Below are 133,459 nucleotides of genomic sequence, written 5' to 3'. Positions count from 1 at the left end.
TTAAGGTTCTAGGAATGAGAACATTTAATAATCTGGAACCTCCTGCCAGGCAGGCAACTAGGAAATGGCAGGGTGCAAACTCAAAGTATGGGTGGCAGATGTTGCAGGTGAGTGAGTACAAATAATCCACTGGTTCTCAAGGATAGGGGGGTACCATCCTACAGAGAAGCATCTGGAATTGTGGGAAAGCTATTTGTGGTTATCACAATGACTGCAGTTTCTACCAGTATATGCAAAATCAGCTGCAATGCTCAGAACACTCCAGTACAACAAAAAATTGTCCTGGGCCAAGTACCAACATAGAGATCCTGTTGAGAAACACTGAGCCAGGCTAAAGCCTGGTGTTTAGACCTTTAAGATTTAGAAATGGCCACTGTTGTATTGGTATGTGGCCCAGAGAAGCAGGCATTCCCAAACTCTGTCTTGCTACTTTCCTTCTTCCTCAAGGAGGACATATGCAACAAGGATCAAATAAGGCAAAGCAAGTATAGGAAACACTGGATTAGTAGCTGGGGTTTTGGCCTCAAAGTAGAACTTGAGACAGCTGTCCTGGACCAAACAGAGGACTCAGTTTTCTTAAACTCCATTGAAGCAAAAGGAAAGGCCTGATTTACCTCTTTCGAGTAAGTCCAAACCCAAGTTTTGGATTTTACTGCTCTGATTGGTAGAAAACTACAACCTCAAATGTCACATAAAAGAGGTACCAGACTTTTGTATCCATGGCTTACCCAATATCTTACTTAGATGTCTGATAGATGAAATGCTTGTTTATTCCCCCTACCCTCTGAAATCTATTTCTCCCCCTGGAATTTTGGCATCTCTAACTACCCAGTTGCTCAAGAAATTAGGTAAGAACCATCCTCTTTCCCTCGCCTCTTACATTACTTATCTATTGTTGCATAACAAACTACCCCAAAGTTTAGTGGCTTACGATAATGCACATATAATCTCATAGTTTCTGTGGGTTAGGAATCTGGGCACAGCTTAGCCGGGTCCTCTGCTTTACAGTCTCTCACAAGGCTGTAATCAGTGTTGGCTCAGGTCTGTGGTCTCATCTGAAGGCTCACCTGGGGAAAGATCTGCTTCTAGGCTCACTCACGTGGTTATTGGAAGGATCTTGTTTCTTTCAGGTAATAGGACTGAGGGCCTCAGTTGTTCACTGGCTGTTGGCCAGAGGCCACCCTCAGTTCTTTGCTGGGTGGCCCTTCCTATCAGGATAAGCACAGAGGAAGAGCCAGAGAGATGATGCCAGCAAGATGGAAGTCGCATTCTTTTACAACCTAAATTCAGAAGCAACATCCCATCACTTTGCCATATTCTGTTTGTTAGAGGCAAGTCATTAAATCCAGCCCACACTCAAGAGGAGGGAGTTACACAAGGGCTTGAATACCAGGAGGTGGGAATTTTTGGAAGCCATTTTAGAAGGCTGCCTCCCTCACCTCCCATATCCAGCAAACCAGCAAGTTCTGTCAAGTCTACATCTAAAACATAATTGGCATCTGTCCACTTTTCTTCTGAATTGCCAGTAGTGATTGCTTGACAGGGCCAAACCTTGCTCAATTCCTAGTGGCCTCATTCTCATTGTATTCCATGTAAATTTCCCCCCACTCCACCACCTCCCTGAGTTGGGTTGTGTTGCATGATGTGGCTGTTCTATGGCCTAGAGCCTACTGCAATTACCTTCTCATCCACCTCATTGCTTCTCCCCATGCCTTCTTTCAATCCTTAAACCAGAATGATTTTTTAAAAATCAAATTGAATCCTATTTCTCTCCTGCTTACAACTCTTCAATGGTTCTTCATAGCTTTTTTTTTTTTTTTTTTTTTTGAGACAGTCTCACTCTGCTGCCCCAGCCTAGAGTACAGTGGCATCATCCTAGCTCACTGCAACCTCAAACTCCTGGGCTCAGCGATCCTCCTGCCTCAGCCTCCTGAGTAGCTGGGACTACAGGCGTGTGCCACCACATCTAATTTTTTTCTGTTTTTGGTAGAGACAGGGTCTTACTCTTGCTCGGGCTGGTCTTGAATTCCTGACCTCAAGCAATCCCCCTGCCTTAGCCTCCCAGAGTGCTAGGATTACAGGTGTGAGCCACCACACCCAGCCCTTCATAGCTCTTTAAACAAGTCTGAACTCCTCACTATGGCCTCTAAATCCAGCATGATCTGGCCTCTGACTCTCTCTCCAGCTGCATTCATCCGGGGGGCTCACTGCACTCCAGCCCCACTGGCCTCTGGTCACAGCCTCTAATATTCCTGGTCTCCTGGTTCTAACCTGTCTCAGCAGCTTTGCACTTGTGATTCCTTTTGCTGGATTCTAGGCTCTGGAAGATGCTTCCAGCTTTATGTCTCAACTTAAAGCTACCTCCTGGTCTTTTCTGACCACCCTCTCTTAGGAGATACTGCTCCTCCCAGTTTCTCTATTTGCCCATTTTGTTTGCTGCACAATGCTTACTACAAATTGCATGTGCGTGTGTGTGAGTGTGTGTGAATGTGTATATGTGTGGGTATTCACGTGCACACACATACATATATATACATACATATATATGCCTATATTTTAGTTAGTTTTACTAGCATATAGTTAAGGCATACAGTTTCTAAGTGTATAGATTATACACCATGAAGATCATGAAATAGAACATTTCCAGCATCTTAGAAGGCTCACTATGCCCCCTCCCAGTGGTTATCTCCAAGGGTAACAATGCTCTGATTTCCATAACTATAGGTTAATTTGCCTGCTTTTGAAACTTCATGTAAATAAAACTATGCAATATGAACTCTCATTCAACATTTTGTCTATGAGGTCCATTCAAGTTTTTCCATATATTGGTAAGTTTGGTTTTTTGCCAGATAGTATCCCATTGTATGAATGTGCCAAAGTTTATTATTTATTTATCCATTTTATTATTGAGGATATTTAGATCTCTTCCAGCTATTATGAATATACTGCTATGAATGTTCTTGTACAAATCTTCTGATGGACATAAGCACTCATCTCTTTTGGGTATATCTGTCCAAGGATGAAAAGTTTGGGCCACATGGTCAGCTTATGGTGAGTTTTTAATGCCAAAATGGTTGTACCAATTTATACTCCCACCAGTGGTGCCTAAGTGCTCCAGCTTATTCTACAGCCTCCCCAATACTTGACCTTGTGTGTTGATTTAAGTTTAGGCATTCTCGTGGGTGTGCAGTGATATCTTTTTATGTTTTAAATTCTCATTTTACTGAAATGTTGAACACTCTTTATATATTTCTTGACCATTTGGACCTATTCTTTTGTGAAGTGCCTCTTCAGGACTTTTGCCCATTTTGGGGGGTGAGGTATCTGTCTTTCTTATTAATTTGTGTTAATTTTTGCATATTATGAATATGGTCTTTTTAAATGAAGTCTAACTTATCAGTCTTTTTTTTTATGGTTAGCATGTTTGGTGTTTTGTCTAAGAGATATTTGCTTACCTCTTGGCCACAAGAAATTATTTTCTTTTCTTTCAGAATAGAGCTCTCTGATAGAACTTTCTGTGATGATGGCAATGTTCAATATCTGCACCATCCAATATAGTAGCTACTAGCCCCATGGGGCTATTGAGTGCTTGAAATGTGGCTAGTACAACTGAGGAAATGAATTTTTAATTTTATTGAATTTAAATAGCCACAAGGGGCTAGTGGTTGGTGTATTGGAAAACACAGTTCTAAACACTTTATTGCTTTAGTTTTCACATATAAATCTACAACCCATCATGGATTACTTTTGTGTGTAAGTATAATATAGAGGCCAGGATTAATACTTTTTATGTGGATATTTAATTAAACCATTTGTTGAAAAGACCATCTTTCCCTTAGTGAACGTTTGTGATATTTGCTGTAAATCAGGTGACAATCTATGTTGTTATAGAGTATTATACAGCTTTTAAGAAAATAACGTATTAGAAGGCAGAAAAGTAGTTAAGCTCATGTTCTGGGGTAAAATTTTTTAGCGTCAAATATTAGCTCCATTCCTTACTAGCTGCACACTTTTGGGCAAATTACTTTATCTTTCTAAGCTTCATTTCCTCATCTATAAAATGAGGATAATAATAGCACTCACATTGTATACTTCTTGTGAGAATTAAATGCAATAATTCTATAAAAAACAGGTCAGGCGCAGTGGCTCACACTTGTAATCCTAGCACTCTGGGAGGCCGAGGTGGGTGGATCGCTCAAGGTCAGGAGTTCGAGACCAGACTGAGCAAGAGCGAGACCCCGTCTCTACTAAAAATAGAAAGAAATTATATGGACAGCTAAATATATATATAGAAAAAATTAGCCGGGCATGGTGGCGCATGCCTGTAGTTCCAGCTACTTGGGAGGCTGAGGCAGTAGGATTGCTTAAGCCCAGGAGTTTGAGGTTGCTGTGAGCTAGGCTGACGCCAGGGCACTCACTCTAGCCAGGGCAACAAAGCGACAGTCTGTCTCAAAAAAAAAAATAAATAAATAAAATAAAATAAAATAATTCTATAAAAAACAAATGGTTGCCATAAAGCATTCAACACATGTCAGCTGTTAGCTGTACATACTGACTTGGCCCAATCTTGAGCCATATCTAGCAAATACTGGTTCAAGAAAGCAATTGAGGAGTAATATATATTTACTGGTATTATAAAGTATTTATTATATCTGCTTATATATGCACACATATATTCCTATTTTTGTAGTTAAAGCATAAACACACAAATAAAAATAATAGTAATACTTAACATTTATTATGTCTTACTAAATGCTAGTTGCCATTTTAAGAGCTTTACATGTGTTAACTCATTTAATCTTCATAACAGCTCTTAGCGTTAGATACTATTAGTATTATGTCATTTTATTGATAAAGAGATTAAGGCACAGAAAAGTTAGGTAACTTACACAGCTTGAAAAAAGCAGGTGGGACTTTTGGTTTCCAGTCTGGCAAATAAGAACCTTAAACGTCATCACTCCGTGCTAACAAGTGAAAAGTTGGAAGAACTGAAAATCAACAACTCTTCTTAGATTCATCAGAGAAGTAAGGTCACAGGGCAAACTACTGTCCCCAAATTTGAAGCTCAAGGCAAATGTAAGGAACTAACTGCAACTTACTGGAGCAGAGACCTCTGTGGGAACCAGTACCAGGATAGGAGAACCTAAACTGTAACTGACAAATTGCTGAAGGCTCAGTGTGGAAAAGCCTGAAAGTTAAAAACTCTTGGGGACCCCACTGTTGTGAGTTTATATCCAGGGGCTCTACCAGGTTCTCACAATGAACGTCTCCTCCTGCTTCCGGAGTGGGGAGAGGAAAAGCAACCATTTTGAAATACATCAGGTCTTCTTAACAAGGTCTGCCCTCAAGAGAAACTATTTTACTGGAGTCTAACCTATTGGGGACCCAACCCACTTGGAGAAGGGAAATACCCACCTTCAGCTTCCTCTACACATCCTGTCCCATGTGCTTGGGGGGAGGACTGAGAAGTACTTGTGAAGTTCACAGCTGAGAGCACAGGCTCACTACAAAACTGAGACCTAATTGTAGGACTATGAAACATGTCCCCTCCTCTCCACCTCACCGCCACATCGCTAAAGACCTATTTACTGCAGTTTCTTTTCTCTAGTGCATTATGTACATCATGCAACAAAAAATTACATGGCATACTAAAAAGCTAAAGCACAGTTTGAAGAGTCGATGCAAGCACTAGAACCAGGCTAGATATGCCACATGATGTTAGAAATATCAGAATGGAAATCTAAAACAGCTATGATTAACGTCCTAAGGGCTCTAATGCAAAACAGTGGACAACATGCAAGAACCGATGGGTATTGTAAGCAAAGAGATGGAAATTCTAAGAAAGAAGCAAAAAGAGTTGTGACACATATGAAGAGTGCCTTTGATGGATTCATTAGCAGACTGGACACCACTAAGGAAAGAATCTCTGAGCTTGAGGGTATTTTAATAGAAACTTCCAAAACTGAAAAGCAAAGAGGGAAAAAAATGGAACAGAATATCCAAGAAGTGTGGGACAACTTCTATGTAACTTGTATGTGTAATGGAAATACCAGAAGGAGAAGAAAGAGAGAAAAAAAGAGAAGAAATATTTGAAGTAATGACTAAGAATTTTCCCTAAATTAATCTCTGACACTGTCTTAGTCCATTTTATGTTGCTAAAACAGAATACCTGAGGCTGGGTAAGGTATTTTTTAAAAGAGGTTTATTTAGCTCACAGTTCTCTAAGCTGGTAAGTTCAATGGCATGGCCCTGGCTTCTGGTGAGGGCTTATGTGCTCTGTCATAATATGAAAGAGAAAGTCAAAGGGAAATCAGACATGTGGGAAGAATGAAAACTCCAGGAACATCCTGGCTTTCTATCAACCCACTCTCAGGGGAAATAACCCATTTCCTCATGAACTAATCCAATCTCACCAAAATGAGCACTCACTAGTGCAAGAATAGCACCAAGCAATTCATGAGGGATCTACCCCCTAGACCCACTGCCTACTAGGTCCCACCTCCCAGCATTGGGGATCAAATTTCAACATGAGTTTTGGCAGAGACAAACAAACCACATCCAAACCATAGCAGACACCAAACCACAGATCTAGGAAGCTCACAGAACACAAAGCAGAATAAATGGAAGGAAATTGTGAAGCTCACAGCTGAGGGCACAGCTGTGGAGAGAGAGAGAGAGGGAGAGAGAGAGAGAGAGATATTATATCTAGGCATATCATATTCTTAGATAACTTCATAAAATCAAAGGTAAATAAAATCTTGAAAGAAGTCACAGGAAAAAAATATCTTAACCACAGAGGTGTAAAGATGAGAATTACATCCAACTTCTCCTTAGAAATCATGCAAGCAAGAAAAGAGTAAGTAAAATTTTAAAGTGTTGCAAGAAAAAATCCACCAGCCTAGAATTCTGTATTCTGCTAAGTTATCCTTCAAAAGTAAAGAAGAAATAAAGAATTTCTTAGACCAAAAAAAAAAAAAAAAAAACTTGAGGGAATTTATTGCTAGTTAATCTGCTTCACAAGAAATGTTAAAAGAAATTTCTTAAGGAGAAGGAAAATGACATAGGTCAGAACCTTGGATCTACATAAAGAAAGGAAGAGAATGAACACATGAAGATAAAATAAAAACATTGATTTTTCTTATTCTTACTTGATCTAACAAAAACAGTATAAAATAATAATAACAATGTATTTGATGATTAAAGCTTATGTATAACTGAAAGGAATAACAGTAGTAATACAAGGGATAGGAGGGAGGTATTAGGAATACTTTGTTATTATAAGATATTTACACTACTTGTGAAGTACTACAGTGTTATAGGAAAGCGGATTTGGATTAGTCGTAAATGTATATTGCAAGCTCTAGGGCAACCATTAAAAAAATATTTTAAAAAAGTATAGGCCAGACATGGTGGCTCATGCCTGTAATATTAGACTCTGGGAGGCCAAGGGACGAGGATTGCTTGCGCTCAGGAGTTCGAGACCAGCCCGAGTAGGAGTAAGACCCTATCTCTACTAAAAATAGAAAAATTAGCCAGGTGTGGTGGAGTGCACCTGTAGCCCCAGACACTCAAGAGGCTGAGGCAGGAGGATCGCGTGAGCCAAGGAGTTTGAGGTTGCAGTAAGCTGTGATGATGCCACTGCACTCTAGCCAGTGTGATAGAGTGAGACTCTATCTCAAAAAAAAAAAAAAAAAGAAAGAAGAAGTATAATTGACATGCTAAGAAGGCAGGGAAAATGGAATCATAAAATGCTCAAATAAAACCACAAAAAGCAGGAAAAGAGTAGAAAAGGAACATAGAAATAAAGAACAATGGTAATAAATTTAAAACAGTAACAAATAGAATAAATATTAATCCAAATATATCAATGATTACTTTAAACATCAATGGTCTAAATACACCAATTAAAAGACAGAGATCGTCAGTATGAATCTAAAAACCAGACTCAACTACATGTTATTTATAATAAACTCACTTTAAATATAAAGCCATAGATTAAAAGTAAAGAGATAGAAAAAAAAGTGAAGGGATGGAGAAAGATATACCATGCTAACACTAATCAAAAGAAAGCTGGAGTAGCTCTATTAATTTAAACAGAGCTGACTTCAGAGCAAGAAAAATCATCAGAGATAAAGGGGGCATTACATAATGATAAAGGGGTCAATACATGAGTAGACATAAAAATCCTTAATGTGTACATGCCTAACAAAAAAGCATCAAAATATGTGCGGTAAAAAGTGATAGAAATGCAAGGGAAAAAATAGATGAATCCATTATTATAGTTGGAGACTTTAACACCCACTCTGTAAGATATTGGAAGGTCCAGGAACAGAAAATATATAAGGAAATAGGTAAACTCAACTGCACCATAAATCCACAGGATATAATTTACATCTACAGACTGCTGTATCAAACAACAAAATAAACATCATTTCAAGCTCACAAAGAATATTAATCAAGATAGACCACATTCTGGGCTATAAAGCACACCTTTACAAATTTAAAAGAATAGAAATTATGGAATGTACACTCTCAGGCCACAGTGCAATTAAACTAAGAATAAATAACAGAAATAGCAGGAAAAAACCCATAATACTTAGAAATTAAAAAACATACTTTTAAATAACACATGGGTTACAAAGGAAATCTCAAGAGAAATTTAAAAATATTTTGAACTAAAAGAAAATTAAAATATAACATCAAAATTTGTGGGATACAGTAAAAGCAGTGTTTAGAGGTAAATTTTTATATATAATTTTGCATATTTTTTATATATAATATATATTTATATATTTTATATTTATATATATATATATAAAAGAAAAGAAGAAAGATTTAAAATTAGTCATCTAAGCTCCCATCTCAGGAAACTAGAAAAAGAAGACCAAACTAAATCCAAAGTTAGCAGAAGAAAAGAAATAATAAAAATTGGAGCAGAAATCAATGAAATTTAAAACAGGAAATTAGTAGAGAAAATCAACAAAAGCAGAAGTGGGTTCTTTGAAAAGATCAATAAAAGTAATAAATCTCAAACCAGGCTAATAAAGACAAAACTAACATCATAAATGAAAGAGAGGCTATCATTACAGATCCCATGGATATTAGAAGGATAATAAGGGAATATTATGAAGAACTCTATGTCCACAAATTTGATAACTTAGATGAAATAAACTAATTTCTTGAAAGACACAATCTTCCAAAACTCACTTAAGAAGAAATAGACAGGGCCAGGCGTGGTGGCTCACGCCTGTAATCCTAGCACTCTGGGAGGCCGAGGTGGGAGGATTGCTCAAGGTCAGGAGTTCAAGACCAGCCTGAGCAAGAGCAAGACCCCGTCTCTACTAAAAATAGAAAGAAATGATTTGGACAGCTAAAAATATATATAGAGAGAAAAAATCAGCTGGGCATGGTGGCGCATGCCTGTAGTCCCAGCCACTTGGGAGGCTGAGGCAGGAGGATCGCTTGAGCCTAGGAGTTTGAGGTTGCTGTGAGCTAGGCTGATGCCATGGCACTCTAGCCTGGGCAACAGAATGAGACTCTGTCTCAACAAAAAAAAAAAAAAAAGAAGAAGAAGAAGAAGAAGAAATAGACGATCCAAATAGGTCCATATATATTAAAGAAGTTGAATCAATAATTAATAATCTCTCAAAACAGGAAGCACCAGGCCCAGATTGGTTCACTGGTGAAGTCTACCAAACATTTGAAGAAGAGTTTATAGCAATTCTATATAAACATTTCCAGAAGCTAGAGTCAGAGATAATACTTCCTAACTCATTCTATGGCTCCAGCATTACCCTAATACCAAGATCAGACAAAGACATTACAAGAAAAGAAAACTACAGACCAATCTCTGATAAACATAGATGGAAAAATACTCAAGAAGATATTAGAAAATCAAATTCAATAATGTATAAGAAGAATTATACATCATGACCAAGTGATATTTATTCCAGGTATGCAAGCCTAGGTCAACATTTGAAAATAAGTAATGTAATCCATCACATCAACAGGCTAAAGAAGAAAATTCACATGATCAGATCAATAGATGCAGAAAGAGCTTTTGACAAAATCCAACACCCATTCATGATAAAAATTCTTAGCAAACTAGGAGTAGAGGAAACTTCCTCAACTTGATAAAGAATATCTACAATAAGCCTACAGCTAACATCATACTTAATGGTGAGAAACTAGGAGCTTTTGTACTAAGTTCATGAACAAAGCAAGGATGTCCCCTCTTGCCACTCCTTTTCAACATCATACTTGAAGTTCTAGCTAATGCAATTAAAAAAAAAAAAAAAAGAAAAGAAAAGGAAGTAAGAGATATACAGACTGGGAAGGAAGAAATAAAACTGTCTTTGTTTGCAGAAGACAAGGATCATCTATGTAGAAAATTCAAAAAAATTCATGTGCACACACACACACACACAAATCCTGTAACTAAGAAGCAAGTATAGCAAGGTTGCAGGTTAATATACAAAAGTCAATTGCTTTCAATGAATAAGTGGAATTTGAAATTAAAAACACACCACCATTTACCTTAGCATCTCAAAAAATGAAATAGGCATAAACTTAACAAAAAATGCATGAGATGTACATGAGGAAAAGTATAAAACTCTGATGAAAGATATCAAAAAAGAACTAAATAAGTGGAGAGATATTCCATATTCATGGATAGGATGATTCAATATAGTCAAGATGTCAGTTCTTCCCAACTTGATCTGTAGATTTACACAATTCTAGTAAAAATCCCAGCAACTTTATTTTTTGGATATGGGAAAAATTGATTCTAAAGTTTATATGAAGAGGCAAAAGAGCCACAATAAACAACTTAATATTGAAGGAAAAGAACAAAGTTGCAGGACTGATACCACCTGACTTTAAGAGTTACTACGGTAATCAAGACAATGTGGTACTGGTGAAAAAATAGACAGATAAATCAATGCAACAGCAAACAAAGCCTAGCAATACAGCCACACAAATACAGCAAACTAATCTGTAATGAGGGAACAAAATAAATATATAGAACAAAGATGTCTTTTCAACAAATGGTACTGGAAAAACTGGTTATTCACCTGCAAAACAATCAATCTAGATGCAGACCTCCCCGTTCATAAAAACGAACTCAAAATGGATCATACACCTAGATGTGAAACAAAACTATGAAACTGGAAGAGAAGCATCAGATAAAATCTAAAATGACATTTTAGATACAACATCAAAGGCACCATCCCTGAAAGAAATTGATAACCTGGACTTCATTCAAATTAAAAACTTCTGCTTTGTGAAAGACAATCTCAAGAAAGTGAGAAGACAAACCACAAACTGGGAGAAAAGATCTTCAAAAGACACATCTGACACAAAGAACTATTAAAACCCAGCAATAAGAAAATGAACAACCTGTTTAAAAAATGAACAAAAAAGATAGCTGGATGGCAAAGGAAGACACACAGATGACAAATAACCATATAAAAAGACACTCAACGTCATGTCATTAGGAAATTACACATTAAAACAACAATGAGATACCACTACACACCATTAGAATGGCTAAAATCCACAACAGTGACACCACCACTTGCTGGTGAGGATGTGGATCAACAGAAAGGCTTATTCATTGCTGGTGAGAATGCAAGATTGTACAGCCAGTTTGCAAGACGGTTTATGAGTTTCTTAGAAAGTTAAATGGGGGCTTACCACAGGGTCCAGTATTTACTCAAATGAGTTGAAAACTTATGTCCACACAAAAACCTGCACATGGACATTTATAGCAGCTTTATTCATAATTTCCCCAAACTAGAAGCAACCAAGATGTCCTTCAGTTGGTGAATAGATAAATAAACTGTGATACATGCAAACAGTAGAATAAAGAAAAGTCATGTAGGAACCTTAAATGCATATTGCTTAGTGAAAAAAACCACTCTGAAAAGGCGACATACTGTATGAGTCCAACTATATGGCATTCTGGAAATGGCAAAACTATAGGGACAGTAAAAAGATCAGTGGTTGCCAGGGATTAGGGAGAAGGATGGAGGGATAAATAGGAAGAGCATAGGGGATTTTTAGGGTGGTGAAATTATTCTGTATGATACTATAATGGTGTATACCTGTCGTCATACATTTGTCCAAACCTATAGGATATACAGTAACAATAATGATCCCTAACATAAACTATGGACTTGGAGCAATAATGATGTATAGATTCATTGATTGTAACAAATGTATCATTCTGGTGAGGGATGTTGATAGTGGGTGCTATGTCCCCTCCCAAACTCGTGTTAAAATTTAATTGCCATTGTAGCAGCATTAAGAGGTCGGACCATTAAGAACTGATTAGGCCACGAGGGCTCTGCTCTCATCAATATGTTAATGATGTTATTGTGGGTATGGGAACTCAGGGGTGAGTTCCTTATAAAAGGGCAAGTTTGGCCCCCTTTTCTCTCTTGTGTGTATGTACTCTCTTGCTCTTTTGTCTTCCACCATGGGATGACGGGGCAAGAAGGCCCTTGCCAAATGCCAGTCTCTTGATCTTGGACTTTCCAGCCTCCAGAACATGTGAAATAAATTTCTATCATTTATAAATTACTCAGTCTGTGGTATTCTGTTATAACAACACAGAACAAGCCAAGACAGGAAGCAGAGTCTATGGGGAAGTTTATCTGTACATGTGTGGGAGCAGAGAGTATATGGGAACTCTGTCCTTTCTACTCAATTTGCTGTGTAACCTAAAACCACTGAAAAATAAAGTTCAGTAAAATAATAAAGGAAATATGGGATTTTCACTCAGGTAGTCTAGCTCTACTGTTTAAGTTCTTATTCCTGCTCCTCAGGGAATGTATGTACACATGCATGTTTGCTTGAGAAAAGAGAAGGCTGTCAACTGACATATACAAGTCAATGAATAAGTCAGGTGGCGAGATGAGTTTTTGGGTTATGTTTGTATCAGTTAGAATGTTAACTTCACAGAAGAGAATATCTGAGTAACTGTGGCTTAAATTAGGGCCTTTCTAACTTTAATGATTGGATGAATTATCTGGGGATCTTATTAAAGCACAGTTATTAATTTAGTATATCTGGGCATGGCCTGAGATTCTGCATTTCTGATAAGCTATAAGCTGAAAGATGCTACTGCTGCTGCTGGTGGTGGTTCAATACTTTGAGTAGAAAGGACTTAAGTAAGAAAGACATTTTTAATCTTCCACAGTAAGAAGCCCAAAGCAGATGGAGGACAGGGGTGGAAGGAAATCTTTTCCCTGTATACCTGTTGTGAACATCCTTGTGTTTGTCTTTTGGTGAAAAGCATACACATTTCTGTTGGGTATTTACCTAAGAGGGAAATTGCTCTGTCACCAAGTAGGTATATGCTTAGCTTTAGTGGATGCTAGCCAACATTTGCCCCAACTGATTGTATCACTTACATACCCATCAGCATGTGGAAGGGTTCTGGTTGCTACACACTTTTTCCAACACTTGGTATTATTAATTTTTTCTTTTTAACCATTCTGGTTGGTATGAAGTATTTCATTGTGGTTTAATTTGCATTTCCCTAATGATTAATGATTAATGAAGTATCTTTTCATTTGTTCATCAGCCAATTAGACATCATATTTTTTGATGTATTTGCTCAAAACTTCTGTTCATTTTTCTATTTTATTTGATTTTATTTTTTAAATTTTTTTATTTTTTTGAGACAGTCTTGCTCTGTTGCCTGGGCTAGAGTGCCGTGGCATCAGTCTAGCTCACAGCAACCTCAAACTCCTGGGCTCAAGCTATCCACCTGCCTTAGCCTCCCGAGTAGCTGGGACTACAGGCTTGGGTCACCACACCCGGCTAATTTTTTCTATTTTTTTTTTTTTTTTTTTTTTTTTAGTTGCCCAGCTAATTTCTTTCTATTTTTAGTAGAGATGGGGTCTCGCTGTTGCTGAGGCTGGTCTCGAACTCCTGACCTCAAGCCATCCTCCCTCCTCGGCCTCCCACAGTGCTAGGATAACAGGTGTGAGCCACCATGCCCGGCCTCATTTTTCTATTGAGTTACTTGTCTTTTATTGGTTTTTAGGATTATCCAGAATATGTGTCAAGAATTCCTATTAATAACCACAGTTTCATTTTTAAATTTAAATCTTTGATCCATGTGGTGCTTATCCTGATTGAGGTATGGGCCCAACTTTAATTTTTTCCAGATGACCACTCAGTTGTCTTAACACCAATACTGCACAGCCTATATTTCCCACATCAATTTGAGATGCCACCTTTGTCATGTAATATACTCCCATGTGCATTTTGGAATATTTCTGGGCTTTCTATTCCATTCTATTTGTCTGTCTCCCATGTGCAAGTGCAATTTTATGTACTTAGCAGTTATAATGTGTTTAAATATCTAGTAGGATGAGTCCCATAGTTTTAGAGCTTTCCAGGCTATTTTTTATATGAACTTGGAACGAGTTTGTCTCATTCCAAAATTTTAAAAAGCTTCATTGGTATTGAGACAAATTTATAAATTAACTTATGGATAATGAACGTCTTCATGATGTTGAGTTTTTCTATCCAACATGATTACATGTCTTTTATTTGTTTAAATTTTAGCTGGTGCCCCCTTCAATGATACGTAAAGTCATTTTGATATGCATGACTGAGCTGGTGGGAAAGTGAGGAAAATGTCTGAGGCCAAGAAATTACAAGAAAGTTAGAAACCAGAAAGGTTATTCAGCATTGACACCAAACTTTTCTTAAAACAGGAAACAGCTTAGATCCCAGCAAGGTGTGAGGTTAGAGTGGAGATACTTAAATACAACAGGGTAGCACTTTGACTACAAATCTGGACAATAACTCACTTCACAGAATATGGGAGAAATATTGCCTGTGTCAACTGTATTTCTCAGAGCAGGGAAAAGGAAAAAAATGAGAGTTCCTAACAACCCATTCTCACATGGGTTTGTCTTCTGTGGGTTAAAAAAAAAAAAAAAAAAATCCAAGCCAAATATTCAGTTAAAACAGTTCCAAGTTGGTATTTCCTTCAATTTCCAAAAGCAAGAACAAATTTTCACTAGCCAAACACATTTTAAGCCTATGTGTAGTGGGTTGAATAGTGTCTCCTTAAAATTCGTGTCTACCCAGAATCCTCAGAATGTGACCTTATTTGGAAATAGGGTCTTTGCAGATGTAATTAATCAAGGATCTCAAGATGAAATCATCCTGGATTTAGAGTGGGCCCTTATGACTGACGCTCTTATCCTTTAAGAAGAGGAGCGGACACAGAGAGGCACACATGTATGAAAGGAGGCCTCATGAAGAGGGACGCAGAGACTGGAGTCATGCCGTCACAGACCACAGAATGCCATGAGCCACCAGAAGCTGGAAGAGGCCAGGACAGCTTCCACCCTAGAGCCTCGGAAGCATGACCCTGCCGGCATCTTGACTTCAGACTTTTTGACTCTTGAACTGTGAGAGAACACAAATCTGTTGTTTAAGCCACCCAGTTTGTGGTAATTTGCTATGGCAGCCCTAGGAAACGAATACACTAGGTTTTAAGGAATTTAAACATATAAAATTTCAAGGAATTCCATTTCATAATCCAAAGCCATAAAATACATGAGAAAATAAGCCACGATAAGCAAGAATGAGCATGAATAACAAACTTCAGAGAACAAACCCCAAATAGTATAGGCCCTGGAAAGGCCAGTGTGAAATATAAAATAAGTATGCTCAATAGTTCTAAAGAAACTATGAAGAAGAAACTTAGAGAAGTTATATAATCTACCCAAGGTAACACCTGAACTCATGAAACGGAGAATCAAAACCAGGCCTGACTCCAGAGTCTCTGCTCTTAGACATTATGCAAGTCAGGATACCCTGACTCAAAGCTTATGTCCATTTCATCACAGTCCAGGGGAAGAAGTTTAGTAGTCTTGTCTGAATAGAACGTGGTGGCCAGGTGTGAGATTAGAAGATGATGGAGAAAGAAAGAGGGAAGAGAGGAGGCCATAATCATGTATATTATTAATACGAATAGACCACCCAAGGGTTATTGCAACCCAGGAACTCTCTCGGTGAATTCAGAACATGATTTTGCTATTAAAATGCATGAATTCTATCAAAAATTTCCAGGATATCCATATAACTAAAATTAGACATCCTGTGATTTTTTTTTTTTTTTGGAACTGGACAATATGAAACAAGACAATGTTGAAGGAAGACTTACGTTGCTCTGTGGTAGTAATGCACTAGTTAGCTACAATAATTAAAACAAGATACTATTGGCACAGTGAAGTAGCTTGATGAAACAGTATAAAACCCAGGAAAACATTCTGGCCAATGTTAATCTGTGCTGTGCTTTAAAGAATGCTGTTCAAGTCAGTGTGGAAGAATAGCTTTGCAGTAAACAAATGCCAAAATGCATTCAGTATGGAATAAAAAGTTGAATGTAAACAATAAACCATGAAGGAACTGAAAGAGAATGGAAGTAAATCATTTTTTGATTTTTAGTTTGCAGATAGCTTTTGTGAGCATAGTAATAGTCAATGTTGTTTATAATGGCAAACAAATTGGAAATAACTGAATTATCTAATAATTAGATTTAGATAAACAAATTATGGTACATCAATTCAATAAAACGTTACTGGCACAGAAAGATTTTTTATGACAACACTAATTAAAAATAGGCTGTCAAAAAGTATGTACAATTTAGTCCTGTTTTATGGGAAAAAAGCATAGATTCTTAGGATAAAAGTGTAGACTGTTATTAACATTGTGGTTATTTTCATGTTCTGTATTTTTTTATTTTAATAAGCAATCCCCTCAGAAAAAAACAAAATTTCCCTAAGTGACTTCTCTTATTAAGCAAGGCTTACTACTTTTAAAACTTAATGGATACAGCTTTATTTCTAATAGCCAAAAAAGTAGAAGTGAATGAAATGTCCTTCAGCTGGTAAAAAGATAAACAAAACATGGTATATCCATACAACGGAATACTATTCATCAATAAAAGGGAATGAACTACTGACACTTGTTGCAATATGGATGAACCTCGAAAACACTATGCCGTCTGGAATAAACCAGACACAAAATAACACATGTTGTACAATTGCATTTATACGAAATATCTAGAAAAGGCAAATCTCTGGAGACAGAAAGCAGATTAGTAGCCTGTTGCTGGAAGGTAGAAATAAGGGTTAACTATAAATGGGTAGAGAGATTTTATTAGGGTGCTGGAAATGTTCTGAAACTGGATTATGTTGAAGACTACACAACTCGATACGAAAAATCACTGAAGAGTACATTTAACACAGTGAATATGATGAAATGTAAACTACACCTCCATAAAGTTGTTTTAAAAAACTTAATGGAGAATTTGGTTAAAGTTCAGAGACGAAAAGGTTTAGAGGTTTTGTTTTCTTTTTACTATGAAGGGAGAGGAGGAGGAAAGACTGATAGAGACTGTACAACTACAAAATGAGAGAATCTGGCTTTAAACACCGTAGTGTCTGTCTGTACAGATATTTAGGATGGACAAGCCACAGCATTTTTAATGCCAGAGGAGAAGGCCTATCTAGACTCAGGCACAGAACCGCGATCCTGCTTCCCTCCCCAACTGTGGGCTCCTGGAGAAAAGAAACCACAGCTTGGCCTTGAGTATTAATATTAACATCTCCCACCAACCAGCTCGGTCACCCTCCCCAGACACTTCATTTCTCTAGGTTTCAGTTTCGTCTGTTAAAAAAAAAAAAAAAAAAAAAAAGTGCGTTGTATTATAGTTCTGTTCAGTTGTACAATTATTTTCCTTGGCATTCACCACCCTCAGCAATTTGTGCTAGACTCCTTTCCAACACTATCGCTCATTGCTTCAGCTCCTGCGTCCTTCACATCAGATAAGGGGACCCGGTTCTACCCCATTTATCTGAGCCTTTTCTCCCCAGAGCCTTTGCGCAGGCCCCAGACTTTCTTATCAGAAATGAGATTTTTCTAATTGTTCCAGCCCCCAAGCATTTCTCTATCTCTGGATCTCTCTGACATTATTTTGTACACTCTGGTTTTTTTTTTTTTTTTTTTAACGGCTGCTCCATTTATCAATTGCTACATGCTAAACCTCCCCCAAACCTACTGACTTAAAACAACCACCATTTTCTTATGCTACGTTGTGGATTCGGAATTAGGTCAGGCACAGCGGGGATGGCTTATCTCTCATGTGACATAACTGGGACCTCCGCTGGGGTGGCTGGGCTGGGGCCGTAAGCCTGGAGCCTTGTTTCTGTCCTGTCAGCTTCCTTCTTCCCCGTGTAGCATCTGCCGGGGTTCGAATGTCCAAAATGGCTGCTTCACTCACGTGAATGGCGCCTGGGCTGAGACGGCTGAGACAGCTGAGACAGCGGGGGTGGCCACACAGCCTCTTCACGTGGCTAGGGTGGGCCTCCTCCCAGCACGGCGGTCTGCGGGTAGTTGGATTTCTCACAAGTGTGCTGGCTTCCCCCAGAGAACAGTTTCCAAGAGTCCAGCGTGGAGGCGGCAAGGCCTTTTACGACGCGGCCTTCAGAAGTCACACAGGGCCCTGCACTCTATGCGCCTCACGGGGCCAACCCAGACTCATCACGGGAAGGCACCACACGGGGTGTCGTCGGTGGGAGGGGCAACTTTGGAAACCGTTCACAGCTGCTAATCCTTCTGTGTCTTGTCTTTATAACTAAAGTCTAAATTATTTCAAGTTAGGAAACATTTCTTTCATCTCTTATTTATCTCTCTCCTCCTTCTCTCTTTCCAGAGCATCAAGAACAGAAACGTGTGTTTTGTAGACAAGAGACTGGAGGCAGGGTAAGCTCAGGGGTCCCAATCCTGGCTGCATCATTTATCAGCCGTGTGACTTGGGCCAGCACTGAACCTCTCTAAGTCCGAGTTTCCTCATCTACATAATGGCACTGGTGATGTGATATAATTGCACTTTTCCTCAGAAAACTGATGGGAGATGAGATCATGACACTGTTTGAAAATCACTTAAGAAAAAGGCTACTGTATAATAAGCAACCAATAAGTATAACCTATTATTGTTGATTTAATTTATACCACAAATTTATCATGATTTGGGGGCAGTGCGGCCCAGAGGAAAAGGGAAGAACCCAAGCATTGTTTTCTAAAATGAAAAAATGTATATTCCATGAACTGTAATGATGGAGGGACTGGCGCCATAATGCTATTTCAGGCACTGTCCTATTGGCTAAAGATTTCTGAAGCCAGGAAGATGTTGAGTTTAAATTTTTTAGTTTCTTCATGTCCTATCTAAAGAGATAGTATACCTAATTGGCTATGACTTATAATTTTAAAAAATCACAACCAAATTGTTAAATACTGAAATGACCATGAAAAACAAATGTAAATAAACAAAACTTACACAGCAAAAAAAAAATTGATGCGAAACAAAGAAAATGTCAATTCAGGAGAAGAAGTGTAAGTAAATGGAAGGATGAATGATCACTTGCAGAGACTATGCAAAAAACAGAGTGGATAATGGAGCAAAAAGCAAAAGGAAAAGATTGGAAGAAGGATCCAAAGCTATGTTTTGGTTATGTACAATTGACAATAACGTAATTGCTACCAACACTAGGGCATCTTGGTGAAAGGATTTATCTTTATTTTGGAAAAAAAGCAACTATTGTGAACTCTTCTGGGAAAACAATATAAAACAAGCCAGTTATGCTATTTTAACTTTACAGAGAAGTGCCTGTAATGAGTTTACAATACATGTAATCAGCAGAAATAGTTTCAAATTGCAGGAGGGCTTAATTTTCTCCTACTTAGAGCTCATAGTTTTGTCGGTTTTTTTTTTTTTCTCACAAGATTAGTTTTCTTTTGGGTGGCTGCAATAATCAAAAGGCATTTTGTGAACTTAACCATGAATTAGAAAAAAGTAATAATCAAAAGGCATTCAGAAAGATAGAGTCCTGGCCATGGATTTTTAAAGTAAGTCCATGCATCACTTGACGATGGTATACATTCTGAGAAATGCATTGTTAAGCGATTTTGTCATTGTATGACCATCACAAGAGTGTACTTACACAAACCTAGATGGTGTTGCTTACTACTCACCTAGGCTATATGCTATGGCCTATTGCTCGTAGGCTACAAACCTGTACAGCACGTCACTGTACTGAATACTGTAGGCAGTTATAACACAATGGTAACTATCTGTGTATCTAAACATAGCTAAACATAGAAAAGGTACAGGAAAAACATGGCATTATCTCAGGGGACCATTTTCATATACGTGGTCCATTGTTGACTGAAATGTCATTATGCAGTGCATGACTGTACAGGCAAACTCATGGCTTTAAGACCTCTCAGTAAAGAAATGCCAAGAGATGACACTGCAGAAAAATCAAGACAGAGGCTGTAGAGTTAATTTTGGGCATTTCAATATTGAGAGGAAGGTCTGCATTCCAGTCTATTTGGAAGGACAGATGTGTAGCACAGATGGTGTTTTAGATTGGAGCTCCCGGAAAGAGACTCTAAGGAGAGTTGTGTGCAGATGGTTTTGGGGAGATGCTCTTGCAGCTACACTGATAAGAAGAGGAAGGTGGGGCTGGACATTTCAATTGCAACCAAGGCCTGTGCCATTTCTACAGGGAGCTCTGGAGCAGCTGGGATGGCTGTTTCTTATTTTTTTTCCCTTCAGTATTTAACAGCCTTTTCAGAGTTGTCTCATATTAAGGCAAAGAGCAAGGCCTTTGTGTTTATATTAGCCCTCTGGAGGGGGTAACTTTGGATAAGGCAGTTCTCTCCAGCTAAGGGTGAGCCAGCAACAGTCTCCCTTCCCAGAATCCGGATTCTGATTGCTGCCCAGGCATCCACAGATTCTTTTTGTATTGAAATATTACATGAAGTGCACAATAGCTCTAGGAAGTTTTACATATGTGTACACCCATGTAATCCTCGGCTGGGCACAGTGGCTCACACCTGTAATCCTAGCACTCTAAGAGGCCAAGATGGGAGGATCGCTTGAGCTCAGGAGTTTGAGACCACCAGCCTGAGTCTGAGCAAGAGTGAAACCCCATCTCTACTAAAAATTAGCCAGGTGTGGTGGCGCATGCCTGTAGTCCCAACTACTTGGGAGGCTGAGGCAGGAGGATGGCTTGAGCTCAGGAGTTTGAGGCTGCTGTGAGTTAGGCTGACGCCATGGTACTCTAGCCCAGGCAACAAAGTGAGACCCTGTCTCAAAAGAAAACCCCCAAAACCAAAAAACGTGTTCACTCTGAATCAAGGAAAATATTAGTTATGTTCAGGATAGCTAGACTATAAAAACTTCTTTGAAACTAAGATTCAAAACTTGCGTCAGGTATTCTCCATGGATGTTGTAGATACTTTTCTCCAGTAGTTCTGCCCAAGTGTAGAGAATGTTAAAGGGCTCCTCAAGATGCGGTCATAGGTCAGGTTCCCTAGAAGCAGAGTCTGAGGGATTTTGATGCATGTGGTTTGTTGAAGAATGGTTATCTGGAGAAACTTTTTAAGGAGGAAGTGAAAGAGGAGAGGGAAAAGGGAAGAGAAATATGTGGACTCAGGGAAAATCTAGTGTTGGCCTGATCCCATAAGGAATCTGGAGCAGAAGCTACACCACAGTCACCTTCCCCTTTGGGGTGCTTTTCTGTATCCCACATCATTCCTCATGGCTGTGGGCCTGAGGGTTGGGTGATGATGGTAATTACTACCTGGAAGCTTCCATTAATCTACAGCAGTTGTTCTCAACCATGGGCAATTTTGTCCCCTAAGGCTGTGGTCCCCAGCCCTCTGGGCTGTGGAGTGGCATGAGTCGGTGGCCTGTTAGGAACTGGGCCACACAGCAGGAGGTAAGTGGCAGGTCAAGAGCGAAGCTTCGTCTGTATTTACAGCAGCTCCGGGTGTCACTTCCATCACCGCATAAGCTCCGCCTCCTGTCAGATCAGCCGGGGCATTAGATTCTCACAGGAGCATGAACCCTACCATATACTGCGCATATGAGGGATCTAGGTTGTGTGCTGCTTATGAGAATCTAATGCCTGATGATCTGAGGTGGAGCTGAGGCGGTGATGCTAGCGCTGGGAAGTGGCTGCAAATACAGATTTTCATTAGCAGAAAGGTCTGACTGCACAATAAATGTAATGCACTTGAATCATCCCAAAACCATACCACCCCCCACCCCGGTACATGGAAAAATTGTCTTCCATGAAACCGATCCCTGCTGCCAAAAAGGTTGGGGACCATTGCCCTAGGGGACATTTGGCAAAGTGTGGAGATATTTGTGGTTGTCACACTAGGTGGCTTGGTACTGGTATTGAGAGATTAGAGGGAAAGGATGCTGCTAAACATCCTACAAGGCACAGGACAGCCTCCTACAACAGAGAGTTATCCTGCCCAATACTAAGGTGGGGAAACCCTGGGCCAGAGCAGTTCTTTGGTGAAGGGACCAGTGACAACAACAACATTCACTGCAAGTGACAGATGGGCTCCTGGTTCCACAAGGAGCACCTGGGCAGGGCATCAAAATAGCACCTTTTCCAGATGTCTTTTAAAAATATGATATTAAACAACAAAGGAAACTCGAAATGCTGTTCTGTGAGCATTCCTTTGTGATCCTGCATTTCATTTAATGGGATAGGACTGGCATCTTTAAATATATGTTGCTAAGCCCTTAGGTACATTGCACAGAAATGTTGTCAAAAACACTCTGATATGAAAATGGCAACAACACTCTGATGTCAGCTGTAGCCATTTGGGATTTTTTTTCAGAGCTTTCTGAGCTTGTGTAAAATTGGAATTGGACTAAATCATACCTAAAATATCCATTACTCTATGTGGCTGCTAACACTGTATTCCTTAACAAGTTTAGTTCTAAACACTGTAACTTGAATGGGCTGAAGGATTGGGGCAAAGGACAAAAATCACTGTACTTAAATCTAAAGGGGTTTGTTACATTGGAGATATGACCAGTATCAGATCCATGGTCTGCCTAATCTACATTCTGTTGGGAGTATCCCTTAAACCCTTTTGCAGTCCTGTATTTATCTGGCAGTTATCCATGAGTTTATCCGTGGATAGAAGGAGTTTATAGCCTGGAATTACAAAACTCAGGATATCTAGTCCCATTGTATTTACCAGTGTTATACAAAAGGATATATATTTTTTTCAAACTTCAAAATGTGTTATCTAGTTTGTATTCTAACTTTTGTATTTTTATTCTAGTTTTGTGATCTATGTTTATGATCCTAGTATTAGTTTCGTTTTTTTCTCTCTTAAAACAAATCATCACCATGTTCAGTTCTGCTTTTAGTTTGGTGAAGGGACCAGTTATGGATAAACATATTCTTGGGTACAGTTGTGGATAAACATATTCTTGAGAAAAGATGTAATCAAATGGAAATATTGTAATGCTACATTAAGTGAATAAAGTAAAATATAGAGTATGATATCATTTTTGTTTAAAAATCTTTCTATACTTTTGTGAATAGAATTAAGAGTCTGAAAAGGTATATACCAAGATAATAACAGTGATTAAGGTGAAGTTTGCAAGTTATGTGTAAGATTCTACCACCTCCCCAAAATGGCTCAGAGAATTAACTAGAGCTATAAATCGCTTATTTAGGAAGCTATTTTCCAGCATAGGTTAAAACTGTTCTTTTCGACGTCTTAATTTCCTATACACATGCCACCTTCTGGAAACAAGGAGTATTTCACCATTACAAGACTTCTAACAATAGAATTTGGTAATAAAGCTAAAATTGTTACAATTGGAATTGTTTATAAAAATTATTTTTTTAATTTAACATTTAATTTTGAACCTCATGAATCACAATCATGTTTGTTAGACCAGGAGAGGAACTACTTTAATGCAATTAAAGATAACGGGTTACATACTTGTCCTCAATAAGTTAGTTATGGAAAAAGCTATTTTTAAAAGTGAAAGGCCATCCAAAAGTAAGCCTTAAGAAAATGGAAAAATAAAAAAATAAATACTGCAATCTTTGAATTCTCAAAAAATTATGAAAAATTTCATTTGTTTTTCCCCTGTAAACCAGGGCTAACATAAAATAATGTCTTTATTCTCAAGCAATGTCTGTATTCAGAAATAGGAACTCAATTTGATCTATGAATCAATATAGCTATGGCTCAAAAATGTACAAAAGTAGGAAAAAAAGCAAGTCTCAGAATTACATTTATAATGTAATAATGTGCCCACAATAAGTGGGTCTAAACATAACAGGGCACATAGAAATGTATGTCGAAACATAAAAGGGTTCGCAATGATAGCTAGAAGGATCATCTTTGGGGAAGCAGGAGAGAGAACCAAAGTTGTATGGCAGTCAAAGGGAACTTTATATTTTCTAAAAAGAAGAATGAATTTATAACTTGTGTAATTTACCACTAATTAGAAATGCAAAAATAAAGAGAACTATTGCTTGCAAAAACAAAAACAACCCCCCAAACAACAAAACCTTGTATATAGTTGCAACTATCAGTATTTTGTGATACAGAAGATGTAACGTATACGTATATTTCTTATAAATAACAGCAGCACTGAACCATAGTCTGTTTTTCTGTGTTGCAGTCCTGCATGTGTGGGCATGTGTATCACTGAACACATAATAAAATACGCAGGAAATGTACAGCTCCAGTTTGTAAAGTCCTTTCAATTAGAGTTTCCTCCTGGATAGCATAACTTGGTCAGTTAATTCTCTGGCATTAATAATTTAAAAATATTAATGCTTGTGACCTACAGGAATGAGGTCCCATGGTAGATGTAAAGGTTCTTTCCCGAGAAGCTAATTTGGAATACTTTAGTCAAAGGCCTATCTCAAGGGAGCTTTTGAGGGCTTACTAATTCCAGGTTGGCATCGATTCATTGTCAATATTGAGTGCCTATTATTTGTAAGGCTCAGTGTGGTATAAAGCAGGCAGGCTTGGCCTCAGAAAGTGAACAACGGGAATAGGTGGTAATATTAAAGTGAGTCAATTCTGTAGTAGCTTACAGCCTGGACCTAGGAATCAGATTCACTTGGGTTTCAATTCCCATTGCACCACTTACTAGCTGTGTGATCCTGTGCGAGTCAAGCGAATATATAATGCCTACTTCATAGAGCTACTGGGAGGGGAAAATGTGATCGTTATAAAGGGTTTGCTGCAGTGCTGGCACATAGTAAGTATTCAATTAATGTTAGTTCCTCTTAATATTTTTTCTGAGTCCTAATTAAGTTTCAAGACTGTTTCCTTAGAATCATAAAAAAATAGGATGTTGAAAAGACTTTTCAAGTTATCTGGTTATCTCCACTGTCCTAGGAGATGACTTCCATTCCTTTTCCACCAACATTTAAAACAAGGAATAAATACCACAACTGTACTCTTCTAATTACTGGTGAAATGATAGGAAATAAAATCAGAGGGAAGGCCAAGGGAATATGTAAGGAAGGAGGGAGACTAATGGGAGAGGCATTGAGAGAGTATGAGGAGCACAGGCTAAAGGGAGAAAATACAGGGAAGGCAAGTAAGGAGAAAAAGAAAAGATGGCCTTGGACAAGTGTAAAGAGAAAAGTGAGAAAAAAGGAAAGAAAGAAAATACAGAGGGGGCTTCAATGCAGGCACTGACGCGGTTTAAGCTTCAAACGTTTTGAGTTCTGATCATTGTAAGGTGTACACATTGCTTCACCTCTTGGAGCCCAGTTTTCTTTTGGAATTTGTAGTGCAGATTAAATGAGATTAGTAGGAGGGACACTCTGTTAATGAGAAAACTATTCAAATAAGGGATTCAGAATGAGAGAGAAAGCTCCAGGAAAAGAGAAATGGGAAGAGTGGGAAGGGGGGAGGGAGAGAGAGAAAGAGAGAGAAGGGGAATTGTTGACAAGGCAGGTGAGAACTAAGGAAAACCACAGTAACGGTGCTGCTGTGGCTACTGTGGTGACTTCTCCAACACATCGAGTGCTGACAACTTGACAACTTGCCAGGTACGTTGTTAGACTTCTACATGCATAATTTCATGTAATCCTCCTAGCATCTCTATGGGGCTAGAATCTAGTATTATCCTCATTTTATAGAAGAGATATCTGAAGCAGAGAGAGGTTTTGTAATTTTCCTAAGGTCTGTGGGAAGTGGTGGCCGGGAAGGGATTCAAACACATGTCTGTCTATGTGCAAAGCCAGTGCTGTTAAAATCATCTCTAAGAACCTCGAAAGAGGCTTTCTGGGTCTCAGGTAGACCTACTCGTCCAGATTCTTCCAAGTCATCCCCGAGGTTCAACTCCAGCGCCCAAGCGTCACTCGCCACGCCCTTTCTCTTCCCGGTCGTTTTGAAAGCCCCATCTCTTCTCTAACAGCGTCCCGTCTCCATGGAGATAGGCGTGGGGTGGGACTTCCTGCCTCACGCCAGAGCACTTCCGTCTCGAGCCGGAAGCGCCGTGACTAACGGGACAGGTCTCGGCGCGTGGGGACTTCTTGGAGAGTTTAAATGGCAGGACCGCGGCGCCGGTGACAGTGAGCGCCTCCGGCACTTGCGTCCGGCTCGGCGATGCTGACCCCCGCGTTCGACCTCAGCCAGGACCCGGACTTCCTGACCGTCGCCATCCGCGTCCCCTACGCCCGGGTCTCTGAGTTCGACGTCTACTTCGAGGGGACCGACTTCAAGTTCTACGCCAAGCCATACTTTCTCAGGCGAGTTCCGGGTGCCTGGCCGTAGGAGAAGCGTATTTGGGGGAGTCACTCATCAGACAGCTGCTCTTTTAGGGAGGATGAAAGATCGAGGGAGCAGTTCTCGATTTAACGAATGCCTTTTCCCGTGATTTCCGCAGCTGCTTTTGGTGCTGAGGAAGTGCCCTCGTCCAGGCGTGTGTTCTAAGTTCTGCAGAAGCCCATTCCCTTCTTAAACCTTTCTAGAGTCCACATTCAGGAGATTGCAGAACACTTTAAAACGTGGCGTTTGGACGGTGCCAGTTTTCCAGTTTCTGTCCTGTCACTCTGGTTCTCGTCTTTCTTTCCTTTGGATCCGCGCTCGCCCTGCCAGCCTCTCCTGCCCGGGGATGGCGCGCGCTGACATGCTCGATGACTTCCCAACCTATCGGTCCTTTTGACTTTTTCCAGTGCACCTTGTTCATCGACCTCTTGGCTGGCTGCTCCCGACTTCCTGAAAGTCTCTCCTTCTCCCCTTGACACCCAGTTAGCCTAGTTCTGCTTCCCCGCTGTCTGCCGCTTCACCGTTTTTACCGCTTAAGCGTGTTTGTTTCTCTAAAGTCTTCGTCAGGGGCCGTCAGCACTTGTATGTTTAGATTTTTCTCCTTGCAGAAACACAACTATGGTAGTAGCAGCTGACACTGATCAGTTTCAGTGTGGTGGGCAAGCAGTGCCGTTCAGTGCGTTATCTTACCTAACTTTGGCAGCGATCCTTGGAGATGGGCACTACTCTTAGCCCCATTCTACAGGGGCCACTGCCAAATTATTCTTCCTAAAACATTGCCAATCCCTTGTCCTCCCCTTTCTGACTAGATAAAATCCACGCTCCTATTTATTTTTCTCAAGTGTAGTTCCAGGCTACCTTTCCTGCCAAAGTACTTTTTTTTAAACACAGTTTTGTTTTATTAAAACCAATTCAGTTCACACATATTCTTTAAAAAAAAATTTCAAAATCTACTACATCTTCCTGCCTTAATATGCAATTGGAAAAACATTTTACTTCTAAAATTGAAAATATTCCTAACTATAATGCAGAGGAGGAGTAGTAACTTTGAACGCCTACCTCTGATATTACTTACAACACTCTTATATGTCAATCACAAAGAGTCTCTCTCTCCGGTTAGATTTTCTTCATGCATCTTACATTTCGGTGTCGTTAGTATTCCTGGGAAGAGTATATGAATGATGCCCACCTAATTTAGAAGGACCTTTCATTTCATAGTTTTAATTCAGCAACAATTTGCCGCATGGCATGCCCAAGTATTTTTGTGATACAAACCTTCCCCTTCAGTCAAGCTGGTTCCTTCACTGGGCTTAAACGAGTTTGCTGAAATTTCCGTTAAACGGTAATTTGCCTACTCGAATGTACTGCATTTTCTTGTTTCTTTATTCATTTATCCCTTTGATTTATTTATTGGGCTTCAGTGTTGGGATTATAGTGCTCAACAAGACAAAGTCCTGCTGGCAGGTATTTTACATTCTAGTGGGAGAGAAAAACAGTGAACTAACAATGTAACTACAAACTGTAGTAAGTGCTTTGAAGAGAAAGAAGTGTACTGATACAGAAGGAAAAGGGGCCCGTATTTATATGAAGTGGTCAGGAAAAGCCTTTCTGAGTAGGGTATATTTAAGGCAAGACATGAAGAATAGGAATAAGATGATTATGGTGGTAGGAAACATACCGAATTCTTACTCCTACTTCAGGCTAATGCTTTATGTGGACCATCTCATTTTATTTTTAGCACAGCCCTACAAAGTAGGTTTTATTACTTACCCATTGCTGTGGACTGAATATTTGTGTCCTCCCCTCCTCCCACAAATTCCTATGTCAAAGCCCTAATTCCACCTGGTGTCATTTCCACTTTATTGTATTGATCAAAACAGCCCCAGGGCCTGCTGAATTTTAAGGGGACCTAGACCCCAAGATTGGGAAGAGTGATGTGAGATGAACAATCTTTGGAAATGTAATTTGCTACATTCCTCTCCTTGAGGAATTGAGAGTTTAGCTGGGAAGGCAAATCTATAAACAAATATGATTTCCTGTGCAGTAAGAATTTAACTCTATGCTTATAAAGAGTTTAGGAGAAGGGAGTTGGTAAATAATAGCTCACATTTTCTGAATGCTCACCTACTGCGACAGCCACTAAGCTCTTTGCATTCTCATTTTATTTTCATGGTAACTCTGATAGGTACTGTTATTTCTCCTTTTTTACCAATGAGGTATTATGATTCTTGAAGTTAATTAACTTGCCCAAAGAAAGTTAGATAGCTGGTAAATGGCAGAGGTAGGACTTGATTCAGATTCTGACACTAAAGTTAGTGTTTGTAACCATTATAACAAACTAATTTATCCATAAACTGACTCCTTATTCTGGGCTTAGAAGGGATCTTGTTTTGAAAACGCGTCATGGCTGGAGAAAACGTTGGGATCAAAGGCAACTAAGATGTGAAGCCCTGGGCCTTTTGGGGTCTGCCAAGTGTTTTTGTTTTTAATTACATTTAGTAGCAAGCAAGAGGAGGGCACAGGAGGAAAGGAGGCTCAAATTTTAAGTTTGGAATGGCAGGGAGTAGGCCTGATATGACCTACTGATGAGTCTAAATTATCTAGGCAACATCAGCCGGCCATTGAAGCTTTTTCAAATAGAAAAGTGACAATCACATTTCTGTTTTAGAAAAATTCTTTTGGGGCCTTAGTGTGGAAGACTGAACCAGGGTAGAACCAGAAGCAGGGAAATCACTTCATTTCCTTTAGTACAAAAGATGGGGGAATGCCCCATATAATAATAATGCGATTTGGGAAAAACTCTTTTGCTTTCCGATTTTTTTTTTATAAGCAGTAATTTGCCTGATGTAAGCAATTGGTTTTGTGTTTCTTTGTTTCTCATTATCTGGCTTTTTCTTCTTTTTGGAAACCAATTAATATACTTTTATTGAATACCTGCTGTATAAGGCACCAGATATATAAATAACTCTCTCATTCATTAATAAGGGGGAAGTACAGGTCGAGTATCCCTTATCTAAAATTTTGAATTTTTAAAAAAATTTTGGAATATTTTTCATATACATAATGAGATATGTTGGGGATGGGACCCAAGTCTAAACACAGAATTCATTTAGGTTTCATATACATCTTATATATATAGCCTGAAGGTAATTTTATACAATATCTTTAATAATTTTGTGCATGAAACAAAGTTTTGACTGCAACTGTCACATGAGGTCAGGTGTGGAGTTTTCCACTTATCACCGTAAGTGTCATGTCGATGCTCAAAAAGTTGCATATTTTGGAGCATTTCAAATTTTTTATTTTCAGATTAGGGGTGTTCAACCTGTACTATTATAATAATGGTGATAACTAATATTTACTGTGGCTTTTCTTTTTCAGTATCTATTTTAATGGTTCCTGGAGTTTTCAAATAGAAAGATGAATCATCTCTAATTTCTACTTTCTTAGTTGGGGAAGGAATCTAACTTATTTTGTTTGTTAAAATGTAAAAGAAATGCTTAGAAATTTCCCTTGGAAGTAATTGATAAAATTTTTTATTTTATTTTTTTCCTTTTTTGGAGACAAGATCTTGCTCTGTTAGGCTAGAGTGCAGTGGCATCATCATAGCTTACTGCAACCCCAAACTCCTGGACTGACGCGATCCTCCTACCTCAGCCTTTCAGGTAGTTAGGGCTACAGGCTAGCCACCAAGCCCAGCTAATTTTTCTATTTTTTATGCAGATGGGTCTTGCTATGTTGCTCAGGCTGTTCTCGAACTCCTGGCCTTAAGTTATCGTCCCACCTTGGCATCCTCAAGTGCTAGGATTATAGATATGAGCCACTGTGCCCAGCCAAAAATGGTTGATAGATTTTGATGGGTAAATACATACCATTATTGATAGTAACTTATGTCACATTGTAATTTAAGGACTTCATGAAGCCTTGTGTTAAATCTGCAGATTAACCCTTCCTGGAAGAATTGTTGAAAATGGAAGTGAGCAAGGGTCCTATGATGCAGATAAAGGTATCACCTTTGGAATTTTTGTTAGTTTTTTCTTTGGCTTTTTCATATTAGAGTATCTACATAATAATCTTTGAAGATATTATGGGGACCTTTAGATATCTTGCAGGTGCAATCTGTTCCTGCCACTCTTTATGGTTTCTGAATGTCCAGTGCCGGTTATTTGTGGATCATTTGACAATTAGAATTTTCTCAATTCTTTAAAGAATTTCACAACATTCTTCAGTGTAAAATTAAATTAGTTAAATACCCCGGTTCAATTTCCTAGAAGTACTTCTCCTATATTTAGTAGATGTTTAAAAGTAAAAATTAGAATGTGTGAGACGATTGACTATAAAAAATGTAAATGATTTATAAGATTCTGAATGGAATCTTTCCTGTACAATTTTCAAACTTGAATTTTAATAACAGTTAAGTGAGAGAGAAACTGTCCATGGGTGGCATTTAAAGGCTAATTGAATTTTCTTCTCATGATTGATAAGCCCCTCATTTCCGCTAGCAATGAAACCATTTCTTTTCTTTTTTTTTTTTTTTCTTTTTTTTGAAACAGAGTCTCGCTCTGTTGCCCAGGCTAGAGTGAGTGCTGTGGCGTCAGCCTAGCTCCCAGCAACCTCAAACTCCTGGGCTTAAGCGATCCTACTGCCTCGGCCTCCCAAGTAGCTAGGACTACAGGCATGTGCCACCATGCCCGGCTAATTTTTTCTATATATATTTTTAGTTGGCCAGATAATTTCTTTCTATTTTTAGTAGAGACAGGGTCTCGCTCTTGCTCAGGCTGATCGCTCCTGACCTCGAGCAATCCACCCATCTCGGCCTTCCAGAGTGCTAGGATTACAGGCGTGAGCCACCGTGCTGGCCTGAAACCATTTATTTTCCTTTTATAGAAGCTACTGGCTTCTTTGTCATTGGATCTGAAATAAGAATAACTTGCATACTCTTGTGTAATTTATTGAATGAATATTTATTGACCTCAGTGAACTAGGCTAAGACAGGGATGAAAGAGTTAAACAACAAAGTTCTAACCCATAATGCCATGTAATTAATGTGATAATGAAGTATTAATGAAACTGCCTTTCTGGGTAGTAAATCTGCTTTTAATTGCAGGTAGGTTGCATATTGAAACAAAGTTATTAAATTTTAAAAGTACACAGAAGTTAAGGAAGGTTGTATATGTTAAAGTATTTGGATTGAGTTGTATTTGACATATTGGAGTACAGTTCAAGACACTGAAAGAGGTAAAATGTTTTAATATGTAAGAGTAATAAATAATGTATTAAGTTCCCAGGGGAGCCTAGATGAGGTTGATAAACTCAGTCAAGAAGAAAGAAAAGAAATACATAGAATTTGAGTTTGCCATAGACAGACTTTAAGAATTATATCTCTTGACATAGCGAAGAAACCTTATCAAGCTGTAGTGGCTTTATTTAAGATTATGTGTATTTTTAAAACTGCTATCGTTCTCCATTGGATTAGATATTCTGAGTTTTCTTCCTTGTCTAGAAATACATACTTTTAGTAACTATTGGTTAATTTTAAGCTATTACCTGCTCAGGCCATTGATTTTTAGAAGTTTTGACTTGGAGTTTTAATATTATCAGTAGGTGAAAGTGATACCTATGTAAGACTACAGCATTTTGTGGCTTTAACAGATGAATTTTTTATATTAATAGAAGTGACAGCTTCTGAAAAGCCTTGTTTGAGCCTTTTTTGGTCTTGACTTGCATTCACTAAATCTGTAATAAGAGCATAATTTTGGAACTCTATGAAATAGAGTTATGTTTTACCAAGACATATATTTCTTAAGTATATTAGTGAAGTCATTGAATATTTTAATCTGTCTAAGCATAAAACAAATTTATCTTCAAGGAATTTTTACCATTCGATTGCCCAAAGAAACTCCTGGCCAGCATTTTGAGGGGCTGAACATGTTAACTGCTCTTCTGGCACCAAGAAAATCCAGGACAGCAAAACCACTTGTGGAAGAAATAGGTATGTTTATTGCAGTTGGGAGGAAATAAAGATAAATAAGAGTATTTGGAATGCTGTGTGTTTCTAGGGGAAATGGTATATAGTGAATAGGAAATTGAAGAAAATACTTTAGGTGATAAAGCAGTCATGCAAAGATGTGAAAATAGCTCATTTGGTGATATAATTAAAAGGCATAAAGAACCCTATTGAACCAGGAGATTAGTCACAGTTTTGGACTAGTTAAAACAGCATCTTATCTTTGGCAAAATATTAGCCTCTTTGAGTTAAGATCAGAATTACATAAAGTGAACACTACCTAGGTGAAGAAATGGAACATTTCCAATACCCTGGAATCCCACTCTGTGTCTCTTCCCAGTTATTTGCCCTCTCTCCTCTTCAAGTTAACCACTGTCCTCCGTTTTGCCTGTTATTGAGTTGCATATATAATGCATATATTATGTGTTCTTTTTTGTCTGGCTTTTTTCTCTTAACATTATTTTTGTGAGATTTATCTATATTGTAGCTGAAGTCTGTTTTCATTGCTATCTAATATTCCATTGTATCAACATACCACATTTATTTATACCTCCTCCTATTGATGGGTATTTGGATTGGTCCCATTTTTGGCTAGCATGAATAATGGAGCTGTGGATATTCTTGAACATGTCTTTTGGTGCATATATGCAGACATTTTTTTCTATTAATATATTCTTTCTTCCCCTAAGTGTAACTAGGAAATCCAGTAACTTAAAAAAATTAATATTTAACACATTTAGGTGCTTCTGAGGTTTCTGAGGAAGTAGCAGATGATGATGATGATGATGAAGAGTTTGACTGGGAAATTGAACAGACACCCTATGAAGAGGTATCAGAAAGTGCTTTAAATCCACAGTGCCACTATGGATTTGGAAACTTACGATCAGGAGTGGTTCAGCGGTTACAGGTGTGTTGTCTTTCTGAAACATCTTGGCATATAGGGTTCTCTCATTTGGATATTTTAATTTCAGTTCTGCTTACACTTGGTGGTTTTTTATGATTATAGGAGATGATACATTTAGAGTGCTGAGCACATCTCCTTGCACATAGTCATTACATAGATGTTCATGTCCTTCCATTTCATTGGCTATTCTGCCCAGCCTTACTGCTCTTACAGATGTCCCGTGGCTTTCTTTTTTCTCCCCTTCATTCAATATCCTGGACACGAAGTTTCCAAAGTACAAAATGGAACCCTTCTCTCCTCATGCTTCTTGGAAAGCCTTATGTTTTATACCTTTGAAAAATGAAGATCATGTAGTTATGGCATGATGTCTCTTCTGTTTTTTGTATAAATGAGATGGAATATTCCTGACGAGAATGAGATTGTGTGTTTTGATCAAATTGTTTAGTTCTTGGTGTACAAGTAGGCACCATTGTCTATTTATTCTTGATGGAGATTGAATGTACTCTCTTATTTAAACCTGATCATTTGTCAGTTGGGATAAAAGAACATGATATTACCTTCCCTTCCTCAAACAGCAGGGGAAATTCTACTACATTTTAGGTTTTTAGGGAGATTGAAATGACTGAAATGGAGAGGAGAGATTTTGTAGTATCTGTACCTAAAATGTTTCGTAGAAAACACATTCCCTGAAATGTTATGTGATGAAAGTGCAAACTACTCACTTGGAGTCTTAATTTAAAACTTTCTTTAGTGAAAGAAACAGGGATGCACCATTTCTTTTACTTTATCCCTGATTGACTAGAGGATGCTAAGCCTGTTTAGAATGTGGTTTGTTATGGTAAGACATATTTGAATCTACCAAGAAAAGGTAAAGGACCCAAGTTCTGGTCCTACTTCTACCTCTGTTTAGATTTGGGATACTGGGGTAATTATTTGACCACAAGTAAGTTTAATCACCTGTTTGTAAAGCGGGAATAAATGTGCTCACCTACTTTATAAGGCTGTTTTGAAAATTTAAGGAGATACTGCATGTGAAAACTTAGAATGGTATAAAGACTTCTGTCTTTGAAAAACAAAAGGCTCTCAAGATTCCTTAAAGGGAACAAAATTGGGATTTACTTAGGAGCAAATAATGTCGATGAAATAGTCTTGCTTCTAAAAACTTAGGTGTGTTTCTGCTGAATTATGTTCTGCCCACATTTTCTCTGCCTGATCATATTCCCTGGTGATGTCTGAGGTAGTTAGAATAGAGTCAGTTTTGTCTACAGCACAGACTACAGTGAATGGGTCTCAGTTGTTTGGCCAGTAGCTAGTTTGTGGTCGGTCTGTTTCAGGCTTGCTGGTCTAAAGCTATAAATGAATGAGTAAATGTCACACAAGGTAAGTACAGATTGTATATTCAGATTAAAAGTGCTTCCCGAGGCCAGGGAACTTGGTTTCTTAATTGCTGCTGCTGTTTAGGGAAGATCCTCTTGAGGGATTTCTGACAGGTTGTGGAGATGCTGCAGAATGCTCTAATGTGAGCCTAGGCCGAGTCCCTTTTAGGTCAGAAATTCTTGCAACTATTGAAAATGTTCACTAAGTAAGTAATTAGATTGATTTTTAAAAAATTGCTATGAAGTATTCTTTATATCTTTTTGAATATCTTAGCTAATATATCAAATACCTAGATCCCTGTTTCCCAGCTTAAAAAAATCAAACCTTAGCAGTATAATTGAAGCCTCCTGTCTATCCTTTCCTTATTACATCCCTCTATTTCCCCATCAGAAATGAACCAGTGGATTTAATGCTTATTATTCTGAGCATTTAGCTTGATAGTCTAAAGTCATTAGACTCTTCAAATTTTAATTGAATGAACATTGCTTTTCTAAACAATTTGAATGTATATGTCCTAATGTAGGGGGAAAAAGCTGAGCATATGGGACAACTCTAAGAGTTTTGTAATGTAAATACTATACTACTCGTAATATAGGTTTATAGTCCCATATGTGCAATACTGGGATTACAAGAAGTTCTGAAAACTAAAAGTTTTTTTTTATATTTAATTTGGTGGCAAAACCTGATCCAAACTGATGTGTTTTTTTGTTTTGTTTTGTTTTTTTGAGACAGAGTCTCGTTCTGTTGTCTGGGCCAGAATGCAGTGGCATCATCATAGCTCACTGCAATCTCAAACTCCTGGGCTCAGGAATTCCTCCTGCCTTGGCCTCCTGAGTAGCTGGGACTACAGGCAGGTGCCACCATGCCTGGCTAATTTTTTTATTTTTTGTAGAGACAGAGTCTCGCTATGTTTCTTAGGCTGGTCTCGAACTCCTGGCCTCAGGTGATCCTCCCACCTCAGCTTCCCAAAATGCTGGGATTATAAGTGTGAGCCACCATGTCCAGTTGATTTGAGTTTTTTAATTGTTTTTTTTAGTTCCACTTAGTGTGCATATTCAAAAATTTTGGTGTAGAAATGGTAATGTATATGGATATGGGGTGCTGCCCCAGACTTCTTAGAGTAAGTTAAAAAATATGGTGTATGTACTGTATTACCTCTCTAAACTCAGACAGTCTGAATCCTGAAGCTCACCTTGCTCTAGGGGTTTTGGATAGCACTGTGCTGAGTACTTTGTGTGCATCAGCTCAACATTACTATTTCATCCAAGCACCATCACTAGTATTTGTGGACATTTTACCAGTAGGCAAACCAATAGACAAATGTAGTCTTTAAAGAAATTATGTTTTCTTACATGAATTAAATTTAAGGGCCATGGTGTCCTTAACAATTAGGGAAGTTATCAGACTTTCAGAAATCAAATGTAAACCAAAATCCCAAGAATTCAAGGATACCCTCTTAGGGTATTAAGGTAAATGTTTTATGAGATATTGTCACAAAAATCTTACGTAATTGGTATTACTTGCAGAGTTCTTCTGCATTTGTAGCTGCTCAGTTTACTGCAGTCATAACCAGTAGTTAAAAACTGAATGATCCTGTAAGATTAATAATTATCACCTTTTTTCTATGAGTAGAGCAGCTACAAGAAATGATTATCACACAAATGAGAGATTTTTAGAACGTTGCTTTTAATTTAATATGGTTTTAAAAACTTCACCATTTTCTCAAATAGTATTTTCACATGAATTTAGTTTCTCTAGTTCTGTCTTTGGATGAAGAAATACTCATAAAGTTTCATTGGCTACTCATATTTTACCAGTATTTTTACAGCCTCTTTTTTCCCTTCCCATAAATGAAAAATGACTTTATTTTATCTGATGATAAATGCAATATAGATTCCATTATAAAAATACAATACAAAGAAGAAAGTAAAAAATCATTCACACTCCATAATTCCAATACCCAGGTATCTTCTCTTCATGTAACCTTTTACAGGGGTCTTTCATATCTTTATCCTCCAACCTTTTAAACAGGGTTTACTTGTGAACTTCTGTATTTTATACTGATGATGAGAAGAAAATAAAAATATTTTTGCTGAAATAAATTCTCTCTCAACATTCTTCCCTCTACTCCCCATACACCTCCTCCCCAGCCCCCCTTCTTTCTTTCTTTTCTGAAATTGCTGCCAGCTACCAGAGCGCCTTTGGAAAACTGCCCTGGCTGCTCAGAGTCAGGGCTTCACAACAAGCTTCTGGCGGTGGTAGCTGCCAGCAGCAACAATCCTAGAGTCTCTGGGCGCCAACCCAGCAAGCTCCTGGGACCGCTGCTGCCAGCAGCCACAGGACGCCAGGCTTGCTGGCCCTCTCCTTCCTTTGGCTACACCGGGGCACCGGAGGCCATTGTTTCCAGGAGACCCACAGGTCAGATGTCCACACAGTTCTTCATTTTCTGTCTGGATTGTCTCTGTCTTATCTATGCCTAAGCTTATATAAGCCTGATTTAAATCCTGTATGACCTTTTCTTGGCAATCTCCATCTTAAATAGCTCTAATAACAAGTGGCTGTAGCAATTCTTTAAAAATAAAAAAGAATCCTTTTCTTCCTTCTGTAGTTTAACATGTTTCATCCTCTTTTCTTCCTTGCCTTTGGTTGATCCATGCCTTAGACTTCTAAACCCCAAGCTAACTTTGCTTTTCAGTTTGTTTCAGTTTCTCTTTAGGGTCCAGTTGAGCAGGGCCAACATGTGTGATTGTGCATAGAACAAGCCTGAGTGGGGCTTGCACTGCTGTGAACATTCATGTTCTGCTATGTATATGTTGTGTGACTATGTGGAGGCCTTGAGTCTGGAGGCTGGGGGAAGAGGAGGGAGAGAGGAAAGAAAGCTGCTTTCTTATTGGCCAGGTCTCATTCCTGTGAGGGTGGGAACCTTGGCTACTTGTTAATTACTGGATCTTCACTCCAGCACCCAGAACAGTGCCTGGCCCACAGCAGGCCCTCAAGCACTATTTGCTGAATGAATGATTTAATACCGGACTCCAGGCATAGTTCTGGGGATAGAGTGAAGAAGCCCTCATGGAACATTCTAGTGGGCAGACAGATAGTAATCAGATAAATGACAAATAAACAGGATAATGACAGATAGTTACAGGTTAAGGAAAAGGAGGGGATAACATGAGACACTGAGGGGACAACTTTGGTTAGGATGTCCAGAGACAGCCCTTTGAGAAGGTGACATTCGCACTGTCTTCTAAATGATGAGAAGGGCATTATAAATGCAAAGTCTCAGAGCTGGGACTGAATTGACGTGTTCTAGAAATGGAAAGAAGTCTACTGTGTGGCTTGAGCGTGTTTGAACCAGAAGGGGAAGGTAGACATGCGGTCGAAAAGCAAGACGGGCTGGACTGTGCAAAGCTATGGTAAGAGTCTGGGTCTATTCTAAGTGCAATTAGTGTTTCGAAATCCCTGGGGTCATGTCAGTCCATTCATCCTCTGAAATACGGAGTTATCTTCGAGGACTTACAGATTATACCCTATTTATGACTTTATATCTGGTCCAGGTGAAATAATGAAGTGGAACATTTTAATCCTTTTTGTTTGTTAAAGTTGTTACTAGTAAGTGAAGAAACTGAAGTGGGGGGAGGATATATACTCTCAGTAGGAAGTTAGCCAGTGAGTAACAGGGAACAGCGGTGGAAGAGGGAAACAGAGAAAGGAAACCGACATCATTCAATGTGTTAAGCCATGTGCTTGTGCCTTACTTGTATTATGTCATTTAATCCTCACTACAGCCTGTGGTACAGAGTGATATCCTCTCCCCCTAAAAGATGTCCTCATGCTTATCAGAACCCATAAAGATGTAAACCTTACATGGCAGAAGCTACTTTGCAAATGTGATTAAGTTAAGCATCTTGACATGGGGAGGGTATCCTATATTTTTGTGTGGGCCCAATCTAATCACAGTGTCCTAAAAGAGAAAGGTAAATGGGTAAAAGTGAAAAAGAAAGAAGGCCACATGATGATAGAAGTCCAGGGAGGAAAGGCATTGTGATGGGCTACAAGCCAAGGAATGAGGACAACCTCTAAGGTGGAAAGGGCAAAGAAACAGATTCTGTCCTAGAAGCTCTGGGAAGGAATGCAACCCTTGATTTTAGCCCAGTGAGGCTGATTGTGGGCTTCTGACCTCCAGAACTGTAAGACAGTAAGTTTGTGTTGTATTAAGCCACCAAGTTTGTGATAGTTTGTTACGGCAAAGGAAACAAGAGGAAACTAATAGGGCTGTGATAGAGGTGTCACTAGGCTCATTTTACCGTAAGGAAGCTGAGGTTTCGAGGAGCCACACGATTGACTGGAGCTGGGGTTTAGATCCAAGTTTGTCTGACTCCAAAGTCACTCTTTCTACGTCGTCAAGCTGATTTCAGAAGTGTGCAAGTGGGAAAAGGGAGTCTGCAGGCTAGGGAAGTCTTTGGAGCAAGGAGGAGGAAAGAAAGGGGGTGACTCTAGGTTGCTCTAGGGAGGGGGACGTGGGGTCCACGGGCAGGAAATGGCTCTTGTAGTATTCACCTAGCTGAGGCAAGTCCGGTGAATACATGACAGTATCTCCTCTCCCCCAAGGACTTCATGGGTGCTTTTTCCCAGCCCTCCCAGCTGGAGGAGCTAATTTTAGGCAGGTGAGGAAGTGGAGGAAGAGAGAAAGAATCCAGGTTGGACTGCTTGGGGGAGATATGTTTCTGGTTGAGTCAATGGAATTCTGAAAGTGTTTTCCCATGGGAACACTGCTGCTCGCTTGTTAAGCTCTTTGTATCATGTGTACTCTATTTCAAGTTTATTATGAAATGCATAAACTTGTGGGCTGCTCTGAGAATCTAACTACTATTTATAATAGTATTTCTATAGGAAAGAACATTCTAAGTCTCCAAAAAGTAAATGGAAAAGGTACTCTTGGAATGAAAATTTTTATAAGTTTGGGGACAGCAAATAATCTGGGTTTTGCCCAGAATGTTTGTTCTTGGAAGCATTAAGATGTTCTAGATGTTCCAGTGACTTCCAAAAAGGTCTCTGGACTCTTTCATTACATTAGAATGTGTGTAGATTAAATATCATGGCTATTACTGAGCTAAATGATTATGGTGAGGATGAGAGAATTTTTTTATTATTATATAGAAGTTTTGATTGTGTGGGGAGGCCCTATCCTGGTCTCTCCCTTACTGATTCATCATCGCTCACATTTATTGTAGTGATTTTGCATTACAGCCATCGACTTTTCTTTTTCTACCTGCTTATTAGGCACTAACCTCTAATTCCGTTTACAAACCTGTCTTAACAGTTTGCCTCCACAACTCTCTACCAAGTTACTTCTCTTGATTTCTTTTCAGCTAATATTCTTTAAGCCTTTTCCCATTTCTGTACTTCTCACTTGAGGTTGGTAGTAGGAGTAGGGAGGTGGAAGAAAGAAAATAAGGCATAGTTTAGGAATATTTTGTATTGTATAAGGTTTCTTTGCTTCACAATTCTGATCAAAAGAATAAAAACCTTACGGTATCCTAGGCAGTTTTCCTAATATAGATCTATTCTATAGGATTTGGCTTGGGAAACAGACTACATGTCAATATGTATACATCCAGGTGACAATTACAACAAAGTTGATTCTTACTTAGGATTGGATTTTTACATTTTCAAATGGAAAGTCATTACTGTACATCAAAATTGCCCATAAAAATTCTTAAATTTCCTCACAAAGTAGAATGTATATAGTTTTGTATATATAGTTTTACATAGGATGAATATCTCTAATCCAAAAATCTTTTGAATCCAAAATGCCCCAGAATCTTCCCTAAAAACTTTTTAAGTGCTGACATAATGCTCAAGGGAAATAATCATTTGCGGTGTTCTGGATTTTGGACTTTTGGATTAGGGCTGCTGAACTGATATAATGCAACTATTCCAAAATTTGAAGAAATCTGAAATCTGAAACATTTCTGGTCCCAAGCATTTGGTTAAAAGATACTCAACCTGTGTTCTAATTCTTCTTCAGACCAGCTTAGCTAGACTGTAGGAAGAAAGAAAAGTCTATATGTAGATGTCTGATATTCAAACCATTTCTACATTTAATAACTTTCAAATCTCTAGGGATAAATGGGGAAATGAATGTTGAATTAAATGTTTCTCTGGGAGGCCCAGGCTGGTGGATCATTTGAACTCAGGAGTTCGAGACCAGCCTGAGCAAGAGCGAGACCGCGTCTCCACTAAAAATAGGAAGAAATTATCTGGACAACTAAAAATATATATAGAAAAAATTAGCCTGGCATGGCGGTGCATGCCTGTGATCCCAGCTACTCGGGAGGCTGAGGCAGAAGGATTGCTTGAGCCCAGGATTTTGAGGTTGCTGTGAGCTAGGCTGATGCCACGGCACTCTAGCCTGGGCGACAGAGCGAGACTCTGTCTCAAAAAAAAAAAAAAAAAGTTTCTGCTTGCTTTCAGGGGTTTATTCCATTCTGTTTTTTATGTTAAACTCTTATAGCCTTAATATATGTTAACCAGTTTGTTGTGTGATTAAGTGAGATAATTTATGTGAAAGAGTCCAGTAAGGCCTACTGAGAGGTAGGTGCTTTGACATTTGTTGGCTTGGAATCTAAATGTCACAAGTGCTATCATGGTTTACTGATCAGTTAGATTTTTCCTGTGTTTTAGCATTTTGTGCAAAATTTGATTTTTAAATACTAAAAATAAGAGCAATTATTCTTTCTTTTCTGGGTGTTCTTAGGATGAATTGAGTGATGTTATTGATATTAAGGATCCAGATTTCACTCCTGCAGCCGAACGAAGGCAGAAACGCCTGGCTGCTGAGCTGGCCAAATTTGATACTGATCATTATCTGTAAGTATGCAGTGTTTTGAGGATTAAATAATTTACTTAACTTTTATTTTAAAAATTTTTGAGTGTCTTTTTAACTATGCTAGGCATGTACATTTTGGATTCTAGGAGTTACTGATGACTCAAAACCTTACTTGACATTTGACTTAACCTATAACTGTTACACCTCTGTGATCTTTCTAAGATATTGCTTCTTAGTTTTTCAACTTAGCAACAGAGAACTCTACCAACATACTTTTTGTAGTTTTTTTCTTGCCAGGCTTAAAAATAGAACACTGAATTCATGAGAAGATTTATACTTTTTTAAAGTAGCCATTTTGTTGTAATTTATAAATGAAAATATGTATCAATTTCTTTAAGAATTTGAATCTACTTGTATTGCATTTCTTGGCTGATTGGGGTCTTGCTAATACTTTCATCCACTAGCACCTGTAATCAGTGATATGTTTCAAATGAGCAAATAATTGTTCTTTGTGGTAGAGCATAAATATAATCTAATTTTAAGTTTTGGTGTATTTCCCTCCCACATTAATTGTGTTTTTAGCCATAATGTGTGTCAGGCTAATAGTTGCATAAGGAATTTATCTAATTAATAGATAGGTAAATGATCACTTGGGGAGAGATTGTGGTGTCTCCCATTGGCCAGGATAGCTGCACTTCTTCCAAGGATTGTCGCCTGTCCTCTGTGGCTACTTGGCTCTCCTAGGATGTGTGGAGAACAGGGGTCATATGTTGATGTAGCCCTCAATTATTGTTCTTCCTCAGCTCTGGACCAACATTTTCTATACCGTTATATATGCAACTATAATCATCATATCCCCTTTTATTTGTAGAGTGCTTGCAGCTTATTAAGTGCTCTCATGAGATTATTTAATTCGGTTTTCACAACAGATGAGGAAAGGAGTTTAAGGGACTTGCCCAACCAAGGTCACACAAGTACTGAGTAGCTTGACCAGGACTTGAAAAGAGGCTCTCCATTGGTCGTTTTGTATTTCTTTCTCATGTACGGTATTTCAGTTTAACTGCTGTTGCTCTTGTGATTAACATTCTATCTCCAGTGACACAGTAGGATACTAATTGGAATGGCAGAAATATATCTTGTGATGTGCAAATGGAATGAGTGATGTGTAATGATAAATGGTTGAACTATTCAACATCCTAGGGGAAACTGGGTAAGAGCAGGATATGTTATATTTTGGAGGACATCTGAGAGATTCAACTCCATTTACATTGCCATTTCTAATTACCTTTATCTCTCCAATTGTGGTTTTAAAGGTCCACTGAAGAGTAATTTAAAGAAACCCATTTAAAAGCATGCTGAATATTTAAAGTGGAAATTTCATTGTCAGCAAATTTCTTGGGCTAGCATGAAAACAGAATGAGCCTTACAAGACTGAAATTTCAAGTGGGAGGGAGCTTAATTAGAAGAACTGCCTATCTTCTCTCTTCTAAACCTAGAAGAATAACTATGGCCTGAGAGAATTAGGAAATTGGAATTTATAGTTAGAAGTGTGATATTATAAGCAGCCCTTATTTTTCTCCATCTTTTGTGTTTCTTTATCCAGAAGCTCATTTTCTTTAATTGTATGCATGAAATGTTCTTTCCATTTCTCCAGGAGTAGTTAATTCTTCGTATAGGAGTGGTTTGAATTTAGTCATGGGCTAAGTGAGGAGAGCGAGAGTCCTGAGATCAGGGTTCTTTATGACTTTCTGATAGCAATAAGAGTTTGACTAAGTGTAGTTTTTGTGTTATTCATTACTCTTTATTTATGGCAGCTGACTGAGTCACCCAAATGTATTAATATTAAATGAAGTACAAGTAAAGTTCTTTTAAATTTTTAATTAAAAATGTTTTTAGCTCAGTGCTTTTTTTGTTGTTAGTAGTTAAAACAGAGAAGAAAAAAGGCTCACTTTAAATTACGATCTACCGTGCATATAATACATTGTACATATTATATTACATTTACATAAGTAAGTGCAATATATACATGTAATACATAATATATTTTACATTAGTGTAATATTACCTATTTTTAAGTTGTTGACTTGTCCTTACAAGTCATGGCGTTGCCCTGTGTTGTCAGGATTTTGGGGAGCTTGAGGAATACTAATTTAAACTTCAGCCTAAGCAGAACACAGTGAAGTCAGTTGATTGTATACATTTCAAAGGCATGTGTAAATGACTCTGGATTATTACTGTTTAAAAAGTCCTTTGTTGTTATAAAATCTGGACGTTCTTGTATGTTTTATAGCACATCACAGGCTGGACATATAATAGATGATCCATAAACATATTGTTTTTGATTATTCATTTCTTGTCACTTGTAATTCCTTTTGGATATTATTTTTACAGTAAAATATTTTGACGACATCTTGAAGCATTCCTTAACAGTCTTTCCTTTTTTGCTTGTTAAATACTTAAGTTTTCATATTTCTCTTGTTGAGATTGTTGGGTTTTTTTCTTCCCAAATTATTTTTTAATTGTTGGCGTATTTTTTACCTTAACCACTTGGTAAAGTCTTGCCTGTTTCTTTATGTGGGAGAAAACAGAAGAATTTAGGCAGCATTCTAAATATCTGGGAGATAAGAAAAGGGACAAAAATGCATTATGCCATTTGGGGTACGATTTTAAATTGTGATAATTTTTCGTTGCTCTAAATTTGTTAAAGAAGACGGTACGCTAATCAGGCTTTTGGATTTATGAAGTATATCTTAGTACAACAGATAGTAATTGGGAGGCTGGGAGCAGGATTGCATGCTTCTGATGTAGCTCACTTCTCAAAACACCAAGCTTAGGAGAAAGCATTAGAATAAAATTGTATGTATTCATTCTTTTATTTATGCATTTATTTGTTCAACAAATATTTGTTTGAATGAACCACATGCCAGGCAGTGTTGCAGACACCAAAGATTGTGTAGTGAATACGACAGGGTCTCTGTACTCATGGGGCTTACGTTCTAGTGTGGGAAGTAGACACTATTTTGATAAATGCTATGAAAAAAAAGCAGATTAAAGGTTTAGAGAGTGACTGGGCATCCCACTGACTGAATGTGTCCAAAATTGAACTCATCATTTTACCTGTAAAGTCTTCCTGAATTTTCTAACTTGCTTAAGTGCCCCATTTTTCACTCCAGTCACCCAGTTAGAAACCTGGGATTCATCTTCCACTTCTTTCTTATCCCACACATTCAATCAATCCTGAAGTTGTACCATTTATCTTTGTAGTACTTCCTTCACTCCATCTATCTCTGGCCCTCATCTGTGTCTGGCTTAGTGCAGCACTCACCTAACTGGCTAACTGGCATCGCTACCTCCGGTCTGTACTTCTTCAAATCCGTCAACCGTAAAACTACCAGTATGATGTCTTATGGACTACTGAAAGTGGAAATCTGCTTAACCCTGTACTTGGTGCTCTTTTGCTTAAAGCATAAGCTCCTAACTCCTTAGCATGCCATTGAAAGGTCTCTGTGATCTGGACCCTGCCTACCCCTGCAGCTTCTCTTTTGCCACTCCGTGCCCATGTTTTACACTGCAGCAATAACGAATCTTTGCATTTTTCCACCTGTACCACACCACTTCCCATGTATTGCCTTTTACTCATGGTATCCATTTGCCAGCTATTTCCCCTCTGCCCCACTTTGCCTGAATAACTTGTACTTCTCCTTTTAGGCTGGGCTCAGCTGTCACCCCACCCCGTACACTCTCCTTGGTGCCCCCTGTTACAGCTCATCTTGCTGTTGCCACATTGTTTTACAATGTTCTGTGTTTTTGTGTGTGTGGTTCCCATCAGCTGGGCAGTCCTTAAGGGCAGGTAGTGAGTCTTACTGATGCTGCACGTAGAGGGCATTCAGTGAATGCTTGTTGCATTAACGGCATTTAAAAACTTGAAGATAATTTATTCTAAAAAGTAGAACATTAGTCAACCACAGTTCTTGAAACTTAATTCACGGACAATGTAAAGAATAAACCTATACAGTTTAGGTTACTGGGACTGTGTTAGTAGTGAAATTTTACTCAAAATAATCACACAAACATTTTGGAGTTTTTTGATGGGGAAGGGGATAGAGGTGGTAGAAATACCATTTTATCAAGCCAGTCGCCCCCTTCATTATGATTTCCCTGGGGAAAAACTAGTATCTTTTCAGAGGGGCTCTTCCTCTTCCTTTGCCTGAAGTGTCCTCAGTGCTCCAGTGTCTAAGGCCCTTTTCTCTCATTGTGCTAGTTTTTCCTGGGCAATTTGGTCCTCTTTCTTAGTCTAAATGCTCATGACTCCTGTGTCTCTCCCTTGACCATCAGACTTGTATGTCCACCTAACTATTGGACAGTTCTTTGTTTCCATGTCCTAAAAGCACACCTCATACTCAATCTGTCCCAAACAGAAATCATCTCTCACTCATGTCTGTTACCTTCCTGTGCCCCTGTGTCAACGAAGGGCACTGTTGTCCACGGAGTGAGTTGTCAAGGCCAGGATCCTGGGCATCACCTTGATTCCTCTAGCTCCACAACCCCTGCACCCTGCAGGTTCTGCCTTCTAACTATAGGCCAGATCCATCCACTTTGCTCCATGTCCACTGCTGTCCTATTCTAGGCCACTGTTATTTCTGCTCCTTCAGGTTTGTCCCTTTAGGTCATTTTCCGGACTGCCGTAAGTGTGATAGTTCTAAAACACACTGTCATTCTCCTATGTAAAAGCTTTTAAGTGTTTCATTGTTCTTAGGGATAAAAATCCTCCAGATTTTTTAACATAGCTTACAAGGTTATTGTCACTACAACATATTATTTTTAGCTTCTCTCAACTTTTTTCTCTCTCCTTTAATGTGCCTTCTTGTTTCCTAGCTTTTGCCAACTATCATTTCAGCCCAGACTACCCTCTCCCACCCCTCTTAATCTGGTTAACTGTTAATTATCATTCAGTTGTTCATTTAGATATTATTTCCTCCAGAGTCCTTGCCTGTCATCCTAATTTTATATTGCCCTAGAATCTTGTTCTGTCATGTCATAGCATTATGCTGTATTGTATTAACAACTGCTTGACTCTCCCATGGGACTGTAAGTTGCGTGAGGGCCAGGACTGTCTGTGTCTTGTCAGCACTGGAACCCCACTGTCTAACGTGGAGCTTGGAACATGGCGCAAAGTCAATACTTTTTGTTGAATGAATGATTTATTTACCATTTTAGCCATTTACTCCTCTTGCTTATCCTTTTTGAAATTCATTTCCTAGAAAAAAGCTCACATTCTGATTTGTGGATGAGTCTATAGTAGAACCTCAATCTGAAAGAATTTTCTATCACTTTAAGGAGAAAGAGATAGCTAGTAAGAAAATAGACTTAGTAGGATTAGTTTATAAAGCACGTACTTCGTCTTAGTCTCATATACCTTGTGCACCTGACAAAAATTGTTACTGAGAGTTCCCATTTCAACTAGCTATACAGTTGTGTCCGATATGTACTTATTTCCTCATGCATAAAAAGGAAATATTTATGTTGGTAAGAGTTTGGATTCTGGAGTAAGACTTGAGTGGGTCCATATCCTGGGCACACTTCTTACTGGTACTCTGAGCTTGGCCCAGATACACAACTTTTCTGAGCCTCAGTTTCCACCCAAGTAAAATGAGCATTACTGGTACTCCCTGCCCATAGTGGTGATACGAGGATTCAAGGAAATCATGGATGCAAAGCTCTTAATGCAGTTGCCTGGAACAAGAGTTATCTGTGATCTTTCTAATTTTTAAAAGATTTCAGTGTCTCAGTTGAAAGGAAAAAAAGTGTCTAAGGTCATAAAACTGTCAGCTAGAAAATTCAATTTATCAAAGCAGCCAATTCTTTGAGTTTCTAGTTAACTGAAGTATAAATGAAATTTTCACCATGAGTTATACTTTATCATGCTTTTCCCAAGAATACCAATTCACAACTTTGAATGCAAGATAGTATCATTTCTGAATAAGTGTCCTCCAAAAGTGAGAGGTGTATTTTGAATGTAGCTGTTATTTTTGTAGTTAAAATGGAGAAAGTAAGTGCGGGACAAGTAGTTTTCTGTTTTCTGCCGTGGCTGCTTTTATCTTTTTCAATAGTTTAAAATCAAAGAACTGTTAAGATTAAAATAGCTAAGTAAAATAGATAACCTCTTAGTAGAAAATATGCATGCACACACTAAAAAATGGGGTGTGTGTGTGTATGTGTGTGTCTACATATGTGTGTAGCCTCTTTGTGGAGGTATAGTATCCTGAGTTTCTTACTCATCTGTTTGTTTTTCTTTGCTTGTGAAGTTGAAAATTCTTTCCTTTATTGTGATCTCACAAAATCTGTGGTCCTTGCAAACCTAGCACAAGTGCTGGGTTTCAGTCCAGTGTGTGTTCAGATTCACTTCTTCCCACACCACTGAATATGAGATGGGACTTCAGGGAAGTACTGGTCTTCTGTGTATCTTCTATTTAAAGAGATCAGAAGTGTCAAATATCCCTCTAATCAGATGCTTACTTTTGTTTTATGGTGATTGGTAACCGCAAAGAAAGTAAATAAAATGCTCAGTCTTTCCTCGAAATGCACTTTGAATTAACAATCTGTATTTCTAGTGCAAATATGATGAGTTAAGAAACAATTTTAAAAAATGAAAACCAGCCTAATCCTACGTAACAAGCCCATTCAGTGTTTTTTTTCTTTTTTCCCAGAGCTGACTTTTTTGAAGATGAGGCAGTTGAACAGATTTTGAAGTATAAGCCTTGGTGGACTGACACATATGCAAAAATGATGGCCTTTTGGGAAAAGAGTCAAGAGCAAGAAGATCATGCTGTGTTAGGTAAGAAACTTAAAATTAGGCTCATTTGTTTCATTTTAAAATCTCATGGTACACCAAGTTTACTGCCTTCCCTTTTCTTAAGCTTATAATTATAATTGCCTCATAATATGAAAATATGATTTTGGATTGCTAGTTTTAGAAATAAGATCTTCACCCCAAGTGGAAAATACCACTAAATAATTAGGACTTACTTGTGTTGGAAAATTTTTTTGAAGTATATTTTCCTTTAGGATCATTGGAGTTCTTTTAAATTTATTAAATTAATGAATGAATGTATGTATGTAAATTTAGGGATGGTAACACACAGGACATTTGTACTTTCTGAATAATCTGATGAGAGGGATGAACATTCCTCTGTGGTGGGGACATTTGAGTATTAATAATGGTGGGAAAAGACCCAATTCTCAGTCCCTTTCTCTGTTGAATGAATTTGATATGCCCTGCCCAGTTTTTTCACAAGTGTTTTTATGAAGAAGCAGAAATAGTTGTTCTCATATTCGTACCTTACAGATTGCAGATGGGCCAACTTTTTCCAGTGAAAGCTGAGCTGGGGAGTTTTATGAGCAACAAGAGATGGCTGTGCCATAATGAACGTTAAGCCAAATGTTAGCCACAAAGAGTTCTTTCTTAGATGGGCATGTTATTACCACCTTCCCTAAGTGCGAGGTTGGTGTATATTAAGTCTGTAGATTAGAATTATAACAGTATCAGATAAATTGAGAATAGAAGGCCCAAGTTTTCTGTCATACTGATTTGATTTTTATTTCTATGTTAAAAATAAAATTTCAATGTTTAAATGAAAGGAATGTACACACACATGTACATTCTGAAGAATATTAAATGGAATATCTCATGTTCTACGTCTGTAGGTTAAGTAAAAAAAAAAAGTAAATAGAATATGGACTCTTCCTACCATAAGTTCCACTGTTAACAATTTTGGGGTATTTTTCAAATATATATTCCCACATCTAAATATTTGTTTTAAGAAATTTATACACATAGACTTATGTATACCCTGTTCTTACCTTGCTTTTTTCAACTTGTAGTATATGTTGCAGATCTTCTATATCAGCACTTACAGTTCTACCTGAAGCTTTTCATTGACTGCCTACTGTCCTGTTGTTTATTTTTATCATGATTGATGGACATTTTGGCTGTTTACTATTGACGGGCATTTGGGTTGTTTACAGTTTTCTGCTATTGCAAATAATACAGTGGCCTTCTTTGGCCATTCAATCTGAAGTAGCAACAAGGTCTGTATTACATCAGTCTTTTGATTCTCTGCCTAGCAATGCAATGGCCTGTTATCTGCTATTTTTTCAGTGTTTAGCGTGGTGTCTGTTATATGAAGGTACCCAATAAATATGGAATAAATAAATATTGCAATAAATAGTTTTGTGGTTAGGTTTTATTAGGTTTAGGTGATTTCTACCAGATCAAAAAATTGCTACTATAATCTTTTGGAAAATGGATTGGCTCTATTGTGTAACAGACACTTACTTATAATGACTTTTGTTACATTTATTGTTGTTTTCAGCAAATCCAGGGTTTTATATTTGACTTGAGTTTAAGAAGTTTTCAGAGACTGCCCACATTATACAGACAAATTTTCAGGTATAGGGTTGCTAACACAGTTTATACTGTATATGCTATGTTTATACTATGTAGATCTGCTCAGAAAATTTGCTCAAACTTAAATCATCAAGGATATCAACTGATCTGAATCAGTTTCCCCAGTTTTAGCATAGTATTTTAATGAAGTGGAGTGGGAGGAGATTGGTGGTTGGAAGTTGAGTTTTCTGTCCACCAGGGTGAGCTAGTTGCCCTAAAAATCAAAGGCATTACCTTTGATTTAAATTCTATCTTGCTCTACTTTGATAAATTGTAGCTCGTTCTCAGTCCAGTTTTCTGTGTCAGCAATGCTTTGAGTTAGTTCTCTCTGTGTAATTTTAACAGGAGATTAAGCCAGTCCATCCTTTTAACCACTTCCCCTCCTAACCCTTCGTCTGACCCGTGGCTTATAGCCAGGCTGGTGTGTCAGGAGCAGTCATAGTCTGCTAAGCCATTATGGTGATTCATTCTAAAAATCACCTTTAAAAATAGCAAGGGCATGTGATCTAAGGTAGAAGAACTTCAGCTGTGTTGAAGAGAAAGTGCCTCTTCTAATATGCCAAGTATTAGCTTAAGTATAGGTATGAGCTAAACGTGGGGCTCGGGCTTTGACTCCTTGCTCCACTTGCTAGCAGTGTGACTGTGCAACTTCAGGTTGCTGTGGACATTCGGTACCTGCCTTAGAGTTTTTGTGAGGATTGAGTGAGACAATGTATTTAAAATTATTAGCATATTGTGAATGTTAGAAATTATGATTATAGAGTAAAATCAATGGTAGGAGAGCCAGAAATTGAATGGTTTCTCTGTGAAATTATAATTTTTGAACATTTATGAAGCTTTAAGGGAAAGTTCTTTGTTAAGGAGGCTTTTTTCTCATTTTTTTTTTCGGGATCACATATTTGAGACACCCAGAATTGGATGAACAAATTGAAGTGTGTTGAACCAGGATAAAATAGGGAAAAAGAAATAAACTTTTAAGTTTTCTGTTTACCCATGGTACACGATGCTGCTGTCTCTTTTCCCGCTCTCTTCCTCTTTGTTCTTCTTTGCCTTTCCGGCCTTCTTCCTCTTTGTGTCGTAGCAGTGGGCTATTGTCTCTTCAATGCTCTCTCATCAGATGTTGCCAGGCAGTTGTAACAGTGCAGGTGAACAGTGTATCTTTGATTCGTCCTTCATCATAAAATATGAACCTGCCTTGTTTTGAATTCCAGGTAAACCTTAGGTGGTGAACTTTGCTCCCTGTCTTTGCCTTTGTTGTGATTCTTGTCATTTTTATCAGAGCCCTGAGTTACACCAGTGAGACTTTTCTTCAGCTTTGCGATGATCCAGATTTTTCCTCCCCAGAGGCTTGTAAATGGAAGCGTTAAATGCTGTGCTTCCCCCGAGCTCTGGTTTCATGAGGATGGACTTACCGCATTTCCCATGTTGTCTTTCAGTGGTTAATCTCAGCTCAAGAGTCTTGGCACGTTATTGCTTGTTATGACACCACATAACATTTATAGTCAGTGAACTTCCTAGCAGGGACATCCTGTTTGGCACCAGTGAGCCCTTCAGTGTTTGTGGAGATAACTGTCAGTGTCAGTTTTGAAAGTTGTAGCTCTGCAGGGCTACCCACTTGGGCTGAAGGTTTGCATGCAGCACATTTTCTTCTGGTTCCCTTGATCTGTTTCCAATAAGTGTACAATGGAATAGACAGATGTGCCCTACTCTGAGAGGAGCCAGATTGTGGATGATTTAATTGCTGACCCAGACAAGACTGGGATATTTGGGAGGGGGATTCAGAGAGGAAGGGAGGATTTAAAAGTAACAAAATTAAAAAATGTTCCAGAGAAAAAGTGACTACCTCACTGACATCTGTCTATTTTGATGGCAGTCCCTTTGCAGTCCTCAAACATACTGGTGCGGTTTTTGATGTTGGGAGGTGGTCCTGGGCCATTTGCGTCATTTTTAGGGCACCAGTTTCTTCCCCAAACGTATTGCACTTTCTGCTGCCTTTTGTTTCATTAGAGATTATTTTTAGAAGTATAATTAACTGAAATGTTGTGAACTATATAGCAAAGCTGCTTTGTAGTGTAGCTAAGTCATACAAATGCTTGACAAATGTTACTCATGATGGCAATCATCCAAGTATTGTTGGCACTGAGTCTGTAGTTATTTCCAGTACTGCTGCTAGGTTAGACCTGACTGTGTGCAAACCTCCCCAAGTTCCCTTTGGGTGATATGATTTACAGCTCTAATAAAAAAGGCCTTCAGGAGCTCAGACTTTTGGTTACTTTTGTGATTTCCTGGTTTGTTGTTATTGTTATTTATCTTCTCTGGTTTCTTTTCTTGAATTTCAGAATTTAAATGTGTTTGTGTATAATTAATGAACTGAGTAGCCAAAATGGAATTTAAAAGTGCCCCAAAAAAGGTAGCACTGTTTTTAGGGAAAGGCTGGCAGGATGTAGCATCCAAGCAGAAGAGTACATTCAAGTAGGCTTTTTTATGTATATAGTTATTGAAAATGACTTAGAATATGTAGAAGCACTTACATATGGGGAGTGTAACATCAGAACCTACGGCGCCTGGTTCAACCTTTACAAATCGTTAAATATGTACAGGTATGGATTACTCAAGAATGAAGGTGTGAACATGTAGAAGAGTTGATGTGCTGTTAAATGGTTCCGAGCATGCTTACTTTGTGATTCAGAGTTATGTGGAAGCAGAGGTCTTTATTAGTAAGCTAGGTACATAAAGACTTTTCTCTAGTGAGATATCATCGTGAACACCTGGCACTTTCCTATTAGTTAAATTAATGAACTTCTCAAAAACCATACCTAAGGGAGTACTGTCTCAAACCTTCTTGCTAAATACGAGGGGTTTTAAAATATAATACTTTGTCAGGTATATTTTCTTCATGCAGTGAGTGTGTTCCTTCATGCAGTTTCCTTAAATTGAATTGCTTAAAGTGAACTGAGAGCTTTTATTTAAATTAAGGGATCTTCGGGTGTGTCCTTTACTGAAGCAGTCAACACTCAGTTTATCTGTCTTATTAATAAATTGTTAGTTAAATACAGTTGACCCTTGAGCAACACACCTTTGAACTGCCTGACGTCCACTTATATACTTAGGTTTTCTTCTTCCTCGGCCCCTCTGAGGCAGCAAGCCCAACCCCTCCTCTTCCTCAGCCTACTCAGTGAAGATGATAAGGATGAAGACCTTTATGATGATTGACTTCCATGTAATGAATAGTAATTTAATCTTAAAGAGACTTCATGTACAATTCAAGGGTTGAGGAAATTAAGGCTATAAATTCAGAATCTGTTAGGAAAAAAATGGACCTATTTGGCTACATAACAAATAAATGCTTCAGTGGCAAAGGGCACCATAAGCAAACTCAGTAGAGAAACAGTAGGTTTGGAGAGATGATATACAAGGAAGTTCTTAATTTGACAAGATGAGCCATCCAATAGAAAAAATTGGGCAAAACACATTGAAGTGGATAATTTACAGGAGAGCAAATCCAGATTGCCTGCAAACCTATGAAGTAATGCTCAAAGTTTAGCAATTAGAGAAATACTAAGTGAAGCAGCAATGATATGTCACCATTTTAGTTTTTGCTTGCTGCATGAAGAATTAACTATGACCTTCATACAACATGGTCTCACAGTTTCTGTGAGTCAGGAGTTGGGCCTGGTTTAGCTGGGTCTGATGCCTAGGGGCATGCAAGGCTATAGCCAAAGGTGTCCATTTTTAAAAGTTATTATTATTTTTTATAGATGTTGGTGGCTATGTTCCTTTCTGGAGCTCAGGGTCCTCTTCCAAGCTGACGTGATTGTTGGCAGAATTACATTCCTTGCGGTTGTAGAACTGAGGCCCTCACTTGGTTGCTGTCAGCTGGGGGCTACTCTCAGATCTTAGAGGATGCCACAGGTCCCTGCCACGTAGCCTTTTCACAGGCCCTCTCACCTCACCTCATGGCGTCTTATTTCTTCAAAACCAGCAGGCGAGTCCCTGGCTGCAGTCTGCTAATAATGGAATGTGATCGTAGGAGTGACTGTCCCATCACCTTTGCCATGTTCTACTAGACAGAAACAAGTCACAAGCTCCATCGTCACACAGTGATGTGACTCACTGGGGGTCATCTTAAAATTCTGCCTACCACAGTCACTTTATATTCATTAAACTGGGAACAACTGGGAAAAAGCAATTTACATTTCTTACCAGGAACAGGTGGGAGGTATAATATGTGAAGGAAGAGGAAGTTCTATCTCTGACTGTTAGAAAGTTATTGTAGCCTTTAAGTATCTTTGTATTAATATAATGCATACACTTTTTGACCCAGTAAATCTCTTGAGAATCTACTTTATGGAAACAAACCCTCCAATATCCAAGGACATATGACAAGGATATTTTTTGTAGTGTTATTAGCAGTGGCAGAAAACTAGAAGCAAAGTGCATGCCCATCAGTAGGGGGAGTGGTTGGACAGAGCATGGTACATCTTGGAATATTATACTCCTTTATAAAAATTAGCTACGTACCAGTTGACTTGGAGGGATTTGCCAGAGTTATTGTTGAGAGGGGCTCGATAGAGAAAGTGACCTAATTCTTTGCAGGAGATAGGAGGCGTAAACTCCCTAGCATATATGTTTCTGTGTCTGTATATGATTACATGGGTGTAGAGAAAACTATAGAATGATATATAGTAGATTTTTAATATGGGGGAAACTTTTGATGAAGATTCAGGTGGAGAGAGGGTACCAAGCAAAAGAAGAATGGGAAAAAGGATCTGTGTTGAAAAGAAACATTCTCTTCCCCCAAGTCTAGTATGTGTGATATGGTCATATGTAAAACTTGACTTATATTGGTAGAAGATATTAAAAAATAAATACTATGCCCTTAAAATTGATTAATATCTGGGAATATTCATATTTCTTGGTATAAAACTTTCAAAATGGATAATGAGTATGTTCAGAGTGCTTTAGTTATTATACATTTTTTGTTGTCTAAATGTGTTATCTTAATTTTAAAGTCAGTAACTCTAGCATTTAGAGGCCTTAAATATAGAGCAGTATAGCGAAAAGGTGTTGGGGGGGGGCTATTCTAATAAGGAATAGATATTTAAAAATTTCTTCTTTATTTAGCTCTACTAAGATTTGAGCTAATGCAGAGTCCTTAATAAAATTGTGAAGTCTACTTAAAAAGTTATTTTGATATCCAGAGTTAAGTAGAAAAAACTTTTATTTCAGTTTCAATAATCAAAATTCTAATTTTGACAAATCTTCCACATTAGGGGTTTTACAAAACTGAATGAAACTTCTAATTTTAAACACATTTTCTTCTAGTGTCTTTTTCTGAAGAAGAGAAATATCAGCTACGAAAATTTGTCAATAAATCTTATCTGCTGGACAAGGAAGCCCGGAGTCAGGTGTACTACGGTTTGATTGATATCCTTCTGGCATATTGCTATGAAACTTGTGTCACTGAAGGAGAGAGGAATGTAAGTGCACGTGTGTCTGTGCATGTCAGCATAGATTACTGTGCTAAATAAACTGCATTAAGGCATCAGCTCTCCTGTCTAGAGTAGAACCTGTTGGGATTATTTAGGGGATGCCCCAGGCAGAGGTGCATGTGTGTGGTGGCGGTGCGTACCAACATGCAAGCTAATGCTTACCTGGTCTTTTTATTTTCTCTTTTGGCATTAGTCTCTGCCAAATAGCAGAGCAGGGAAGTTTAAGGGAGTAAAGCTGAGAGTAGAGAGGAAGGCTATCCTGAGCTCTCTTCTCTTTTGGTTAAAGAAAGAAGGCTGTTACATGACACTTGACATTGGCAAGGGGGCATTGTACCCATATGTTCTTTCCCTTAGCCATCAGTCAGCAGATGTAAAGTGTAGCATTTTACAAAAAAAGAAATCTTAGTATTTACCTGTAAGTGTCCCTCAATTCATATTGCATGTGTACTGCTGAAAAATTGTATGTAAATCAGATTTTTAAAAACCCAAATCATACCATTTTTTGCTATGTAAAGGAATCATATTGTAAAAGTAAATGCTTTTATTAAGTTAATTATTTCTGAAATGACCTTTTAAAAAATAATATAGACTTTATCATATCTCTTCTTTTTTTTTTTTTTTTTTTTTTGAGACAGAGTCTCACTCTGTTGCCTGGGCTAGCGTGCTGTGGCATTAGCCTAGCTCACAGCAACCTCAAACTCCTGGGCTCAGGTGATCCTTCTGCCTCAGCCTCCCAAGTAGCTGGGACTACAGGCATATGCCACCATGCCTGGCTAATTTTTTCTATATATTTTTAGTTGTCCAGCTAATTGCTTTCTATTTTCAGTAGAGACAGGGTCTCGCTCTTGCTCAGGCTGGTCTCGAACTCCTGAGCTCAAACGATCCACCCACCTCGGCCTCCCAGAGTGCTAGGATTACAGGAACGGCCCATATCTCTTCTTAAACCATATTTGATTTTGTAAATGAGCTAACCTTCTTGCTCACCTGTATCACTGATTATATATTAAAAAGGCTGGAAAACCAAAAAATGTTTTTCTAGTTAGTATGGTCCTGCAGCTGTTTATAGTTGTCTTTGCTCAGAGGGTTATTTTTGACCTGAGTATGTGCTTTCCTTTTTTGAATTACATAAATAAATCATATTATAAAGGAAAATACACAACATGAAGAAAATTAAGATTTTCTGTAACTTCAGCCATCAAAAGTAACCACTGTTACAAGGTGATGTATCTCTTCCCAGTCTCCTTTCATTTTGCACATGTGTATTTACATTGGGTCATATGGGTATGCTATTTAATCTGCTTTTCTTAACACCATAGCACTAGCATAGTATTAGAGTTAGCATTTGATGTGTGCCAGTTTTTTTGTTCTCATGATTCTGAAAATTTCTAAGGTGATTCTGTGGTTTGAATTTGCCTCCAAAATGAATATTATGGACTGTGTCAAGGATATACTATATCTGAAAATACTTTTTGTTTCCACGCATCTTTTAAAGACACTATATTTGAAGAAAATGCTTTCTTTGACAAAAAAGTATTTCATATTATTGAATCTTGAAAAGATGAGTGAGGGTGTTTTAGTTAAATATACTTGATAAAATTTACCATTTTTATTCTTGTTTCCTTATATTTGACATCATGAAGTCTTGCAACTTTGAGATCTTCTCTAGAATGTGCATATTCTCACAAGCATTCTCTGAACAATCAAGTTCCTCTAGCAGCTTTTTAAGTGCCACAGACATCATTTCAACATTATCTTTGATTCCTTTGATATGTCATTTACAGAATGTTTGGGAGACAAGTAACTCAGCTGAGAAGGACAGAAATTGAGCAAGCATCACTTGGCTTTAATTTTTGTTTCAAAGTCCTTGCTTATTTATTCTCGTGTTCTGATACTCTTATCAGTAGAAAAGTTTTATTTTATAAAATCCCAATAAAAGTAAACAGAAACTTCCCTCTGATAGTCTCTGTATCAGTAAAACAATTATTTTATTATAGTCATGAATACATATGTCAGTACTACTCAATACTGGCTGAATAAACGTATGTATTGGTCTATTCTTAAATGACGTTACCTCTGTGTGATGATACTCTTTTCTTCAAAACAAATAAAGGTTGAATCTGCATGGAATATCAGAAAACTGAGTTCAACACTGTGCTGGTTTGAGGTATGATTTCCAGTTGCACTTGTTTAGCATTTATTGTTCAGAAAGTTATTTTTCTCGTCATTACTTCATTTTGGGTAATTCGAGCAATTCCTTGAATTTTTAAAAGTGGAAACTTTTATTGTGCAACTTTGTTTTCCGTCTTTTTAATGAAATTCTGATAGTGAAGCCAGGTATTTTGAAAGTTGAGTGAGGGAAACACACTTTGGTGAAAGAATGGGGACATAGTTTTCTGGGGGAGAATGCGGGGTAGAGTTGGGGGTGTGTGTCTAAGGTGGCATATATTGGGGCTCAGAGCTCACAGATGGGAAGCAAACCTAGGTAATAACTGACGCCAGGGTCTGTGCTAAGTTTTTCATATGTATTACTTTACCTATTCCTCTCAGTAAGTGTGTGAGGTAAGTATTGATGGTTTTACAGGTGAGGAAACTTAGATCAGATAGCTTAGATAACTTATCCTAGGTCCTACAATTAGTGTGGTTAAATTCGATAACTCTTTTAGTATAGTAATAATTGTGTTTATATCCATTTTCTTCTAGAAAATAGTTGTGCAGGTCCCACCAAAAATTTCAAAGGGTAATATCTTTAAATTTACTAATTTTGAACAAACTGTTGTAGATCAAAACAGTAATTAAAGGTAGAAGCTTTTAAAAAAGTATCATTTAAATATTTGGTAATTGTATCATCAGTTAAGACAACTATTTAATGGTATTTTTTAAGTTGTGAAATCATGATTGCTTCATGGCATCACTTTGTTCAAATAATAGGTAATATGTAAACAGGAACCGAAACATTTACTTTATCAGATAGAGAATCTTACTACAGGAGTGGTCCAGGGACCAACAGCTTGACCAGCAGCCTCAGCTGGGAGCTTGTTAAGAAGACAGAATCTGAGTCCCAACCCAGAGCCACTGGTTCAGAATCAAAATGTGTAGCCAGATCCCCAGTGATTCATACGCATATTAAAGATGGAGAAGTGCTGCTCTCTAGGCTTCATTTAAGTTCCTCATACTGCCCCAGCAGCATATAATAGAGGAATTGGTTTACGTAATAATTGCGTTTATTAATAAATTGAAAGTAGTTGGCGACTAGATAATTTTGTAGTATAATTATTAAAATCTACATGAAAATTCACCTATTTGTGACTTTATTTTGAAATTTTTGTTTTTGAGATAATTTGATGCCATTGAAGATAAATCTGAATGGTATTTGATACCATTGAAGATAAACTACTTTTTTCTAGAAATCAGTACTGCAGTGTTTTCTCTTTGATGAGTGAAAGCAAATTAGTCAAGTAAATATCTTGTATTACTCATGCCTAAAGCAAAAAAAATTAAAAAGGAGACTGAACATACTTCATTGATCTGTGCCATCTTGAATGACCCCAAAAGACAAAAATATGAAACATACATTATTTTAAAATGTCCTTTATGGGCACCTGTATTTTGTTAATGCCATGTGTTTTAGATTCTTATTCGTAATTCTTAAGACTTTTAAAAACTTTCCTGCTATATATGTGATTTTAAAGGAGCATTTGTGATATGTTGATATAGCATGAGAAATTACAAAGACTGCAATTAAATATTTTATTGTAAGGTTTACAAAAAATCATTTCATGGTTTTATTTTTCTCCTGCTTAGCTTTATGATGATCCAAATTTATAGTTTTTAATTTTTTAATTGAGAAAAGTGTTCTTTTTCATTGTGTGCTTTTGTTTGCATAACATTTTATGGAAATGACTGCTTATTAAAATGACACTTCACAGACTTGGAGTAATGTTCAGGAGATCATGGTATCTTTTGGAAGAAGAGTTTTGTGCTACCCACTTTATCGCCATTTCAAGCTGGTGATGAAGGCCTACAAAGACACTATAAAGATACTGCAACTAGGTAAGAAATTATTGTGCTTACAAATTTGGGAATGAAACAGTTGTAAGTTTTTAGACTGTGAAGATATCATGATGTTTGCTTTTTTCTGTGTATAAATTCCACTCTACACCATATTTTTTCTATATACAAATAAATCGTCTAATCCAACCACTTTTAAAGTAATAGGCCCTCTATACAGATATATAATCACACAGAAGCGTGATACTCTTTTCTGAGAGAAGTAGGGAGGGTAAATAGAAAAGGTATACCCAATAATTCAGACCATTTTACATTATAGTAGATTGCATAATTCAGTATTTCTTGGATGCCTATAATTTTGTAGGCTCTATGGTGGGACTGTGGGTATAATAATAAAGAAGGTAGGCAAGTTCCTTTCTCTGATGAAGTTCACAGTTTTATCAGAGAGACAGATGACATATAAGTAAGCAATTCCAAATAGAAAAGTGGACTGCAGGGGGAAGTATTTAGGAGGGGACACATCCAGGGGACAAATCTAGGTAGGATTTGGGATGTTAGGAAGCGTTTTTTTCAGTGAAAAACACAACTACTCTGAGGACTTTTGACTATTGCTAAATTCAGCCTGAAAAGACAAATACTTATTAGCTTTAAGGATGTGGGAAATTCCAGGCTCTGAAACAAATTCCGAAGCACCTGTAATAGCAGCATTAGAACAAGTTTAATTTCCAAGATAATGACTTTGAAGAGGGCAACATCTATTTGTATATATTAGTTCTAGCACATTTATTTAAAAGTCACTCTTAGTACTTTATGTTCGTTTCTTATATTCTCCCCCTGGGGAGTCTCATCATTCCTTTGCCCTTAGTTAGAAGTGTTTCTGGGAGCTTAGTTTTCATACTTCAGAATAAGGAGAAAGAAAGGAAGTTCTTACTTCTATATCCAGGTGACTTCACTAGCTTAAAGGGGAGAATCACTCCGATCTCGAGGTGCACTTTGCCTTCTGTGTAACCTGTAGTCTTCTTGCCCTAGGGGGGAAAAGTCGATTCTTTTAAAGTAGACAATAATTGTAAAAATGAATTATAGTTAAATGAAAGATGGCTTTTTATTCACATAGTGGTTTAGACTAGCTGTATTTGATTTTGAAGGATTGTTGATTATAGAATAAAAGAGCTACTATCATTGGGAAATCCGTGTTCTTTAACTTACAAACTGCTTTGTTTTTTCGCATGTTATTTCTTCTTGCCTTCCATCCAAGATATTTCTTGAATTGCTAAAATTACCTTGAAAAATCAATCTATCAATGAGTGGTTGTTGAGCTTGAGTTATTACGCCACAATTCATTTCTTTTTTTAAGTCATGGTAGGTTATCTGGGCATTATTCGTAGACTTAAAAACTGAGAGTGCAGTTTGTGATTATCCTTTTACATCATGGCTCAGATGGAAAACCGTGGCCAAGCCCCCATGTGCATGTTTACTCACTCACTCTCACTCTCTTTCACTCTCACTTTCTCAGACTCTGTCACACATACAAATTACGACTTGTTACTTTTTATTCTGGGAAGTAGTCTAGTTCTCTGGATTTTTATTTGAAAAGTAATCAGTTCTGTGATTGCATAACCAAAAATAAGTTTGATTGCCTTGGCTTACATTGTAATCAATTACTCAAAAAGTTTTAGTAGGTCAGAATTGAAATTGAGACTTAACTTTTATTCATTATCACTCTGACAAGAATAGTCTTATCAGCTGTGTTATGACAGCAACAGAAAACTTGAAGTAACACACTGGAGGCCTCTCTGCTAAAAGTGAATCTGAACCCTCTATGCACCATATACCATGTGTTCTGTGACTAATTTGGATTGTGGCTAGTTAGTGCTGAAACAGGGGGCTGGATTGTCTAGAATTCATGCCATAAGCTATGGGACTGACAAGCCCTGGTGAGGATTGAAACGTGTATTTGTACAGGTGGATGGCACAGGGATGCCATTATTGCTACTGAAGAGGCTCATTTGTTTGGACACCTCGTAATGTAAGTGGAGGTAGCTCTGGTTTGGCATTTAATGTTTTCCAAGAATGAATTCATGCCTACTTATAATTCAAAATGCAGTCACAGTGTTCACACTGTTTATTATAAAGGTCAGTATCATGCTTCCATAGTTGAAAGTAATAAATGACTGTTTTCCCCCAAAGAAAGATTGCTCTTAAATGGAATGAGCTTCCAAAACCAATGTAGGAATGCTTCAGGAATCTGCAGGATATTTCATTATAACTGATTGACTAAGATCTGAGTTCTCAAAAAGCCATGAATTTGCTTTATCTGACTTCACAGTAGCCTTTACAAGCATTCTTTACTAGGCCTTTGGCCCTTTTCAGTTTTGTATTACATCTCCTGTTCCCTCCCCTCCTCCTGAAGACTGTGTGTGTATCTGTCCGGGTTGCTGTTGTGTTTAAGCCAAACTCCTTAAGGGCAGGAAATCCTGCTTTGCCTGCTTAAGTACTGTTTTCAGTGCTTAACAAAGGCCCTTGCACGAGGAGTTGCTGTCCCTGGAGGGGCACCTTGGGGCGCTTGACTCTCCCATTTTCCCCTCTTTGTCTCTGTCTCTTCAGTAACTTCACTGCCTCCTCCTCGTTTTATTCTTTTGGGAAAAATGAGTAGACTCCTTCGTGGAAGCATCACTTAGCTGCTGTTAGTCAGTTGAAAATAAAAGTAAAAGGGATAAAAAGAGAGCAGCATACAGTTTATGGAGCATTTGTACTAATATCTACATCTTTTTAATCTGTGTAAGGCATTCCTCACTCTGCTTCCATTGGAAGGGCTGAATGTGATGGGGTGGAAGGAAAACAACTTCATTTTCCCCTCCAGTCCCCCTTTGAGCTCATTCCATAGGTTCTTTTTTTTTTTCCCTTCTTGGTTGGAATATGTATCCTGTATGTGTCATATCATATATATGTCTTCTGTAGTATATACTCTGTAACTTTTTCTATCACTTTAGATTACATAAAAATTCTCTGACCACTTCTAGTCACAAGAGGGTTTAATTTCAGTACTTGAAATGTCTACTTTGAACTTCATTAAAAAAGGAAGCCTTCTCTTCCCCAGATCCGGTCTGCCTCAGGGTGGGACGTGGTGCTTGCCTCCACTCAGTCATCACATGCTGATCTTTCCTGCTTCTTGATGAGGGTCAGACACCAGTCTTTGTATTCTACAAATTACCACTTCCAGGGCAAGCAGGTTGTACTCTCTTAGGGCCTCTCTTAAAACCCTCTTCCTCTTGGTTTAAGGTGACAGAAAAGCACCTCCTCCCTGACCCATGGAGGGTGGTAGAAAATTCCACAGCACTCCACCAACTTTATCCAAAGAGATTTTTCTGGACCTCTTTATCCTTAAGCTCTTGGAGGTGAATATTAGGCTAATAAACTACAAATCGTTTTTGGTTCCTTTCTCTACGAGTTCAGCATGGAGGTTAGCATCTCTTTTTAAAATATGGGAATATTTGATACCTGTTTTATTTTATTTTATTTTATTTTTTTGAGCTTCGTTGGAAATGTCAGTTCTGTCTGAATATGCTAGTGCAGTAATAATGACCACAGCTGCGGTATAGTAGCTACTTTGTGTGTGCCAGCACTAGGCTCAGTTCTTCAGATGCCTCATCTTAGTTCACTCACATTACAGGCTTGTGAAGCAGGGACTGCTATCCCTGTTTTGCAGATAGAAGACAGGCTCAAAGAAGTTAAGTCAGTAGCCCAGGGGCACACAGCTAGTGACCTGGATTTGACTCCAGGTCTGTGTAACTGAAAGTCTATGCCGTTATACGTATTGAACTAGTTGTAAATGAAATTATATGAATGAAGCCTGGAATTTGCTTCGCAATAGTCCAGAGTGGGTTGTGGGCAAGTGGGGAGGGCGCAGCAGAAACCAGGTTGGCCACAAGGTGACTGCTGCCTGGGTGACGAGTACGTGGGATTCATGACACTGCCCTCCGTGTTTCTGTACGTGTTGTGATTTTCCTTCATAAAACGGCTGCTTTTTTTTTTTTTTTTTTTTTAAGCCTGAGCTCTTAACCACTGCATTACTGTGTTTCAGATTTAAATTTATCCACCATTTTGTGGAAAACATAATTCCTATTTGGCCAGTTGTCATTTAAAAATTTTTTGGCTAATAAAAACACATAAAATTCATTAGTTTTGTTTTTAAGGCTAGTGGACACCTACTTTTCTGTGACATTTCAAGTCCCATGAATTGTAGCTACTTGACAGGCTTCAGAAGTCTAGCTATTGTCACCAATTGAACGCTGGTTTTACTTCAGATAATTAACAGCCCTTACTTATCAGTCATTAACTAGGCTTGATAATCAATTTTTCAGAAATTACTGTTTTACTAACCTCTTTCATAGGTAAAATAACAGAATCAATGAGAAAGAAAAGAAGAGCTATGGCAGCAAGCGCAGGGCAGGGCTTGGAGCTGATCTTGCTTTAAAGAAAAATGGATGTTTAAGAAACTTGAGGTATGGCAAGTGTATTGTGTGAGCTCTGAGTTCTGAGGAAACCTTAATCTCTTTTTAATGTTTAAATTCCATTTATTCCAGAGTGAGTTCTAGCAAATGCTTTTAAAAAATAGAATTGTAGAGGAGATACCATAAAACTTGAAAACCGAAAGATGAAATCACTACAGTGTTGATATTTATCTATATTTAATTTCTATGACTTCCCAGTTCTGGACATATAAAAAATTTTTACTCTTTAAATACATTATGTGAAACGATTTTGAGATTTATTCAACAAGTATTTATTGAGTGCCTGCGCTATCAAGGTGCTGAGCTAAGTCCTGGAGATAAAGTAGTTCTGAAGGGGTCGGGGCACAGAATTACACAGCCACCAGGGTTTTTAAAAATTACATTTGAAACAAGTAGCTCAAAAGAGAAATTACAGAAAGTGAAAATACAAAGCCAGGGAAACTGACCATGTTTAAGTCATTTAAGACGTGTAACCTTCCACAGAGGGGAGCCTCTACCTTTTGACTTTCAATTCTCTGCTCCTACCATTTTCTTACAGCTTTCAAGTACTTGTTAATTGGTTGATGAGTTCAGCTATTAATTGATTCATTGAATAGATATTTTAAATGAGTACCTACTCAGAAGCTAGTCTGTGCAAAGCACCCTGTAAATATGAAGAGCAGTAGAAAGACAAATTAGATGTGTATGTGGCATTTGGGGAGCCTGTGCACTGGCAGGGGAGCTAAGGTCCATCAGTAACATAAAATAGGCCGTGCACAGTGGTTCAAGCCTGTAAACCTAGCACTTTGGGAGGCCAAGGTGGGAGGATTACTTGAGGTGAAGAGTTCGAGACCAGCGTGGGCAACAGTAAGACCCCATCTCTTAAAAAATAAATAAATAAAATAAAATACATAGCAGACAGTGGTAAGTACCTTAGAAGAAATGTAGATTAAGTAGTTCAAAAAAGAAAGAGATGACAGTTCACTAGGCTTCATGGAAAGCTTCATGGTGGCCATGAGATTTGCTTTAGGACTTGTAGGATGGGTAGTATTTGGACATAGAAGGAGGGAAGGAAATGTTCTAAACATTGGGAGTCGACAGCATGAGGAAGTTCATGGAATAGCATAGTTTCCTCAATGAAAATTTGTGGGGACCAAATGGTGGAAAGTTGGTATGCTATCTGATCGTGAGATTTGCCCCTACACCTCTTAAACTAGTTGATAGTTACTTTCCTATCTGAGTTAATTGATCACTCAAATTTATGTCTCTACTTCTTAAATATTCTCACTAAATTCCCTGCTCCACACCCCGGAGATGGTAATTCTTTCTGTTTTTTCCCCCTCATATTCTAAATTGTTGTTGAACTTTTAATTTCCTACTTAATTCCCCATAGCAATGAATGTTTCTAGGAATGGAACAATCGCAGTGCTCTCAGGAAGTTTAAATAGCATGGAATTAAAGTCAAATATTGAAATAGCGTTTTACCTGTTTTTGCTGACCATTTACATACCAACTAATCCAAGAAAGGAGAGAACTTCAGAGGACAGCAGGAGTTATTCCTGGACATCCTGAACTGCAGCTGAATGTTTGAAAGGGAAAGTAGAACAGTCCTAGGCCTTGTTCCCTCTGGATTCTCATTCTGTAAGGCAAAGAAAATTCCTTTTAGTCTTATCTGTTCTTAAAGTGCAAGTCTGTGTTCCCAATCTCCTAATGGGCGCCTTCGTCCCAGTCATGTATATTATTTATCCTCAGAGCATTTGTGGGTGTGTACACACACATACATACACCCTCCTGGTATAGAAGGATATTGTATATGAGCATAAACATTAAAGGAAAGAAATCAAATTCCAATCATCTCCATAGAACCCCCTTCCCCCTAATGCTTCTGTTAATCACTAAACAATTGTTAACCACTAAAAATGTTTAGATTGATCTCATAATTTCTGGGTTACATTTATGTAAAAAAATTCTTTGTTCTCTTAAAATACACTGTAGGGGGCAGCATTTCCTATATGGTTTACAAATAATTGTCTTAATTGCCACAAATGATTAACAGCTTATGATTATTCTGTTTAAAAAAATCACTTAAAATATTTTAAAATGTATTCTTTAAAAATTGGAGTTATATACAAATGCTTACTGTTGGATGATGGCTCAAAATCTGATGATCTCTTAAATATTATATACAATTTAAATCTACATTGTATTTCTTGTACTATTTATTTAAGATAGATTTTGTTAATTTCTGCATTTTCTGAGCTGAGCAATGTAAAAACCCTGGAGGTTAGTTACATAGTTTGAATGTATGGTTTTAAAAAAGACTTCTATAATTAGTGCCTCTTTAGATAAATTTAAAGTCAGTTTTGAGGTTATTTTTATGGATCTGAATTTTTATGAAAGTAACTTTAAATCTACTTTCTTTAAGTAAGAGTATAAAGGCAGAAAACTGTATATATTTAAGACAAATTTGGCGGAACAAAGAGAAAACATTTTATTTGATCCTAATGAATCATGGTCCTGTTGTATGTTAATATTGAGACCTAGATGAAATAAATTGAGTAATATTTATATGTTATCTGGAAAACATGTAAGAATTATAGTTACAGCATAATGATGTTTTGGTCAATGATGTCATGTGTGATAGTGGTCCCATAAGATTATAATACTGTATTTTTACTAATACTTTTTCTTTTAAAAATATTTTTGTATATTTAAAAAATATATTTTCAAATACAGATAAGGTCCAACTTTCTTGCTCAGACTAGTGTCAAACTCCTGGCCTCAAGCAATCCTCCTGCTTTGGCCTCCCAAAGTGCTGAGATTATAGACATGAAACATTGTGCTGGCCAACCTTTTGTATGTTGAGATATGTTTAAATAACCAAATGCTTACCATTGGGTTACAGTTGCCTACAGGATTCAGTCTAGTCATGCGCTGTACAGGTTTGCAGCCTAGAAGCAATAGGTTATCCCATATAACCTAGGTGTGTAGTAGCCTGTACCATCTAGGTTTGTGTAAGTACACTCTATGATGTTTGCACAATGATAAAATTGCTCAAAGACCCATTTCTGAGAACGTATTCTCATTGTTAAGCAGTGCATGACTGTATATTTATGTAATTTAGAGTTTCTTTAAGAAGGTAATATTGAGGCCGGGCGAGGTGGCTCACGCCTGTAATCCTAGCACTCTGGGAGGCCAAGGCAGGTGGATCATTTGAGCTCAGGAGTTCGAGACCAGCCTGAGCAAGAGCGAGACCCCGTCTCTACTAAAAATAGAAAGAAATTATATGGACAACTAAAAATCTATACAGAAAAAATTAGCCGGGCATGGTGGCGTATGCCTGTAGTCCTAGCTACTCGGGAGGCTGAGGCCGGAGGATTGCTTGAGCCCAGGAGTTTGAGGTTGCTGTGAGCTAGGCTGATGCCACAGTACTCTTGCCTGGGCAACAGAGTGATACTCTGTCTCAAAAAAAAAAAAAAAAAAAAAAAAAAGACCGTGTCTCTAAAAAAAGAAAAAAGAAAATTATATGAAATTCAAATTTTAGTATCCATAAATAAAGTTTTATTGGAACACAGTCATGCTCATTCACTAACATATTGTCTGAGGCAGCTTTTGTGCTATAATGCCAGAGTTGAGTAGTTGCAGCAGAGATCATATGGCCCGCAAAGCCAAAATATTTACTTTCTATCCCTTTACAGAAAAAATTTACCTGCTCTGCCTTAGGTGTGTACATAGAGGTTGGAGGCGAGCCCTTTCGTAGTGAGCCAAGGTCTTTGGCTGCCTTCCATCTCAAATAGTGGCCAGCATTGAAGTGGATCATTTCAGCTGTTTTCTCTCTCCCCACAGGATGAGACATGTCTGATCTAGTTGGTTCACATTAAAGTAGACCCCTCCACTAGGGGAAGCAAACTGAGATGCCTGCTTGGCCAAGTGGGCAGATGAATGAGGGTGGGGATAGTAGGGTTTAAGAAAATAGGGAATAATGAGGCCTGTGTGAACTGGAGAGATAATGGCTCATCTGTAGCCTACTGTTGCTGTGTAACTGTGCCAGTTTGGGGGACTTTTTTAGAGAAGTAGAAAGTAATCTGTAATGTAAAATTTTCAAAACTCTAGATCTGAACAAAAAAGTAAAAGATTTTAAATAACACCGTTAAGAGCCATAGCATTTCTGAGAGTCCAAGTTAATCTGGAAGGGCCCCCAGTGTTCAATCTGTGCTCTAAAGCAAGCTAAGTGCCTACTGTCCATTTCTCATACCCCCTTGGACCTGCCAGTTTCCAGCTGTGGTGAAGGCTTGCACCAGGTCTCTCTGCTCCTTCAATCCCACCTTGAGACCAAATCGCAACCCTGTGCAGGTTCCAAGATTAGGTCAGGGGAGGGAGGTAGAAGATGTCCTTCATTGTCTAATGTAGCTAACTCCAGAAAGCCTTTTTAAGAAAGCAGATCCCTTACCTCTCTTTCAGCTCCTTTGTATTGTTACTGTGGTCAGCCAGAGCCTGGTGAGGGTAGAGGGATGAGTCAGAGGATTTCTGTAACTCCAGTATCACACCTCACTCTGACCCCGATAGGGTGCTTGTTAGTAGGGCAGGGGAAGAGGGGGTTGATAAAGAAGAAGCAAACAGCATATGCCTAATGAGTGAGGTACAGTGGTAGTCATCACTTAAAGAATGTGTAGGATTTAGAAAAGAAAATGTGGAGGGCAGATATTCCCTGAGAAAGTAGAAGGGGGAAAAAAAAAAACAGGGAGAGGAAAATAAATGAGTTCCATATCCAAGAAATGGCAAATCCTCTAGTTTGTCTGGCAGCCTGGGATGTGAAGGGAGATGGTAGGATAAAGGTGGGAATGTTGTGTTGGGACAGGGTCAAAGAGAGTCTACATTGGCTTGCTAAAGAAATTGGGCCTTAAGAACCACTGAAGAGTTTGGTGATGGAGTAATGAAATCAGATTCATTTAGCAGTAACGCTCATCATAGGTCACTGAAGGGAACAAAGCTAGAGCCAAGGAAAAGAGAGGAGACTCTCATTCTTGCCTGCACCCTGTGTGGTTTGGGGACAGGCAATATGGTCTGAACCAGAGCACTCGCAGTGTGTCGAGGAGGAAGGAATAAATACATGGGCAGATGCTTCACACGTAGTAGGGTGGGGGCCAGTAAAGGGGGTTCCAGGACCTTTGATCCCATATGATTTGATGTCTTCCTTCCCTTTATGTATATAAAATACTAACATATCTCATTTAATTCTGGCAGCAGTTCTTAAGAAATCCCTCTCCATTTGTCCGTGTAGAGACGGATTCAGATTAGTGCCAAAATACCAAACAGCTAAGAAGTGATACCAAAAGCAAGCAGACTCTGAGATGTACTATTGGTCTACAGGAGAACAGTTGTAATTGTTGTATTTTTACTTTGTGGAGAAATTAGCTAAGAACTGCATTAAGACTAGTTATGTGTAGCTTTTTAATGAACTTTCCTTGGCCTTTTAGAATTGGGACCAGAATTCTAAGATCTTAATTTCATACTTAAAATTTCCATGTGACTTTTTCATATAAATTAAACTTGCAGGTAGATATAGATATCTAGTCATTTTTACTAAATTATATTTACTATCCATTGATTAAAATGTAAAGAAGCATAACTCAGTTCTGCCAGTATGCAGATTATTTAGCAATAAGCAAACATACTTAACTACAGTGAGGATTTCAAAAGGGTTTGGTTTTATCCTTTTACCTTGACACACTTATCAGTATTTCAGATCACCGAAAGAAACTCATAAGTGGTAGGATTGGGTTTGTTTTTTCCTTTTATGAGCCATTTGAGGTGTCCAGTTATCTTTCCTCCAATATGCTTGTATTTCTTCTTTCTGACTTCATGCAGTTTTAGTTTTTCCACTTTGAAACTAAACTAACTTCAAAGAATTAGAACTCTTAATATCAAATGGTATCTGTTAGAAAAATGAAATATAATAGTCTTAATTAAAATAACAAAAAAATTTTAATTAGGCATTGAATACATACTGTTTTTGTTTGTTTTGTTTTGAGACACTACAGTGGAGTGCAGTGGCATGATCATAGCTCATTGCAGCCTCAAACCCCTGGGCTCAAGCAATCCTGCTGCCTGAGCCTCCTGAGTAGCTGGGACTATAGGTGTGGGCCACCATGACTAGCCTCATGCTGTATTCTTAAGATGGAATAGTAGAATGAAAATTTTACCCACAAAATTGGGAAGTTTTTGATGCTTATGGGTTTTTAGAAAATCCAGGTTTAGATTGCAACTGTTTCAAAGAGCTTTTTTCCATGCGTCTTCAGCTTCTTAACCTCTCTACTTTTTTACTTATTGCATAGATGGGATTTTTTTTTTATTTTTATTTTTTATTTTTTTTGAGACAGAGTTTCACTCTGTTGCCCTCAGTAGAGTGCCGTGGCGTCAGCCTAGCTCACAGCAACCTCAAACTCCTGGGCTTAAGCAATCCTTCTGCCTCAGCCTCCTGAGTAGCTGGGACTACAGGCATACGCCACCATGCCCGGTTAATTTTTTCTATGTATATTTTTAGCTGTCCAGATCATTTCTTTCTATTTTTAGTAGAGATGAGGTCTCGTTCTTGCTCAGGCTGGTCTCGAACTCCTGAGCTCAAACAATCTGCCCGCCTCGGCCTCCCAGAGTGCTAGGAGTATAGGCGTGAGCCACCGAGCCCGGCCGGGAATTTTTTTTTTTTTTAATATTCTCCCTTGAACTTGGATGCCTTACACTTTAATAGATTAAAGAAGTTGAAATTAGTTGTGCTACCATTATATAATTTTGATGACATTTGGCCATGTATTTCTAAACTGAGACAACCACTGCTTTGACAAGTTGACGTAAGGAGGATAGAGTTAATGTCAGGGCTGTCCTTCCAAACCAGCAAATCTTGCAGAGATTGTTAGAGCAGAAAAGCAGCCTTGGGTTAAATTTATTATTTGAACTTTTGATGGTACAGTGATGTAAGAAAGTTGGTACAGTAACATTCTTTTCTTGTCAGGGAATCGGTACAATAAGGGAAGGAGTAACAAACTATTTACGTCACATTTGTCAGGATACAGTAACTTCAAAGTAAATCTACAGATCACAAAGATCACTAGTATATGTTAACTGAGCAATTTGACCAGGTATGTTTAAAGTTAGGTTCTGTGTACTCCAGACTGTAGATTAACAACCAGCCTTTATCAAACAGGAACATATAGTTTGTTGGACATTGTTCTAGAGCAGAGAAGAAAGATGAAAAGTCATGTTCTTTCCCATTAAGGATTTCACCACACAAAGATGGTAGATACTGACATTGTGTTTATTGCGTGGTGGCTGAGAGTCAAACGTTGCTTCCTAGCTGTGATCTTGACCAACTCTTTCATATCCTTGAGTCCCAGTTTCCTCGTTTATGAAACAAGGAAGAAAGTACCTAACTTGTAGGGTTAAATGATGTAATGTATGTAAAGTACCTGGTGCAGAGCAAGTTGGTAGCTACTAACTACTTGTCTTAGTCCATTTTGTGCTGCTATAAAAGAATATCATAGACTGGGTAATGTATAAAGAACAGAAATTTTATTGGCTCACGGTTCTGGAGGCTGGGAAGTCCCAGACTGAGGGGCTGCATCTGGTGAGGGCCTTCTTGCTGTACCATAACATGGCAGAAGGCATCACGTGGTGAGAGAGCAAGAGATTGAACTTACAGCCTCAAGTCCTCTTATAATTGTCATTAATCCATTCACAAGGGGGTGAAGCTCTGCTGACTTAAACACCTCTCATTAGCCCCCACCTCCCAGCACTGTTGTGTTGGGGATTAAGTTTCTAACACATGCTTTTGGGGGACACATTCAAACCACAGCACACTGTAATAGAGGAATATGCCAGGCATCATGAAGGAACCCTAAACCAGCTTGGGGAAGAGTTGAAACCCTGTTCCCAAAAGAAGAAATGCCGGATTTGGGACTTGGATTTTAAGTTAGGTATTGAATTGAGGGTTGCTCATTCCAGGCACAGGAAACATGTACAAAGTATATGTTTGTTTCATGTTAATTTTGTTTATGACTATATGGATAATATATATAAATTTTAATAACAAAGAATCCTTTTTCAGTTGACCTAGGACTGTAAATTGTACTCTAAATAGTAACTCATTGCTTGAAGTATGTATTTCTTATTACAACTCAGAAATGTAAGAGCTTAAATGGCATCTGAGGAATTTGAGGTTAAAAAATTACATAGAACAAGCAGCCTTCTTAATGCTAAATTTAATGTGCATGCGTTCGTGTTCATTGTTAGGGATTTGACTTTATTCTGCTTCCTAACAGGGCCTGGTATTAAAGCAAATTACCCTATTTGATTCTCTTAATTTTGATTAATTTGACATAATTTTTCTCTCTTATCCCTTTTTATGGTCAAATGACCTATGAAAATTAGTGTTAAAATAATTCATAAGATATCATTTTTGATAATATGGTCTCATCAAAATCCCAGAATTTTAGCTAGATATCTACTGAATTACATATTTTAAGATGATAGTAATGTTGGCTTTTATTTTGAGATGATTCTACAAATAAAGACTAACCACCCCTTTTTCCTTTACTTGTTTTGGCTTTTTGTCTTGTGTAACTCAAAACATTAAAAAAAGGGCAGAACTAGATAGCCAGAAAACCACAGCCACAAAGCAGCTGTAATGTACCAGCAGTTGAAAAGAAATTTAGCTCTTACTGTGTAGAGTTAGCAATTTATATTATTTTTTCTATTTTGGCTTATAGCCAGCAAAAGCATCCACTTCCCTGGTCATCTCCTAGAGATGGGAGCCATTTCTTAACTGCCTCCAACCCTGAGCTGGTCTGTCAGTGAGAGATTATTGCCAACCCTGGTCAGCTAATAGGAGGATTTCAGATAGCCAGTGGATTCTAATTTAGAACAGCTCAATCTCGTCTTTGTTGTAAGACGTATTACCCTGAGATGCCACATCTGTCCAGACAGGAAAGCACATTGTTCTTAGTTTACCATCCCTTTGAAGGAAAACTGGAGAAACTTTCCTTTAAAGGAAAGCCAGAGAATATATTAAATCCTGCATACTGCCTACGTACTTGTTACTGTCATCCATATTTTCTTTATGTTGTCACTGTGTTTCCCTGTGTCATCATTAGTCTTTCCCTGAAGTAAAACATTCATGGCCCTTGTCATTTATAATTCCAGGATATAGTGTTAGACTACCTTTGTGAGTGAACACGAGATCTTGGTCTCAGAGCCATTCTTCCGTGGATAAGGTTGGCTTATCCAGTCAAGTCCATCCTAGAGAATCCCTAACTCTCAGGGGATTTGACATCCTGGAGAGAACTGTTAGTGCCTTTCTGCACTGAAAATAGTTACCGTGGTTACTGTGTAAGGTACTGTCTTTTTTTCTGCTTTGAACCAGGCAGTGAACTGCCTAAAAATGGTCACTTTCCTGCAGTGCCTTTGAGCAGAAATAATTCTCTTAGATTTAGGCCTCAGCAATTTTTTATGCCTATATGATATGTGATGAGCCCACGACTGGATAAAGCCACACTGGAGCCATGTACTTTGAGTCCCCATAGACTTCTGGCCACTGGCCATGTGACAGCCTGGAGAAGGGCCAGTTTTTTCCTTTGCTGATAGCTACTAGGTAAGTGGTGGAGGGTCTGATAGAGCAGTCACTACAAAAGAGACTTAAAAAAAACCCTGCCACATGCTTGTGGATCTCCTGGCTGTGATGCTGTAACCATCCGTGGTGATGTAATCAGAACAAAAGAGATCAAGTATGACCTTGGGGTAAAAATACATATCGTTGGGGGCAAGATGGTTTTAATGTACTTTTTGCTCCAGACTGTCAACTGTAGTAGCCTGGAATTGAATAAGGCTTGCAATTAAAACACAGCTTTTGAAGAGAGCTCTTAAGTTTCCCTTTCAAACTATTTTGAATGTGATTTTTAAAAATTACCTGATGTAGGCCGGTCACGGTGGCTCACGCCTGTAATCCTAGCACTCTGGGAGGCCGAGGCGGGTGGATCGCTCGAGGTCAGGAGTTCGAGACCAGCCTGAGCAAGAGTGAGAACCCGTCTCTACTAAAAATAGAAAGAAATTATCTGGCCAACTAAAATATATATATACAAAAAATTAGCCCATCATGGTGGCACATGCCTGTAGTCCCAGCTACTCGGGAGGCTGAGGCAGTAGGATCGCTTAAGTCCAAGAATTTGAGGTTGCTGTGAGCTAGGCTGACGCCACGGCACTCACTCTAGCCCGGGCAACAAAGCGAGACTCTGTCTCAAAAAAAAAAAAAAAAAAAAAAAATTACCTGATGTAAATATTGCTTCTCAGTTGTTTAAAAATATACTTTTCCATGTGGATTAAAATTTGTAACATTCATTTGTCAGTATTTCAGGGGTTGGTTGTATAGTCAAGTATGTCTTTTTGTTAAATAATAAATATTTCTTGTAGACAATGTTGAAATTAGAGGAAAGTACAAAAAAGAATGAAAAACTACTCCCACATGTAGAATAACACCAGACGCATGACAAACTCTTACTTATTTGCTCAGTGTATATCAAGGCAGATACTATTAATTAATATCATCTTGGTGTATATGTTTAGGACATTTTTATGTGTATTTATCTTTTTTTTAAAAAGACAGAGGTCAGAACATGCAAATACAATATAATTACTTTAAATTTAAAAAATTATTTTGTTCTACATTTCTTTTTGTTATTTGACATTTCTTTTTATTTTGACACTTTTTTCATTACTACTCTTTTATTTTTGTGTGTGTGATAGCTGGAAGATTTGCCTTTAGCAAGAGGGCAACCTACCTCACTTTGGGCATGCCTGCTAAATGAAGCTATTATAATTTTGCTAGGTAATGGATGCTGTGGATCCTTATTAAATATATGACCTTAACTCCATATCCTTCTTTATAATAATCTTTGGAGCAGGGTCTTTTATCCCTACTGCCCGCACTTGAGTTTGGGCCTTCTCACTCAGTCTGGTCTGATTGCATTTGTCTCCCCCTCCTCGTCACCGTCTGACTTGTACCAAACTCACCCTTTTTCCCTGCATGAACCATCTGCTCCAGCTGCGTGGTTTTCTCCAAATCCTGCATTTTGTATTAGCCTGTTTATATTAGTAAGATACCAGGTCTTGGGAGGTAGTATCCTGGGGGTGTCACACTGCAGAGAAGTTTATTCAAGTTACAAGGAAATAGTTTTTTTTTCTGATAAAGACCTACGAGTGACTTTTAAAACTTTAAGTTAGTGGTTTTCACAGAACTAAACTAAATCCTTCCCTCTGCACCCTCCTCCTCCCCCAAAAGAGAGAAAGAAAGCAAAAAAGAAATAAATTGTTATATGCTACTTGTAGTTTTAGGCCTTCCAACTATTATTTATTTCTCTTAACAACCAGTATGGCAACAGAGCTTTCATTGGCATTCTTACCATCTGCATATGAGGAAGCCACATAGTTAATATTTTTTAAAAATGGATGGCCTCTGGTTTCAAGGACTTACTACCTACTTAGCTCTTGAATAATAAAAATGTGATATAGACTGAATGGGCCAAGAACACACAGGTAGCATGGCACAGTGGATAGCCTCTGGAGCCAGTAAGATTGGAATTTACATCTTGGTCCCTCAACTCAGTGATAGTATCTTACCTGTCCTGGAGCCTTGGGTTCTCCTTCTCTTCTGTGAAGTGAGCAGGGGAGGTTACAGGGAGGATTGGCTGAGTTTCCTTCCCACTGCTTTCCTTTGCAGGGTTTAGTAAAGGACCCTGAGGACTAGGGAAGTCAGCCCAGGGCTTCCTGAACTACAGCAGACTAGGTGGCGTGGAAAAGAAAGAGGGACCCTATGGGGAAAGGCATGGAAACAAGACCATAAAAAGCCTTGAAAGCATACGCAGGAAGGCAACTCAATGAAAAGTGATGCATTAAAAAATGTGTGTTAGAAGGGAGAGAGTCTGGAATCTGAAAGATGGGAAAGAAGATTCTTAAAAATCTAGGCATAAGATGAGAGTATGAGTGAGGATATACGTGATCAGTCAGTGGTGGAGAAAGGACAGATACAAGGAGCATTTCTAAGGAAAAACCAGCAGGATTTGGTGTGTAAGACTATAGGATAAAAGACATTGCAAGGGTTTAAGCTGGGTGATTACTCTGTCATTCATTCATTCATTCATTCATTATTAAAATACTTAAATCCAAAACCTGCTGCTACAATGTTCTGTTCTAGGTATTGGGGATTAACCACTAAATAAAACAGAAGTCCCTGCTCTTTTGAAACTTACTAGCGTTAATTATGTTACAAATCTAGTGGCAGCAATTTTGGGATCTTGAGATGTCATCATCTAGCTCATGATCCTTTTATCTCAGGATCTAAAAGTCAAATGGGAAATTTGATGAAAGCACATCCAGTATTTTCATGAACTCAACATACACTATTTCCATGTTTCAGAACTGTAAAGATAAAGATAAAACTGTTAAACTGAAAATGCTGTATTTCATAGATCAAAGGAAGTTGTACTACTCTAGTTTAGTAATTTGCCTCATAGTTAATAAATTTCAATGAACGTCATATAAAGTTTGGAACACTTAGGGAATTGTTGAGTTGTGAAAGATTTCTTTTGTAGACATTGGTTGGATTAAAGTTAGGTTCATTTAACAACTAGGAGGAAGTAATTAGGTTGAAAAAGACTTTAATATTTGATGGCTTTTTTTCGAGTGATTTTTGTCAGCTTATTTCTGAAGTAGTGCTATGATATTTTAGTGTTCAATCTGAGTTTTCTTCAATTTTTTGAAGCAAAAAAATTTGTTAGTATACTAGTTAATTCCTTGATGAAAAATGTTGACATAACAAAGGCGTTTGAAAGCTAAAATGTAATTTTCCACATTATTTTGAAAACTCGAATTAGAAGAACATTATCTAATTAAAATTATGATGCATTTAAGTATTCATTTAGTTTGGAAAACTTTCCTCCCTTTCATTTAATTGACCTTGTTGTGTTTCATAGTGTTTTTATGGTAACCACAATTAATTAGCTATAACAATAGAGTATAAAGATTATTTATAATTCTTAAGGAAAGAAAGGGATTTGGACCTAGTAGGACTGATATGTTTTCATGCACTAGAGGAATGTTAAACTTTCTTAAGAAATCATTAAATCTCTGAGCTGCTTTAAATATATTACCTTTCGGGATCTGAATTTCTCAGTTTAAGAATTAGATTTTTTTCTTAAGGATGATTGGATATTTTTTTCAATTTCCTCCAGGTAAAAGTGCAATTTTAAAGTGTCTCCTGGATATTCACAAAATTTTTCAGGAAAATGACCCAGCATACATTCTAAATGATCTCTACATCTCAGACTACTGTGTGTGGATTCAGAAAACCAAGTAAGTTTTGGGTTACTTATGAATTTTTAGATGCTCACATTTCTGAAATGTCTACTTACCCAGGAGCAAGAAAATGAAATAATTCGGGTAATAAGTTTTAAGGAGAGGAAAATCCATGTAGCTACCAAACACTTAAAAGGTAACTTGATTAACAGGGGGAGCTTGGTGAATTTGCTTAGGGAAGGAGGTACAGATGGTGAAAAGTTAATTTTATTTGAAAAAATGGGTATTGGGACAGCCTGGAAAATAGGTATTAAAACAGATAGTTGTATTTAGTGCCTTACTATTGACTGTCCAATATGAAATCTCAAGACTGAGTATCTGAACTTGTATCTATAGTTTACTTACAGAGCGTTGTGTGTATGTATATATGTGCATTCTTGTTTGCATGCGTAGACATCATAAGATGCAAACCTAATCAAATCTAATCCAAACGAGAGCTGTGCATTCATTGGCTAACCACTGGCTTACAGAGTTCATATGTGAAAAATACAGCCTTCAGAGCCTAATAGCATGATTCTTGATAACACATGTATTGAAGAGTCTGAACATTCACAAATGGGCTCTAGCACCTTGGTATGTAAAATTTTTAAAAAGCGTTTACCATTGCCCCAATCAAGGAAACATAGTAGATTAACGATTAAATTTAAAAATGCAGTGAATTTGTATTTGATGAAGGAGTTCTTTAGATCTGATTCTTATTAGACATGGCCAAATAACCCATTTCAGTTGTAAGGGGCTATTAATTAAGAACATATGAAGAGAGCTCTTGATTAGAATGATTCCTAGGTGCTGTAGAAAATGATTGCACAATATCAATCATGACTTAGAAGAAAAATAATCATGATATTTTTACTGTTACTGTGATTGGTAAGTAAAGGCTTTAGTATGGATTTTAATGCCTGTTTTGAATGAGCCATATATAGAATTTATTTTTTATTTCTATTCATGGGGAAGCAATTATATTGCAGAATGAAATATGAAAACAACTTGAGCCTGTACCTGTTGTATGGAAAATGCTTAGGGCTTGCTCAAGATAATGCCTAATAACATACAGCAGGTGGTGTCAGCATTTGTGTTGGAAATGTAGATTTCGCCAGATGGAAAATTGAATCTTTAACCCCCGAGGTCATAATGGCATGTCATCACTTCATTTGATCCTCCTGCTAATTGAGCTTATCAAATACCCCACTGCCATTTCCTGTTGTTACTTTCATTTTCATAATAAAATTAAATCGAAATAGTCTATCTGTGTGAGTTTTGGTTTTTCTTTTCTTTTTTTCTTTATGATGAGGATTTTATAAACATATAATGAGTATTGAGGCTTGTGCCAGGATCCCATTTCCATGAGTGTCTGTTTCTCTATTTGTGACATTCTTCGTTAACTAGAGAGGATTGTATTTCATTAAAGTAGAAGGATATAGGCCCTCAAGTTGATGTGGGGATTATCAGACTTTTTCTTAAAATTTTTTTTTCTCTTGGTTTTAAGTTTTAAGCAAAATTCTTAGGTTCTTAGTAATTGTTGTGATAATAGTAATTTTTTAAAAAGGGATAATGTATTAGGCAGTGAGGTAGGAGAGAGAAACCAGCAGGGACTCTTCAAATTACTTTGTAAAAGTTGTTTTTTCAACTTTACCAATTTGAACATAATTTTCCTTTCCCTAAACAGGCTGTGTTGTTTTCACTTTGTGTGTTCAATTTAACTATAGACCAGCTATTTTTTCATGCCCTTTGAGATAAAACATTTGTTCCTTTATCTAATATTTATTAAAATTTCTAGTTTTATTCTTAATTTTGTAAGTACAACATGATTGACCTTTCTAGTGTCACCTTTACTGTGAACTTTCTTGGCTCGAAGTTAATTATACTGCAATGTGTGTCCCTGATTTTCATAACTCATTTTTTTCTTTACCTTTTACCTTGATTTATTTCTTTTCCATATAGTTGGTCAGTGAACTCTAGCACCTTATTTTTATGTTTTAAAATAGTTGTGTATTTTCCTTAGTCTATATGTGATGTTTTTGGTTATAATAATAAAAACTGTGTAAAATTTTATTTGAAATACTAGACAAGTGCTAAATTCTGAGTACCACAATGAATAGCATTCCATTTTTTATAGTCAGACATTTATTTTGGCAAAAATTTATTAGAAGGTAGGTAACAAAGTTATTCTTGTATTGAATTAATGAAGTTATAGCAATAGCTATCATAAATTTTGCTTTAGTGGTAGGTGGTTATTTTTCCTAATGATATGTGTGTCTTGTAGAGCATATTTGCAAATGTTAATAACTGAAACTCCTGGATTCTTATTCTGAGTTACAGACTCTACAAATTATTTTTCTGAAAAAGAGTGCTCCCTACCATTCTTCATTATACGCTTCACTGGAAGTTTCGAGTGTGGTACCTATTACAGCAAACATTCTCTGGTTGTGTACTTGCCTCATATTTTAGTAATCTAGGTGTATATCTCTTTCCCCTTTTACAATTTTAAGGTCCATGTGAATGAGCACCTATCTGGGCCCATCACACCTCCTTTTAAGCACAGTAAATTTTAGTTGAATTGGATGATACCTATAAGAGCAGATTAAGGGAGCATTTTTCATTGTTAAAAAAAGGTAGCACTTTAAAAAATTTGTATTGATTCTAACTTATTTTTATTGATATTTTCAGCTTCATTCAATATAAGAGTTCCCCCTGATTCTTTGCTGGTGAGCTGCCATCATCAGTAGCAGTGACAGTTCTGACCCTCTGAAAGCAACCTGGGATAGGAAAGAATAAACTGTGATACACGCCACCTCTACTTCTCATTGGTCATATGACCTTAGCAAGTCACTTCATCTAATTCAACCAGTATCAATATTTTATAATATTTCCTCTAGTTGTTTCCCGATGCATTTTTAAACCAGTGGAAATACTACTACACATATCATTTGTAGTCTATTTTATACCTTTGATAGCACCCTACAAATCATTTCTCTTTATAAAATTATATCCATTACAGAGGGTTTTTTTAAGTAACTAATTTATTCCTCATTATAAAGGGAGTATATATATGTCCACTGAAGAAAATTTGGCATTAAAACTGTATGGTTTAAATGCATGGTGCATTTTGAAATGACAAGGGAGCAAGATGGGTATTCTTTTGTTTTTGCTACATGGAAAAATTTGGTGGTTGTTGTGTTAATGAAACTAAAATCTAAAATCCTGACAGTCTTCAGTACAAACGTGAGCTTGTCATTAAGATGTTAAATCACACTCTTTCTCTTTAGTATTCTTTCTTAAAGTAGGTAGTTATGGGGGGGAAAGGTCTTTGAATTGTTAAACGTGTTTGCATTGAACTGATTAAATAGTTTAATTAATAGTCATGATGTATTTATTTTTTTGCTGCTTTTTAGCATACTTTACCCCAAAATGAAATCTTATTTTGTGACCCTTGGGACACTAATGTGGAAAGTTTGTAGACAGAAAGTTCTGCCACTAAATAGTTATCTCATTTGATAAATATGGACCTCAGTTTCCTCAATTGTAAGTGAACCTAACCTGTTTCATCACTGAAATCTTAAAATTTTAGAAAATGTAAGACCTTGTCGTTGCTTTAGACTTTCTCAGTTGCTTTCTCTGTATGTGTGCTTTTGTAGGGGACAGGGTTATGCTCCTAAGAACAGCATAGATACATGCGTCTCTTCCTTTTGGCTCTCTCTTGTTTCAGGTTTATCTGTTGAGATGAGGGAGTAGAAGTGACTTATATGCAGAAGTAAAATATCAGCATTGAATATAAAAGTCGAGCAATATATTTTTTCAACCAGTAGTTATTGAGCTGTATTATGTGCCAGGTCTGAGATGGGTGCTGGGGGTACTCTGGTGAGCAAGAGAGACACGCCATCTTAAAGCTGGACTCCTAGCAGGGAATACAGGTATGTTGTGTCTGACAGTGGCCACAGTGGACAAGTATAGGTGCCTGGGGAAGCACCTAAGAGGACATGTGGCTGTAAGAGAAAGCTTCTGGAGAAAGAATATAAGCTGAGAGCTGAAAGATCAAGAAGAGTTGGTCAGATGCAGGTGGGGAAGTGGAGATGAAGAGAATTTCAGAAAATGGGGACAAAAGAAAATGGCCCTCTGAAACAGCTTGAAAGCTCTGGATGGATAGATAATAACAGAGGAAGGGGTAGGAAAGAAATGAGGCTGGAGAGGCTAATGTAGAACCTTGGCTGCCTAAAGATGCTCAGACTTTGTCCTGGGAGAATGAAGCAACTGAAGAGTTTTAAGCCATGAAGTGCCAGTGTGCGTGAGGGGATGAGATTTACATTCTGGGAAGATTCATCAGGTTACTTTGTGGGGAATGCATTGGGGTGGGGCAGAACTCAGAGCTTGAGACTGAAGGGCTGGTTAAGAGTCGTTCATGGTAATCCAGGAAAAAGCGATGGTAGCCTGAGCCAGGGGAGTAAGAATGGGGAAGGGAGACTCATGGTCAGATATGAGAGGTAGGTGAGACAGACTTAATAATTGATTGGACATGTTGGGAGACAGAAGGGGAAGAGTCAAAAGTGAGATGCAGGTTTTGACTTGGCCATTGAACTGGGACAATAAAGGTGCATTTGCCAAGACTAAATAATATCAGAGAGGGTGTAGATTGGGAGAGAAGATAAGGAGTTCAGTTTTATTTTATTTTTTATTTTTGCCAGAGATGGGATCTTGCTATGTTGCCCTAGCTGGTCTCGAACTCCTGACCTCAAGGAATCCTCCTGCCTCAGCCTCCCAAAGTGCTGGGGGTTACAGGCATGAGCCACTCCATCTGGCCAGGAGTTCAGTTTTAGAAATGTTGATTTGAAGCCTCAAAGGAGTATTCATAAAGAAGTGGCCAGGAACATTTGGAGCACAGCTGGAAAAGATGTACATAGAAGAATTTGGACAAAGAAGGGATATGAATTAAATAGCAAAACATAAAAAATGCTCTCTGGTTGCCTAGTACAGTTTTTCCCATATCAATGTAATAATCATCAGGAATGGATACATTCCAGGGTGGGAAAATAGTATCATGCAGAGGAGTAGACAAGGAAAACATGTATGCAACATAGTGAATAGATTTCCTGGTTCTAGCTATCGTGTGTTGGAAGAGCAAGGATGAATGTGAGGCTTTTTGCATTTGGATCATAGTTTATCCTTGTAGGATCCCTTTATTATTGAATAAGAGAGTCTGCTGTTAGCTCGGGGGTTATGATGTTTTAGTAACAGGGCCAGATAAGAAATCCTGTCTCTCCAGTCTGTGTGCCGAAGGCTGTCAGTATTCTTGACTAATTCTTGTCAGTTGGTTGCATAAGAGAAACTCACTCAGACTTTTACAGTAATACTGGGGGGCTCTCTTAGGTGACTTCAGGTTATCGTCTGGAACCCAGGTGCTGAGAGTACAGCGGGCCCCAGGAGCTCAGGCTATGAGAAGGGGAGGCAGTTGGCTTGTTCTCTGGCATGTGTTCGCTCATCTTGCTTCTTTCTGCAAGTCACCACGGCTCTTCTCTCTCCATGTGCATGGAGGGAGGGTGGCTGCTCCATAGTTCCGAATTTACACGTCTTTATTTTCAATAGAGATGGACCAGCTTCCCTTGTTTGTAATTCCAGGGGTGGGAAAATGTGATTGGCTCAGCATGGGTTAGTGTCTTTTCCTGGTCCAGTTGCCTTGGTCATAGTGGGATTACGCAGTACCCCCTAAAGCAGTACATCGATGCCTGGTTTGTCAGTAGTGAGTGGCATTTCTCAGAAAGAGTCGGGGCAGAGAAGGGGCATGCAGCCATCATGAGGACATTGCTGTAATCTCACAATGGCATTTTGAGGCACAGCTTGGGGAGAGCTGTGACACCTACCACTGCCTGTGTCACTGATATTTGTAATAAATCTACAGTGTTGAATGTGATTTCAGGGATCTGCTCAATTCGGGCATGCAAAGTGATAATCAGACACTCCAGGTGGTTTTACTTTTGTAAGGAAAGTTACTTCTCTGACAAATGGTAAAACGTTAAGTGTTACGTTAGCTGCTAATGATTAGCATGTAGAAATTTCAAGAAACAATTGTGTATAATTTCAAGCAAGTTAAACCTCCCTTGGATCGAGATCATTCTTGGTCAGGTACTTATTCTGGCATGTCAAGTTGCTCTTTAGTTTTACTGTTTATTTTTAATTAAATCCACAAATTCATCCTAGATGGAAGTGGGTTTTATCTCCGTAAGAAAAGATTAGTACATGCCAGTATCCATTCTCTTGCATCCGTTCAGCGTGGTTTCATATAGAAAGGATTTACTTAATGATTCTTTGCCTTATCACGGGCAGTTCAGCAATGCCCACCGGGGACTGTTGCTCTTCATTAGACTTCTCTTACAAGAAATGTGCCAATAAATCATAGGATTACAAATGTTTCTACAGATTTAAGACTAAAATAACCTTTTGTAAAGATATGAATGCTCCCTGTAACTGTGTTGAGAAAACTAACAAAGAATTGTATATTTGCTGGGTTTTGATTTTTGTTTTTTGTTTTTGAGAAACAGAGTCTCACTTTGTTGCCCAGGCTCCAGTGCAGTGGTATCTCATAGCTGACTGGAACCTCAAACTCCTGGCCTAAAGCGATCCCCCTGCCTCAGCCTCCCAGTGTTAAGATTACAGGCACGAGCTACCGCCGATTCTAATCATCTTAAATCCAGACCTAGAAAAAAAAATAGGTTTGGCATATTTGAGAATTTTTAGAAATTTAGAAACATAATTCATTTATCAGTTTTGCTTATATATGTGCCATAGGCATCATGATTATAATATATTCATAAAAGCAGAGGTTTATAAAAATAAATTGGACAAGACTTTATATTTTCATTATTAATTTTCTTAAGGTGGAGGAGGTTAGAGGAGAAAGTGTGGATAGGGGTTCTTGTAAAAAAGATAACCGTTTCCAGAGGTGAATAGGAAGATACTGTACCTTAACCTAAGGAGTATTGCGTGTATCAAGGCCATTTTATAGCTGTGGCTGGGTGTCTGTGTTAGATTAGACTCTGCTTTCTTGTTTTAGCTCCTGATACTTGGCTCTAGACTTCTCAGGTCCTTGCTTTTGGCTTGCTGACCTTTTACAGAGTGAGCAAATTGATATTTTCCTTCACCTCCTTGTTCTTGTGTATTTTTGTACCTCAAAGCCCTTCGGAGGAGACCCACAGGATCAAGTGAGTTGGGGTGGTGATTGATTTAGGCAGGTTTTGTAAACTAGTATTCTCTACTTCACCTCGAATTTTCACTGTGCTTGAATTGTCTTAACATCTTATTCAGAGAAGAGGCTTACATTGATTAATGTGGCATATGTGTGGTTATCGTACTTAGAAAGTGCTCTGTTTAAGGAGAGCTTTGTCAAGAGCGTCCTTTGAATGGAGTCACAAGAAAGCTTTTTTTTTAAACTGACAACTTCAAGTGCAATTTCCTTTTTCTTCTGTCTATTATGATTGAAATCCAATCCTTGTTATAACATAATTATCTCAACTGAAGCCAGCAGGGAGTTGCTGCCTTAATGTAAGGGGTGTGAAGTCCCCTAAATAAATAGAGGATTAATTACACTCACAGCATGTTGCGAAGGTGATGAGATTGATTGTGATCGTTTGACTTGTCCCATTTCCTGCTCTGACTACTTTCTTGAATAAATAGAAGCTGGAAAAATAATAAACAGAGCTATATGGAACATATTGTTGGAAAAGGACCTCCTTGTGGTATATTTCCAGATTTTAAGTGATTTAGATGACATTTATTTTAGATAATTTTCTATCAATTATTCTTTTACTGTTCTCAATTTAAACAGCTTTCCAGGAAATTGTTTTTATTTCAAAAAATATAGATATTGGCAGAGTGTTGAGAGAATTTAACAAATTGTGTTTTAATGGAGAGACATCAGCAAATTTCTGCTCCATTTTTAGATGTTTTCATTTAATGTGGCCTTTTCAAGGCTTAAACTAAAGAAAATGTTAGCTGTTACGTGTTTCTATTGTCTTTTCTTGTAAGAACGTTGTACTTTTGTTAAAATGATAAATTAGCACTTTTATGAAGCAGATCATGTTTTCTATTTTGTGTTTGATCTCACCTTTTCCTAGAGAGTTTTATAATGTCCTAAAACTGTGATTTAGATTTTTATATATATTCTCCTAATTTTTTATTGCTATGGCTTCCTAAGTGAGGTCTGCTTACCCCAGGGAGTACATAAAACAAGCATTTTGGAGTGCAGGAAGACTATAATAGACCTTCTATCTATGTTTATTTTTTTCTTAAGAAAGAAGCTAACCTTCAATAATATTTAATATATGGATTGATGGCAAAAATTATCTTTAGTGGGCATGTAACCACACATTTTTTGCAGGTGGGATACTTGATCAGAAGCTTATAGGCCACTGCTTCATGGAACAACCATCCTTATTTCCAAAGAAAAGCATATACATTTATTCTCAAAGCCTGAATTATGGCAGGAGAAGGGTTGCCTCTGCTAGAAAATTAGAGTTGGGGTTCAGGGACTTTTGTCATTCTCTGCCAATTGCTTAAACTAAGTTGAAGACATGGAGACTCAACTGCTGGAGCTTGAGATTTTATGCCAGGTATAAGATGTTCGCTGCCTGCTTTCAGTTGCGTGTTCTGTTCGCCCGAGGAAGGCAAAGAAGCCTAACTTGTGAAGCCTTTGCCATGATCGCAGTACATTTCTCCTGGGCACAAACAACTTGACCTTTTTTAATTTTTGCTTTTGAGATTCTTATGTGTTAATTTAAGACATTAAAGAACAAAAGCTAACTATCATTTTGAGAAAAAAAATGAATGTAATTTGAAATGGACAATCATAAGTCTGGGGGTGGGATATGATTTAGATTTAATCTCAAAATGTATGATTCCATGAGGAATGGTTTTGTGATTTCATTGTTAATTACTAATCCAAGGAAAAAGGACTCAAAAGAAACCTGGACTGTTAATGTCCTAAAGGACAAAGATCTTATTCAAGTTGGTACCTCAGCACCTAGCAAACTGCCTAACACTTACTAATGACACTTGATAAATGCTCATTCCATTGAAAAGTTTTTTCTAATTCAGTAAAAAGCAATGAAAAGAAGCAGTTTTACCCTCTCATTACACATTATTAAACCTGTGAGCATGGTAATGGGTTAATGGCATGCCCTCCTCTGTGGGCCTGTCATAGTGTACCCGTGCCAGAGTAAACCGCAGCCCCAAGCCATTGCCCAGCCTCCTTACCTGTGTGCTGTGGCCACTGAAGGGGGTTGCACAATGTGTAAGAAAAGAAAAAAAGAGAACAAAATGATAAACCTTTGTAGGACCTTTGGTGTATGTTTTACTCTTTATATATATTATAGTCACAAAACAAGGACATACGTGCTTATATACACAGATGTTCTATATCCAGATAAATGACAAAGGAAACATGTAACTTTCCGGGAATGCTTAGTTATCTAGGTGTGAGAAAGTCAGCATGGATTGGAGGCGTATGAGAGAGAGAGATGTGTGTGAATGTTTGGATGGTTGGATGTATGGATGGTTGGATCACTTGCATGTTACCTACTTGGCAATATGGGCCCAGAGTGTGCTGTTGGGGCTGCCAAGCAGTTTCCCTGAGGAATCGGACTCAAGAACTAACCATTTCAGGGCCTGTATCCATGTGCTGACTACATGTATGGAAACAGAGAATGGGAGCCAGCTGAGAAAGAAGGTGCTCCACCCAATTCTAGGATGTCCCCAGGCCATCATCTTCTCCAGATTATGTGCCTGAGTGAGAGTCCGATTGAGTGATCTGTGATGTAACTGAAAGATACCATGTATAGCCATTCAGTTTAATCATATTGCCCATGAATAGGTACCTATGAATGACAGAGTTTCCTGGATCAAACTATGTTCATCTGAAATACTTAAATTATAAATATTTCTGTTCATTTTGGTTCATCTGATTAGAGTCTGATTGAATCTAAAATGTATTGAGCATCTGCTATGGCAGGCATTGTTCTCATTGCTGGAGATAGGGTTTCTGCATCAGAGAGCCCAGTGTCTGGGAGAGTTAATTGGAAATTGTTGTTTAGGAAGCAACGATATTATACTGTCATGAAAAATCATAACTGGAAAGCTAAATGGAGAAAAGCAGCATATATAAAGCTGTATATGTTGAACTGGCTCGATCGCATTAAAAAGATATATTCACAGAACAAAATCCTAGAAGGAAGCACATTAATGTTAAGAAAAGTTATCTTTAGTTTGTAGACTCATAGGAACCCTCTCTATTTTATACTTATTTTTTTTGTATGTTTTACAGTGAATATAGATTCCCCTCCAGATATGCATTTTAAGAACTTATAATAAATGCTCTTTAAGTTTTTCTCAAATGTAATAATATTATAGAAGTAAATAAAGTAAAAAGTGTGGTAGTCTGCATTCAAGGCCAAACTAAACAAATGAATGAAAAAAGAAAGCCCTTATACCCTGAATGAAATGAAATAAACATAATAATTAGATATTCACTAGTGCTTGTTTGAGTTTTCTCAACTATGAACTTAGCATTTAAGTCAAGTAGTAATTTGATATTACAAATGTGGAGTTTCTCTCATCTTTTTGGCATACCATTTTATTATTTGTATGAAATTACATAGTAGAAAGAAGAGACCATGTCATTAGAAGTCTTTGATGTGCCTGTGTTCTCTGAGTTGTACAACAACACATCAGGCGATAGGGTCCACCTCTAATAGCATGGCATGTTTGCCTTTTGTTTAGTTGGCCTGGCCTTAGTCTTGTGGTGGATGACATATCACTTTACATCCCAGATTTATAATTATGTGGTACAACAGAGTGTATTGTGCAAAGTGATGTCTCTTTTGGTGATCGTCTTTTCTCCCGACTCTTTTTTTTTTTTTTTTCTCCATATAAACTCAGGGCACATAAACACTTAGAGTCATTCTTTGGGGATGTCATTTTTGATACTTTATTAGAACCCAAAGGCACTTTTCTTTAAGCAAAGAATAAAACACCTTCTCATATAAAGTATTAAGTACCCTTGTGCCATTTCAGGTAAGCCTGCCGGCCAATTTAGATTTTATTTCTATCCTTAGAATATCCTAATGCTCCAGGAAAATAAGGGTTTAATTCTTACTGGAAGAAATTGACTTCGCTTTCAACTTGATGTTTACAATTACAATTGTCAGCATATGTCCTATCTACTTGTTTTAATGGACACGATAGTTAAAAGGACTTCACTTATGCCATATAAACTAAAGACATCTGAATAAAACTATTGGCAAAGGATCTTTACTCCATGTGAGATACTGGATTAATCGTAAAAATCAAGCTTTCAGGACTCAAGTTGTGAAGCTCGTATTCTGAGCGCAGCAGCAGTACACATGCTTACGTTTCAGAAACTTCCCCAGTTTTGGATGCAGATTTCAATTCTAAAATGTTCACATGGTAAGTTCTAAGCTTATTTTGCCTTTTTATCAGAAAGATTCAACCTTGCTCCAGGTTTGTGTGAGAACAGTTTTGTTTTTTAAAAACTACGTAGATTTTCCCATCTGCTGTATACTTCCATGTAACATGTTTCTGTTAAATCATACAATTTCATTCTCTTTTTGAAATTTATTTATTTATTTATTTCAGAGACAGGGTCTCACTCTGCTGCCCAGGCTGGAGTACAGTGGCATGATTATAGCTCGCTGCACCCTAGAACTCCTGGGCTCAAGTGATCCTCCTGCCTTAGCCTCCCAAGTAGCTGGAACTACACGCATGTACCACCACACCCAGCTATTAATCATACTGTTTCAAAGATCTTCCTGCCAGTGTGAGATGGTCTCTCTTTTTGAGGCTTGAGAGTGAGAGTTATGTCAGATATTAACTTTGTTTCATATCTTTTGGGGTCTTATCCTAAGTGGTGGTAGTGGTACTTTTTTCAGTGGTGACTGCTTTAGGACTTGAGTATCTGTTTATCAATCTATTCATTCAACAAATAGTTATGAATTCCTGCTATGTGGAAAATTCTGTGCTAAGATGCTGGGCCTGTATTTTGGTAAACAAAAACCAGACATAGCTCCTGTCCTTAGAGAACTTATGATTGAACGGAGATAGAGGATTTAATCAAATAATCACATATATGAAAAGCAAAATTAAAACCTTGGAAAGTTCTGCAAAGGAAAAGATTCTGACTGCCATGAGGGCATGTGATAGCTGACGTAGTCTGATAGGGGAATAGGAGGAGGAGGAAGTCTGGTAGGGGAGGATTCCCTGGGGAAATGTTTGCTTTGAGTACTGAAGTGCAAGTGGGATTAACTTGAGAGAGGACTTCATGAAGATGTAGTAGATCCACCATGTGCAAAGGCCCTGTGGCAAGAGGGAATTTTGTTTGTGTTCAAGAAATTGAAAGAAGGCCATGGTGGCTGGAATACAGAGAAAGGGTATATATGTTTGGGGAGGGTTCAAGGTAAGGCTGGAAATGTAGTCAGGGCCCAGACTGTACAGTATTTTTTAAGTAATATTGAGAAAGTTTATCCTTATTTTAAGAGACTGGGAAGCCAGTGAAGGATTTTCAGCATATGATGGAAGATCACTGGGGTTAGTGTGAAGAGCTTTTTAGGCCAGTTGGAAGGCTACTAATAGTGTCCTTGTGAGAGATGAGTGTAGCCTGACTGGGGAGGTAGAACTTAGGAACTAAAATGGATTTGGAGAATGAGGGAGAAGGCAACATGGAGGATGATCCCTCGGTTTATGGCTTGCACAGCTGAATGAACGATAAAACCTAATTTTGGAAAAATAATTCTCAGGGTATTAGCTTTTGTTTGAGAAATTCTTCTGTCTACAGAACTTAGCATTTGAGGGTGATCTGCACTTTAGTTCATAACTCTAAAAAACTAAACATGTGTATACTTACCACTAATCTTAAGAAATAGAACATTACCAATTTCCTAGAGGCTCCCTATGAATCAGTCTCAATTGTATCTGCCCCTGGTCACCACAACCTTGAATTATGTGTTAATTCTATGGTTTGACCATTTATATATATATATCAAGTTTAGTTTTTAGTTTTGTTCGCTTTTGAACTTTATGTAAATGGAGTCAGGTATGTGTTCTTCTGTTACTTGTTTCTTTCTCTTAATTTTTTTTTTTTTTAGATTTATCTGTGACGGTGCATAGCGTTGTAGTTTGTTCTCTTTTTTCCCCTGCTGTGTACTGTCCCATTGTCTGAATATGCTATAATTGGTTTATCTATTGTTCTGTAAATTGTGCTGTTGATAAATGGTTTCTAGTTTGGGTTATTAGGAAAATGCTGCTCTGAACATCACTGTATGTGTTTCATGGTGCACTGGTGCAACTTTCTGGGTAAGCCCTATACTTGGGAATGGACTTACCGGGATTTGAGGGACAGTTGTAGGTGAGACTTTAAGGTGATATTAACTGTTTTCCAGAGTGGTTGTACCAATTTATTTTGACTTATACTCCCATTGGCAATGTATGAAAATTTCCCTGATTCCACCTTCATGCCAACACTTATATTTTGTTCAAATTTTAAGATTTGACAATCTGAAGGCATGTGAAAGTGCTCTTATGATTTTAATTTGCATTTAATTTTAATTTTAATTTTCCTGATTATTAGTGAAGCTGAGCATCTTCTCACATATTTATGAGCCGTTGGTGTTTCTTCTACTGTGAAATGTCTGTTGTATTCCCCATTTTTCAATAGGGCTCTGTTTCTTTTTGATTTATAGGATTCTTCCAATATTCTGGATACTAGTCTTTTATTGGTTAAATATGTTATAAACATTTTCTGCCAGTTTATAGTTTATTTTTCAGTCTTCTTGTAGTGTCTTTATAAACAGAAGTTTTTAATTTTAATGTTGTAGAATTTGTCAATATATTCCTTTATGGGTATGCTTTTTGTTTTTTGTTTAAGAAAGTTTTTATGCTCTGGATGGCATAGAGTTAGCCTCCTGTAATGTCTTCTAAAATTTTTGTTCTTTTGCATTTAGCATTTATGTCCTTAGTCCACCTGGAATTGATTTTTTAAATGTTATGAGATAGGGGATCCAATTTCATTTTTCCCATGTGGATAACCTTATCCTGGCTTCATTTATTAAAAAGTCTGTCCTTTCCTCATATATCCTGCAGTGCTCACGGTCATAAATCAAGTTTACATGTATGCGTAGCTCTGTTTTTGGGTCGTCTATTCAGTTCCACTGATTTACTTGTCTATCATGTGCCAATACCATACTTTCTTAATTACTGTAGCTTTGTATCTTAGAGTTAGCTTTTCAAGTTCCATGAAAAACATTTCGATTGGAATTGCTTTGAATCTATTAATCACCTTGGAGAGACTAAAAGAATTTAGTCCCCCTTTCCAATAACATAGTATGACTCTATTTAAGTTTTCTCTAATGTCTTTCAATAAAATTTTATAATTTTTTTCCATAAAAGACTTCCACATCCTTTGCTAGATTTATTGCTTTATATTTTGGTTGCTATTATAAATGACATCTTTTTTTTTTTTTTTAGACAGAGTCTCACTCTGTTGCCCCAGCTACAGTGCCATGGCGTCAGCCTAGCTCACAGCAACCTCAAACTCCTGAGCTCAAGCAATCCTTCTGCCTCAGCCTCCTGAGTAGCTGGGACTACAGGCATGGGCCACCATGCCCGGCTAATTTTTTCTATATATATTTTTAGTTGGCCAGATAGTTTCTTTCTATTTTTAGTAGAGACAGGGTCTCGCTCTTGCTCAGGCTGGTCTCGAACTCCTGAGCTCAAACAATCCGCCCGCCTCGGCCTCCCAGAGTGCTAGGATTACAGGCGTGAGCCACCGCACCTGGCCTAAATGATATCTTTTTAAAAAGTTATTTGCAAACTGTTTAAAGTACAGTTGTGCATTGCTTAATGATGGAGATACATTCTGAGAATTGTATCATTAGGTGATTTCATTGTGCAAATATTAGAAAGTGTACTTACACAAACCTAGATGGTATAGCCTACTACACACCTATGCTAGATGGTATTGCTTGCAGGCTCCAAACCGACACAGGATGTTACTGTATTGAATACTGTAGGCAATTGTGACACCATGGTAAATATTTGTGTATCTAAACACATGTAGACATAGAAAAGGTATAGTAAAAATACAGTATTATAATATTATGGGACCACCATCATGTGTGGCCCATCATTGACTAAAACATTATTATGTGACATGACTGTATATAGAAATGCAGTTCACTTTTTACTATTGATTTTGCATCCAGCTACCTTGCTAAATTCTACTGTTAACTCTTACATATAGTTTCTGTTCACTTTTCTCTATAGGCAATAGTAATGCAAATAATGACAGTTTGGTTTTTTCCTTTCTAAACATTATTAGACTTTTTCTTTTTTTCTTCTTCATCTTCTTGCACTGGCCCAGGCCCTCCAGTACAGTGCTGAATAGATATGGTGATAATATATTTCCCTATCTTGTTCTTTATCTTTAAGAAAATGCTTTCAACACTACATCATTAAATATGATATTTGCTTTTATAGATAGCCTTTATCAAGTTAAGATAGGTTCCTGTTATTCTTAGTTTGCAAAGAGTTTTTGATCTCAAATGGTTATTGAATTTTATTATATGTTTTTTCCTCATCCTTTGGAATGATCTTAAGATTTTTCTCCTTTAAGCTATTAGTGTAATGAATGGCATTTATAAAATTTCTAAGTTTTTAATTAGGGCTTGTATTCCTGGGATAAACCCATATTGATTACAATGTATTATTTAAATATGTTGCTGGATTTGGCTTACAAACTGTGTGTGGGGTGTGTGTGTGTGTGTGTGTGTGCACGCACACACGTGCACACTCCAGGAAGGGAGCTAAGAGAGATTGGCCTATAATTTTCCATCTTGTACAGTCTTTTCCTGAATTTGTTATAAAGGTCATGCCAGCCTGATGAGTTGGGGAGTATTACTTTTTCTATTCTCTGAAATAGTTTATGTAAGATTGAAATAATCTGTTCCTTGAATCTTCAGTAGCATTCACCAAAAAAGCCATCTTGGCTTGCTTGCTTTGTGGGAAGATTTTTAACTATTGATTCAAATTTTCTGATTGTCATAGGACTATTCTGTTTCTTTATTTCTCTTTGAGTCAGTTTTGATAAGTTTTTCTAGAACTTTATCCATTTTGTCTAAATTTTTAAACTTTCTGAGATAGAGTTATTTTTATTTGCTCTTACCTGTTTTCTTCTCCACAGCGTCTGTAATTGTCGTCTTTTACATTCCTAATATTTCTGCTCTTTTTTTGTTTTGTTTTTAAATTAATTTTACAAGAGGGTATATTTGATCAGCTTATCAAAGAAGCAATATTTTGTTCTCTTCATCCTCTCTATTTATGTTTGTTTTCTATTTTATTACTTTTTTGCTTTTATCAGTATCATTTTATTCCATCTACATTTGGGAGGATTATTGTGGGGTTTTTTTCCCTGACTTCTTATGTAGATATGTATAGATGTAGTAACTCATTAACATTGAACCTTCCTTCATTTAAGACTATAAATTTTCCTCCAAGTACCTGCTTTATATGCATCTTATAGGTTTTGAAATGTACTGAATTTTCATTACTATTCCATTCCACGTATTTTCTGATTTTGCTCATGAAATGTTTAGAAATATGTTTCTCCTTTCTAAGTATATGGATTTTTATAGTAATATTTTTGTTATTGATGTCTACCTTAGTTGCATTTCTGTCAGAGAATTATACCATTCTTTTGAAATTTCGTAAGATTAATTTTTTGTCTAGCATGTAGTCAGTTTTCATGAATTTAAAATTTTATTCTTGAAAGTAATGTTTATTTTCTAATTGTTAGCTGCTGTGTTCTGTGTCTGTCCGTTGGATGAAACTTGTCAGTTGGGCTGTTTAAGTTTTTTATATCCTTACTGATTTATTTTGTCTGTTTCATCTGTCAGTTTTTGAATTGAAAGACATGTGTGAAAATCTCCTACTTTGTTGGCAGTCTTGTCAGTTTCTTCCTGTACACCTGTCAGTTTTTATATTTTATATTTTGAGGCATGTTATTTTTGGTGTTATTAATTTATAATTGTATATCTCCCTGGCAAATTAAAAATTTTATTATGTAATAGCCTTCTTTTTTTTTTTTTTTTTGGAGACAGAGTCTCACTCTGTTGCCCGGGCTAAAGTGCCATGGCATTAGCCTAGCTCATGGCAACCTCAAACTCCTGGGCTCAAGCAATCCTACTGCCTCAGCCTCCCCAGTAGCTGGGACTACAGGCATGCGCTGCCATGCCCGGCTAATTTTTTCTATATATTTTTAGTTGTCCAACTAATTTCTTTCTTTCTTTCTTTCTCTTTTCTTTTTCTTTTTCTTTTTTTTTTTTTTTAGTAGAAAAGGAGTCTCACTCTTGCTCAGGCTGGTCTTGAACTTCTGACCTCAAGTGATCCTCCCACCTCGGCCTCCCAGAGTGCTAGGATTATAGGAGTGAGCCACCACACCCAGCCTGTAGTAGCCTTCTTTATCACCAGTAATTCCTTCTCCCTTACAGTCTGTTTTGTCTGATATTAACGTGGCTGTCTCAGATTTCTTTTGATTAGTATTTGTCTGGTATACCATCTTTTTATCCTTGGAAGATTTAATTTTTGTGAACACTCCTTCAATAAACTTTTGATGACTAGTTTCCAGTAAATTCAAATATAGTTATAAAATCTTATATCTAGTGTATGTGTGTGAAAAATATGCTTTGAACATGTAATGTAAAGCTGTGATGAATCAGTAATTTGGGAACCGGTTGTGACTTTAGATTTTTTTGGTTTTTTGGTCTTGTTATGCAGGTTGACATGTTTGGGTTCCCTGAGTCACGTGTTTCTGTCTTTGATTCTCTACTCCACATTGACTCTATCACCAGTTCTTTTAAATTCTTCCTCTCCTATCTCTTTCATATAAATCCTTCTTTCCAGTCTTATAGCTTTCCTTGAGTTCAGGCCTCTATTTCCTCATTTCCTGCCAGCATGTCCTCTGTTTTCCTTGCCACCACAGTGTCACACCCTTTCTTGTTTTTTCCTACAGTAATGCCAGTCTGGCCATTCCGAAGTGCCATTTTGATCATGACTGTCTCCCTCAGAAGTTCTCAACAATTCCCCTTTGATTCCCCCTTGCCTGCAGGACAAAAGCCCAAGTGCCTGAGCTGAGCTGGATTCAAGACCCTCTGTCCTCCCCCATTTTCTAAGCTTTCTCCCTCACTCCTGCTGATCAGGCACCCTCTCTATCTCCTGCCAAGTAGATAGGCTCACAATATCCCAAATTTGCCATAAACTCCAGCTTCTCATTGCCTTTGTGCATTCCATTTTCTCTACCACAAATGTTACATTTTACTTTAAGCTGTCTCTAACAACCTCAACAGAATCATCTCTCCATTTTAAGACTAGAAGCGAACACTGACATCACTTTTCTTGGTGATGATCGTCTGTAATACAGCCAGTTACAGAATTGAAAAGACTGGCAAAATCTCTTTTGTAAGCCTTTATTTTGTGGATCAATTCCCTCTGCACTGTTGTCGCTATGTGATTACTTAGCCTTAGCATGAACAACTCCATTGCCTGCAAACTCACTAATGAATGAAAGAACCCTTCTATTCTGAAGCAGCTTAGATTGTTTAAAGGTTCTCCTTTCAAGTGGACTGAAGGTCAGGCGCGGTGGCTCATGCCTATAATTCCAGCACTCAGGGAGGCCAAGATGGCCAATTGCTTGAGCCCAGAGGTTCAAGACCAGCCCAAGCAAGAGTGAGACCGCCGTCTCTACTAAAAAGAAATAAAAATAATTAGCCGAGGGTGGCGGCATGCACCTGTAGTCCCAGCTCCTCTGGAGGCTGAGGCAGGAGGATCGCTTGAGCCCAGGAGTTTGAGGTTACAGTGAGCTCTGATGACACCATTGCACTCTAGCCAGGGTGACAGGAGACTCTGTCTCAAATAAATAAAGTGGACTGAAATCTACTTTTCTTCTCTTTAGTTTTAATTCTGGACCCATATACAATCAGACAGTTCTCCCTTCAAATGTCTATCTTCAGCTATCTGGTGGATTACTGTTGTATCCCTTCTAAGACTTCCAGATCAACCTCTTCTGTGTTTAAATTATTCTTATATTAATAGATCAAAAATTTCTCACCTTTTGCCCATCTTAGTCTCTTTTTAGGCAAGCTCTACTTTGCCAGCACCCCCTCCCTTTCGTGGGGGGTGGGGTCAGGCCCTTTATAGTATCCCCCAGGTTAAATATAATACTCTAGGTTTGGCCAGGGAGTAGAGAGGAGCTATTGCTGTGACATTGTCAGTTATCTAGTTATCATTAGAAACCTTAACGCACTACTTATTCTTAGTTTATAATTAACTGAAACTCTTAAAGTCCTTGTCTCAGACTTTCTTCTTTAAGTATAATTCTCTTCTGTAGTGGCTATTGAAGATCTGCATTTGTCCCTCAGTTTTACCTTGTTGGATTCGGTGTACCCCATCCACCCGTTATAATGTTTTTGGAACTGGAATCTGTCATCCAGGTTATCTTCTGATCTTTTTACCTTCGTAACGCTATTTATAAACTTGACTCCTGAAACATAATCAGTATTCATTTTTGGAGCAACATTTATTGTATCCTAAGCACAAGGTCAGGTGCTGGGGAACTGAAGAAGAATTAGATACGGCTTCTGTACTTACGGAATTAGAATGAGAATTCTATGTTTTCACCTAAGATAGTGAATAGAATGTTGAGTGAGAAAGGCTGAGATCAGAACTTTGCACTCTTTCACTAGATACCTTCCTTTAGGTTGAAATTGATCTCAGTTCTAAGGTCAAATGTGAGTCCAGACAGCTGTATAATTATACACCCCATGCTCTGTATTTTACTCACAAAGAGACCATGGGACACTGTCATATGCCTTGTTAAAATACAGACACAATCTTTGCACAGGGTTCTCAGGTCAGGCTAGTCCAAAGGATGGCATCAGTTTTGTGAACCCACAGTGTCTTCTGGGGATCCCCCACTTCACTGCTTACCTGTCTACAGTTCATGGATTTTGAGTTCATGATCTATGATTTCATCACTTTCCTTCTTCGCCTTTTCAAAAGTTCAGCAAGACACATTTGCCTCTTTCCTGTCTTCTATGTGGATTTTGGAGGCTAGACATAATGTTCTGATTCCCTCTGCAGTTTTTGTTTTTTCTGGGATCAGCAAAACACCTTTGTCATTTGTATTACTCTATATCACAGTTTTTACCTTCTACAATCCTGTGGTACTTTCTGGGCATTTTTCTCTTTTCCCCATCATGTTTAATTTATTGAACAAACTGACAGCCCACAGTAAAACAGAAGCAAACTCCTTCCTGGAACTTCTGAGTTGTAGTCTGGCCCAAGCCAGGCCCTGATCATTCTGTCATCATACGCCTTGGTCCACAAAGCCAAATCCTGTTTTTGATTTGGGAAGACTGTCCCCTGCCATTAGAAATGTAGCAAGGCCATAAAGTATCATGGTTAAGAGTGTGGGCTCTCAAGCCAGTTGGCAGCTTCAGGTCTCTGCTCTGTCTGGCCTTGGACAAGCCATTTAAACTCTCTGTGCTTCAGCGATCCATAAACTGGGGAGAATTAGGAAAATTAGATGAGCTACACATGCAATTTGTTTAGAACATGTTAATACCAAATAAGTGGTCAATAATATTTGCTAAGAACAAAGCCCCATTGATACAATGGTCGTTTAACAATAGCATTGGCTGAGTTAGGCAATCAGTCCATAATAATAGTAGCTGGCATTTATCAAGTGCTTACTGCATGCAACCATTTGCTAAGTGCTTTATATACAGTATCTCTCTCTTGATCTCACAGGCTCCATATAAATAAGGATTATGCACCCATTTTATTATTGCCCCAGGATACAAATATGGAAACTGAGGCTCAGGGAGATTAAGTAACCCAGGGCTGTTTGACTTCCTAGCCTGAGCTCTTAACTTACTGTGGCGGGTCAGTCCTCTTTTGTCCTCCAGAGCACGTGACCTCCTGATAAACACTACACATTCTTTTGGCAAAGTAGCCAATGTGGTCTGTGTTTGAGCTTTAGTCTTTTAGTCTGGTCGGGGAGACAAGACATCAGAGGGAACAATTAGAGGACTGCTGAGTGAACCCCTGCCCCGTTGCCCGTGATCTAGTTATCAGAAATGTAGTGATTCAGAGAAGGGGAATCCAGGCTGGTCTGCAGGGGTTAGTGGAGTAGGGGTCTTGGACAGGGAACGAAAGATGGGTGGGGTCTGACGAAACACAGGGGGAGAGGCAAATCTCAGTTTGTGCTGGGTGTGAATTGAAAGCAGTAGCAAACTGGTCACGCTGGTGTAGCGGGTATGTGCTGGATCTACAGAACATGTTAGGGAATTGGGGAGATGGAACTAAGTCTGCGGATGTAAAAGTTGCAAACTAATGGCCCTTGGGTCACATTTGGCTCTTGGTAAGTTTTTAAAGACTTTAAATTGGTTGTCAACACTTAAAAATTGGAAGATTTTATGTAAAAGTCTGGATTTACAGCTGCTCTTGAAATAACGGAAGTTCTGGCAGTTGCCGGGCCCACATCCCCACATGGTAACAATTGGCTAGAGCTGGGGCCAGCTGTCTCCATTATGCGGGACAAGTGCTCTCCATTCTGCCACAGACCCCCACCTGCCTGCTAGACTCCATCTGTCTGGCTTCTGAAGGCAGCAGTTTGTGGCCTTGGCCTAATGGGTAAGGGCTGTGATACTGGATCAAAGGATCCTGCACTTTGTTCCTGCCAAACTGCAGGCCCCATGCAAGCAGGAGCCCTGTGTTTTTCTTGTGCACTGCTGTACTGCTAGGGCCTAGCGAAATGCCCAGCAAATATTGGGCACTCAATAAATGTGGCACCTGGATGGCAGCAGTGACTGCATTGTGGTGGAATCAATTTTGGAAGCTGCAGTGGGGCTCTAGAATGCTTGGGGGGAAACAGACTGAGACACACACCAGTTGACCTGCCAGCTCATTTTGAACCCTGCTCTAAAGGCACACTGTGGATGACCATTAAGCAGCAAATAGGCCGCTTATAAAGCAGAGAACAATCTGTGTTTGTGTCAAGGAAAAAAACTGCTGGTCATGCATTGCTCTGTTCCAGCTCCCCTCACGGACCTGGATGGCAACCCTGTTGTTGTTTTCTTCTTTGGACACACACTAAACAATAGGATTAGAAAATGCATAAGTAAGGTTTATGGCACATGCTTGTTTGCCTCACTCAGCAGGACGACGGCATGACAAAGATCAGAGCCACAGCTCTGGGCTCTGTGTGTTTTAGCAAAAACCTGCAAAACCAAGTTGCTTTCGACTAGGGATATGATCTTTCTTCCTAGCTGCTGATGGCAGCTCTTCTCCACGGTTTAGCCTGTGTTCTTGTCTTGTTTATTTATTTATTTTCCTTTCTTCTGCACTTGGTATTCCTCCAGGCTCCATCTGAATGTGCCTTGCCATCGGGAGCAGTAGGAAAGAAGAAAGTCAAACTGCCTCTCCCTCAGGCTCAGGCTTTGGAAAATCAAAGCCGAGCAGAGGCAGTTCTCTGCCTGCAGCAGGGTCAGCGATTTGTGTAATGTTTTCCCCGTCGGCTTATCTCTGCTGATTTCTTGTGTTTTTGAGCAAGGGAATGAAGAGTTGTATCATTTCGGCTGCCTTTTTAAGCAGGTGGGATCTGCAGCTGTGATCAAAGCCGCGCTCTGTGCTCCCTGCTGACAGCATTCCCTGCTTTTCTATAAACTGCTCCTTATGGGGCTGGATTTGTCTCTGTGGAGTGAGGTGGCTCCAAGAAAAAACCTACCCAGACTCCCTGACAAGGAATGAAAGGAGAAAAGCACTTACATCTCTGGCCCCATGCAGGAAGCATTTTGATAACATCATTTAAATCAAACCATAATTAGGCTTTTGTATTTAGTTCCTGTAGAAACATGAAATGCTAGTTAGGCAGCCAACAGGTTTGGTTCTAGCAACCATCTAACTGTGGAGGTTTAAATTGTACTGTGTGTTCCTATACTTAGTAAAATAATATCTCAGAGCCTCTTTTTCATTCTTATTTTTAGTAATCAGTAATTTTTATAGATAGTAATTTAGGTCTGATTAGGACATGTTGGCTACTCTTCAGTTCTGATTATAGGAGTTTTTGCCCGTAAGTCTTGAGGACAGAGTGAACATAGGATTTTAAAGAGGTGTCCAACGCACTTAGTTGAACTCTAATTGTTCACGGTCATGATCACTATAATAAAATATAGAATAGATAAATTATAGCTCCCAACCTGACAAAACTATCCTAGGAGACATTTGCATAAACCTTTTGTCAAAGACTGGGTCCAGTGACATGGAACACATTCTCCAGTGGTCCTGGTGGCAAGTATCATCTTCCAGTGTCTTGCTCAACTTTTCTGTAGCTGATAAACTCTTTAGTTACCCAGGTGGTGTCCCTGCTCCCGAGTGTGAGCCAGCACTGCATAGTGGGGCTGCACATCACAAGCTCTGGCTTGCCAGGGATTAGCCCTTTGGCACTGGGCAAGTGTTTGCCTCTGAGCTCCCTGTGCATGTGGCTGATGAAAGGATCGGATGGGCTCGTGCATATGAAAGCAATTTGAAAACCCTCAAGTCTGGTGCCAATGTAGAGAATTAGTACTTGGGGTTTGTGGCTAGCGCTGTGGTCCTACCTATGCCACTGAAGTTCTCTAGGCCTCATCTTTGTCAAACAAATTAGGGCTTTAGATTAGATCTATGTGGTCTGATTTGGTATGCATAGCTACATGTGACTATTTTCATTTAAATTAATTAAAATTGAATAAAATTTAAGGTTCAATTCCTTAGTCGCTTGCTGGTGACATTCCAAATGCTCAGCAGCCACATGTGGTTAGTGGCTACTGTATGGGACTGCACAGCTGTATAATGTTTTCATCATGTGAAGCTCTACTGGACAACCCTGGACTCAGTTATCTGTCAGGTTTCTTCTAATCTGTGGTTGTGTAGACTTGAACAAAGTGGTTTATGGAGTCCTTACAGAGAGCTGTGATTTTGCCCCCTCCCTATCCCTGTCCCAGGGGGTTGGGAGTGCTGAGATCTCTCTTCCTGTTCCCCAGTGGAGCATGGGCCCTCCCTGTTCTGTCTTCCACACAGTTTCTTAGAAGAGGTAAGTGAATTGGAGAAGGATACATTCCTGAACCCTCAAATAATTTTGTCTAGTTTATATTTATAACATAAAATAACACAAAATTCTGACTTGCACAGAATTTTTCTCCTCTTTTACTAAACCTCCAGGTCTTCCTGTTCAGAAACAAGATGACCTGTTGTCATTTTCCCTGTACGTGCGACAGCATAGGCTGGGTGTCAGACTCAGCATTGATGGTGTGGTATGGACTTGGTGGGGCTTGGAGGCTCAGGTTGGCCTACACAGGTGGATGGAAGATAGGTACAAGAAGTAGTCATCTAGGTGTGGTTACGTGATCTGACAACTAGCAATAGCCACAGAAGAATTGCCATCAAGATGGCTTTTAGGACTGGGAGCAGGGGATGGAAGTGTGTCATGTACTTAAGTTAATGACTAGAGGCTCAAGCAGGGAAGAAATGAATAGCTAAAAGCAAGAATAAGCTAGATCCCACAGTTTAGGCTGTTCAGTGTATGTGGTCCCTAATGTCACCTTTCAGTGAGAACTTCTCTAAACACTCTTCAAAAATTGAACATCCCCTGGCCCAAGTGCTCCCTGGCCATCTTCTCAGCTCTGTTTTTTTCTCATGGCACTTATACCATCTAGCACACTCTGTTTTACTTACTTTTTGTTTATTGTGTGTCTTTTCCTACGCAAGAGTATAAGCTCCATGAGCACAAGAGTCTGGTCTGTTTTGTTCAGTGCCTGGGCACGTAGTACTTTCAGTAAATACTGATTGAATGAATGAGTGCAAAATGCAATCCTCCTGCATCGTTTCCGTGAGATCTGGAGGTAGAGGCTACTCCTGGGAGGCTGGTGGCACAGAAGGAGATGAGGTAATAGGTAGAGGTCTGGGGAGGCAGGCAAGTGGCAGCATCTAACTGGACAGGAAAGGGCTCAGGGTAGGCATCTGGGCCCTGACTTTAGGAGAGGTCCCTGTGAAAGTTGAAGATTTTGCACGAGAAGGTAGAAACCTAATGGGCAGAAACCCAAGCTTTTCAGAGTCAGGGTTGTAACATAAAACGTTTCTGAGACTGGGCCTCAGGATTTGTCTGGCCTGGACGAGGGGCCAAGGAGAGAACTCTTGAGCCAAGGAGACCTCAGAGAAGGGCTCCTTGCATCTTTTTACCTAGAGCCAAGATTAGTGAGTGAATGTAGAAGTGAAGTAGAGGTTCCTGTTCATGCTCTGGGTGAGCGAGGGATGGGGCAGAGTCGGGCTGCCCTTTACAGAATGTGTGACGTCAGCAGATGCTTCACCTCAACAGTTGGCCCAGGAATAGGGGCAACCTCCTGCCATTCTCATCCCTGTAGGTGTTTGGTCAGATCCAAGAGTCCATAATATTGAGAGTAAAAAAAAGTGTAAGGTGGCAATAATCACTTCAACATAGTCCCAACTCTCTGGAGCAGTGGTCTTTGAACATCTTTGTGCACATGTATTACCTGGGGGTCTGTTAAACTGATTCCGATTCAGAGATCTGGGGTGGGGCCTGAGGTTCTGTGTCTCTAACAAGTTTCATGGTGCTGCTGCTGCTGCCGGTCCAGGGATTACGCTTTAAGTAGCAAGGCTTTATCAAGGTGAGAAACCAAGTATTAGCCATTGAAGTCAATTGCCTTTATTAAAAATATTTTTAAATTCCTCTTGAATAGGCTAGGGGTTGTCATTTAATGGTGTTCTTGTAGACAAATGCTTTTCAGTTTAAGTATAAGAAAATAGAGAGCATAAGCAAGCATTAAGAAAATCAGCCTTTCCCAACTTTGATTTTCTAAAGAGAAACGCTTGTCAGGACTGTTGTCAAGTCTGATTTTCAAATCCAAGGCTCCCTGAGGCAGTTATTGAATACTTCAAGCCAGAGTGGACTTCTAGGTCGCTTCCCTACATCTGAGACGTGGTTCTGCCTAGTAGGGTGTGGTATGTAGGTGCTGAGCCTCAGATCAAGCTGGGCCTATCGGGGACCTGGAGCAGGATTGGAAGCGTTTTCGTGACACGGACAAGGTGGCAGCATCTGACCCACTCTGAAGGCCCACCATGCTCTTATAAAGATAACTATCCTGGAACTTTCAGTGGGGGGAAGAAAGACCCAAAACCATGGACATTTTGAAATTTGTGTTCCAACAGTGGGACTCTTGTAAATAGATGATCATCTTACATGCATCTCTCCTTCCGACCACATTCCAAGGTAGAATATTTGGTCCTTGTGGAATGTGGTCAGTCTCTCTTGCTGTCTTCGGATGTAGCCATGTACCTGATGGTGCTGGAGGCCTTGTGCTGTGACTCCACAGTTCCTGTGCCACTAAACCGTTCCTACTTTTCTCCCTTGGCTAGCTCCTCGTAGTCCTTAGGAAAGCTTCGGTTTAGATTACTCCTTTTCTAGAAACTTCTCTGCCTCTTCTCCCTTCTCTCCCTTCTCCTGTTCCAATCCTGAAATGGCTGTCTCTCCTCTGTGGTCTCAGGGCCAGTACTGAGGTATACTTGACTCTTGCCGTTTGAGGTGTTTATGGTCTAAAACATCACCGTGAACACCGAATTAGTGAATTCTACACCATTGCTCCTAGGAAAAATACAGGTTAGGTTCTTATGAGTTTCTGGCCACAACACTTTCGCCAGCTGATCTATTTATAATCTCTGTGTTTCTGTTTAAAGGCACCTTATTTAAAATATATTGTTGATTCATTAGCACTGAAGTCATGGCCACCAGCACTATAACTCATGCCTGAACAAAGCCTGCCTCTGTAAGGCACACCACGGCCTTCTTCCACTTGGGGACACTAGACAGCACTTCAGAGCTATGCATGGGGTCCTTTTAAACAGTGAAATCACCAACTGAAAAGCAAAAAAATGTGAAAACATGGCACTAAATAGACTGCATAGGGGACATTTTTTAGAGAACTGAAACAAGAAGGCAGAACATCATCACCTTGTACAACCTCAGCTGGGAACATGTGCATTGGGGAACTCAAATTTTTCACCATTCTACATATGTCCTCAAATGACCACAAAAGCACCATGAATATTGATTTGGGGGCTAAAAATAAATTTTTGCAAGTAGGAAATTCACAAATACAGAATTTGTGAATAGCGAGGCTTGACTTGACTGTATAGGCAACTTAACATTGGTAGAGGGACCAGCACAATGGGGCAGAAAAAGAAGAAAATGCTTTTTTGTGTGTCAAAGAATTTGATATTTGAAAAATTTTAAAAAAACATTGAAATAATCAACCTAAGAATTAGGATTTTTGGTAAACTTTTTCCCCTCATTTTAAGGTAGAAAGATTTTCATTGAGAATGATATGTGCAAAGAAACTCTCTTTTCAGTGCCCATGGCACCCTTGACCTATCCTTCCCTTACACTTACTGCACTCCGGTGTCATCCCTTGCTCCTTGCCCACCACACACTGAGATTGTGTGGTCTTTTAGGTCAGAGACTATGTTTTGTATTCACCATCGCATCCACCAGTGGTGGATATTAGCACATAGTGAGCGGTCACTTTTATTGAAATCCTAGCACATAGTAGGCGGTCAGTTTTGTTGAAAGACTGACCTTGGACCTTGGGCATTTAAGCTGAAAATCTGCTGCACAGTCTGATTGCTTCTAGTCTTGGTCCACAGTTCCTTAGCCACAATTCTGAAATCCAGAAAGTTCTGAAAACAAAAGTATTTTCAGGGCAATCGGCAGCAAAACCTGATTGACATGAACTTGTTTGGTAAGATGAGGCTATTTACAATCTTGGAGTGACCAGACGTACATTTTACTTCAGAAATATTGGTGTATTTGATTACAAGATGCTGTTGGGAGTGTTGAGTGATATATGGTTTATGTCATGAATTACATCCTTTCTAAAGTGCAAGGAAAAAATCAGAATTTTGAAGCTCAGCTTGCTCCAAGCATTTCAGATAAGGCATTGTCAACCTGTGGTAGAATTTTAGGCATTTTCTATAGTAATTTTATTTAAGGAAATTGAGGGTTTAGGAGAGAATTAGCTAAAGGCATAAATGGTTATAGTCCCTGGCTGATAAGAGTAAAATTAAGTGACATAATTTGATGGCATAACTCCTGAGGGGACAACATGTAGAGTTAAAAGCCCCAGGGTAAGTATAAATAGTGCTGAGAACACTTCTCTTGTTATAAACGAGAAGCTTGAATAACGAAAGCAAATGATTTGATTAATCTTAAGATTGCATTATAAATACAAAGAGATACATACTTTGAGTCTACTTTATCTGCATATGTATGTGTCAACAGGTACATGGATAGAGTTTATTAGAAAAAGTGATCCAAACTGCCGAAAATTGAAACAAAAGAATCCTGAGCTGCTGAGGTCTACTAGCCTGCCCCCACCCCCTTCCTTACAACAGTAGCAATGAACGAAACACCTGAAAGACATAGTTGTCTTCCCCGCCCTCCAGGGGAAAGGTTTTCTTTTATTATTGGTATACATTTTAATTGTATTGTAGCATAGGATCTTATTAATCCTTATGCCCATTTAAAAAAAGAAACCTATCTCTTTTGAGAAAATAAACTTTACTCTGTAGGACACAAATTAGATAATATTGCTCACTTTGAGTAAAATATTCATGCAAGTGACATAAAGATTCCTGGTGGCTCCTGTTGAGATTTTTCTTAGGTAAGATGAAGTATTAGAGACTTAGAAACAGTATTGAAGTAAAAATAATAGCAATTCTTATTGTATACTTAGCTCAGAAAGTACTAAAGTTGGTCTGTAGGTCAGAAGTCCTGGGGCGGGGGAAATGCCTCTAAAATTGTATTTGAAATGACCCATGGACAGTGCTTTATCTAATACCCCGGGAGTAACCTCGAGAGCGGTGGACTGTGTACGTGTGCAAAGAAAACCTGTTTCTGTGTGTAGTATGCACATGGAAAGAGATGGGTAATGGCTTTCTCTAGGCATGTTTTTGAGATTCTTTTTGTGTTTGGTAGAACACGCTATGCCTTGTAGAAAGAAGTTTGAAGTGAGGGGCGTAGTATTGGCATTCTTGACAGTTTTCGAGGGCAAGTGGGAGCTGTTCCTGTGATCATGTCCACCCTTAGAACTCTCTTCTCTTTGGCGAGACTTGTTTTTCAGGGCTCATGGGCTTTTTGGGTTTTTTTTTAAGTTAGTTTTTATTGAATTATGCACAGATAAAAGTATATAAATAATGAATTCTCATAAAGTGAAACATCATATAGCCTAGCCACCACCCCCAGTCAAAGATCATGCCATAGAAACACCCCAGGAACCTGTGCACTCTCTCGGGACCATCCCCCACCCTGTGACCACCACCCTGACTTCTGTCACTAGCCATTGGCTTTGGCTGATTCTCAGCTTTGTATAACTGAGATAGTAAATACAGTGTACTCTTTTGTGTGTGGCTTCATTCATTCAACATTATTATTTTGGGAGCATTCTGACTCTCAACATCAATTCCTAAGTCTCTTTAGTGTACCTTAAAAAAAATCTCCTGGCAAAATGGCGTGAGAGCCTTAAGCTCTAAAAAGGAGCATGGCTAGTGATGTGGGTGTGTAAGGGGTATGAGGCAGGGATGTGGGGAGAGTGGGATGCGGAATAGATTATAGGTGGGCATATTTTCTGAGCACTTACCTCTTTGTCTTTGCTGATCAGTCCTAAGGCCCAGTCCTTGGGACTCCCTGCCACCCCCAGCATAGCCCTTCCTGTTCCAACCAGGGCCTGCATTCAGGAAGGATCTCTTGAACGCTGAATGCTGCAGCTCCTAGGCTCAGCTCTCCTACAGAGGGGACATAAGTTAAATTGGTGTCGTATTAAATCAGTGAGCTGTACTGATTGGCACAGTGTGGGGTTGTTTTGTTTAAGACTATGGGATGTTGCAGCACATCTGCCCAGGAGACGGCCACTCGGCATTGTGGCTGGCCTTTGTGGGGACCTCTCTGTACCGCTCCTCTGAACCATAACTGTGTCCTCTCACACAGACCCTGTTTTCTTCCTAGGAAAACAGAAATTGCACGCTTTCTTTAGATAGCATATTAACCGTGATTCAGAGTGAGTGGGAAGAGGCTGAGCTTATGCGTCATGTCGGCCATTTAATAATTCCAAAAAACTCAAAGGAAGCCAACAGGCATTGCATTGCTTTCATTCATTCTATAGAATGCCACCGGCATTAAGAAATCAGAGAATAGAACTGGGTGTGGAGGTGCACGCCTGTAGTCCTAGCTACGCAGGAAGTTGAGACGGGAGGATCATTTGAGCTCAGGAGTTTGAGGCTGCAGTGTGCTGTGATCTTGCCTGTGGTTTACAACTGCATTCATAGAATGGTTCTGGTTTAATTGGTTCATGCCATTGTGGCATGCATTTAAGAAGGCATTTCATTGCACATGATAACTGATAACAGTGACCACATAAATATTCTGAATTTTCAAAGTTTTTGCCTCCCATCATAATGTGGAAAGCTGTGTGCTCCAGCCTGCGCATATCATAATGTGCTAAACATGCCAACACTTGAGTATTTTCTCGTCTCGGTACTGTGAAAGCAACATAGCACACACACTTTATATTTTGTAACTGAGGAAAAATTTGGCATTTAGAGCAAGCATATAAAGAAATCAACACATTAAATCACTTGACCTAGTCTTTCTCCGAGTGTGCCAGAAAATTTGGAAGGGGTCATTTTTCATTCTGCTTTCAAGATGGGGAAGTGGAGACAAAAAGGACATACTATTTGAAAATGTAGCCAGAACTTCCACTTCTTTAGACCTCAAAACTCTCCTCGTACTGCAGGTTGGAAACAGTGAGTCCTGGTATGAGAGGTGGCGGGCGAGGGCAGAGGATACTGGCCGGGGCTCCATGGCACCAGAGAGAGGGTTCGGGCAGACAGAAACCCTCAGCCTTCAGGATGGCAGGTAAAACGTGGGCCAGCTTGGTCAGTTTATCCACGTGCCATGCCTGGCAGATGCTGTTTTCTGTGTGTTCCATGACGTGAAACGGCTCGGGAAACGTTGCTTAAACTTGACCGCTCTTGGAAGGCTCTCTGAGGTAGCATTTTAGCTGAGTTCTGAATGAGTAGGAGCCAGCATGGGAAGGTTTGGGGACGTGCATTCCAGAAAAAGGGAATAAGTACGGAGGCCTTGAGGTGAGATTTTGTTAGTGTGTCCTCAGGACAGAGAGAGGGCGGTGATTGCAGCCGGAGCACAGTGACCTGGACAGGAACGGTGGCTGATCTCACTAGGTGGTGGACGGGGCCAGGTCTCACAGGGTCTCGTCCTCAGTGCGGAGTTTGGATTTTATTCTGAGTGTTTGGGAAGCCACTGCAGGCTTTTAACAGAGGAACATCACGATCATAACGTGGAAGTGTAAAACCATAGCCTTTTAGATTTGGAAGGGAATTAGAAACAAACTAATTCATTCCCCTCATGTTATTATGTGAAGAAAACTTCTCTGTGCCTTGCTGTTGTGTTTTTTAGTGGTGTCCCTTTTTTTCATTTGTAAACTCAGGAACTTGTTATTATATGCAGTGTCTTCTAGTTTCTGTTCTGCCCTGAAGATCTTCATTGCTATGTGTCCTTCTGTGTTAGTTTCCTAGGGCTGCTGTAACAAGTTACCACAAACTGGGTGGATTAAAACCACAGAAATTTATTTTCTCACAGTTCTAGAGGCCAGAATTCCAAAATCAAGGTATGGGCAGAGATGGTTTCTTCTGGAAACTCTGGGGGAGAATCTGTTCCGTGGCCCCTCTGCTAGCTTGTGGCAGTTGATGGCAACTCTCGACACCCCTCCAGTCTCTGCCTCCATCATTACATGGCATCCTCTGTCTCTGTGTCCCTGTGTCTTTACAGCATGGTTTTGTTTTGTGTTGTTTGAGATGGAATCTTGCTCAGTCGCCCTGGGTAGAGTACAGTGGCATCATCATAGCTCACTGCAACCTCCAATTCCTGGGCTCAAGTGATCCTCCTGCCTCGGCCTCCTGGGTAGCTGGGACCACAGGCACGCACCACAGCACCTGCTCTATTTTTAGTAGAGACAGAGTCTTGCTGTTGCTCAGGCTGGTCTTGAACTGCTGACCTCAAGCAATCGTCCCGCCTCGGCCTCCCAGAGTGCTAGGATTACAGGTGTGAGCCACCATGCCCGGCCTTTATAGCATGTTTTTATAAGGACACCAGTCATTGGATTTAGACCCATCCTGATCCAGTATGACCTCATCTTAACTTGATTACATCTCCAAAGACCCTATTTCCAAATAAGGTCACCTTCACAGGTTCCAGGGTCTAGGACATCAATATGTCTTTGTGGGTGGCACAGTTTAACCCCCCATACCTTCCTTCTGCCACCACCTTTATCGTGATACTGTCTCCATCTTGGTGATGGACCTCCACTTAGCTTAATTGAATCCAAATGGCCACTTCATCTGAACAGTTAATAGGTCAAAATTCTATATCATTAAATGGCACCATTTGCCCTTTTCACATAGATGAAATGTAGAAATATTGTCAGAATTGTTCAAGTCTGCCATGTCCAAATACCATGCTTCATGGAATAATCATAGAGAAGAAAATGGACTGAACAACTCTGTCTCAGCCTGAGACTTGGAGACCCCGTTTCCCATGTCCTTTTCTAGCCAACAAAGGTGTTTTTGTTTTTTACTTAACCAGCTATTTGGTTTCACGCATAAATTATTTATTTATTCCTTGCCTTATACTAGAAATTATTTAAAGCATTTCTGTGTGTGTGTGTGTGTGTGTGTGTATAAAACAAGATGGCATAACTTACAGGTGAAGATAAAAGAAGGGGAAAAAAGGTAGAAACAAAATGAAAATGGAGGCAAGAAGGACCTGGAGGTGCATTCTGTGACATTGGGTGGGTCACAGACTTGGATTTCCTAACAGCCAGTATGGAAAGAGAGACCTTGCGAGTCGCACAATTCCACGAGTTTCATGGGGCTGTTTTTTAAATCAGCCCTGAACACCGGCTTATGGGATCACAATGAAGCACGTCTCAGCAAAAGCAGTTGTGCTGTGGAGTAGATGGAAATGTGGCAAATTTATGAGACCCGCTTTTCCATCTCTGGGAATCTGATCAGGTGTGGTGCAAATGGAAGACAGGTTCAAAGACGGGATGGAACAGTTTTTGGTAAACACTGTACCTTTCTTAACCCGTTTATCCCCTCACCCTTCCACTTCTGAGGTGGGGGTGGGCAGTGAGGCTAATGATGGCTTCTCTGGGTTTGGCTAAACCTCACCAGAGACAATCTTTTCAGCATTAAGCATTGCCGTAGCAATTTTTTTTACATAGTCATTAATTTTGCTCTAAACGTGGGTGTGTGTGTATGTGTTGGGGTACGTGTGTGTGTGTGTGTGTGTGTGTTTATGTGCAGACTGTTCTCAAAGAAACTGCTGGAGCCGGAGCCTGTCTGGCTGCCCTTAGCTCAGCCGCTTTCGCCCCTGCTGTGCAGGAGAGGAGCTCTGATGCGGGACTTCTTAAAACATGTAGCCACCCGTTTGTCATTTGAAGATTAAAATAAACAATTCTCTATATAATTGTGAACCAAGAGGAAACTATATGTGAATTTATGAACATATTACCATATAAAAAGAAGTGTTCTGCTTGGGGCCTCTAGAGTTGTCTTTCTGTGATAATATGACAACTGTGCTCCTCCATGGCCTAGTTTTGCTATTTTTCCAACAGGGGTAATACCAGTACCTGCCTCACAGGGGCGCTGTATGTGTGAAATACTTAGAACTGAGCTGAGCCTGTCACAGAGTCAGCACTCAGGAAGTGCCGGCAGCTTCCATTAACTGATGCTAATGAGGAACCTCTCAGTCCCTTCACACAGCATCTCAGAGGTGGTTGAGTCTTTGTTATAGCTATTTGCCTTAATGATTTGACTATGTTATTAAAAGACATTTAAAAATGTTGTCCCTCTCCCCTTTTGGGGGATCTATAGTCCAGTGTATCAGATATATATTTATGAGCTAATGCATATTTATTTTTATTCTCTTAAGCATTAAGGATTGGAGTCTATAAACTTTTTTTTAAAAGGCAGTGGCATAATTATAGAATTGTTGGAGTTGTCTTGAGAACTTTTATTAATCTAGTTATAGAATACCTCATAAAAGGGTATAAAGATCTATTTTATAATTTTTTTTTTTTTTAGTCTTGATATACTTTATAACATTTCAAGAAGACAAAAGTTACTTTCTTTTCTGCCAGGGACTTTTGGGAGATGGTCACTATCATATCCTTAGGGAATGGTTCAATGCTGATTGCTTTCTAGCTTCAGTCTCCTCCCACTGTGTTTTCCTAAGCTCAGTACATTACAGTCGAGCTGACTTCTCCATAGGAATTAAGTAGCATTGCAGTTTTCACCTGTCTTTTTCAAAGATTAAATAATTTCTATGACTGTCATAGCAACCACTCTGTAAGTAGCTAAAACAGAGCAGGTGAGAGAGACAGCCCTCGAGCCTGGAACTTTGGGATTAACATCCAGTTGCAACTCTTTCAATTTAAGTCACACAAACTTTCAAGCTGCATCAAAGCAGCCAGTCATACCAGCTTCATTGATAAAGTGGAAGGGTTGGAGTAGATGATTCCCGTGCTCCCTGCAAGGATGAGCTTTCAGAGGATCTCTCTAATACAGCCAGGAAGCCCTTCTTTCCAAATATTCATTTGAGTTTCCGCACCCAGAAAGTTACAAAGGGAAGCGATGGTAGGCAAACACAAAAATATTCGCTAATAAGCAAGCTACTTAATAAATTTTGTCCCCATTCTAGCATATTGTTTCCTTCCTACCATCTTTCCCATCAGCATCTTGCCAGCATTTTTGTTGTTTAACCTCTTGTTGATTGTTGATATTGTGCAGTGCAGCTAAATTGCAAATTGAGCAAAAGATCAAGGATTTCATGAAGGCAGTGAGAGTAATATGGGAGATGTGCTTGAACCACACACAGAACCGCTGACTGTGAGGCTTGCCAGTGTGGAATTAGTTAACAATTGAAGAAGAAAACTCTACAATAATAGTGAAATTATACTTAGATGCTTTTTGATATTAAAAAAATAGTGAAATTGGTAGAAAGTCCTTAATTTGAATATCAAAGGATTGATTTGAATATCACATGATTGAGAGGCCCTTGAGAAAACTGATGATGCTGATTATTTTCTATAAAAATTATCTTCTACGATTCTGTTCCAGAAAGACCAACATGAACTGATGAATGTTAGATGGTGCTATAATATAATTTTGTTAGAACAATTACAAATACAATTATTATTTGGTTCATTCTTTGCTTATTTTGAGAATTAGTGCATGGTTGCAGTTGTGACCTATATGTTGTTAACATTGTTAAATATTTTATATTTAACTTATTTTTTAGTTTGTAGTTTTGTTCCAAGGTGAAGTTTTAACCTTTTCATCACTATTTACTATTAAATTTTGGTCTTCATATTAAGTTGATTTACTTGAAGTGATTTTTTTTCTGGTCTTAATTATCCATTAATGAGCATCTCCACTATCTATTTGTTTCAGCTATAAGAGGGTATATTGTGTTGGGTAGTGTCCCCAAAATTCATGTTTTTGCCAGAACCTCAGAATGTGACTTTATTTGGACATAGAGTCATTGTAGATGTAATTAGTTAAGATGAGGGCACGCTGGAGTAGGGTGGCCTCTTAATCCACTATGACTGGTGTCCTTATAAGAAGAGAAGAGACACTGAGACACACACAGGGAAGTTGGCCATGTGAAGTCACAGACTCACAGGGGGAACATCCTGTGACTACAGAGGCAGAGCTTGGAGTGATGGGTTTGCAGGCCTAGGAGCACCAGGGATTGCCAGCAATACCAGCAGCTAACAGACAGGCATGGAACAGATCCGGCCCTCAGAAGGAGCCAACCCTGCCAACACCTTGATTTTGGACTTGCAGCCTCAGGAACTGTGAAAGAATACATTTCTGTTGTATAAGCTACCAGTGTGTGGTAGTTTGTTATGGCAGCCCTAGAAACTAATACAGGGGCTTTTCAGAAAATTATTCTACTCATCTGTGGACTAGATGTTATTTCTCAGAGCCTAGGCCCCCAAAATGGCATAAAAGTCAGTAGGAAATTGGATGAAAAGTTGTTTCATTGGCCCAAACTGAATATGGTTGAAATAACTCTTATCTTGCAATCTTCTCTGTATTAAGTTAATAGTTTCTGGTTCAAAGAGATTGAGTGTTTCTGCTAATGACTGAGCTGGAAATGTTTTTCACTGTTACAGGATAAGAGCAGACCATTCTGTGTTCATCTCTGTATTAGTTGGTATTTGTTTCTCATGGCGACGCTCAGATTCAAGATAGGAATTTCTCTAGCGACTTACATTTAAAGCCAATGCATTATCTTTTAGATCAGGCTACATAAATATGTTTTGGGTAGAGGATCTTGAAGTTTGGAACTGGTTTTTTTCAATAGAGAGGAATAATATGTCATTACTGTAAATGTCCTTTCAAAAGAAACTTGAAGGCTGGGCTCAACAGCACACACCTGTAGTCCCAGCTACTTGAGAGACTGAGGTGGGAGGGTCAGTTGAGGACAGGAGTTTGAGGCTGCAGTGAGCTTGATCGTGTCTGTGAATAGCCACTGAACTCCAGCCTGGGCAACATAGTGAGACCCAGTCTCTTTTTAAAAAAAAAAAAAAAAGGAAGAAGAAGAAAAAGAAAGAAAGAAAAATTGATGTGTTGTTTGGCCCCAGCTAAAACCTGCGAGAGTGTGTGTGTGTGTGTGTGTGTGTGTGTGGTATGCTATGAAATTAAAAGGCCAAGTTAGCCAGTAAACATCCAGTGTGAATTGTCTGGAATTGCCTCACTGGAGTCTTGTCCTACATTATCAGTGGCTGGCTCTAGTCTCAGTATGTCATGCCTGGCAGGCTACTAGGTTTGGGAAGAGGAAATGAAACCTAATCAGTTACTATGAGATTTATAGTGGACCTACTATTGCAGGAAGTGGTGAAAAGTTGATTGATAGTTTGAGACAAAACTCTACAGCAAGAAACAGGATGTGTGCTTTCCATTTATACCCAGTTCCCCTCCCACCTACGTTTCAGGGCTCTTTTTGCATTTTGTTTTAGCTGTTTCATAAGGCTGAGGATCCCCCCATCCAAACTCAAGTCACCAAATATAAAGTAATTGAGGAAATTTTATATCAGCCTGAGCCATGGGAAAGGCATGTACTTTCAGCTATTACCATCCTCTTTCACAGTAGTTATATTTACTGTAACTTGTCAGCAACCTTTAATTTAAAGAAAAATCTTCCAAATAGGGTACTCTTTCACATATATAAAAATGGAAAAAGAATGAAAGTATTTTTTTAAAAAGTTATATGGTAGGATTACATTTCCAATAACTTTCTAAGAAGAACCTGTTTTGAGTGTGATTTTATTAAAATATGACTTTGTGCCAGCCGATTGTCTCTTTTAAATGCGGAGTAGATTCTAGAATTTACAAGGAGCGGCAGATTAGAACCAGCTCTAATTGTGCCAGTGGTTGAAAGAACAAAATAGCTACTCTTTCATGGCTTAATTTTTTTCCCCAAAGGAATAATTTTCCTTTTTGTGAATAGTGATTACTAGATTATCTGTGTAAAATAGTTGAATAAAAACAAATACAATTTTCATTCTTTAGACTATTGGGTTACATTCTATACCATGCTGTTTTGAAATTTAAATCACTTTTTATCCTAGTATTCTTTAGGGGGAGAGTTCAGGAATGCTTCTTCTATAAACTTAAAGTTTCTCTCAGAACTTTAATATTAATTTAGGAAACTAGCTAGCTTGAGGTAGCAAAAGTGGGATAATAAGAAATAGAAATGAGTCAGCTTGGTGAAGGATCAGAAGTGAACATCTAATTCTTTTTTTAATGTATATTTCTTATATAATATACATTTCTTGCATAATTTAATGCTGAAAGTGAGAAACAAACTTTTTCCTGAAGGATAAAAGTTCACATCATCTGGTTCCAGGCAGGAGTTCCTCTTTGGGTCACAGGGCTCACCACCTTCCTGAGGGTTACAGTTGACACTTCCTAGTCCTGCCACAGGTGGGGTGTGCTCTCTGGAAAGAGCCAGGATCCCAGTAAGGAGCTTTGGAATTCTACATTTATCCTGTTATAAAAGACAGTTAGGATATAACAACCGTGTAGTAGACAGTAACAAAGATCCAAATAGTTTCAACTTGAGAATTGATGTATCCAATATATGCAGTAATATTCAAATAATTCAAATTTTAGTCTCCTTTTCTAAGCCTCTGTAGTTAAAGCTTAGATATATACTTCATTTAACATTACTAAGCTAAAGACACTAGTTAACGGTGCCTTTGGAGGATTCTGGGCCTTGTGCAGAACTTGCTCCTTTGGAAGATGTTGAGTAGAGCTCAAATTGGGAAGAAGCAAAGTGTGTTCTTAGGAAATGAATCATTGCAGTCTCCGTATTCACAGGAGGCCCTGCGGTGGAATAGGAAGAGGCTGGAGTCCAGAGGTTTGGGCTGCTAGTCCTGACTGCTCCTGGTTAGCCTGGTGAACTTCAGCAACTCTCTTAACCCCTACAAACTTCGGTTTCCTCATCTGTAATGTAGGGACAATAATGAAAATGATTCACGGGGTGGTTAGGAGCAAGTGCAGTGATGTTTGTGGAACATCATCCTTTGTATGTTGTTGGAAGTATTTGTCATGACTATTAAAAATGAGATATATGGTCACTGAAGTAAAAGCTTTTATTTAAAATTTCTATTTCTAATACTATAGGTTAATAAGAGGCATTATCTTCTTTCCCAAGTTTATCACTCTTTAAACCATAAAGCTGTGTGTCACTGCCCAGAGAGAACTCGCCTTCAGTGAGAAATACAGTGGTGATCTAGTTCTTAGGCTGACTGGGTCTTGGGCCAGAGATGTGCTAACTGGGTCACCAGCTCTGACCAAATCCTTTACCACTAGTAATCAAGGCTTCTGTATATATGGTAGACATCGTCTACAGCCATCTTGGACACGGACGCACATTATGTTGCAACCATCTCATTCCGTAACTATACTTTAAAAAATGTCACAAGCTTGGTGAATCATTGGTGAATCATTAATTGACTCCAGCTGATTTCATCTTGGTTTTCCTCTTTACCCAAGCCACCTCCGCTTTTCTAAGCGCTCTGGGAATTCTGGCACTTAAACCCAGAGCTTTCCTTGCTTAAGAGAAAGTTACCCATCAATAATGGCTGCTGCCCTTGTCCTATTCACCCGCTGTGCAGCCCACCCACCACTGCTGCTGATTACCCATGAAGGGACAGCGAGAGGAGGGGGCCCAGCCCTGTGCAAACTCGCTGTGCTAAATACTTCAAGAAATAGAGTCTCAGGTATATCGGGCACTCAGACGAAAATACCATCTCTGCTCAGTATTTCCCATCGCTCCATCCGTTCACATCTGCTCTACTGAAATGAAAACTCATTTTCCCAATATTATGGGATGGACTACACTTTTACAAATGAATTTATCTTGTAAACTCACCCTCATCCAGTTTGTGTCAAAGCCATTGAAAGTTTGTACAGTCATTTCATCTTTGCAGTCACAGAAACATAGAAACCATGTCAGCACTCTTACCATTTTCACTCACTGCCACCTTTTTTCAGTTGTCACATCAGATTATCCTCTTTAATAATAAAGACATAGTTTTGGAGAACTGCAGTTCATGTTATGACAGTTCTTTTAGGAACAAAAACAAAACAGCTAAATGAAGCCTGGTCTGGTGGCTCACATCTGTAATCCCAACACTTTGGGAGGCCAAAAAAGTACTATCACTGGGCAATATAGCGATGCCCAGACTGGTCTCAAACTCTAGGCCTCAAGTGTCCCTACCAAAAAATTAAAAATTAAACAGCCATGGTGATATGCACCTGTAGCCCCAGCTACTGGGAAGGCTAAAGCAGGAGAATTCTTGAGCCCAGGAATTTGAGGCTGCAGTGAGCTATGATCATGCCACCATGCTCCAGCCTGGGCAACAGAGTGAGACCCTATCTCTAAAAAACAAACAAACAAACAAACAAACACCATTAAATGCAGCCAAGTTAATAGTTAAAAAGTTTACCCAATACAATGTAATATTATAAATCTAAGATTATTAATCTTCAGAAATGGTTTTCTGATAAGGAGAAAAAGCACACCATGCTTCTCTCTGATATTGCTTTTTCCCCCTTTTTTTGCACATTGTAAGATTGTGAACAGGTATTCATATAGGTTTAAAAATAAAACAAAATGCAGTGGAAAGGCTCCTCTTGCTGTCATCCACCATCAACCCCATATTTCCAGTTCCTATCCCTTCCCCCCGACGTAAGTTATGTTTTCTGTTGCTTTCCAGAGTTATTGAGAAGTATATAAGCAAATACATGTTTCTATATCTTTCCTGGATTTTCTTTTTTTAAGTAAATGTAGCATGTACATATGGTGTGCCTTTTGTTGTTGTTGAACAATATGTCTGGATTGGCCCATGGAGAGCTTCATTCATTGTACAACTATAGGCTATTCCTTTGTACGGATATGCCATAACTTATTTAACCAGTCTCATATCAAGGACATGTGGTTGTTTCCCATTTGGGGGCATTAAAAACAATGTCATAGTAAATAACCTCAGACCTATGTCGTGTAGCATATGTGCTACATGTGTTTAAATTCCAGACATGGGGCTGGCTGGGTCAAGGGTATGTACATTTTCAGTTTTGAAAGTTATTACCAGGTTCAGGGGGGTTATAGCTATTTGATCTCCCTCCAACGGTATATGAAAGCGCCTCTTCCCCAACAGTCTTGTTGACAGAATGTTATCAAATGTTTGGATATTTGCCAATCTGATAGATGAAAAATCTATCTCAATATGACTTTATTTTGTATTTCTCTTATTTGACTGAAGTTGAACATCTTTTCATATATTTAAGAATCATTTGTATATCCTTTTTTGAGAATTGTCCATTTGTATCTTTTGCCCATTTTTTGGTTGAATTGTTATATCCATTTTTAAGAACTCTGTTAGGAGAATTAGGCCTTAGGCTGTGATTTGAGTTGCAAATATTTTCCCTAATTTTGCACTAAGTCCTTGACTTTATGATTTCTTTCTTTTGGCCCAAAAGAAGTTGATTTTTATTTAGTTGAATTTATCAATCTTTTGTGGCTTCCAAATTTTGAGTCATAGTTAGGAAGGCCTTCTTCATTCTAGGGTCCTAAAGGGAAATCTCCTATGTTTCCTTGTAATACTTTAATAGCTTCATTTTTTACATATACATCTTTGATCTATTATGGGATTTATCCTGGTGTGCCATATGAAGTGTGGATTCAATTTTATTTTGTTATTTTTTCGAAGCTGTATACCCTGCTGTCCCCAGGCCAATTAATGAATAGTCCTAATATTTCTTCTTAAAATATTTTTCAAGGTCCAAAAAGTTGGCAGCTCTTGCAGAAGCCTTAAAGGAAGTCTCCCTTACAAAAGCCCAGCTGGGATTGGAACTGGAAGAACTGGAAGCAGCAGCACTTCTTGTCCAGGAGGAAGAAACTGCATTAAAAGCAGTCCATTCCGTTCTGGGGCAGCAGACACCTTGCTCCAGTTCTGAGGCAAGTGATTCGGAGGAATCGGACGGCACCACATCGTCTGGAACCTCAGACTCAGAGTCAGACTCGGATTCAGAGCAAGACGAGCTCAAAGAGAATCAGCGCGAGATGGTCGATTCTTTGCTAGGCCCCGTTCTTGAGGAAAGCAGTGCCCTGCTTATTGCTGATGGTGGGGAGTGCAGGAACACAGCCGCCCAGAAGCCTGATGTTAGTCAGGAGAAGCCACCCGCCTCTTCCCGGGCTCTGGGCGTGTCTGGGCCTCTGATAGAGGAGCTTGGGGAACAACTGAAGACTATGGTGCAGGTTTCAGAGCCCAGGGGCGCCACCACTGTAAACCACAGCAATATGCAGGAAAGAGACAGCCATCATGCACCGAGTAATTGACTCTATGTGGTTTTATCCATTGTCGAGGCTTATGTGAGATTTGGTTTTATTTACTGAATTAGAATTCCTCATTGTCACTTTGTACTTTTTCTTAGTACATACAGTCAGCTCTCCAGATTTGTGAATTCCTCATCCGTGGATTCAAGCAACTACAGATTGAAAATAATTAAGAAAAAATTGTATCTGTACTGAACATGCACAGTCTTTTTTCCTTGTCATTATTCTCTAAACAGTACAGTATAACACCTATTTCCACAGCATTTAGGTATTGTAAGTAGTCTAGACATGATTTAAAGGATGCGAGAGGATGTGTGTAGGTTGTATGCAAATACACCATTTTACGTCAGGGACTTGAGCATCTGAGGATTTTGTTATCCGTGGGGGTCCTGGAACCAGTCCCCACAGACACTGAGGGGTGTCTGTACAACATTGTTTTCCAGTGAGCTAATGCTTGTACCTTTTGGTTTCCTTGTTGTAACTTTAAAGATAAAGTTTGAAGTTCTAGATGATGATAATAGTTCTATTGCCAGAGTCTCTAGAACGTAGAGCCCATTAATACTTTCATTGTAGCTTTACTGAGGCATACTCGACACAAAATGGACTGCACAAATTTAAGGTATACAGTGTGATAAGTGTTGGCATATGTGTACACCAAGTGAAACCATCACCACAACAAGGTAATGAATGTACCTATCATCCCCAACTGTCGCCTGTGCCACCTACCCCCATCCCCCAGGCAACCACTGATCTGCTTTCCAGCACTATACATTAGTTTGCATTTCCTAGAATTTTATGTAAATTGAATCACTCAATATACCTCCTTTTTTTAGTCAGGCTTATTTTACTTGGTATAATTATTTTGAGATTCACCCATGTGGTAGCACGTGTTGGGGTTTTTTTTTCATTGCTGAGTACTATTTCATTGAATGGATTTGTCCACTTACCTATTGATGGACATTTGGGTTGTTTCCAGTTTGGGGCTGTTATAAATAAAGCCTTTATGAGCATCTGTGTACAAGTCTTTGTGTGGATATATGCTTTCATTTCTCTTAAGTAAATATCTGGGAGTGGAATGACTGAGCCATATGGTAAGTGTATGCTTAATGTTTGGGGTTTTTTGTTTTTTTTTTTTTTTGAGACAGAGTCTCACTCTGTTGCCTGGGCTAGAGTGCGGTGGCGTCAGCCTAGCTCATATCAACCTCAAACTCCTGGGCTCAAGCAATCCTCCTGCCTCAGCCTCCCAAGAAGCTGGGACTACAGGCGCTTGCCACCACGCCTGGCAAATTTTTTGTTTCTATATTTAGTTGACCAGCTAATTTTTCTATCTTTAGTAGAGACAGGGTCTCGCTCTTGCTTAGGCTGGTCTCAAACTCCTGTTCTCCAGCGATCCTCCTGCCTGCCTCGGCCTCCCAGAGTGCTAGGATTACAGGAGTGAGCCACCGTGCCTAACCATGCTTAATGTTTTAAGAAAATGCCCAACTGCTCTTCAGCTTGGCTGTGCCACTTTACATTCCCACCAGTAGTGCATGAGGGTTCCAGTCTTCCACATGCTGGTCTTCACTTCATATAGTCAGTCTTCTAAATTTTTAGCATTCTAATAAATGTGTAGTAGTATTTCATTGCGGTTTTAATTTGCATTTTCCTAAGACTTATGGTGTTAAACATCTATTTGTATGCTTATTTGTCATCCACATATCTTTTTGACGTGTCTGTTCAAATCTTCTGCCAATTTTTAAAGCTGGGTTGTTTGTTTTCTTATTTTTGAGTTGTGAGAGATCTTTATAAATTCTTGATACAAGTCTGCATCATGAGTCCTGTTTTTCTGCTTCTTTGCATGCCTTGTAATCTTTGATTGGATGCCAGACATGGTGATTTTTGCCTCGTTGGGTGCTGGATATGTCTTCTTACAGATATTTTTTAGCTTTATTTTGAGGTGCAGTTAAGTGACTAGGGAATAGGGTGATTCTTGTGGGTCTTGCTCTATTAGGCAGGTCCAGAGTAGTGCTCAGTGTAGGGTGAGTTTTCCTCCAATGCTGATGTTCCTGAGTGTTCTCCCCATGCCCTGTGAACTAGGAGTATTTTCAATCTGGCCGAGTGAAGGAGACACTCTTCCCTGTGTGAGTGTTGAGCACTGTTCCTTTAATCTTTTCAGATGGTTCTTTCCCCAGCCCTCATCACTGAGTACTCTCTTGAATACTAGTGGAGGACTCTCTTTCTCCAGATACCCAGGATTCTCTCTCCTGTCTCCTCTCTGGATTCCTGTCCTGTCCTGCATACGTTAGCTGCCTTGGTCTCCCCAAGTCCTCAACTGTCTCTTGAACTCCAGAGGCCACTGGGTTGTGCCTGGGTTGTTGTCTTTCAAGGGAGCAGGTAGGGCAGTCATAGAGCTTACCCTGTTTTTTTTCTGTCCCTCAGGATCTGTCTTTCATTGCCTCATGTTCAGTGTCTTGAAAACCATTGTTTCATGTATTGCTCCTGTTTTTCTTTTTGGTTATGTCAGGTGGGAGAATAAATCTGGTCCCTATTTACCCCATCTGGACTGGAAGCGTAAGTCTCCATTAATATTTTAGATGTGAATTTTCCCACTTAAGTTTAAGCTGCTGGGGCAGTGGGGTCTATGTCGTGTCTTGTTACCACTGAATCATCAGTGCCCATATTCTCAAACCCTCCATAAATATTCGTTGAATGAATGAACAAATGAGATAAACCAATTTGCTTTGGGGAAGAAATGAAATGAAATCTGGTATGCATTAAACTTAGTAGCATTTTTTATTTCAAGAAAGGGTGTGATCCCTTTTACTTTGGCTTTATAAAGGTTATGAGTATCTGTATTTCTAATAAGAATTCTTTTTGTGTTAACATGATAGTAGGTGACTATGCCATTTAACATGCATGGTAACTCCTGAACACTGTAACAGCTTCGTCAGAATGTGTTCAAGACTTCTCTCAGGCTCCCCAGAGAGCTTCTAAATCCTCATGACCATTGAAAATGCATTTCTCCTCCGTAGCACATTACCTGAAGCCAGTCTGAAAAACTGTCATCCATAACTCCCCTCATTTCCACTAAAGTCAAGCAAATTGAGCAAATCCACTCTTGTCTAAAAGCTTAAAGCCAAGGAAGTGTTCTTCCTTCCTTCAATTTCTGTCCTTACTTAAGAATCTTGACAGGATCTACTTCGGGGAGACTTGTCTTGGGTGGAAAAACCTGTTACTCCCTTCCTGAAAGAATGAGCAAACATGATCCTGCCCGGACATCCTCAAAGCCCAGGAGCTCATTAAACAACTCTCATGAGTATTAACGACACCGTGGGTGAGCTCCTTAATGTCAGACTGCGTGTCTGCAGCATTTCTTTTACCCTCTCTTTGTTCACGGAGGTTGAAGCTTTGTTATATCACATTACTCTGTCTTTGTTTAAGATGGGCTAAGAACACCATAGTACGCTAGGTCTGTAACCCAAAACATGTCCAAAGGTGCTGTCTTTTATTTTAATTTTTTAACTAAGCAACCTGCCAGGCAACTTTAGCGATCTCCTATAACCATATGAGTTTCCCCAAAACTCTGGGTGATGGGGGAACAAAAACAAGTTGAAGAAAGAACAGGGAGGAAACCCAGTGACTGCCTAGTTGCAGCTCAGTGGCAAAAACCAAGGCTTTGGGGCTGAGGAGATGGAGGGGTTGAGATCCAGAGCCATGGCCGTGGCCTGCTCACAAGGAGGTGTGCCCTTAACCTTCATCTTAAAAATGGCAATAGAACTGCTTTTATTGCTTACCCTACAGTACAGTGAGACTGTATGTTGAAAACATTTTTATAAACTGGAAAGTATTAAACCAAGGTAAGGGTTTATTATTACTGTCTGACATCCCAGGGCTGAACAGGTCCCTATTTAGCTACTAACAACAGGTCGCTGGAGGAGCTAGCCCTGTGAAAATGAGTCAGCCCTGCTAATGGCTTCAGAGGCATGCTAGTGGTAAGAGTCTACATAGTTCAGCAGATTAGATAAAAATACTAATTATACCAATGAATCACAGCACTGCCTCATCTTCTAGGTTTGCATTATCACTGACCTGTTTTTCTATGTTCTGTCTCTCCTCTCCCATTATCCTTGAAGAATAATGTGGGGCCTTGCTGTGGGCATCATTGGTTTTAGGTGCCAGTAACTAAGCTGGTATCATCTTTCACTGGCACAAGATTAATCTACAAATGAGACAGGGCTGCTCCCTCCCACATTCTAAATTGGCTGACAGCTGGGGAGCGGTTTTCACACCTGCTAATGAAAAATCCACTTTGGTTGTGAAGATCAAATTCTATTACCAAGAATTAGGGAGAGTAGAGAGAGGGTCAAGTTTTCTTAGTCCTAAGACTTTATAAAATTATTACTATAAAACAGAGGGACTCCTGGATATCTATTTTGTTATAAAGAGATTTTTTTATTATTTTATATGTTGTAACAGGAAATTGACCTATATAGTCAATGGTGACAAATCAGATGCCTCTAAAAGAAGCAGAAATGAGTTAATATAGGAATAAAACTATTAAAAGTACACCAGATCCTCAGAATGTTAATTATAAAATCTTTAAAGATGCAGAAAACCCCCTGTATAAAGTGATTTGTCATGTAATGTCACTGCATGTCAGGTAAATGCAAGTTAAGCTTCATAAACGCAAATCTCTGTGATTGTTTAGTCAGGGGTCTCCATTAAAGCAAATCAAAGATTGCAAATGTTTCCTTAACATCATTCCATCTAAATCCCCGATGGGATTTTTGTGATCTGTTGCTTTTCTCACCTGTTTTCTGAGTGTGTTATATATAGTTTCAATCCATACCAAATGAAGGAAGCATTGATTAGACTTGATTTAAGGCAGCAAGTGATAAATGCAGCTGGGAAATTGATTCATGTCTCTCAAGTGACTGGGGCACAGCCATCCACAGTTGACACAACTCTTGTCTCAAGGCTGGAGAAAACAAACAGGCAAACACTTGTCAAACAGATAAATGACTTTGCTGTTTTGAGCTCTCCGTGGAGGCCATTTGTTTCCTAGATAAGGAAGACTGCTCTCCAAAGTCATGAAAAGATAAGCTAGAGGAAAAGGATGAATGTGGACTGGGATGCCCAAGCACTTGGAAGAAAACAACAACAGAAAGGATTTACCTCCAGGAAGGATCTTGCTGCTTTTCCCTCCAACATGCCGGGAGCAGCGCTGTGAATGCTCTGTCTCCGGTATTTTAAGTGTTCACAGTGGTGTGCTGTTGTCTTTGAAGCTATTTCCAGGGAGACATTTCCTGACTGTTCTTACTGGAGGGAGCATTCGGGGGAAGAATCAGTAGGAATAGCTGAGACTCCAGAGCCTGCCTCGCAGTCTCTTGGCCAGTCAGCTGGCCTGAAGTATTGACAGTGCCAGCAGTTTGACCACCAGCCCAGAAGCCCCCTGAAAACAGTAGCCCCATTGCAACCCAGTGCCTGTTGTAGATCCTTGCCCATAATACAATAGGTATTTATTGTATTTATGTTTCTTACCTTGATATGTTTGCTCCTCTATTGCTTTTTCTTCTTACCTGTCCTTGAAGGCCACGTTCGAATGCCCCTTCTTCTAGCAGGTCACCCTTCACTGTTCCAGGCTGGAAGTAATTCCCCTCCTCAGAACTCCTAGAACCATTTAAAGCAGTTTTAGAGTACTCATTGCTCCCTGACGGGTACATACATGTCTCCTAGATCCTTTACAAAAACACAAACTTCAGTATCTGTTTCAACTGGATCCCACACAACACTCTATCCGCAGAACACCTTCAAATGACACTTGTTGAAAGAAAAACCAAATCAAACAAACTAGCCAACTAAATAGCTTGAATGAATAAATGGCCTCAAAGCCCAGATAGCTCTTTACTATCTGGTACTCCCCACTTAGCATACAAGGCCACTTTGCTCTTTTTTGTTTTCCTTTGTTTCACAAGTCTTGGTTCTCTTTTTTTTTTGAGACAGAGTCTCACTCTATTGCCCGGGCTAGAGTGCCATGGCATCAGCCTAACTCACAGCAACCTCAAACTCCTGGGCTCAAGTGATCCTCCTGCCTCAGCCTCCCGAGTAGCTGGGACTACAGGCATGTGCCACCATGCCCGGCTAATTTTTTCTGTATATTTTTAGTTTTCCAGCTAATTGCTTTCTATTTTTTTAGTAGAGACGGGGGTCTTGCTCTTGCTCAGGCTGGTCTCGAACTCTTGAGCTCAAACCATCTGCCCGCCTCGGCCTCCCAGAGTGCTAAGATTACAGGCGTGAGCCACCGCGCCCGGCCAAGTCTTGGTTCTCTTGTATTTTGAACATGACTTCAGCCGACATACTAATCAGGAATATCAACTATGTCTTTCCTCCTCCTTCCCCTGGTCTGGGATCGTCATCCCCTTGTCTAATGGGCACATATATTCTGTCTCCCTATTACCCTCCCTCCTCAACCCTTTCCCAGCATTCTCTGCCCACTGTCCCTCCGCTGGCAGGGAACCTGCAAAGTCCCCACTCTGGGCAGCATCCCCTGACGTGGTGGGCACCATCCCAGTGAATCAGGGCCAGATCCCGCTGGAAGAGCCTTGAATCCAAGGAAAGCCGGAGGGATCAGAGCAGGAAAGAGATTCCTACCAGGCTATCCTCTAGAGCAGTGGGTTCCAGAGTTCTGTATTCAGATTTCTGCAAAATTAAAATTAGAAACAAAACAAACAGGGTGGGATGCAGAAGGTGCTGACATAAGGCTGCTCACTTCTCATTTTGCATGTGCATCTACAACCCAACCCAGCCAGTACTCTGCTGAAACCACTCTTTCATAAAAGCCTGTTACTGTCCAAGAGGTAGAAGGATATTATTTCAGGATAAAGATCAGTCCTCTAAACTGAGCACTTTTAGCTTCAAGAAAAACTCTCTCACCTGAGAACCACAGTTACCTTTTCAGTGTCTCTATTTCCAGTCTTTTTTTTCTGTGCAAATGCATGTATATATGTGTATTTTTAAAGCACAATTAGAAGCATGTACTACCATAAATTTATATCCCGTTTTCTCTCTTAACATGAGGTCATGAATATTTTCCCATGTCACTGAATGATCTTCCAAAGTTTGACTTTTCATGACTGCATTTATTCTTACTGCATTGGAAGCAATTGCTCTCAAATGTAAATTTGGTTAATCAGGATACTCCTGTTTTGTAGTGCATTTGCCAAGCCTGGATGCCGAAGTTCGCTAGGTGCTTCCTCAGCAGCTCTTCCTGTTTGTTACAGCAGCATGGTTTATTTTAAAAACAGTACAGTTGTTCCTCAGTATCCATAGGGGATTGGTTCCAGGACCCCTGCAGATACCAAAATCCACTGACGATCAAGCCCCTTATGTAAAATGGTATAGTATTTACATATAACTTATGCACGTCCTCCCACATGCTTTAAATCATCTCCACATTACTTATAATACCTAATACAATGTAAATGCTATGGAAATCATTGTTATACTGTATTTTTAATATGCATATTTGTATTAGATTATTTATTTGAGTATTTTTGATGCACAGTTGGCTGAATCTATAGATGCGAAGCCCCTGATACAGACGGCCAACTGATATCCTTGAACTGGAGAAGAGACAGGAATTTGTTGAGCTACCGCATTGTGCTAAGTACTGTGCTAGTCTTGTCTTGTCCCAAGCATATCAAGCAGGGGCCTGTTTCCACTTCAGTCCTTTTATAGCCACCGGCCCTGCCGATGGAGGGGGCTTTGGGCATGTTGAGACCATGGGGCTCTCTTAGCTGACTGGATTGGGGTTGAACATGACCCAAGGGTAGGCTGCGGGGGTCTGCTGGCCTAGAAAGCTTTACTAATCCAAAGGTTCTTGACTCTGGTTGCACACTTGGATCATCTAAGAAACTTAGAAAGTACTGATACCCAGTCCCCTCTGGGGGTGTCTAAGCAGGAAAGAGCTGGGATAATCCAATTCCTGCTGTCAGAAATTTGAATTGGGAAAGGACAAAAGGGTCAGGCCCTTGGCAGTTGTCGAGGGTGAGAGATGTGTTAAAAAGAGCCATGAAGGGGAGCTGGAGTCCGTCTTGCAAACTCAACTTAGGAAGAAGTATGAGTTAGAAGGATGTGTGTAGTGGAGAAAAGATACAGAGGAGAAGGCGAAGACAGCAGCTGGTTGTGGAAGAGGGAGTGGCTGGGCGTAGAAAGATGCAGCCCCATGGAGTTGTTAAGTCAAGTTAAGGAGAAAGATAAATACCTCAAGACTAATTTTCTCCATGATATGGATCACAAGTTAAAGACAAAGGCGGGTGTAGACTAGACAGGCTGGACAATAGATGCATCAGAAAATGGAGAGAGAATTGAGAATCCTGGACAGTCCCAATCTGTGCCATATAATGGGGTTTTTCGCATGGGATTTTCTAACACCTTTGCCCCTAAATACTGATATTAAGATGTTCTTTTGCCTTTGTTTGTTTGTTTACGCTTTGTTTTAAACACATGTCAATTTAAAGACCTACCCCATGTCAGGCATATAGACGTTCATGTACATTTTATCACCTAATATAGTGAAAAACTCAATATTTTCAGTTTTTTTTTTTATGAAAGTACAGCAGAGACTTGTCCAAATCTGTGTATTTAGCAATTGCCAGAGGAAGAGCTTATATACAATCTTCTGGTTCTAAATCCCTTGGATTTATGAAAACTTTGGCTAGTAAGATAAAAGTTACCTTTTCATATATGTGTATTTCTTTGAGCCAAGATGCAATGTAGAAAAACAGAATAAATTTATACCTGATCTTGGAGAACTGCAAAAAAAAAAAAAAAACAAATTCCTCCGAAGTGAAATTCACACATTGCTGCCCTGAGGCCCCAAGAGCAGCTGTGGGCCCCACACCACCTTTCCTTCCAGCAGTCCCAATGTCCGCGAGGCTTGACCACTAGACCCGTGCGGACTCAGAGTTCAGAGGGCATCCATCTCCCTTCTGCTGATCAGCTCAGAGGCTTCTCTTAGAAGTAACAGGAAGCCTGACACAACTGTTCAAAACAATAAAGAGGACTTACAGTCTATGATCTGCAAAGTCCAGTGGCAGAATGGATTTCAGGAGAGGCCAGTCAACAGTGTGATCAAAGCCCCTGATTCCTGTGGTTTCTCGGTGCCACCATCTTCAGTGTCACCTTCATCCCAATTTGGACACCTCTCATATGGCAAGAACGCTGCCAGCAGCCCCTGCAACTATCTACTTTCTCGTCACTGTTAGGTCCAGAGTCGAGAGAGAGAGAGAGAGAAAGAGAGAGAGAGAGGCGCACACACACACACACACGAAGCCTCATGTGTAGCAAAATGTTGTTTATTTTGGGCATCTGGGTGCAGACGGGTGGAGGCCAAAGAGTGTCCACACGGAGGGAGGGGAGAGCTTTGGGTTTTATAGAGGGTTTTTTAGCGGGGAGTGAGTACCGGGGCCAGAACAGCCGCTGCAATAAACTTTTTTTTCAAACAACCAATTTCTGGGACCCCTGGGTCGGTCTCATCCTGTAGAGATAAAAGAGGGGAGTAGTTCCGTCCTTATCAGGGGGGACAGGAGTGCTGGCTGCAGCTGTCTGTTAGGTTTACAACCTCCCGGGACTCTTCAGACCCCTGTGGCTATTGAGTCACAAACCTGAGTTTTCCATTAACCGCATTGTCCCATACATGCTTTTCGAGTTCCCACCTGGAACAAACCTAACAGTCACCATCTGCCAGAAAAGAAATTTTGTGTCCCAGCTTCCCCAGCAAATGCCCCCAGGTTCTGTTGGAGCACAAAACCGGGAAGGTAACTGATAGGCGTCTGCCACCCTTTTCACCAGCCCTCCCGCTGTGCAGGGCTCAGCTCTCCCTTCCAGAGAGAACCTGCTCAGGAGTGGCCGAGCTGACAGCTTCCAGCTGCCACGCCTTTGCTTCGGGACCCACCCCGGGGTTGACACTGAGGCCACACTCTCCCCAGGCTGCTCCCAGCCACTGACTGGCCACAGCAACGAGCTGGAGCTGGGCCATTCCTGTGCAGGGAGGACCCCTCCCAGGCAGTACTGCTCTGGACTCCCCGCCCACCTCCCCAGCTGCGCTGCGCTGCGCTTTGGGGCCCTCCCCACCCCATCCTCCTTCCCGCCCTTCACACTTGCCAGTCCTCCTCCTGGTCCGAAGCCCTCCCTTCCTGCTCCTGTTTCCTCTCGTTTATCCTGCACAGACATTGCATTTCTAGCCTGGCGTCTGATTCCCAGAGGACCAAACTGACACATCCTGGTCATCTGAGCTACCCTGAGTGAGCGGAGCTTAGCTCAAAGGTGCTTTGCCCCAGTAGTGCCTGTGGGGTAGAGATTGTCTCCATCATACGCAAGGGCAGACCAGGGCTTGGGGTCGACCAGCACGCCTCGGGTCATCCATGCGACAAGGCGAGTCCTCCCCCTCCGAGCTCCTCCAGCCCGCGGCCTTGTCCCCTGGAGAGACGATCTTCACCTCTCTGCAGCCCGTGCACTAGGTGCTGTTCCTGGTGGAGCGTGGTGAGGTGGCCCGAGTCACTCAAGGTCACTCCTGGCTCCTCAGGAGAGGAGGGGTGGATCCCAAGGTGTGTCCTCCCCAGTGGGGGTTTCCCGCCTCAGTCGCCCTGGGGCAGGGGGCAGGGGGCAAGGCGACGGGATTGCTGGTGGATGGGCTGCGAGGTCACTGTCTGCACCGGCCCAATGCCACGTTGAGCATGGAGACTCGACAAGTGACACGTCAACGACGGCTACGTCTGCACATGGACCACCCCGGCACTGTGTTTAAAACGAAAAAGCAAAGTCAGATGTTGCCGGGAGGGCCCGGAAAGCCTCCTGGGCGGCGGCGGGGTGAGCCCGATCGATGAGCGCCTGTTCTCCGTTACGCGACCCTCCCCCTCTAATCCGCGGCATTGTCCACTGACGTGTCTAATTACGTGTCTTCCAGCCGCAGAACTCCCCCCGGAGCGGCGAGGGCCTCGCGGCGGCACGCGGGGGAGGATCGCTCCATCTGGTCCCCGGCGCCGCGGGGGGCGCGGGCGGGGCGCCACTGCGCGTGCGCGGGCGGGCGGGGCGCAGCCGGGCGCAGGTGCCTGGAGGAAGGGGCTCCCAGCGGCAGGTGCGGATGCAAACTCGCCGAGGCTGGAGTGTATGTTTAATTACAGTCGACTGAGGAGGCTGTTTTATTTAAGAATTACAGGAGGCAGTTCCAGATGAAGTTCTGAGCAGAGCTCCGGAAGGTAGCGGGCTGGAAGCGGCTGGGGCGGGAGAGATCAGCATCTTTAATTGGGGAGGCACGCTCAGAATTGCCTGAGATGTAAAAACAATCACCTGGAATGCGAGGAGGCTTTGCTAGAAAAGTCAGAGAGCCCACTCCCACCCCGCCCCCTATCCCCAAGCTGATTAAATTGTCTGGCGTGAAGCAGATCCCTAATTCACAGGCATTTCTCATTCCCCCTAGTAACACTGTATTTCTGTTTGTGTAGAGACCTGGCTCTCGGGGCGCATTGAAGTTTCACCTGGAGAGGATGGAACAGAGAAGACTATCAGAAATAGGTCCTTCGTGCAACCAAATGCCAATAACAGCTCCCATGTGCCTAGCTAGCCCTTCAGTTTGCAAAGTGCTTTCTTCTACCTTGCCTTGCTTTCAGCAGGGGCAGGCAGGGTATCCCATTTTAAAGCGAGGAGCCAAGAGACGCCCAGGCTTTTCCCCAGGTAGACACAGTGACGTGGGTGTGGAAGGCTCAGTGAGGGCGGGGGGTGTCACGGCGGGAGCCACAGAAGATCTCCCAGAGAAAGAATGAACAGGAGTTGGTTGAACAGAGGAAGGTTAGGGTGGGGGCTGCATGCCTTAGGTGAAGAGACGTGATGGGTGAGGGAACCGGTTGCTCAGAGTGTCTGGGACACAGAGGGGAGGGTTAGCAGAGCTCGTGGATTGGGGTGGGGAGCAACCCACCGAAAGCCACATCCACTTGTGGGCCCAGGCTCAGCATTGTGTCACATTAAGAGAGAGAGAGAGGCCTGGCATGATAGCTTATGCCTGCAATCCTAGCACTTTGGGAGGCCGAAGCAAGAGGATTACTTGAGGCCAGGAATTTGAGACCAGCCTGAGCAAGAGTGAGACCCCGTCTCAAAGAAAAAAAAAAATAGAAAAATTAGCGGGTATGACAGCACACACCTGTAGTCCCAGCTACTTGGTACACTGACGCAGGAGGATCGCTTGAGCCTAGGAATTGGAGGTTGCAGTGAGCTATGATGACACCACTGCACTCCAGCCTGTGTGATAGAGCAAAATTCTGTCCAAAAAAAAAAAAAAGAAGATCAATCCAGTGTCCATAATAATTGAAAAGCAATTGAATATTTATTGTAGCCTCTGGTGCCCTTCATTTGTAAGGCACAGGAAATACAGTTGGCCCTCCAAATCCCTGGGTTCCACATTCCCGAATTTAAGCAGCCATGGATGGAAAAACTCCAGAAAAAGAAATGGACAGTTGCATCTGTACTGAATGAACATGCACAGACTTTTTTCCGCTGTCATTATTCCCTAAACAATGCAGTATGACAACTATTTCCATTGCATTTACATTGCATTAGGTATTCTAAATAATCTAGAGAGAAGTACACAGGAGGATGTGTATAGGTTCTTTGCAACGACTATGCCATTTTTTATAAGGAACTTGAGTATCTGTGGACTTTGGTTTCCTGGGGGTCCTGGAGCCAATCCCTGATGGTTACAGAGGGATGACGACTCTATTGTGAAATCTTTCCTTCTCTCATTCTCACTCTCTTGTTCTCTGTCTCCCTCTTGTCACAGCCACTGCCCCCAAAGACTCACTTCCCCCACTTCAAACTTCCCTACACTCTCGTTCAGACTCTGCCCTCACAGCTTTCCTGCCCCTGTTCCTTTCTGTGCCCGTGACTTTGATTCTATAGCACCCTGACATTCCCTTCCCAGTAGCAACACTGCTCACCTTGTGGCTCTTTCCACTTAGACAGTTTAGGACCCAAGTCCACGGCAGTCCAGGGCTCACAGGCCAAATCCGTCCCACCGCCTGTTTTTGTATAGCCTGTAAACTGAAGGTTTTTTTTTTTTTTTTAATTTTTTAATGATTGAAAAGAGTTTGTGGAAATTTTTTTTTCTCTCTTGTTAAACAAGTACCCACCTAATAGCCTTCATCTTGCCCCTTGGCCAAGAAAGCCTAGAATATTTCACCATCTGGCCCTTTACAGAAAAGATTGTCGACCGCTGGTTTAGGAGAAGGGGTTTAGGAATACCTGTCTAGTAGCTTTTTTGGCCCGTGGCTTCTGGGGTTTCCATGTCCTGCTTGGGGAGGCCCTGGGGGAAGCTGGGGTGAGAGGGATGAGTCCCCCTGCCTGCATGCCCATGTGAGAGGGTGACCCATGGCAGCGCACGGAGGCCTCTGTTAAAGTAAACCTTTTGGCAGTTATCATGGGGCCATGCAGGGCCACACTTGTTTTTCCAGGGTGGGGAAGTGACTTACATCTGAACATTCCAAGGACTAGGAGTGGTGGATATCTGCTTCAGAGTCCCCTTTACAGAAGCTGTGTTACCAGGGATCACAAAAGAAGATGGAGACCAGGCCAGAGTACTCGGGAGATTTTATTATTCGGAGACGGGTCACATGGCAAGGCAAGTCTATCTCAGCGGAGTCTTACTTTTGACCAAGAAGTAAATAGCTCT

General features: G+C 39.3%; 1 protein-coding gene and 1 non-coding gene across 2 annotated transcripts; both read left to right on the top strand.

Annotated features, from left to right (window-relative positions):
* The first annotated feature begins 26,421 nt into the window (after window positions 1-26,421).
* On the top strand, window positions 26,422-120,753 carry SHQ1 (SHQ1, H/ACA ribonucleoprotein assembly factor). The gene is made up of 11 exons (XM_069473815.1): window positions 26,422-26,648; window positions 30,609-30,673; window positions 32,537-32,659; window positions 33,415-33,581; window positions 41,713-41,825; window positions 48,492-48,619; window positions 55,556-55,710; window positions 57,833-57,886; window positions 59,649-59,772; window positions 77,495-77,615; window positions 119,205-120,753. The coding sequence occupies exons 1-11, from the start codon at window positions 26,506-26,508 to the stop codon at window positions 119,761-119,763; spliced, it is 1,752 nt and encodes a 583-aa protein (XP_069329916.1). The 5' UTR covers window positions 26,422-26,505; the 3' UTR covers window positions 119,764-120,753.
* LOC138388991 (small nucleolar RNA SNORA42/SNORA80 family) lies at window positions 86,758-86,894 on the top strand. Its single transcript, XR_011234437.1, has one exon. It is a non-coding gene; the product is annotated as a small nucleolar RNA SNORA42/SNORA80 family (small nucleolar RNA).
* Window positions 120,754-133,459: the final 12,706 nt, after the last annotated feature.

The sequence above is a fragment of the Eulemur rufifrons genome, chromosome 7, assembly GCF_041146395.1.
Source record: "Eulemur rufifrons isolate Redbay chromosome 7, OSU_ERuf_1, whole genome shotgun sequence".
In the NCBI taxonomy this organism is placed as follows: domain Eukaryota; kingdom Metazoa; phylum Chordata; class Mammalia; order Primates; family Lemuridae; genus Eulemur; species Eulemur rufifrons.
Note: the sequence above shows the minus strand (reverse complement) of the source record. Positions and strands in the feature narration are given on the sequence as shown.

What these genes read in the sequence shown, in the direction of transcription:
- SHQ1 (XM_069473815.1), top strand. Translation starts at nt 26,506, where the DNA reads ATGCTGACCCCCGCGTTCGACCTCAGCCAGGACCCGGACTTCCTGACC. An exon ending in AGAAGATCATGCTGTGTTAG is followed by an intron (nt 48,620 to 55,555) that starts GTAAGAAACTTA and finishes ATTTTCTTCTAG; the next exon opens with TGTCTTTTTCTGAAGAAGAG. An exon ending in TCACTGAAGGAGAGAGGAAT is followed by an intron (nt 55,711 to 57,832) that starts GTAAGTGCACGT and finishes AAACAAATAAAG; the next exon opens with GTTGAATCTGCATGGAATAT.